At 38.0% G+C, this 132,459-nt stretch overlaps 5 protein-coding genes across 7 annotated transcripts; 4 read left to right on the top strand and 1 right to left on the bottom strand.

The window, feature by feature from the left end:
* Nucleotides 1-26,811: 26,811 nt before the first annotated feature.
* On the top strand, nt 26,812-31,818 carry LOC575452 (cytochrome P450 2U1). 3 transcript variants are annotated; one of them, XM_030972982.1, is made up of 5 exons: nt 26,812-26,934; nt 28,988-29,376; nt 29,594-30,222; nt 30,540-30,746; nt 31,380-31,818. In XM_030972982.1, the coding sequence occupies exons 2-5, from the start codon at nt 29,013-29,015 to the stop codon at nt 31,569-31,571; spliced, it is 1,392 nt and encodes a 463-aa protein (XP_030828842.1). In that variant the 5' UTR covers nt 26,812-26,934; nt 28,988-29,012; the 3' UTR covers nt 31,572-31,818. The 3 variants fall into 3 exon arrangements, with proteins under 3 accessions (XP_030828842.1, XP_030828840.1, XP_011664220.2); XM_030972980.1 differs by having other exon boundaries at nt 30,540-30,867; XM_011665918.2 differs by lacking the exon at nt 26,812-26,934 and adding an exon at nt 26,989-27,357 and having other exon boundaries at nt 30,540-30,867.
* Nucleotides 31,819-38,090: 6,272 nt separating this feature from the next.
* On the top strand, nt 38,091-45,405 carry LOC575392 (MICOS complex subunit Mic19). Its single transcript, XM_011665915.2, has 7 exons — nt 38,091-38,289; nt 40,661-40,718; nt 41,221-41,252; nt 41,684-41,764; nt 42,742-42,812; nt 43,521-43,656; nt 44,104-45,405. Exons 1-7 carry the CDS (start codon nt 38,209-38,211, stop codon nt 44,140-44,142), a joined length of 498 nt encoding a protein of 165 aa, XP_011664217.1. The 5' UTR covers nt 38,091-38,208; the 3' UTR covers nt 44,143-45,405.
* Nucleotides 45,406-46,527: 1,122 nt separating this feature from the next.
* LOC100888124 (mitochondrial inner membrane protease subunit 2) lies at nt 46,528-56,228 on the bottom strand. The gene is made up of 6 exons (XM_011665916.2): nt 56,013-56,228; nt 52,925-53,028; nt 50,511-50,576; nt 49,916-50,018; nt 46,971-48,915; nt 46,528-46,600 (listed from the first exon to the last, which is right to left on the bottom strand). Exons 1-5 carry the CDS (start codon nt 56,133-56,135, stop codon nt 48,706-48,708), a joined length of 606 nt encoding a protein of 201 aa, XP_011664218.2. The 5' UTR covers nt 56,136-56,228; the 3' UTR covers nt 46,528-46,600; nt 46,971-48,705.
* Nucleotides 56,229-68,344: 12,116 nt separating this feature from the next.
* Nucleotides 68,345-128,659, top strand: LOC105438218 (ankyrin repeat, SAM and basic leucine zipper domain-containing protein 1-like). Its single transcript, XM_030972014.1, has 11 exons — nt 68,345-68,523; nt 82,988-83,150; nt 88,300-88,428; nt 89,136-89,247; nt 99,922-100,033; nt 103,605-103,736; nt 105,101-105,198; nt 116,630-116,912; nt 119,244-119,353; nt 121,977-122,202; nt 127,116-128,659. Exons 1-11 carry the CDS (start codon nt 68,431-68,433, stop codon nt 127,305-127,307), a joined length of 1,650 nt encoding a protein of 549 aa, XP_030827874.1. The 5' UTR covers nt 68,345-68,430; the 3' UTR covers nt 127,308-128,659.
* LOC105438216 lies at nt 110,441-113,369 on the top strand. The gene is made up of 3 exons (XM_030972015.1): nt 110,441-110,552; nt 110,916-111,152; nt 111,470-113,369. The coding sequence occupies exons 1-3, from the start codon at nt 110,480-110,482 to the stop codon at nt 111,637-111,639; spliced, it is 480 nt and encodes a 159-aa protein (XP_030827875.1). The 5' UTR covers nt 110,441-110,479; the 3' UTR covers nt 111,640-113,369.
* Nucleotides 128,660-132,459: the final 3,800 nt, after the last annotated feature.

The following is a 132,459-nucleotide window of genomic DNA, read 5'->3' as shown; positions in this document are numbered from 1 at the left end:
CAAATAAAACAACCTCCATAGCATCTGGGATATGCGAGAGATTCGCCGGCAAAATAACGATGTTTTAATGCCGTCACAATATGAACCAACCCTACCCACAGGCGCGGATCCAGGATTTCTTAGGGGTGGGGCCCAAATTTGAAATTTAGTGTGCATGATATTTGAAAATCGTGCCGGCCAATATTTCGCTCGGTGGGGGGGGGGGCATATCTCCCCCCAAAAGAGTAAAATTAACGTGTTTTTACACGTTTTTCCCCAGGGCGGAGGTTCCCTCAGAAGCTCAGGGGTTTTATACATTAAATTATCGTCAGATGTGCATATTTTATACCTTATGGCAGGTGGCACGGTCACGAATTGGTGTGGGGTCCAGGGGACGGAGCCCCCGGAAGCTCAGGGGTTTGGGGCAATAAATAGCGGTCAGATGAGCATATTTTTATATCTATTTGTGACACTGGCAGAACACAAACTGGTGTTGGGTCCAGGGGCGGAGCCCAAAAAAGCTCAGGGGTTTTATACATCAAATTATCGTCGGATGAGCATAATTTTATACCTTATTTGTTACACTGGCAGGGCACAAATTGGTGTTGGGTCCAGGGGCGGAGCCCTCAGAAGTTCAGGGGTTTATACATCAATTCATCGTTAGATGAGCATAATTTTATACCTTATTTGTGACACTGGCAGGTCACGAATTGGCGTGGGGTCCAGGAGGTGGAGCCCCCGGAGGCTCAAGGGTGTTAGACAATAGATTACAGTCAGATGAACATCCAGGGGCCCGCCTTCGGGCCATTGGTTGGGTTCGGAGGGCAGAGACCCGGAAGCTCAGGGCTTTAGGCATTTAATTACGTCAGATGAGCATAATTATACCTTATTTGTGACACTGGCAGGTCACGAATTGGCGTGGGGTCCAGGAGGTGGAGCCCCCGGAGGCTCAAGGGTGTTAGACAATAGATTACAGTCAGATGAACATCCAGGGGCCCGCCTTCGGGCCATTGGTTGGGTTCGGAGGGCAGAGACCCGGAAGCTCAGGGCTTTAGGCATAGTTACGTCAGATGAGCATAATTATACCTTATTTGTGACACTGGCAGGTAATTTATTGGCGTGGGGTCCTGGGGGCGGAGCCCCCAGAAGCTCAGGGGTCTTAGGAATTTTATAACGATCAGACAAGCATGTAGGGGGCCCGCCTTACTGCCACTGGTGGGTTCGAGGGGGTGGAGCCCCGGAAACTTAGGGGTTATAGGCATTTAATTACGGTCAGATGAACATATTTTGATACCTTATTGGTAACACTGGCAGGACACTAATTGGCGTGAGGTCCAGGGGGCCGAGACCCCAGAAGCTCAGTGGTTTTAAGCATTAAATTACCGTCAGATTAGCATCCAGCCGTCCGCCTTAGGGCCCTAGGTGGGGTCCAGGGGGCAGAGCCAACGGAAGTCAAGGGGTGTTAGGCACTTAATTACGGTTAGATAAGCATATTTTGATACCTTTGATTTCTTTACCCTTTTATTTCCTTTTTTTGTTTTCCTTCTTTTTTCCTTTTTTTCCCCTTCCCCCCTTTTTTCCCTTCTTTTTTTGCCAGGGGGGGGGGGGCGGGCCCCCTCCCTGAATCCGTCACTGCCTGCCCAAGCAGACGACATCCCATACAGAATGAACACAATTGCAATGATTTTATTTCTCAAATTATAATGAGTTTAGTGTATATAAATTTGATGGAATTTTACACCATTCAAAAAGGGATATCACCCCCATTCTGATAACTAAATTCTTTTGTTTGTAAATACACAGCATAGGGGTTAATGAACAATCAAAGAAACCACACTTTCAAATTAAAAAACCTCCGGAATGATAGCATGGATGTCATTTGTTCCCTCTTGAAGCGCCGAACATGCCGCGGTGTGTGCAGCTGAAAATACAATGGCGTCTTATTTTATTTACAAAATAGACGTATTCCTTATTTTTTTTAATCCCTGCATTTTTCATCAAAATAATACCATGCACGGAAGTGAAGCACTAAAGCACGACGCATAATTTAACTTTTAAAAGGATTTAACCCATTGCTTACGGGAACCTGGTGGTCCCTGTGTAAAGCCTATGGGAATAAGATAATTCAGTAGTCAACGGGTTAAGACCAAAGAAGCACATGCATAAATGGCCTGACCCACATTCGTTCCATCAGCCCTACATGTAACTTGGTACACGGCGATTTTGAAAACACTTTTGTATAGAGCCTGATGCTCAGTCACCCATAACAAAAATACTATGAACAGAACACAGGTTGCTTTTCATCATGAAATAGATTTGAAAGTCATATTGATCATGACTTCTTCATTAGTAGCTACCAAAGTTGGGTACACTCTTACGCACTGTATAAACGAATCGGGCTATAATTATTACGGCGCATGTCTGGCTTTACCGGCAGGTTATTGGGGAGAGGAGGGGAGGGTCGGCCCGGCCCCCCCCCCCCCCCCACTCAGAGGTCGGAATGACCGCATGCGTGTTGCCAAAATGTCCGGTAAAGGGGTACTTTTCGTGCGACAAAGTCCGGCCCGAGAATTGTAAAAAAAAGGGGTGTATTTGACTTTTCACCCGGAGATTTCTTTAAAAAGGGGGTGTTTTTCTTTTTTTCTCTCATCTCTTTGGACTCCTGAGAAATTATTCTGAATTTAGGGGGTACAGTGAGCATTTTTCCTGATTTAGGGGGGTCTCCAAGGCAGGAAAAGCCCGCGAAAAGCCCGCGAAAGGGGGGTTCGGAAATGTTGGCAGTCCTCAGATAGGGGGTGCTTTCAAAAAAAGGGTACGAGCATAATACCTAAATAACACTGAGTGGGGGGGGGCGGGAGGGTCGGATAGAGCGATGGACATGAATGGGGGCGCCAGGGGAGATAAACTGAGTGCAACGATAGGGGTTAATAAATTCGACCCTAATCGATGCCCCCCCCCCCTGTTATCATGGTAGTGCATTGTGAGCCGCAGTATATATATATATATATATATATATATATATATATATATAAAGCTCGAATCAGATAATATCATTTGGAGTTTTAGATCGAGAGGTCTACACCAGCATCATTAAGGTACCTGTAATTAAAGAATGTACTTATAATACAATTTTTCTTAGACCTACCATCTCAAGGTTTTCGTAAAAATCATAAAATCTTTTCTCTATTCTCCCAAGTGAAAATGAAAGCTCCAGTTAAATTTGCATAAATGCAAATCACCCATGATCTTAATATACAGGATTTTTAGTACTTTAAATATTTTGTTAAGGTTTGTGAACACAATGACAACTTTAAAAATGAATTCGCATAATATGCTAATTAACATATGCCATTAAAGAAGTTCATATATTTCATAATTTTGCTTCCAAGTGCCCGACTACAATAATTCAAATGATCCACATCATGTTCTCAATGTAACTTAACAGGTTGGTTATAATTGAATGTCCACATAGTGAACCCAATATGCATAATATGCAAATAAGCGTTCGTCGTAAAGAAATAACAATTCATACGTTCCCTATTAATTATCCAATTGAAACAAATTAAGTGATTTATTGGACGTTTTCAACGGTAGTAAAAAAAAAAAAAAGACACATTTTGAAAATAATTTGCATAATGTGCGAATAATCTTCAACAATATCACAATATTAAAATATCATGTTAAATTTACTGGCAATAGTAATTTAGAATATTATTAATCATGTTCGGTGGCATAGTAAACATCAAACGTATCACCTGATTTGATTCAATTGGGATCTTGGATGGCAAATCATGATAAAAAGAGTTTCATTATTTGTTTTGATGGAATCTCTTTTGCATAATTATTTTGCAAGAATTAACCAGAATTTTTATTTTGAAATGTGTCCACCATGTTTACTGACCTCGAAAAAATCGGATTGTACTCTCGACTTGTTTTAATTGAAAACTTTAAAGCAAATTTATATGGAAAATACGATTTTATTTTTGGGGTCCTACTAACTGACGCTTATTTGCACTTAATGCAAATTGAGTTAACAATTTGGACATCAAAATGTATGAACCACTTTTAATAACATTCAGAACATATTGTGACGTACTTTTATGCACAATTAATGAAAAATATGAATTTCTTTTCATGGCCGATGTTAAATCTAATTCTGGAACAATAATCACCCCCGGCCGATTACCAGCTGGACAACTACCCCCCCCCCCTCCCTTGGTTGTTCAGGGTGGGGGTAATTGTCCATGGGGGTAAATTTCCTCGAGGGTGGTTGTCCTCGGGGGGGGGGGGGGGTTACTATTCTTGGGGTAGTTTTCCGGAGAGTAATTTCCGGAGGGTGATTGTCCAGGGGGTAATACGGTTAAATTTGTATATTATGCAAATTATACTCGTAGAATGAATCTGGAATATTGTCATTTTGTTCGTTGACCTTTTGAATATCACTTTAAGAACGAATCCTTATGAATATAGTACTTAAATGCCATTTCTGTTATATTTCAAATATGACTTTTCGAATACGAAACATATTGCTCCGATTGTCTCATTTTCGCTCGCGTGAACATTGCCAGCACAAACCACTGACCTCCACCTCCTGAACGGATCATCGCCCATTCCCATTCACTATACGTTACGTACTAAAAGGCTGTATTGTCTGACCGTTCATGAATATTCATGTTTTTGCTAAACTCGGCAAAATATTTGCTTTTACTAAATGGAAAAATTACGGTGGGGGGTTGGATGAAATGGACATAATGAAATAGGCAGAAGTGATCTATGATAATTCATGCGTTTTATGTTTCGTGTGCTCGACCTATAATCTTCAAATCGCTTGGTAAACTGAGTCCAAAGTTAGACTTGTTTCACATGTGTATTATAGACAATGACGAGCTTGCAACCTATTTGAAAAATTACGGTGGGTGAACTTTCAAAAGTCAATGAGACATGAGGGCTCAAATGAAAGAGCTAGTGATAACGTACGTCGGGGTGGATGTGCTTTTCGTTTAAACAAAAAATGAATTTTTAACGATTTAAAAAAAAAAACGTCCATAGGCTAACATGTTAGGCTGCTGAAGCTGACCATGCTCTGACGATAGGGGGCGTCGTGAAATGAGACTAAACGGAGCCATATGATAGTTAATTTGCACAATATGCAAATTCAACCTTTTTTAACTACTTTGATTTCCCCTTAATTTTAGTAATATGTATAAAAGTTTATTCCGAAGGCCATTACATACGAAAAAAAATCTTTTGCAATTATTTTTGGGGTAACCCACTAAAATTCGCTATTTTGACTGGAATCCTATGGGAGCTGAGATTTTGTCGAAGGTCAAAAAGCACCTTAAAGGTAAAGACCAGTTCTGGTCATGCGATTGCATTGTGAAAGAAACGTTGTGGAATCGATCAGAAAAAGCTGATCATCTAGCATATAACTATTGATGTGTACTGCAATGTTCTGGAGCAGGCGCGCCGGAAGCAGTTTGGGATTGGGGGGGCAAACATTCCAGGGGGCTCACCTTCCAGGGGCAGTGACGTAATGAGCAAAAACGTTTGGAAGGGGGGGGGGCAGAAGAAAAATCTGCATAAACCACCACTCTTACACGTTATATGCAGGCCCCGTGGAACGTTTTTCAAAGTGGAGTATTAACGATCAGGTAGAGCGTAAATTGGTGTTGGGTCCATGGCATGAGCCTCGGAAGGGGGTCACGGGGCTGAGCCCCCGGAAGCTCAGGGTTTTTAGGCATTAAGTTACGGTCAGATAAGCATAATAGATACCTTATTTGTGACACTGGCAGGTCCCTTATTGGCGGAGAGTCCAGGGAGCAAAGCCCCCGGAAGCTCAGGGTTTTTAGGCATTAAATTACGGTCAGATGAGCATCCAGGAGCCCTCTTTAAGGCCATTAAGAGGGAGAGCCCCCGGAAGTTCAGAGGTTTTAATATTTAACTATGAACAGATGAGCATCCAGGGGCCTGCCTTAGGGCCCTTGGTGGGGTCCAGGGGGCAGAGCCCCCGGAAGCTCAGGGGTTTTAGATATTTAATTACGGTTAGATGAGCATCCAGGAGCCCTCTTTAAGGCCATTAATGTGGTCAATGGGGAGAGCCCCCGGAAGTTCAGAGGTTTTAATATTTAACTATGGTCAGATGAGCATCCAGGGGCCGCCTTAGGGCCATTGGTGGGGTCCAGGGGGCAGAGCCCCGGAAGCTCAGGGGTTTTAGATATTAAATTACGGTTAGATGAGCATCCAGGAGCCCTCTTTAAGGCCATTAATGTGGTCAAGGGGGAGAGCCCCCCTGAAGTTCAGAGGTTTTCATATTTAACTATGGTCAGATGAGCATCCAGGGGCCGCCTTAGGGCCCTTAGTGGGGTCCAGGGGGCAGAGCCCCCGGAAGCTCAGGGGTTTTAGGTATTTCATTACGGCCAGATGAGCATCCAGGGGCCTGCCTTAGGGCCCATGGTGGGGTCCAGGGGCCAGAGCCCCCGGAAGCTCAGGGGTTTTAGATATTTAATTACGGTCAGATGAGCATCCAGGGGTCCGCCTTAGGCTCTTTGGTGGGGTCCAGGGGCAGAGCCCTCGGAAGCTCTGGGGTTTAAGGCATTGAATTCCGGTCAGATGAGCATATTTTGATACCACATTATTTTGTGACATTGGCAGGTCACTTATTTTTTCTCTCTCTATTTCTTTCTTTTTCTCTGTAATATACTTTTTCAAAAAGTGAGAGGGGGGCTCGAGCCCCCGAGCCCAACCGTTTGCAGACCATAACATAAAGGCTTCTAAATAAGCATATTTTTTCGCCCGACTGTAAATTTGGGAATTTCTCATTTTCCAGCAAACGCATAAAAGAGAATGACCCCCCCCCCCCCCCATCAGCAGGGCCGTAGCCAGAGTTTGATGGGTTTTTTTTTTTTTGGGGGGGGCACATACATGTAATTGATCGACGTCCTGGGGAGGGGTCTTAAAAAGTTCAACCGATCTTGGAAGCGTTCAGGGCTCATGTCTTCTCACCCCTATAACAACACAAAAATAGACACGCTTACCCATTCTCTCACGGTATGTCCACGATATGCGCGTATCGCTATTATGAAAACCTCCATTGATAAATATAGGTGGCATGCGCAATGTTTAGGAAATTTAATTCCTGTTAACAGTACTTTCCTTTCTTTGAATATAATTTTATATGTGATTTAATTCAGGTTTTTATTATTGTTATGTTCTTTGGGGTTAAAAATACAATCCATCTTTACTCCTTTACTGCTTTTTTTTTTTTTTTTTGGAGGGGGGGGGGGCGTTTTGGGGGGGGGGGGCAAAAATGCGTTTTGCCCCCCCACCTTTTTGACTGGGGGGGCAACTGCCCCCCCTGCCCCCCCACTTCCGGCGCCTATGTTCTGGAGTCATCAAAATGATAAGAAATTTAGCCCAGTCTTTACCAAATTTAGTAGGCGGTTTCCCGGCAAAAATTTGTATCATCACGTATTAGTCAAAACATTATGTCACATGATTGGTAATAAGAGCTTTCATTTCATTTTTTTGAGAGGGGGCGTTTCCAAAACTGGTCTATACCTTTAAAAGCTTTTTTTCTTCAAATTGTTATGCTTGTGCAAGTCCCAAAATTATAAATATATAAAGTTACATTTAATGCAATTTCAGCGAATTATTTGGCGAATTATCACCATCTCTTTGCGCGCTGATTATTACGGGGTAGGGCGAGGATGGGGTTAGAGACGGGCCTCACCAAAAATTATCGAGTCTCTTGTATTCTTAAAAGTTCACATTTTATTATTTTTCTTTAACAATGAACTACTAAAAATGTCGATTATGTCGATTTTTACCATTATTTGCACGTCCCTTTAGACAGTGGGGAATCCAGGGGGGCCGAAACGGCCGCGGCCCCCTCCCCCTATTGGCGGCGAAAAAAAAGGAAGAAAAAAAGGAAGAAAAGAAGAGAAAAAAAGAAAGGAGAAGAGAAGAAAAAGAAGGAGAAGAGAAAAGAAAGGAGAAGAGAAAAGAAAAGAGAAGAGAAAAGAGAAGTGAAAAGATAAAGAAGAAAAGCCCCCCCCCCCCCCCCCTCCCTCCCACTCCGGGGTCGGAGGGGCCGAATTTGTGTTCCCCAAATTTCCGATAAAGAGTTATTTTTCACGCAACAAAGTCCGGCCCGTAATACACAAAAATCCGGCCCGTACTGACTTTACACACCGGAGAAAGAGGGGTGCTTTCAAAGAGAGGGAACATGCGCGTACCCAAAATAACACTGAGTTGGTGAGGGGGGGGGGGGCAGTGAAAAGTCGGGCGAGAAAAGGGGAAAGACATGGAAATGGCGCTAAGTGACAGTAACGACGAATAAGGGAAAACTGGAATCGGGAGATTTGGGGTCATTCCAGAAGGCTTGACAAACGTTATTGAATAGAGGGGGCCGGGCCGGCCGCATAAAATCTCGAGCCGCGGATTCAAAGTTAAACGTTAAACTTTGCGCTACAAAGGTCATCACTCTTTAGTGAGAAGTTTAAAAAGGGCACAATATTTTGGATGTCTTTAAATTAACGGTAGGGCCGCTCCACAACTCTTATTTTGCCCTTCATTTGGATTCTGCTCATAGTTTTACCAACTCGCTTGTGCTTGTATTTGAACTCATGTTGGTAGTAATCATGGGCAGGGGCGGCAATCCTGGGCCCGATAGGGGGACACTTCCCCCAGGAAATATAGCTAAAAAGAAATATAGCGGAAAGAACGTACATATTGGGCTTAGGGATTTTCTAAAATGCATAATTTCAGCATTCAGCATTGCAAAATCTCGCTTGGTCACTACGCCCCGGCCCTCGGCCGATAACACCAAACTATGATATGACGCTCCCGGCCGTGATTTATCCATGGTTGGTGTAACAGATATTTTTTCCCTTTCATTTCTACTAACCTAATAATATTATGTGCTATCACATCATGATTGCTTCATTTTCCTTTAAAGCAGGCGCGTAGCCAGGGGCGGTAGGGGCAGTAAGAGGACATAGGACGAAAAAGAAGCAGACAAAGAAATCTTTTTGGAAATTCTGACAAGTCGAGAACGGTACAACGAATCGTCTTCTTTCTCTAATAATTTAATGAACCGTTAAGCTTCCACGCAAAGCGCAGGAGGGGGAAACTGAATTCAGACAAGGATTAAAGGTAATACAAAGTTTTGGGACATTTTGAAAATTGGGTTGATAGTGATTCTTTTCAATTTTGATATATTTGGATGCTCCTGTGGATGAATTGTAAGCACTAGAAAATTTAGTCCCTAAAACGCTTCTGCTTTCGAGAAAACTTGAATATAAAAATTTACCGGTGCTCCCGGTAAATTTTGATAATTTCAAATAGCGCCTACGGCCGTACAATAGTTGCTGCGACCATGAAAATCTCAGAAATTGTAATTGTGATATAAATTTCCAGACGGGAATAGCTAATCGGTCGATTTTAGTCAAGAAGCATTGTTTTATAGCTTAATTAATATCTTGGCCTTGAGAGGGAGCTATACAACATAAAGAGTTAATTATTTACAATTTCCTAACTTTAGATTCGATTTCAACCGCGATAACGATCACTGAATATTGTAGGATCGCATATGCTTCCATTATGTTCATTTGAACCAAATTCATGACCCCATACCCAAACTTTGTATTACCTTTAAGAGTCTAGAATGGAACAAGGAATCATTTTCTTTCTATAATAATTTCATTAAACTATGAAAGGCCAAAGCTTTCCCTGCTTCCCGCGGGAGGGGGGCTGAGTTCAGTCAAGTAATAAGAGTCGAGAATGGTACAACAAATCCTCTTCTTTCCCTAATAATTAATATAAGGTCAAAGCTTGAGCGCTTCGCGCGGGAGGGGGAAAACTGAATTTAAACAAGGATTAAGAGACGAGAATGGTACAACAAATCGTCTTCTTCCTCTAATAATTTAATGAAGCGTCAAAGCTTACGCACTACGCACGGGCGGGGAAAACTGAATTCAGACAAGGATCAAAAGTCGAGAACGGTACAACGAATCGTCTTCTTTCCCTTATAATTTAAGGAAAGGTCAAATCCTCCGCGCTTTGCGCGGGAGGGGGGGGGGGGAATTCAATTCAAATTAGGATTAAGAGTCGGGAACGGTACAGCGAATCGTCTTCTTTCTCTAATAATAATTATTTAATGAAACGTCAAGGCTTCCGCGCTTCCCGCGGGAGGAGGGGGAGGGGGGAGGGAACTCAGTTCATAAGGATAAAGAGTCGAGAACGGTACAACGAATCGTATTCTTTTTTTCTAATAATTTAATGAAACGTTAAGCTTCTGAGGGGGAAACTGAATTCAGACAAGGATTAAGAGTCGAGAATGGAACAACGAATCATCTTCTTTCTCTAATAATTTCATTAAACTATGAAAGGCCAAAGCTTCCGTGCTTCGCGCGGGAGGGGGGGGGGGGCTGAATCCAGACAAGGATTAAGAGTCGAGAATGGTACAACGAATCGTCTTCTTTCTCTAATAATTTAATGAAACGTTAAGCTTCTGCGCTTTGCACGGGAGGGAGAAAACTAAATTCAGAGAAGGATTAAGAGTCGAAAATGGAACAACGAATCATCTTTCTCTAATAATTTCATTAAAATATGAAAGGTCAAAGCTTCCGCGCTTCGCGCGGGAGGTGGAAAACTGAATTCAGACAGCGAATACCAGTCGAGAATGGTACAACAAATTGTCTTCTTTCTCTAATAATTAAAGTAAGGTCAAAGCTTCAGCGCTTCGCGCGTAATTGGGGAGGGGGAGGGGGACAGCGAGCTGCCCGAAAATGAGTTTTTTTAATATCTTTTCTTGTTCATTTTGGTGATAAATAACACTTTCACAAAATATATAGTATGCTCAAATTTTTGCTCGCTCGCTTCGCTCACAAGCCGAATTGTGAAACCAGGAAATTTCTTTATCGGGCAAGAGGCTATAGCCCCCCCCCCCCCCCCCCCCCCGATGAAAATGTCAACAATAGACCAGTTCACGGTTAGCACATAACTGCAATGACCCCAAATATCCTCAGATCTTCAAAACATGAAGAGGTCCCACTTTGTACATTTTGAAATAATCACTCCTACGGCGATGGAGGTGCTATATAAAAGCCATTGTTTCCTCTTTTCAAAGAATACTTCCACCTGTGTATCATGGAGTGCACTGAATGTGCATGAATAAATAATGATTATACATAACTTTCATGAGCACGTATCCAGTATTTCCTCTCCGTGTATTTCAAAATGTGTTCTGCAATGACCTTTATCTGCTCATGCTCAGACTGCAACCGTGAACTGGCTTATTGTACATGACCTTGTCAGTATTGGTATGTTTAGTTGAAAAATTGGTCAGCGCAATTTTCAAATTTCCGGCCCCCCCCCCCCCCCCCCTATTGGAAAATCCTCGATCCGCGCCTGCTTTAGAGACGAATACCAGGAATTGTGAGAGCAACGAGTGACAGCAACGGCCTGCCATAGCTGAAAGTCAAACTAAGGAGTTTTAAGAGCTTGTGTTCCTCAAATCGGCAAACAAAAATCTTATAAAATACGATTTATCTGAAAGCAATATGAATAGGTAGACAATTTGTTGAAAATGCCATGTTTTATCGAAAACAATGATTTTGAAACTCTCAATTTAACGGCTTTTAAAGCTTATTTTCCTTTTGAACATCCCTGGCATTAAATGCTATATATTAATGTAACAAAACCTGGAAGCGGAGCGTGTTGAATCTTTTGGCATTCCTACCCATGCATCCATTTAGGGCTCTAAATCAAAAGCTATTGGCTGGGCCAAACCATCGTTGAAGAATGATTGTCTCGAAAGGATTAATCAATAGGCCATTTTCGTAATGTAACCCAATTTATGCATATGCCCTTGTGAAGCGCCTCAATACGAATTATTTCATTCACCTGTTACGAATAAATGTATCGCAATAGTCTGAATTCAAACTGTAGTTATCAGTTATGTAGGACAAACATGATGACTTGCCCTACCTAACAACGCATCAGACTATTTAAATACAATTAGTAGTATCGAGGCATTCAAGTATGAATTTGGTTACATTACGAAAATAGCCAATAAGAATCCCTAGAAAAAAAAGAATTTAAGTGCAGGTGGTCTGGGATTATCATCTAAATGAAACGATAACACAAAGTCTTCTATCGACCATGTTGACATGCCATGTTCATTGGGTACGATACCCCAGTCTGAACGACTACATACCAACCAAGCAATTACTTTATTCCGAATGGAGTCAGGGTGGTGTCGGTCCGATGGTGTGACCGGGGCATTCCTAGAAGAAGAAACGTCTGGTTCAGCTGGATTAAGAATGTCATGTCAGTGAACAAAGGGCGTGTCTCGTATTGAAAAATTAGCAGCCTTCAATTCTCGTTCACTTCGCACCAAGCTCTCAACAAGTAAGTATCAACAAAATTCTCTCCTTCCGTTTAGAATTTAAATCATTTTAAATCCAGTATGATTTTTTTTTTTTTTTTTTGTACATGTACGTCTGTTTATTTAACACAGGAGCATCAGTGGCGGATCCAGGGGGGGGGGGGCCGAAACGGCCGCGGCCCCCCCCCCCCCCCCCTATTGGCGGCGCAAAAAAAATGAAGAAAAAAAAAAGAGGAAGAAAAGAAGAGAAAAAAGAAAGGAGAAGAGAAAAGGAGAGGAGAAGAGAAAGGAAAAAGAAGAAAAGAGAAGAGAAAAGATAAAGAAGAAAGCCCCCCCCCCCCTCCCCCTCCCTTCCACTCCGGGGTCGGAGGGACCGAATTTGTTTTCCCAAAATTTCCGATAAAGAGTTACTTTTCACGCAACAAAGTCCGGCCCGTAATACACACAAATCCGGCCCGTACTGACTTTACACACCGGAGATAGAGGGGTGCTTTCAAAGAGAGGGAACCGTGAGCGTACCCTAGATAAAACTGAGAGGGAGGGAGGGAGGGAGAAAAGTCGGGTGAGAAAGGGGGAAAGACAAGGAAATGGCGCTAAGTGACAGTAACGACGAATAAGGGAAAACTGGAATCGGGAGATTTGGGGTCATTCCAGAAGGCTTGGCAAACGTTATTGAATAGAGGGGGGCCGGGCCGGCCGCATAAAATCTCGAGCCGCGGATTCAAAGTTAAACGTTAAGAACAGCCCCTGTAGCAAAGGTCATCACTCTTTAGTGAGAAATTTGAAAAGGGCACAATATTTTGGATGTCTTTTAAATAGAAGTTATATACTCGACAGTCAAATTATAAACTAACGGTAGGGCCGCTTCACAACTCTTATTTTGCCCTTCATTTCGATTCAGCTCATACCAACTCGCTTCTGCTTGTATTTGAACTCATGTTGGTTATAATCATGGACAGGGGCGGCAATCCTGGGCCCGATAGGGGGACAAGCCCCCCAGAAAATTTAGAAATATAGCTAGAAAGAAATATAGCGGAAAGAACGTACATATTGGGCTAAGGGATTTTCTAGAATGCATAATTTCAGCATTCAACATTGCAAAATCTCGCTTGGTCCCTACGCCCCGGCCCTCGCCCGATAACACACAACTATATGACGCTCCCGGCCGTGATTTATACATGATTTGTGTAATAGATCTTTTTTCCCTTTCATTTCTACTAACCTAATTGTGTGCTATCACAATCATGATTGTTTCATTTTCCCTTTAAAGCAGGCGCGTAGCCAGGGGCGGTAGGGGCAGTAAGAGGACATAGGACGAAAAAGGAGCAGACAAAGAAAAAAAAAAGAAAATTCTGACAAGTCGAGAACGGTACAACAAATCGTTTTCTTTCTCTAATAATTTTATGAAATGTCAAAGCTTCAGCGCTTCGCGCGGACGAAAGGAAACTGAATTCAGACAAGGATTTAGAGTCGAGAATAGAACAACGAATCATCTTCTTTCTCTAATAATTTAATGAAACGTCAAAGTTTTAGCGCTTCGCGCGGAAGGAGGAAAACTGAATTCAAACGAGGATTAAGAGACGAGAATGGTACAACGATTCGTCTTCTTCCTCTAATAATTTAATGAACCGTCAAAGCCTCCGCGCTTCGCGCGGAAGGAGGAGGAGGAGGGGAGGGGGTAACTCAATTCAGACAAGGATAAAGAGTCGATGTCGGTACAACGAATCATCTTCTTTCTTTAATAATTCATTAAACTATAAAAGGCCAAAGCTTCCGTGCTTCGCGCGGGAGGGGGGGGGGGGCTGAATTTAGTCAAGTAGAGTCGAGAATGGTAAAACAAATCTTCTTTCTCTAATAATTAATGAAAGGTCAAAGCTTCAGCGCTTCGCGCGGGCGGAAGGAAACTGAATTCAGACAAGGATTAAGAGTCGAGAATGGTACAACGAATCGTCTTCTTTCTCTAATAATTAATGAAAGGTCAAAGCTTTCACGCTTCGCGTAGGAGGGGGGGAAACTGGATTCAAACAAGGATTAAGAGTCGAGAATGTTACAACGAATCGTCTTCTTTCTTTAATAATTTAATGAAACGTCAAAGCTTCCGCGCTTCGCGCGGAAGGGGGAAAACTGAATTCAGAGAAGGATTAAGAGTCGAAAATGGAAGAACGAATCATCTTTCTCTAATAATTTCATTAAACTTTAAAAGGTCAAAACTTCCGCGCTTTGCGCGGGAGGGGGAAAACTGAATTCAGACAAGGAATAGCCTACGAGTCGAGAATGGTACAACAAATCGTCTTCTTTCTCTAATAATTTAATGAAACGTCAAAGTTTTCGCGCTTCGCGCGAGAGGGGGAAAACTGAATTCAAACAAGGATTAAAAGACGAGAATTTTACAACGATTCGTCTTCTTCCTCTAATAATTTAATGAACCGTCAAAGCTTCCGCGCTTCGCGCGGGAGGGGGGGGGGGGAGGGAACTCAATTCAGACAAGGATAAAGAGTCGATGACGGTAAAACGAATCATCTTCTTTCTCTAATAGTTTAATTAAACGTCAGAAGTTTACGCGCTACGCGCGAGCCGGAGAAAACTGAATTCAGACAAGGATTTAGAGTCGAGAATAGAACAACGAATCATCTTCTTTCTCTAATAATTTAATGAAACGTCAAAGTTTTAGCGCTTCGCGCGGAAGGAGGAAAACTGAATTCAAACGAGGATTAAGAGACGAGAATGGTACAACGATTCGTCTTCTTCCTCTAATAATTTAATGAACCGTCAAAGCCTCCGCGCTTCGCGCGGAAGGAGGAGGAGGAGGGGAGGGGGTAACTCAATTCAGACAAGGATAAAGAGTCGATGACGGTACAACGAATCGTCTTCTTTCTCTAATAATTTAATGAAACGTTAATTCTACTCTTAACCTATCATGCACTAAATGATCTAGCTCCAGAATATATTTAATCCCTTCTATCACCACACTCCGCAGGTCGTTCTGGTTTACGTTCATCACATAATATTAGACTTAAAGAAATACGTATACCAAAAGAAATTGGGGGGATAGAGCATTTGCATCAGCAGCTCCTTCTTTGTGGAATAAGTTACCTTTCTCTATTCAGACGGCCAACACTCTCTCTACTTTCAAAACTGGGCTTAAAACTCACCTGATGCTCAATGCATATTGTTAAATTTCAATGTTCTTTTTATACAATGCATGCAAAACAAACAATAACATTGTGCCACATTGTATGTACCTTGGCACCATGAACTTGTATGATCTAATGCAGGTTAACATTTAATATTTTTTAAGTATTTTCTTAAGTATGTTGAATATTAATTTAAATTATTTGTATGCGCCTTGAGCATCTCTAGAGATGGATATGTTGCGCTTTATAATAATTATTATTATTATTATTAAGCTTCCGCGCAAAGCGTAGGAGGGGAAACTGAATTCAGACAAGGATTAAGAGTCGAGAATGGAATAACGAATCATCTTCTTTCTCTGAATTCAGTCAAATAGAGTCGAGAATGGTAAAACAAATCTTCTTTCTCTAATAATTAATGAAAGGTCAAAGCTTCCGCGCTTCAAGCGGGCGGGAGGAAACTGAATTCAGACAAGGATTGAGAGTCGAGAATGGTACAACGAATCGTCTTCTTTCTCTAATAATTAATGAAAGGTAAAAGCTTCCACGCTTCGCGCAGGAGGGGGGGAACTGGATTCAAACAAGGATTAAGAGTCGAGAACGGTACAACGAATAGTCTTCTTTCTCTAATAATTCAATGAAACTTTAAGCTTCTGCGCTTTGCGCGGGAGGGGGAAAACTGAATTCAGACAAGGAATAGCCTGCGAGTCGAGAATGGTACAACAAATCGTCTTCTTTCTCTAATAATTAATGAAAGGTCAAAGCTTTCCGCGCTTCGCGCGTAATGGGGGGGGGGGGGTGATAAATAACACTTTCACAAAATACATATTATGCTCAAATTGTTGCTCGCTTGCCTCGCTCACTAGCCGAATTATTGTGAAACCAGAAAATTACTTTTTTTCGGGCAAGAGGCTATAGCCCCCCCCCCCCCTCGATGAAAATGTGAAAAATTGTACCGGTATGGTGCTTCTAATATGACCTTGAAAAAACGGTCTGCGCAATTTTCAAATTTCCGGCCCCCCCCCCCCCCCCCCCCCCCCCCCCCCCCCCCCCCATTGGAAAATCCTGGATCCGCGCCTGAGCATGGCATATGCAACTTCGTAAATTAATGTGTCACTAAGTGGTAATAGCTGAAAGAATTATTCTTGTCTATAATTGCTAGTAACTTTAAGATTAAAGTTATAGTTCTGACACCAAGTCTGTCTTGCGCTTATAGCTTGGATTGTTATCTGGAAAAGTCTATAGCTAACGCTTCTCTCCAGATTACATGTGATTATTTCCCCTATTTGGTTTTCATAGCAGGAGGTCAGGTTGATCAGCTTCTCTCATTTCCTTCTCGTACAAGTAGAACATTTTAAATATGTTTATCTGCCCGTAATTTAATGCCTAAAAACCCTGGGGGGTTTCCCCGTCCCACGCGAACCTCGGAAGCTAAGCTTTGATGTTTCATTAAATAATTAGAGAAAGAAGACGATTCGTTGTACCGTTCTCGATTCTTAATCCTTGTTTGAATGAAGTTCCCCTTCCTCCGCGCATAGCGCGGAAGCTCTGACATTTCATTAAATTAATACAGAAAGAAGACGATTCGTTGTACCATTCTCGACTCTTAATCCTTGTCCGAATTCAGTTCCCCACCCTCCCCCTTCCAGCGCGAAGCGCGGAAGCTTTGACGTTTCATTTCCTTATTAGAGAAAGAAGACGATTCGTTGTACCGTTCTCGACTCTTAATCCTAGTAAAAAAATCAGTTTCTTTTGACGTTTCATTAAATTACTAAAGAAGGAGACGATTCGTTGTACCATTCTCGACTCTTAATCCTTGTCTGAATTCAGTTCCCCCCCCCCCTCCCGCGCAAAGCGCGGAAGCTTTAACGTTTTATTACATTATTAGAGAAAGATGACGATTCGTTGTACCGTTCTCGACTCTTAATCTTTTTTCTTCCTTCGTCCTCTTCCTTTCTTCTTTCTCTCTCTCTCTCTCTCTCTCTCTCTCTCTCTCTTCTCTCTCTCTTTTTTTTTTTGGGGGGGGGGGGGCGACCGCCCCCACCGCCCCGTTGCTACGCGCCTGTATCCCCTCTGTCTCTCATTATCTATCTCTCCCACTCTCTACTTCTTTTTTGCACTTTTGCGCTTCGCGCTTAACATTTAGCTCGTTGCTTTTTAACGCCGCGGCTTTGCATTTGGCACACTGCATTTCTATAATGCTGTTGATTGAATAAATTGAATAAATTCATCAATTCCTGATGAAGCCGTATGAGCGAGAATTCCATTTATTCTTGTCTCATATACGGTTGTCTCATTTACATATGTATTATGAAAATGAGATAGCAAAATGTGTATATTGATGGTCATCTTGTTTGTCTGATTGTTTGATTGATTTTATTTCTGCGTTCAAAAATATACAAATTCAAATTCAAAGTACAAAATTTCGAACAATAACAAATACAATAAATACAATGTTTACAAAAGTAATTAAATGAAAAATCATGTTCAATTATATCATTCGATAAACATGTACGAAGCATACAATAACATAAGAAATATGAAATATTTTCAATAAATTAGAGAGGTAATTTGGAACGCAGGAGACCACCATCGTGAGCGGTTAGGCTGGAGATGGATGGCGGCCTCGTAAAAAGAATTGGCGACATAACTCTCTTCGAAAAACTGAGTGACCAAGAGGGTGCGGTGCAAGTGCAGGTGCAGTGAGCAGTTGCATGATAAAGAATAAATAAGTCACGGTTTTGTTATACTAATTTAGAGAGGGGGAGCATATGATTGTATTATTTGTCGTTTAAGTGTAGCTTTTAAGGAGTAGATGGTTGAACAAGACTTTATGTTGTCGGGTAAATCATTCCAAATGTCCGGGCCAGAATGTCTAACAGATTTGTGTGTTATTGATAATTTGGGGTTTGTAAGATGGAAGTTTCCAGATATGCGAGTAGAGTATGAATGAACGGAATTATTAAACCTAAACATGTTATCAAAGGATGGTGGAAGCAGATTATTAATGTACTTAAACATAATAACTGCTACTTGAGTAGTGTTCAGATCGAAATTTTTTAGTGTTTTAAGTTTATAGAATAAAGGATCAGTGTGAGCTAAGAAATGCGAACCTGTACAAATACGTATGGCTTTCTTTTGCAGTTTGAAAATAGAATTGATTTTTGTCGAACCACAATTTGCCCATACACTATTACAATATGTTATATACGGGAGAACTAGCGAATTATATAGTAGGAATAAGGTTGCATGGGGTAGAAGAAACTTTAACTTGGAGATTATTCCAATACTTTTGGAAATGCACATTGTAACTTGGTGTAAATGATCATTCCAAGTCAAGGTTTCATCTATAAGAACACCCAAAAACTTGGAATTAGTTTTCTTCTCTAGTAGCATACCATCGATTTTAATATATATAGGTGTTTCTGTATTATGAGAATGATGTTTAAAATACATGAAATGAGTCTTTTTTGTATTAAGTGAAAGTTTATTGGATTTAAACCAATCTGATACTTTGTTAATTTCATAATTCAAAGTATTGTTTAACGAATTAAGGTCTTTATGGGAATAAAAGATATTTGTATCATCGGCAAATAAGATAAAAGAAAGAAGGGGGGATGTATTGATAATATCATTTTCATAAAGAAGAAATAACAGTGGACCTAAGATGGAGCCTTGAGGAACACCGCATTGAATTAAAAGAGGATCAGAATCATAACTATTAAATGTAACATATTGTCCTCTGTTTGTTAAATAATCTTTAAACCATAAGAGTGGCTGACCCCGAATTCCGTAATGACTGAGTTTGGAGAGTAGAATAGCGTGATTGAGCGTATCAAATGCTTTACTCAAGTCACAGAATATACCTATAACATGCTCTTTGTTAGCTATGGCACTTGTAATTTTGTCATAAATTTGAATTAATGCTAAGTCAGTTGAGTAATTTTTTCTGAAGCCATATTGATTTGAATTGAGTATTTTGTGTTTAGTGATAAATTTGTGTAGCCTATTATGAACGATCTTTTCTAAGACTTTAGATATACTTGGGAGTAGGGAAATTGGACGATAGTTACTAATTTCGTGAGGATCATCTTTTTTGAGAATGGGGTTGACTTTAGCTAGTTTTAATAAATCAGGGAAAACACCTTGCGATAACGAGTGATTAAATATGTGAGTTAAAGGCTTTGCAAGTGGATACATTATTTCTTTTAGGAGAGACATACTTATTTTATCAATACCGTGCGATTTTGAGTTGTTAAGAGATTGGGTAATGTTAATAATTTCGATAGGATTTGTCGGATTTAAAAAGAGGGACTCTTGGTTTTGATTGGAAAGATAGTCTTTAAAGTGTGCGTGAGTTCTATTAATTTTGCTGGCGAGTTCAGGGCCGATATTCGTAAAAAATGAATTAAATGAATTTGCATGAAGACTAGGATCATGTATTTTAGTGCCATTTTAATGTGATATTATCCGTGGGTGGGGGATTCGTTTTTTTTCCCATTACCTCTTTGATAATTTTCCAAGTTGCAGTTGTGTTTGAACTGGCCTTTTTTATTTTATTAGAAAAATGCAATCTACGGGATGTACGGATAAGTTTTGTTAATTTGTTTCGATAAATTTTATATGTGTTTAGGTTAGTGTCAGTTGGATTGTGTAAATGTAATTTGTAGAGGCGATTGCGTGTTTGTATTGATTTCAATAAACCTTTAGTTATCCAAGGATTCCTGGGTTTATTTCGCTTATTACTCATTTTGCCTAAAGGAATATTCTTTTCATAATAATATTGCAATTTGTTACTAAAATGTTTATATGCAGTATTGACATCATTTACACTATATACCTCAGCCCATCCCTCGAAAAATAAATCCTGTTTCAGCAATTCTATATTACGTTTGGATTCTTTGCGATATATAAGCTCATCAAATGATTTACGGCCAGATAGTTTGCATTCACAAGTTAAAAATATGGGTAGGTGATCCGACACTTCAGAACACAATATTCCACCGATGGTTTTGTTGTTATGTACGTTTGAAAAAATATTGTCAATCTGAGTTGATGAATGTGGATTTATTCTGGTGGGTTTATTAATAATCGAAAAAAGCCGTATGAATGCATCAACTGCATACAATTGGTTGAGTTACTGTTATCAGATGAGGGTGAGAAGTTGATATTATAGTCATCAAGGATAAAATTGTGTTTATTTTCATCCCTATTTTATGAAGATAAAAATCCAGTTCGTCACAGAATAAATCACAATTAGAATCAGGGGGTCTATAAATCAAACCTATGATGACGTTTTTGGCATTTGAGTTATTAATTTCGATAAATAAAGATTCAGCTTGTGTTAGTTTAATATCTGGACGGATTTTGAAGTTTATGTTTTGTGTAATATAAACGCAACACCGCCACCTCTTCTTCCTTTGCGGTCCACCCTAATCAACTTATAATTAGGCAAATTGAACATATCTGGAGAATTCTGATGTAACCATGTCTCACTTATTCCAATGACGGAAAATGCAAAATTATTTAAAGAGTGTAAAAGGTTTTCAACGTATTCGAAATTTTTGTTCAGACTTCTGGAGTTTATATGTAAAAGTGAAATATTGTCTGGTTTGTAAGAAAATGAATTTTTGAATTCTTGGGGTGTGTAGTATTTGCTCTCGTTTCTTGCGAGTAATAACCATTAATTACTCTCATCGGGCTATCATCATTAATTTTTCTGTTCATTTTTTTTTTATGGTGAATTATTGGGGGGGGGGGTGATTGTACAGGCCACCCCCCCCCCCTGGATCGACATCCATGCAGACAAGGTTTAGTCGAGAACGATATACAATGAATAGCCTAATTCTTTCTCTAATAATATTTAATGAAATGTCATAGCTTCCGCGTTTCGCGCGGGAAGGGGGAAGCTGCATTCAGACAGAGTCGAGAACGATACTCGAATCGTCTTCTTTTGATCTGTTGAAAGTACATGTCAAAGCTTCGCATGGGAGGGGGGGGGGCTGCATGGATGCAGACAATTATACGAGTCGAGAACGATACAACGAATCGTCTTCTTTCCCTAATAATTTAATGAAACGTCAAAGCTTCCGCGCTTCGCGCAGGAGGGGTGGGGAAACTGAATTCACACAAGGATTAAGAGTCGAGAATGGCCGGTACGTCGAATCGTCTTCTTCCTTTAATAACCTAATGAAGCGTCAAAGCTTCCGCGCTTCGCGTGGGAATGGGGAAACTCCTCCCTCCCTGCACCGGCCCAACCCCCTAGGGAGCGCGCTTCGTGTGCTCACTACCCGCCCCCCCCCCCCGAAATGAAATCCTGGCTACGCGCTTGGGGATGGGGTGCAACCTGCCACATGCTTCTACCTCTTGGTTGCTTTGATTCATTGCCGAAAATATTTTGGGACCTATCACCCCCCCCCCCCCCCCCCCAACCACAGGGCTTTCATCGAAAGGGTGCGGTGCGGTGCGGCGCGGTGTGGTGTGCTCAACGCACCCATTCGATAAAAGAGGGGGGCCTTTTCTCGAAAGGGTGCGTTGAGAGCGGAGTACCGTTTTAACACACCCTTTCGATGAAAGCGGGGGGGGGGGGGGGGCTTTTCTCGAAAGGGTGCGTCGACTAGTCTTTCGCATCAGTCGTTTAAAATGAGGATCTCGGACAGAAGGTAATAGTTGCCAATTTAAGTATATCGAAAATGTATTAAATAAAATGGAATGGTCTTGATTACAGAGTGGTCTCTTTCGTTATTACTATGTTGATGGGGGAGACAGAGAGAAGGAAAAAAGGGAAAGGGAAAGGGAAGATAAAAGGAAAGAAAGAAGAATAAGAAGAGAAGAGGGAAACAGGGGGGCGAAGGACTCTTGCCCCCCCCCCCCCCGCCAAATATAAATCAGAGAGAGAGCGAAGGGAAAGGGAAGGGGGGAAAAAGGTGAGAGGAAAGAAAGAAGAGGAAGAAGAAGAAAAGAGGGAAACGGGGGCAAAGGGCTTTTGCCTCCTCCCCCCCCCCCCCCCCGCCGCCAACAAATAAACAGTAGAGAGAGAGAGAGAGAGAGAGAGAGAAGGGAAAGGGAAAGGGAAAGAAAATATAAAAGGAAAGAAAGAAGAAGAAGAAGGAAAGAGGGAAACGGGGGAAGGGCGAAAGGGAGAGAGAGAGAGAGAGAGAGAGAGAAGGGAAAAGGAAATGGAAAGAGAATATAAAAGGAAAGAAAGAAGAGGAAGAAGAATAAAAAGAAAAGAGGGAAACGGGGGCGAAGGGCTCTTGCCTCCTCCCCCCGCCAACAAATAAATAGGAGAGAGAGAGAGAGAGAGAGAGAGGGAAAGGGAAAGAAAATATAAAAGGAAAGAAAGAAGAAGAAGAAGGAAAGATGGATACGGAGGAAGGGCGAAAGGTTCTTACCTCCCCCCCCCCCCTCACCCCCTCCCGCCAAAAAAATAAATAACAGAGAGAGAGAGAGAAGGGAGAGGGAAAGAAAATCTAAAAGGAAAGAAAGAAGAGGAAGAAGAATAAGAAGAGAAGAGGGAAACGAGGGCGAAGGGCTGTTGCCTCCTCCCCCCCCCCCCCCCCTCGGCAAAAAATAAATAAGAGAGAGAGAGAGAGAGAGAGAGAGAGAAGGGAAAGGGAAAGGGAAAGAGAAGATAAAAGGAAAGGAAAAAGAGGGAAACGGGGGCGAAGGGCTCTTGCCCCCCCCCCGCCAAAAATAAAAAAAGAGAGAGAGAGAGAGAGAGAGAGAAGGGAAAGGGAAAGGGAAAGAGGAAAGGAATATAAAAGGAAAAAAAGAAGAAGAAGAAGGAAAGAGGGAAACGGGGGAAGGGCGAAAGGCTCTTACCCCCCCCCCTCCCGCCAAAAAAATAAATAGGAGAGGGAGAGAGAAGGGAGAGGGAAAGAAAATATAAAAGGAAAGAAAGAAGAGGAAGAAGAAGAAAAGAGGGTAACGGGGGCAAAGGGCTCTTGCCTCCTTTCTTTCCTATTCTCCCTCTTTTTCGTTTTTCTCTTTCTTTCTTTTCTTTCTTCTCTTTTCTTTCCTTTCTTTTCTTTTTTCTTTTTTCTTTTCTTTTTCTTTTTTTCTTTTCTTTCCCTTTTACTCTCTTTTTTCCCCTCCCCCTTTTCTCTTTTTTCCCGACGGCAGCGCAATTTTACCGACAATATCCTGACAGGTGGGGGGTGTCGCACCCCCACACCCCCTTTGGTAACGCCCCTGCCTACGCCACTGTTGGCGACCACAAGGCTATCAATACAAATTAAGACATGTTAATGAAGATTCTTTTTAATGTTGCAGAGAGATAAGTATTTTCTCTATGAACTTGTTTAATGGACAATAAATAATATTTAAACATGAATACTATAGCGGTATAATGATGAGAGAGATGATTTAAGTCATACTTTTTTTCAATGTGATTGGAGTGGACTTGAGGGTGGGGGGGGGGGGGGGGTCCCCCCTAAGTTCTCGGCCGTTTCACAGCCGATCGCCGCAAAAATTCATATTTATGGTAATTTATGCAAACAAGGTCAGAGAATTCACATTTTTACCCACAAATCATATATAATTCATATTCGAGCGTTCTTTTTCACTTCACATATTCGTTAGAATAATAATACGACAACAAAGTTGGAAGAGCCAGTTTATCCCTATTATATGTGATCTCTTGTTTTGATAATTTGTATTTATGTATTATATTATTTTGTTATTTCATTTAATTTCTAACCACAATTCAACTATTTTTACCCAAAATCAAACACATTAACTTGAAACAAGACCAAATAACCAATGTTTTCTCTTTTTTTAAAAGAATAAATGGTATTTCCATATGTTTGGTACATAAATCACAAAAATGAGCGATTTTAGGGCTGACATGCAAAACTGACAAAAGGTCACGTGACTCCGCAATTATACGTCCGATTTTCAACAAAAAAATGTTTCAAAAGATGCGTAAGACTCGAAAGAAAAAAGTCATGAAAGAAAAACTTTATATCTGCCGTGGTTCCGGAGTAGTCGCGAAATTACTAGAGAGCACTAATCTTTTTTGGGGCCCTCAAAAATTTGAAAAATCGTACCCCCCCCCCCTTGAACGCCAGGGGGGGGGTATCTCCCAAAAACGGTAAAAATTAACACGTTTTTTTCACAGGGCGGAGCCCTCAGAAGCTCAGGGGTATTAAACATCAAAATTAACGTCGGATGAGCATAATTTTATACCTTATTTGTGACAGTGGCAGGACACAATTTGATGTTGGGTCCAGGCTGCGGAGCCCCCAGAAGCTCAGGAGTTTTGTCCATTAAATAATTATTATTTTATACCTTATTTGTGACACAGGGGTCACGAATTGGCGTGGGGTCCAGGGGGTGGAGCACCCGGAAGCTCAGGGGTTTTAGGCAATAAATAACGGTCAGATGAGCATATTTTTATATCTATTTGTGACACTGGCAGGACACAAATTGGTGTTGGATCCAAGGGGCGGAGCCCCAAGAAGGTGAGGGGTTTTATACATCAAATTATCGTCAGATGAGCATATTTATATATCTATTTGTGACACTGGCAGAACACAAATTCTTCTTCCTCTTCCTCTTCTTTCTTTCCTTTTATCTTCTCTTTCCCTCTCCTTCTCCAACATAAGATGCAAGACGGATATATATCGACTCACCTTCTTTCCAAGAACCATACGGGCCTGGAATTTACTTCCCCCCCCCCCCAGCATCTTTGCCTGCGACACAGTCGAAACCTTCAAAACCAGACTCTGGGAAGCCATCCAAGGGGGTAATATAATCATAGTCCCTCCCCACAACTGCAATGTGATGGGACTTAATTCTAAAATGTTCTAGAAGCAACAAACACTCTCTCTCGAACGATAACGTTCTTATTGGTCATCTTTATATCCCTCTTGAGGATCAGGACCAGGATCAGAACAGATGATTCTCTCTCTCTCTCTTATTTATTTTTTGGCGGGGGGGGGGGGAGGGAGGAGGCAAGAGCCCTTCGCCCCTGTTTCCCTCTTTTCTTATTCTTTTTCCTCTTCTTTCTTTCCTTTTATATTTTCTTTCCCTTTCCCTTCACTCTCTCTCTCTCTTATTTATTTTATTGGCGGGGGGGGGGGGGCAAGAGCCCTTCGCCCTTCCCCCGTTTCCCTCTTTCCTTCTTATTCCTCTTCTTTCTTTCCTTTTATATTTTCTTTCCCTCTCCCTTCTCTCTCTCTTATTTATTTTTGGCGGGGGGGGGGAGGGCAAGAGCCCTTCGCCCCCGTTTCCCTCTTTTCTTCTTATTCTTCTTCCTCTTCTTTCTTTCCTTTTATCTTCTCTTTCCCTTTCCCTTCTCTCTCTCTCTCTTATTTATTTTGTTGGCAAGAGCCCTTCGCCCCCTTTCCCTCTTTTCTTATTCTTTTTCCTCTTCTTTCTTTCCTTTTAGATTTTCTTTCCCTTTCCCTTCTCTCTCTCTCTCTCTCTCTCTCTCTCTCTCTTATTAATTTTTTTGGCGGAAAGGGGGGGGGGGGAGTAAGAACCTTTCGCCCTTCCCCCGTATCCATCTTTCCTTCTTCTTCTTTCTTTCCTTTTATATTTTCTTTTCCTTTCCCTTCTCTCTCTCTCTCTCTCCTATTTATTTGTTGGCGGGGGGGGGGGGGAGGAGGCAAGAGCCCTTCGCCCCCGTTTCCCTCTTTTCTTCTTATTCTTCTTTCTTTCCTTTTATATTCTCTTTCCCTTTCCCTTTCCCTTCTCTCTCTCTCTCTCTCTCTCTCTCTCTCTTATTTATTTTTTTGGTGGGGGGGGGTGGGGGAGGGCAAGAGCCCTTCGCCCCCGTGTCCCTCTTTTTTTCTTTTTCCTCTTCTTTCTTTCCTTTTATCTTCTCTTTCCCTTTCCCTTCTCTCTCTCTCTCTTATTTATTTTTTGGCGGGGGGGGGGGGAGGGAGGAGGCAAGAGCCTTTTGCCCTTCCCCCATTTCCCTCTTTTCTTCTTTTTCCTCTTCTTTCGATCTTTCCTTTTATCTTCTCTTTCCCTTTCCCTTTCCCTTCTCTCTCTCTCTCTCTGATTTATTTTTTTGGCGGGGGGGGGGGGCAAGAGTCCTTCGCCCCGGCCCCCCCCCCGCTTTCATCGAAAGGGTGTGTTAAAACGGTACTCCGCTCTCAGCGCACCCTTTCGAGAAAAGGCCTCCCTCTTTTATCGAATGGGTGCGTTGAGCACACCACACCGCGCCGCACCGCACCGCACCCTTTCGATGAAAGCCCAACCACAGATACATAATTTAATGAAACGCCAAAAAAAAAAAACACCACCATATTCGCGTACTCACTACCCCGGCCCCCCCCCCCCCCCCCCCCCAACCTAAAATAGAATCCTAGCTAATTCGCGCCTCGCTGGACGGTATGCATGCTATGCTTTCGTTTATACCATAATAATTCAGCGATCGAGTCAGATCAGGCTATTTGCAGAGACATGCAGTCGGACAATTAATCGGTGAGTAAAATTCGTTGATCTAAGAGACATTTTTCAAAGTACCATGATTATGCATGTATGGTACACACCAACGTAACTTTATTCAAGCGAGACTAATTATGTGGTCAAACGGCCAATTTCCTGTTCTATATGCGATAGAATCTTGTGCACAAGACTTGCGGGCCTCTTCCATAGTCCATTGTGCATAAAGCATGGCCACAGAATTTGGTAGCACAAAATTTGATGAATGGGTTATTTTCAAAGGGTTGAATGTATTGTAATCTACCGCTACCGGACGTAAGAAAATCCATCGGTGCAGTAATATAGGCCTATAGGCTATACAGCCGCGCATAATTATTATCTACCACCGATATATTGGGGGCAATGAATCTATCAGGCGTATAGGTCGATATCTGAGTGCTTATCTGAGATAGACATATTTGGGTATGTACATGTAAATAGTTTGGTGGAGTGTCAATATGAGTCTATTATAATGCCTGCAGACTAACGCGCGATCGTGCATACAAGGTTGTGAACTATATAGTATCAGCTCATAACGTGGGGGGGGGGGGGGGGGGGCTGCTAAGATATTCACACACCCATGCACGCAAACGACATTGTACTCTTTTTTGTTGAACTGTCGTATATGATCCTGCATGCATCATGAAACAAACAATTTGAATAAGTTTAAAAAACATGCATGTAGAGATCAAGCCAGGAACACAAGATAAATATCCGGCATAAAATGTTTGACCGTACCTTCCCCGCTGATTAATGAATAGTGTATTATTAGAAAACTTTACAACTTAAAGGATATATTGGAAGCATGCGATCCTACAATATTCACTGATCACCTTTGTCGTGGTCGAAATCGACTCTAAAGTTATGAAATTGTAAATAATAAACACTTTATAATTATGTTGTATGTTGTAAAGCTATAAAACAATGTTTCTTGACTAATATCGACCGATTAGCTATTCCCGTTCAGAAATTATATACCACAGCTACATATTCTGAGATTTTCATGGTCGCAGCTACCATTGTACGGCCGTAGGAGCTATTTGAAATTGATCAAAATTTACCGGGAGCACCGGTTAATCTTCATATTCAATTTTTCTCGAAAGCAGAATTGTTTTAGGGGCTAAAGATTCTAGTGTTTTTAATAGATCCACAGGGGCATCCAAATATATCAAAATTATTGTTTGTTAATTTTGTATTACTTTGCACTTTGTATTTGTCTGAACATGTATGTATACTTGTTTTTATGAACCACATGTGGAAATAAAGCTTGAACTTGAACTTGAACTTGAACTTAAAGAATCACTATCCACCCATTTTTCAAAACTTTGTAATACCTTTAAGCAAACACACCGTTAGTACTCTATTTGTTTAACTGTCGTATATGATCATGCATATTGTGAAACAAACACGTTTAAAAAGTACATGGAGAGATCAAGCCCAGAACACAAATGAATCCTGCATAAAATGTCTGGCCGTATATAATTCCCCTGAATAATGAAGTGTAATTAAAAACACGTTACAACTCGGCCTACATTGGAGGCTATAACATCTGCATAATGCAAAATATTTACATTATGAAGAGAGGATGATACCCCCCCCCCCCCCCCTCAGTGTTATTTAGGGTACGCATAATGCTCGTTCCCTCTTTTTTAAAGCACCCCCTATCTGAGGACTGCCAACATTTCCGAACCCCCCTTTCGCGGGCTTTTCGCGGGCTTTTCCTGCCTTGGAGACCCCCCTAAATCAGGAAAAATGCTCAATGTATCCCCCTAAATTCGGAATAACTTCTCAGGAGTCCAAAGAGATGAGAGGAAAAAAAAGGAAAAACACCCCCTTTTTACAGAAATCTCCGGGTGAAAAGTCAAATACACCCTTTTTCTCGGGCCGGACTTTGTCGCACGAAAAGTACCCCTTTACTGGACATTTTGGCAACACGCATGCGGTCATTCCGACCCCTGAGTGGGGGGGGGGGGGGGGGGCGGGAGTTGATAGTGAAATAATTGTCGAAAGGCATTACCGTTAATAATTTTCCTATTTGAATGGTCGGTTTTAGTGTACATGCAGATAAGACTAAAACAATGGAGTTCGTGACGACAACACAGATTTTTCTCGGAATAGCTGCTGCCGCTTTAACATTTGTATGGATACGCCGATACCGAAAACAACCGTCATCACATCCTCCACCGCCTGGCCCAACCACTCTCAGTATCTTCTTGAATGACCTTTGGCGCATCCTATCACGCTCCAAACCACCTAACCTCATCGAGCTTGTGACAGGATTACGACGACAGTACGGTGATATCTACTCAGTGTCAAAGGGCAAAAAATTGCTGGTGATTCTGAGTGATCCTGAGATGGTGAAAGAACTCTTTGTGAAGCAAGCTGAGATTACATCGGGAAGAGATACTGCACCTCTAGCACATGTTGCATTCAGAGATAAAGGTTAGTATGCCACTGTCAAATCCTGAAAAGGGGTCTTCCACATGCATGCAGTGGGGTAGATGATAGGCCTATACTGAATGGAAAAATGAATGAAAAATAAAGAGAAAAGGTATAATGTGAAAAGCGATCGTTAAAAGCCCTATACTCCGCTTCCCATTCTATGGACTTGCGCTTTTATTTATTAACTGTTTTTACACTTTTCCTTTTGTATATTTAGGTAGCATTATTTTTGAAGAGGGAAAATCATGGAGTGATATGCGGCGCTTCTTTCTTCTTGTTTTCCGCAAATTTGGCATGGGGAAGAGGAGTGCTGGAGATCGGGTCAACGAAGAGGCTCGGGTTCTTTGTAAGGAATTCATTCTGGCAGAAGGCAAGCCATTCGATCCATTCCGAACCGTCAACTATGCCGTGGCCAACATCATTCGGTCGATCACAGCTGGTCAGCGCTTCGAGTATTCCAATGGTAGGTTTCAACAGATGGTGCAGCTCATTACCGACGTCCTCGGTGCCGAGAACTTTTACGGGCCTTTAGAGATGATGCCATGGTTGTACTTTACTCCACTCTTCACGAAGGAACGCAACATGTGCAACGCGCTGATAGGCTTAATGAAGCAGGAGGTTGTTGAGCATCGTGAGACAGTGGACGTCGATAATCCAAGGGATGTCATTGACATGTGTTTAGCCGAGATCGACCGGGCCAAAGATGCAGGAGAGGAGACCTTTTTTGATGAGTCACTCCTTTGGAGAACACTCCTCGACATCTACTTGGCTGGAACCGAGACTGTTGCAACCACGCTGACGTGGGCCATGCTGTATATGGCAGGGTATCCAGATATCCAGGAAAAGGTATATCACTTACTTTAAATGTTAATGAAAAACTAATTGAATAGGGATATCCCGTTGACCGTTGAATGGATGTCAGTTTAGTTATCTCAACGGTTATGACGGTCTCCTGGGCTGTCGATCGCAGTCAACTAGGTTTTAATTGAAATTTGAATAGGATTTCTGGAAAATCCTGTATCCGGACTAGTACTACCAAAACTATCCCTGGGACAACCACCTAATCTGGTATCCTGTGTAAGTTATTTTTAGTGGTAGAATTGGATTTATTTCAGCTAGTGTTTGAAATTTCACCAGTCTATGTAACTCTTTGTTTAATTCAGGTCTGCCAAGAAATCGACGACGTCATCGGTCATGAAGGCACACCTCACTATGACGACCGCACCAGGATGCCTTATACAGAAGCAACCATTGCCGAACTTCTCCGAATCCGTCCGATCGCGCCCCTTGGCATTCCACACATTAACACAGAAAGCATCGTGTTCCGAGGCTACCTCCTTCCTGAGCGTTCCATTATAATGATGAATATGGTAGGCATGCATCTAGATCCGGAGTTGTGGCCCGACCCCGAGTCCTTTGACCCGACTAGATTTTTAAGTGAAGATGGGAAGGCGACCAAGAAGCCAGAGGGGCACATGCCTTTTGGAGCAGGTATAAGTCAATGATTTAAATTGTATAACTTATTGCACTTATCCTTATGGTATGCCAGTATAGTTTAAAGTTAAAGGTGCAATATCTCGCAAGTGCATGAAGGTAAAGACTATTCAGATCAATCACAACTTTCAAAAATGAAATTACCTGCCCCCCCCCCCTACGATCATAGAAAATATGAGACGTTCTTGATGATTCAACTGTGTTCCACGAAAGCTGAAGCACAATCATCTTAGTCACTAAGTCCCAACATTATCTGTTTATAATATATAAAAGTCATGTACATGTATAGTCATAAGAACTAAAGTCTTAGTCTTAATGAGAGAGGGTGAAGAGAGATAAGGGAGGGGAGAGATTTAAACAAAATCTTTACAGAAGACGACATAGGTAACCCTTTTTTCAAGTAATATAATAATATAGTAATATATAGGTAGTTATATTCGTGTCCTTTAAGAAAACGATGGTGAAAAAGCTATGAATTTAATTATTATTGTATTATAATTCCTGTCCAGGACGGAGGATATGCCTTGGAGAGCAACTTGCCAAGGTTGAATTGTTCTTGTTCTTCACCAACCTGCTTCAAAAGTTTACCTTCAGAATACCCGACGGCGTCCTTCCCGACTATGGATTCGGACATCGCACGTCCACACTTGCTCCTAAGAAATTCGACATCGTCGCTAGCCTGCGTTGATCTGCCACATTAACCATCTCCAATAATGATTGTTTTATTCATTTTATTTGTGTTATTTATTTCATTTCATTCATGATTTTTTTCAACAGGGTAGTTTCATTCATGCAGTTCCATTGAAAGCCAGTGGACCTGCTTTTCAAGAAAGCCTTGCATAGTACAATAACAGTTTAAATGGTACTTTTGGAGTCACCGAGGCCAATAGTTTAACCAGTACCTCGAATAGAAGGCATGGTATATTTGTTTTTATCCTGCATCAAAAATTTATTTTAAAAAAAATTAAAAAAATAAAAAATTGGGAAAAAATATTTTAGAACAAAAAAAAATGTCAATTTTTATCTAGAAAGATTTAAATTATTTTGTTTTCATTAAAGGTATTACAAAGTTTTGGTATGGGGTCATGAATTTTGTTCAAATTAACATATTGGAAGCACATGCGTTCCTGCAATATTAATTGATCGTTGTCCCGGTTGAAATTGAGTCTAAAGTTATGAAATTATAAATAATAAACTCTTTATGTTGTATAGCTCCCTCTCAAGGTCAAGATATTAATTTAGTTATGAAACAATGGTTCTTGACTAAAATCGACCGATTAGCTATTCCCATTTGGAAATTATATATCACAACTACATATTCTGAGATTTTCATGGTCGCAGCTACCATTGTACTGCCGTAGGCGCTATTTGAAATTTATCAAAATTTACCGGGAGCACCGGTAAATTTTTATATTCAGTTTTTCTCGAAAACAGAAGTGTTTTAGGGACTAATTTTTTTAGTGCTTATAATACATCCACAGGGGCATCCAAATATATAAAAATTGTAAATATTTACTATCCACCCAATTTTCAAAATTTCCCAAAACTTTGTATTACCTTTAAATTAAGATTTGAAGAAAAAAAATTGATTCTATTAAAAAAAAAAATTAACATTTTTTTTTCAACTCCCAAATAGTAAACCAAAATAGTACTCTCATAATATAGTACTTTCTAAAAATGGGTCAAATATTTCTGGTCATGTGCCGAGCTCTCAACCAATCAAAAGCCAACAAATTTTTGTTGCAGGATATAATATAATGTAACCGTGACTTATTGTATGCTTTATCATGCAACTGCTTTCTGCACCCATTTGATCACTCAGTTTTCCCAAGAGAATTATGTCGCCAAAATCTTTTTTTTTAATGAGGCCGCCATCCATCTCCAGCCTAACCGCTCACGATGGCGGTCTCCTGCGTTCTAACTTACCTCTCTAATTTATTGGAAAATATGTACTACATATCTTATTCGTATATGTTTATTGTATGATATTATTGTACATGACTTTCTATTCAATTACTTTTGTAAACATTATATCATTGTATTTGTTATTGTTCACACTTTTGTCAATTGAGTTTGAATTTGTATCTTTTTGAACGCAGAAATAAAACTAAACAAACAAACATATTTTAAATCGCTCATTTTTTCCATACGAAACATGATTTAAAAGCCCCATGGACATAATAAGGAGTTTTGAATTGTATGCATTTGTTTGTCAGTGTTAATTTATTTTTACTTTCTTATTAATTAAAAACCATAACAATATAATCAAGATAGAATGAGAGGGGGGAAAAGAGACAAATGAAGAAAAAATAGCAAGGACACATATCAAAAGTAAACCAGTTTCAAATAGAAGTTATTACAAGTCACAACTCCATTTTACCATAGAAAGAAGTAAGTTTACAGTTTCGTTGTAAGCTTTAAAGCCTTGAAAATTTGGGGATTTATTCTGGAAAGTTTGTCAATGTGTCGGTATTCTCTTGTTTAAATAATTTGGTTTTGTATAGTATTTTAGTAATCATTCCACAGTAGCTTTATGAAATTATCAGCGTAGGAAAATCTTTTCCCCACTCTCTCTTTAATTCCTCCTCATCTCGTGGACCTTCTGAAAAAAGATGTTCTCGAGACCGAGACACATAAGCAGTGTCGTGTCTACGGGGGGGGGGGGGGAGAGGGGGCACGAGAGTCACTTGAAAGGGGTGCAAAAGTGAGAGAAAGTTAAAAAGGAGAAAAGAGGGAAAATGCCCTCAATATCAACACGCAGAGTAAACGGCTTTGGAAATTATTTTTTTCTTTATAAGGTTTTTAAACAATTCTCAAACTTGGTCGGTTCGCTCCTTCCAATATTGCTCCATGCCAGACACGTAGCCACCGGGGGGGGGGGGGGGGGCACGTGCCCCCAAAATTTCCAAGATCGGTGGAAATTTTTTGTAGACCCCTCCCAGGACGTCGATCAATTACCTGTATGTGCCCCCCCCCAAACAAAACAAAAAAACATCAAACTCTGGCTACGGCCCTGCTCCATGCAGAATCTTGCAACCAATAGCCACCAAGACCATGGCTGTTTTACTGCCTTCTGACAACTGTTCTAAGGTTTCACAATTAAGACAGGATATTGTCGGCCTCATGGCCGATCAGTCTACTGGGAAATAGCCGTTTAAATAATAGCCGTTTTGTTATATGATCTCCAATTCTTTTGAGCCATGTTTGATTATGCTATACTGACTGGGTAAAGTTTCATTTCCTTTTCGCAATTTTTCCGATATGGACATTTTAATTACTTCATTTTCTTTAAAATAGTGGTCATTTTATTTTACCATTAGTGTGATCCGAATGGGACACTTGAACTAAAGAACGCATTTTCCCCCTGTGTTTTACGCTTACTGACATGTAACGCAGGGAAAAGAACGCTCGACACAGATGTTTGCAGTTACTTCAGCTTTTTATTCCAACACCAATCGGGTTGTAAAACGAAAATAAAAACCTGTATCAAAGATACGAAAAATACAAAACATGATAAATACATTTATCAAACAGATATACTCATTTACTCTGAAAAGTAAACATTATCAAACAATAAGAATACTGAATCATGGAAAGTATGAAATCAAAGAGATTAGCAATATCAATAAATGACAAACTGAGCGTTTCATTCATCTAGTAATACATTAATCAAAACTTCCCAAATAACAGCATCTTATTAGAATTCTTGTCTTTCAACAGCAATTTCACTCTATAATTCCTATGGCAATTATAAGAAATCGTTATACTCTCATGCATGAATGCATAGTATTTTAGAACAAACAAGTTATTACAGCCATAGATAAAGATATAATTAGCTTCAAGTACATAAGTCAAAGAAATACTTTAAATCAAACGATAGACTCACTAGGACACGAGACTGAACTTGTGTCATACACAGGGGCGTACGCAGGGGGGGGGGGGGGTTTGGGGGTTCAAACCCCCCCTTTGGTATTTTTATGTGTGTAAACCCCCCTAAAAAAAACTAAAACCCCCCCCCCCTTTGTTTTTTGTTTTTGTTTTTTTTTAAATTAAAAAGAAAAAAAAAATTATGCCCACGGCTAACGTAAAGTGACCTTACCCCCCCCCCCCCCAACGAAAAAAAATGTCAAATTTTCAAATTTCGAGACAAAAAAAAAAGTGTCCGCCTAATTAGAGGCTTGACTGAGGGGGTGTGAAGGGATCAAGTGTCAAATGTCATTAACCCTAAATAGGAAGACTTTGGACTTTGCATTCTAGCGATGCTTTTTGTAAATATACTGATATTTCATTTTACGAGATCACGTAGCGACCGCTCGAACAAAAACTTTTTGTACTTTGGAATCTAGCATTTTAAGGCGAGAAAAATATACATTTTTTAAATATGGAAACTGCGTTCTATGGAGAAGTTAGGAGCGCCAATATTTCTGTAGCCTATAATTGACTCAGTTAGGCCTTTTTTGTCATCATGTATCTATATTTCTATAAGTGTTGTCCAGTACCTCGTGATTGCCGCCTTGATATCTTCCTCAATTTAGAAAGGAATGTTGTATAAGCTAGCTATAGGATTTAATATAGTGCGTATAAAAAGTGGACTTTGTAATTTAATTCATGATTACGAGTAACTTCTTTTCTGTCCTATCCATAGGGAAATGCCACTGATTATAAAATAAAAGGAGCACGTGTCAAAGTAAAAAGGGGAATTATCAGAGGTGATCTCGCACCTGATAAGGGGCACACGCCAGAGATGAAAAAGGCACTTATGAGAAGGAAAATGGCACTTATTAGACAGGATAAGGGGGCACGTGTCAAAATAACCGGGGCACTTATCAGAGATAAAAAGAGGACATCTCTCGAATTTTTTACAGAGCACGCAAAGCGCGCTCTCACTAGGGGCCGGGGGGGGGGGGGGTGCAGAGTTTCCCCCTCTCCCGCGCATATCGCGGAAGAATTAAAAAGACGATTCGTTGTACCGCTGTCTATACTCTTAATTCTTGTATGAATTCAGTTTTCCCTCTCCCGTGCAAAGCGCCGAAGCTTTGACGTTTCAATAAACTAATGGAGAAATTAAGAAGACGATTCGTTGTATATTACCGTTCTCGACTCCTAATCATCCTTGTCTGAATTCAGATTTTCCCCTTCCGCGCGAAGCGCGGAAGCTTTGAAGTTTCATTAAGTTATATCAGAGGAACAAGACGATTCGAGTACCGTTCTCGATTCTTAATCCTTGTTTAAATTCAGTCCCCCCCCCCCTCCTCCGCGAAGCGCGGAAGCTTAGACGATTCATTAAATTTTTAGGAAAAGTAGACGATTCGTTAATCCTTGTCTGAATGAGGTTTCCCCCCTCCCGCGCGAACCGCGAAAGCTTAGACGATTCCTCAGGCTCTTACCCCTCCCGTCTCTATCTCTCTCTCTCTCTCTCTCTCTCTCTCTTTCTCCCCCGTTTCTCATGTTTCCTTTCTCTCTTCTTTTTTTCCTTTTCTCCTTTTCTTTCTTTTCTTTCTTTTCCTTTCTTTCCTCTCCTTCCTCTTTTTCTTTTTTCTTTCTTTCTTCTCTTCTCTTTCCTTTCTCTCCTTTTTTCCTTTACTTTTTTTCTTTTCCTTTCTTTCCCTTCCCCTCTCATTTCCCCCCTCCCCTTTTCTCAATTTTCCCGAAAGCAGCGCAATTTTACCGACAATAGCGATGCCCCTGGCTATTATCCCATTTTAAAAGAAATGCAATTCCTCATGCTCTCGCACCTCTCACAAAATTCTCTCTTCTTTCCCTTTCCCTTCCTAATGTCTCGTTTAAGTTTGCTGGGGGAGGCAAGGGCCTTTCGCCCCCGATCCACACGTTGTTGGCTAGATGAATAATAATTTTGCAACTGATCTCCCCTTCTTTTCTTTTCTTCTTCCTCTTTTTTGTTCCTTACAGCTTTCCTCTTTCCCTTTTCCATTTCTCTCTCCTTTTTTTGCGGGGAGGGGGAGGGGGGGGGGGGCAAGGGCCTTTTGGCTCCCCGTTCCCGATCAACAAATATTGTCGGCTGGAAAATTGCAACTGATATCCCCTTCTTTACTTTTCTTCTTCCTCTTCTTTCCTTACCCTTTATGTATCTCCTCTTTTCCTTTTTTCTTTCCTTTTCCTTCCTAATTCTCTCTTCTTCTTCTTCTTTTTTTTTTTTGAGGGGGGAGGCAAGGCCCTATCGATCACCCCCCCCCCCCCCCGGCCCACCCGATCTCCTTCTTTTCCCCCTTTTCTGTTCTTCTTCCTCTTCTTTCTTTCCTTTCTCTCCTCTTTCCCTTTCCCTTCTTTCCTTCTCTCTTTCTCTCTTTGTTGGCGGGGGAGGAGGGGGCCAAGGCCCCCTGGCCCCCTGTTTCCGCGCCTGGTTTTATCCCCATTTAATTTCAAATCATTAGCAGTAGGCCTATACGTGGACTTATTGGTACTGCTGATGACTTGAAATTAAATGAGGATAAATCTGAGGTTATTCAACTGACATCTCGATTCAGAGCTTTGGTATCATTTATACATCTTTCAAGTTTAATTGGTAATGACTGAATGGTCGAAATCACGTTTCAAAACAACATGAATTAACTTGGGTATCATCTGCGTTATCGTTCGGTCTAAACCATGCGCTTCAATATATATTTTCAAGTCTTGCATTGTATACAAAATGATAAAGGGTCGATGACGGATGGACCGGAGGAACACCGTCAAGCCTACGTAAGGTTTGAATAAAAAGTTGAGAACGGATTATTTTTAAGCAATTCAAGGCAGTGCCTGATATACCATATCTATTACGCAAGTGATCAAGAAAAACATGATATTAATATTACGACTGAATCGAAAGCCGCAGAGTAGTTAGTAAAAGTATAAAAACAGTTTCACTACCTTGGTCCACAGCTAACATTTTTTTAATCATCATATACATGTAAAGGAGCATGAGCACGGGGGGGGGGGGGCTTCAACATGGACAACTCTCCCGTTTTTTGTATACAAAAACATCATCTATTTCTGTTTCTTTTTGTTTCTTTCTTTCCTTTCTCTCCTCTTTCCCTTTCCTTTCTTTCCCTCACAAACAGAAAGATTTCGGAAAGACGTTCATTTTTCAAGGATACCGTAGTATACAATCTCGAAACCAAGACATGCGCCAGGGACTAACTTCAATATTTGTTATGGTACATGTACGCATACCGTATACCGTACTCGATCGACACCCAAAGTACATGCGCTGCATGCACACACAGCATTCATTACAATGCAATGGTGCACACATGCAGATTGTTTCTACGTATTGCTTGCTGAAAACACGTACTGAGCTGTGCCTAAGAGATCCTGTTACTCTTTTAACTTTCTGAAAATATGGGAGGAAGTAGTAGTACTAGTAGTAGCCCAGGGAGAAGAATTAGTTTGGAACAAGATGCGGATGGAGGGGTAGTTAAAGTGAGTTGATTATGCTTCCTAAATCTGTAAATTCAAATTTTATTTTCGAGTCGAGACGATTCGTCGCTCCTGCTACTGCTAGACAGAAAAATAGCCGTCGCGTCTCCCGTCTGGTATTAAGGCGCTTTAGCAACGCGACGGAAGGCAAAGACGACTGGAGAAATCACTCAACCGAGATCTTTTATACTTCCGCCTTCATTTGTAACCATATAGTCTAGAGTGCTTTCGCAAACACGACGGAAGGCACGAGGGTAACCGAGCAAAATAATCAATCTGCGCATCTGCGTACCAGAATTTTCTCTGTCTTGACTCTTGTTGATTTTCACGACCGTTCTCAGCCAAATAGATCTAGAGTTTGTTCCCTTAACCATGTAAACTCGATGGAAGAGTTGTCGCCTAGACCTATATTGTAATATAGGTCTAGGTCCTAGACCATTTTCGTAATGTAACCAAATTTAATGCATAGACTCTTCTCTCTACTAGACGTTTTAGCTTTGCTTTGTGAAGTGCCTCAATACAAATTATTTCATTCATCTGATATAAAGAATAATAGTAGATCTAGATCTAGGTCTATATGACTATTTCAATAGAGAGAATTTAAACTGCATACATTATTTGATCTCGGTTGAGTGAATTCTCCCGTCCTCTTTGCCTTCCGTCACGTTACGTTACGTCAACCGCCCTAGACCTACTGAGAATTTGTTTTATCTGATGTTCTTCTACCCTTGCATAATAACAATGATAATGCTCACAATCTTTTTTTCACCTCTTCCCAGAACTCAACCTTCTCTTTAAAAGTCTAGACCTAGATCTATATGTTTGTTACCTGTTTTGTGTAAATTTTCCTAAAAACAAAGACTTATAATATGCACTTTCTCGCGGGATTCACGGCAAACTGCAGCACAATACAATCGCATTCCGTACCGACGATGGGGTGCGGGCGCGCGTGTGTGTTCATTTAGCGACCGTAAACTAAGATTACAGTCGCTAACTTAAAGGGACTAGGCTAGGTAACATTGTTCATATGAGAGATAGTGGTGGTGCTAAGGTAGTGACTTCAATGCTAGATGTACAATTAAAGATAATCTGAAAATTTGAGTGAAAATGGACAATGATTACAAATTGGGAAAAACTGATCTGATCGATTCCTTAATTCTCCCAACTATATTATTACAATTTAATTACATTTTAAGTGAATGGAAATCTCACAAAGTAATAAAATGGCTCTACATTCCATTCCAGACATTTAAGTGTTGACAGATTTTTTATAGCCTGTTTTATGTCTTTTATTTCATGGAAAAACGGTTGGGAAAATTCAAAAATGGTTAGGAGAATTTACTGTTAATCACTGTTAGAGGGTGTCGTACAACGATGCCTTCAAAGAAAACCGTAGATATCTTTGTGGTTTGAGAATTTTTTCAGGATTTTTCGCATGTCACAGGGTTAGTACAGTAGCAGGAATATAGTAAGTAACATTTTATACTAAAATTAAGCAATTTTTTCATCATTCTTCAACAATGTTACCAAATCACTTTAACACACACACATGCGCGTCCACACCCCAGTGTCAGTACGGTATGCAATTGTAGGCCTATTGTGCTGCAGTTTGCAGTGAATCCTGTGTGAAAGTGCATATTATAAGTCTCGTTTTTAGCAAAAATACTCAAAAAATGATAAGAAAATTGACACCAAACAGGTAACAAACTTATCGCCTTTCAAATCATGACCTTTATTTGGAAATTTGATGAATATTTACCTCCTTTTGGGTATGTTTTAGTAGGAGTTACGGGTCAAATTTTGGATAGACTTCTGAACTAGCGCCAAAAAGCATTGTAAAAGTTTACATCGACAATCGACATAAGGACTTTCTTTCAGCTAGTCTGTCCGTTTTTTTGAAGCAATGACTAATGAGCTCAGAAGTCTCAAACTGTATTGCGTAACTTCCCCTCACTAACCCGACCGTACAACCCACTTCAGTCTCAGTACAGTATAGAGGCGGCCGCAGTCAGTGGAGTCAGATTAAAAGTCTCAACAGAGACTGGAGCTGTGACTGGGAGCTTTTGGTCTTGTACAAGTAGTAGCAAATTCCCACACAAAACTGAGACTGAAAATTGTTGTTTGAACATTGAGTCTTGAGATGCCATTTGTACCATTCTTAGCTATAATAGTGATTGATGAGTAATTTTGGGAGTTCTTTGACTTGTTTTGGTGACTTGGGTTTCTTCCTCTTTCTTCAAATTATTATCTGTACACTTGATTGACAAAATCCCCCCCCCCCCCCCTCTATTTTTAATGTGTAACTTTCAAATTTTCACTGACAAAGAAAATGTGTAATGCCTTCAACTCTTTATTTTTCTCTGTTTCTTCCTAGGTATCAGAAGATGTACTGAGACGCATGTTTGGAGAAGAGGAATCAACCAAATCAACAGGTGCAGTACCTCATAATGGAGCCAAACATTTAATGGGAAATACAACCTTAATAGACGATTACTCTAAAAGAAAGCAGACTGGTGAAAGTTTGAATCAAATCAGAAAACAATAAGAAAGTTATGAATCTTTGAAAGTTGTAATCACTTGAGGTATAGGCACTTCAAATTGGCTGAATCAGTTATGTCACTGTGGCGTGGTGCCGGACAACTTCCAATTTGTTTCAACACACAAAATTACTAAAGTGTCATTTTTTTTCCTCAAAATGTATTAGTCAGGCGGTTCATTTCTTAATTTTGGAGGACCTTTACTAACATGCTATCTATAATATATTTAGAGTAGTGCCCCAAGGGAGTAGGGTACCTATAGGATAAAACAGACATGAATGACTTTTTTTAAATACACAACAGGATAGTTTTTTTTCTTCTTTCTTTTCTATGCTGTTGTTTTATTTATCTGTACATGTAACTTAGTTTGCTATTTCCTGCTATTTATCTGTTGCAGGTGACTCAAGAAATTCAGAACATCTGCCAAGGGTAAGATTTCAAGTATCTTAATCTTAGGTACCGGTACCATGACTTTCATATAATTTGTAAGATGAGACGTTTCTGTCATAAAGCTGTTCCAAGAAAAAAAAGTTACCCAATTACCGGTATTGATTTTTGTTGCCTAGTGTACTTTTTGTTTAAACTTGTTTCTTGGAAATAAAGTATTATTCTACATCTTAATTTATTCATGATTAGATATTTGGTTGATTTTCTTTTTCTTATGTATTTGATGTAATTCTGTCATGAATATGTTTCAATGTTGTTTTTGAAGAAATAAGAAAAATGTTACGAAAAAAGAAATAATTTTTGTTTGCAATGTCAGATATATGAAGACTGTGAGAATCAAATTAAAATATTTTTACATTTATCTCTATGTTTAAACTTACGTTATCATTATTACTTTATTCTGTTGTGAATAGAGGTCAGAGGCGAGATGGAAAGTCCGTATGGATGAACTAGAAGATCATTACAGGGAAAAACTCAGGAATGCTGAAGAAAAGGTAAGATCAGACTTGGTTAACTTCATTGTGTCAGCCAGTCATTAACAAAATGAAGGAGAGAGAAAGAGGGTGAGAGCTAGAGAAAGAGAGGGAGAGAGTGGAGAAGGAGGTAGAGGGAGTGAGAGAGAGCAGGATGGAGGAAAGGAAGTCTCATATTTTTTTGCTGGCTTTAAAACATTTCACTGGATTTCACTGGTTTTGTTCATGACAGAAGTCCTCTTGTATTTTTATAACTCGAAACTGTTTTATTTTTGTATATAAGTAAACAGTATTATACATGATGTTCGAGTCAATGTTCCAAGTGCCCAAAATCAGTGAAAAAAATACAAGGGGGCTCGGGGTGAATTAGCCCCCGAAACGTCAAAGAGAGCCCCCAAAAAATTGCATAGAGTTCAATGCAAAACAAGTTAAAGAGTGTAACTTTAATGCAAGCAAGCTTGAAAAGTAGCCCCCAAAATGTTTTAAATAATATTTTCCCTGCCCAAAATTATATAGCAATTCCATATGACTTGTTCGTTATATTTTCCATTGTATGGTTATCCTGGGTTATTTTGTTGTTGTTTTAAATGTATGATCATGGGTACACGTATAATATTTGTTCATCTTGTACTGTCCAATGTATTCAGTCAGTAGCCTAGGCTTGAATGTTTCTTCTTACATTCTTTCTGTTATATTAAGTAAACAGGGCTGTCAACTTCGGGGAACTGCTTCGAGGGAGATCGTATGCAATTCTTTTTGGCACAACGGGTTCAAAGAGGGAAGATACATTACGGTAGACAGGGCCAAATGTATGAGATGTCCAGAGACTTGCAAGGAAAATTCAATAATATACAAGCTATAAGGTATATTCACCTTACAAATATATTTCTGAATTTTCTATTCTCCCTTTTATCCTATGTTTATTCTGGTATAATTTAAAAGAAACTTTTTATAATCTGAATCATTTTTTTGCCATTGTATCTTTGTATTTATGACAGAGTGCTGCCTTCTATAAGTTAACTGCTGACCAGTTCCAGAAAGCTGCAGATGAAGTTGAAGCAAAGTTCATGTGAGTAAATTAATGCATCAGTTCATAAACTTATCAGGTGTATAGATCCGTCTTACTCTTTGTACTATGCACTTTATTTTGGGGCTTTGCTTAAGCATTTAACATCCTCCGATAGTGCCCTTGGGTAGCTACATGGCATGTTATCTTTCACAATTGGTTTCATTTGTTAATAAACAAAATATTAGTCAAAAATTGGAAATGTCTTTTGATTTTTTTTCCCTTCTTCTTTCTAGAATAATATTGTTGTTACAAAGCAATTTCATTTTTTCAATGATTGAACTACATGTATTCTCCTTAAAGTGTACCAAACACTAAAACATGCTAAAAAAATAGGGGTTCCATATCCCTATACTGTAGTCACAGTATGAGCTTTGAATATTACTTTTACAGTGATATTGCAGTTTCAAATACACTCCCAGTAAATATGAAAATGACTTGTTGAGTAGCCTGGTTGTTGCACTCATACGTGCTAGCATAGAATAGGACGCGCATGGAACCCAAGTTTGACTTGGGTTCCATGCGCAGGGTTTTTTCTTATCCTTAATTTTCTTCATACTATTTTTCAGGTGATCGGTAGACTTTAAGGCTACATTGTGAGAACTTCAGGTCATTTGTGTGTAGCAAGCATATATGAGTTAGAGATAACTCACTGTCAAAATGAAAATGCTAGAAAGTGTAATGCAACCTTTTTCTTGTTACTAATTTTAGGAAGCAACAGTTTGTTCCCATATGCGAGAACCTTCAGAATGATGTAGTGAAGTGTTATGCAGATAACCCGAAGCAGACCTTAAACTGTGCCCAAGAAGTAAAGGCATTCAATACATGCATAGAACAAGCAAGAATGGTACGTTACAGTCTTTTGAAAATATCATTCACTTTTATTTACTAGTACATTGAACAGAAATGTGAAGATATGACTCTCTCCATTTGTCATAAATAGAAGAAAGAGACACAGACAGGGGAATAAATCAAATTCCAACAAAATGATAGTCAAGTGTCAGAATTTATATTTAATTGCTTTGAAATTGTTGATGAAATGCTTTAAACTCTTTGCAAACTGAGTTAATTAGGGATTTGATGGCTGTGTTATATTCTATTAAAGGTATTCTCAATCAACAAAATAAGTATTTTGCTTTCTACATGCTGAAGTACTGAAAACCCATTTCTATAGTATGATGTGAATCATCGTGTTATAGAATGACAATCCCGTTCAACCTGGTTTATTCTATTTTGGATGTTATACTTTATTTCATTTTCTATAATTCTTGTATTTCTTTCATTCTTTCCACAGAATATTTTGCTGAAGAGAGGTGTGGGTACAGCATCATAACAGAAAGGATGAGTGGATAGCCTGAAAGGAATATATCTGCAAATCTATCTATAACATGCACCTATTGTAAATACAGATGATGTGTTTATCCCTTTTACGGTTCGATGTGGTACCAATGAGAGTGAGACCAACACTCAAAACATGGTCTCCTCATCTAAGATCGCTTGTAATTAAAGTGCATTAGTCACCCTTAGCATTTTATGAGCCAAATTATGTCATTTATTATTGGCGACAGTGCCCCAAATTTATTCTGAAAATTCTTTGCAGTTGTATACAGTAGCATAGACTTGTACATGTACAACTATTTTTATGCAAGTGTTGCTCTCCAGGATGTGCCATTTTCTCATGCATTTTCATCTTTATGTTTTCAGATTTTAGGCATGCTTTATGGACATACATACTGGTGATAAAGCTTGAAAGTTTGCTGAATGGTTGTCTGTAAGACAGCTACATGAAATGTTTTGTCAGTAGTTTTGCAAGCACAAGGTCTTTAAATGAGAGTTCACACCCATTCAGTTCTCAAGTGATGATATGAAAACTGTCTTTTCTACGAACTAATGCTTATGAATTGATATCATTTGCTTATCAATAATAATCAAAATGATGTTACATAAAGAGCTTCAGATTATCAACAGGTGTCTTCTGTAATTTAATCACCATCTAGAGGTGTGATTGTTTGAACAGGAGTATGAATTCAGCTTACTACCTTTTGCACGTCAGGCCATCACAATTATATTGACAAAGTTTATAGATGGCCCATGGAACATGTCAAGTACTTGTAGTATTAAACACAAATTTATGATACTAAATCCTGTCTTTTGATTCGGCTATAATTTATAGCTTACTTTTAATGTATTCTTTAGGGTGAAGGACATCAATGCAAGTATCAATACACTAATATGTACAATTTGAATATAATGCATTTTATTCAATTATGCCAAAGGGGAGCATTGTTTACAGTATGTACTTGTTTATGCATTGAATCAGTGGTAACTCCTTCCAATGCTATTTTCCTACTTGCTCACGGTATGTAATCAACATTATTCATATCGTCGATGTGAAAAGTGTTTGTTTCTTTGGTAGATCGTTGTAAAGAACAAGAGCACATACCAAGGATAATATGTGATGTAGAGGAAATTGCATTGAATGTTGACTCTAGGGTTTACAGATCTTATCGTTAGCTTTGTTGTCTCTGAGACAAGCAACGAGTGGAAATCGCATCAGATAATTAAAAAAGAATTAAATTGCAGCATAATCGTTCAATGTAATTTATACTAGTTGTATTTTTCACTGAAATGAAGGGAATGACTCTGACACCAACAATGGAATGTGGAAGAAATGTTGTGCCAATTTTTACATTCTCTCATATATTTTCAATTTCAATGTGAACATCGGAATTATTGTATTGAAAGTTATATTACCCTTTCAATGATATACCAAACATATCAAGCGAAATTGAATGTTAATAATTACCTCAAATGAGCTTCTCTCTCTCTCTCTCTTTCCATTTATCAAAATTTGCATTGGTACTTCACTTTACGGTGAAGCATGGTACCGTTCTTTTTGTATCCGAATAAGGAGAGCTTTTAAAGGATTGATTGCTAGAAGTCTTGGAGAAAATGGAAAGATGGTAAGGTATAAGAGCACTGAAAACATAAATAGAATAGGAAAGATTCATCAGGTGCTAGAATGGAAAGAGAGAGGAGGGGGCATAGAAGGAATGAGATAGCGAAAGTTAAAGGCATTGTTTAACATTGTTAAATCTGAGATGCACTGCCCTACATGTTATCAGTGTCTGATATGGTGTAATATTGAAGTCCTAAAAAAAAAAATTGCGCTTCAAAATGATAAAAAAAGTTGCGCTTCAAAATGATCAAAAAAGTAAAAGTCATTGAGTGACCGGTTTTACCTTGCTCATTTACCCCAATAGACTGTAGTGTTATAAAAACCGTTAGGAAAACGCAAAATTTGGTTTTGATAAATATCTTGATAATCAGACAGGCGATCGGCTTGTAAAAGTCATGGGTTACCTGACTGACCTAAAGATTTATAATTATCATTGCAGCATGAGCTTAATCCAGTATTTTGTTTCAGAATCTGAGACAATTTACAGGATCCCTTTAAGTAGGAGAAAGAGAAAGAAGTGCAATGTTTCTTAAAATTGAAACATGGAAAAATAGAGTAAGATAGAGAGAACGGGGTGTTAAGGGCAATACTTTCTATTTCTGTCAAGCATACAAATATGTGAAGATGCACATTTCTACCATTTTTAATACAAACAAATAAAAACAAGAACTCGATGTATTCAACACACTAGCAACCATACATTATTGAACGAAAAATGTGTGGATAGTACCAAAAAAAGAGCAAAATATGACAAACATACTGGTATATAAAACATCTTTATTATTCATTCACTTTAAAACTTCATTCATGTCATGAAATCATCAACAACACACTTTAAAGGTAAAGACCAGTATTGGTAACGCCCCAATTTCGAAAAATGAAATGGAAGCTCTCATTACCAATCATGTGAAAGAATATGTTTTGACTAATACATGATGATAACAAATTTGCCGGGAAACCGCCTACTAATTTATATATTTGGTAAATTTGTTTCTCTCATGGTCTGTGAGAGATATAGGGTAGTCCCATATACATCTTTCTGTGTATAGTGCTTGTAACTTTACGAAGAATGGGCCAAATTTCTTATCATTTTGATGATTCCAGAACCTTGCAGATGCTAGATGCTAGATGATCAACCTTTTCTGATCGATTCCACAACGTTTCTTTCACAATGCAATCGCATGACCATAACTGGTCTTTACCTTTAAAGTGCACACAAGAAATCATTCATTTGCACAAAATACCTTAAGCACCAATTTGTCTGTTTAAAGCCAGAGGGACATCATATCTTAGTTTCACACAGTGTATACCCATCTGGCTGTAAATGGATGAATTACGTCATGTATTCTACCAAGTCTCTTGGATAAGTTGGATGTTATTCCCCAGTCTCCTGGGAAACATGTTTATACTCTAGTAATTTAGTTCACAATGCCTTGAATTCAAACCAGGTTTACTTTAGCCCACAGGTTTGTGGAATGCTAAGTGATATTTTCTTCATTTTGTAAAACCTTGCTGTAATGCTGTCACAAAATCCATTAACAATATGAATCCAGTCATAAAAAGAAAACTATCTTTTTTTTCTTCATGTTGGTATGATTTTTGTTTACAAAATCAGGTATTTTTTACAGGATGCGAAAGTTGACATAACTCCATAAATCAGTGGACTAAAGGTGGTACACTTTAATAAATATCAGCCAAGGACATTGTCCAAAAAAGGCTCAATGAGTCTGTTAAACAGTGGAACTAAACCTGAACTATTCCTGATTCCTCATCACATCTTTGATGGTTTTTTTAAGGCTAAATTATCTTTGAGTATATGAAATGTGATTAACCAGAGGTAGATTAGATGCATTCCTATAAAAAGCACAGATTGTTTATTGATGAATTTGTATCACCTCTATTGAATATGAACATGAACAGTTGCATGTAAATTGCAAGCATTATGTCTGAAGGGAGTGGCATACATTCCATAATCTCCCTCACACCCACTAATTTCAAGACACGTATAACTCTCCCGAGACGGGGTCCGCTCGCTATTCATAATTTAAGAAAAGGGTTATTATTCATAAGGACCGCTATTCATAATCTAAGAAGAGGGTCAATATTCATAATATGAGAAGAGGGTCGCTATTCATAATACAAAATCAAAGTTGTTTATATTCATAGGGGTCACTACCGTATTCATAATACGAGAAGAGGGTCGCTATTCATAATACGAGAGGTAGTCTACATAATACGTATTATGAATAGCAGTCCTTATGAGTAGTAACCCCCGATGTAAATTATGAATAGCGCCCCTTCTTCATGTTTATGATTAGTGACCCCTATATTGTATTATGAATAGCCGTCCTTATGAGTAATGACCCTCAATGTGAATTATGAATAGCGACCCTCATCCCACGTTATGAACAACAGTCCTTATGCCTTCATGAATAGTACCCCCTTTTCGTTTCGTGAATAGCAGTCCTTCACGTATAGGAAGATACACGTTATGAATATTGGTCCTTGTGAATAGTTGTCATTATGCACAGCGAGGTTACCCCCCAAGGCTGATTTCCCTCTGCTTTTTGTGTTAAGACAGGATCATTCCAATGTGAATACCTCACAGATGAAATTGTTTACAGTGACTTTACACACTAACAATGCAAAGTTCAGGTTCCAGTAATGTTGCTTAATCTCGAAATAATACAATATTGAAATTTCCTGAATGAAAATAGTTTACTTTATGGGAGTTATCCTGGCAGGACTGAGAAACCATAAACGAGAAACTCAAAAAAGTCAGATATAGTCGACCTAGTTGCTCTTTTGAAAACCATCAGCTGCAGATGTATAATTCAAGAATCACGTAGATGGCACAACTGGTGACAAATGACATACTCCAAGAGTAGCAGATTATTCATGTTACTGGCTATAAAGCTCCCACAAGAAAGCGTGATGTTATGTCTTGTCCCCGATTATTCCAAACTCGTCTTGTAGTTCAACACTTAAAGAGTTCTCATTAGCAACAAACATCTCTACTAGGGCTGCAGCTAGACTCTCTCCCATCAAGATAGGTCTATCTGCTGGTTGCAAGGACTCTACTTTCTGACATCTACTGAATGGCCATACAATATGACTGGCTTTGGCATGTAGAAGCCCAAGAGCAATCTGTGATAGAGAGAGAAGAAAAATGTGACACAAACTGAAACGGCATGTCATGTTTGTGAAAAAGAAAAATGTACAAGATGTCTACTGACTTAAAAAAGAGTTGTTTCAAAGACAATGCCCAACCTGAAATTAATCTGATCATTCTGGTTGAATTTGAATGGTGTTATTAAAATAAGAGAAGCCTGTCAGCAAGAGTTTGAATGGAATAAAAATATCATGGCTAACAAAATATATTAGCTTTTTTTAAAGAAAGCTAGTTAGCTACGTATTAAAGGTATTACAAAGTTTTCGTATGGGGTCATGAATTTGGTTCAAATGAACATATTGGAAGCATATGCAATCCTACAATATTCAGTGATCGTTGTCGCGGTTGAAATCGAGTCTAAAATTTCTCGAAAGCAGAAGTGTTTTAAGGCTTAAATTTTCTAGTGCTTATAAGACATCCCCAGGGGCATCCAAATATATCAAAATTATAAAGAATCACTATCCAGCCAGTTTTCAAAATTTCCCAAGCTTTGTATTACCTTTAAACAACTACCTATGCATTATGATTCTTTATATGCTTCTCTCATTTTCGTTCTACACACAATGTTGTAAATTTCCATTTCATTCTAGATGAAATAGTCTATCATCTCTGTGCGAGATGGTGCCCATCATGGTCGTAAATTCTTACGTAATACCTATTGTTCAGCAGGGGATGATCTATTCATTCATCCCCCCTGAACAATAGGTATTACGTAAGGATTTACGCCCATGGTGCCCATAATAAATTATTGGAAAAGCTTAAAAGCACACCCTTTAAACTATTCCTTCATCAAATATCAAGTCTAGGTGCATTTTAAAATAACTTTGTTGACAATGCAATTAAAAATGTAATTGTTCTACAACACACCATGTAAATAATGAACAAGGTCCATCGTAAAACATACTAAGAGAGAACATCTCTTGCTGAATATTAACATCAAGAGCTCTAAATCCCTCTAATACTAATTTTACTCACTGGTCCAAAATAATTACTATCCAGACTGACTACTCGATGGTCGCCTTCTAACCAGCAGTGGCCCTCTGGTACAGTCACATAACGGTTTTTGTATCCCAAGGTTCTATAACAGAATGAAATAAGAAATATGAGTGAACTTTGCTTCAATATTCCCATGTTTGCAAACTATCTTCTGTTAAACAAAGCATTTCATGTTCTGAAAAGCAGTCATCAACATACTACTTCATGCAAAAGGTTGAATTAACAAATGTACAAGTTTTTCACCGCTTATCCATTTCTAGTTCAAATTCTTGGCAAAAAAGAGTGCTCAACAGTCTTTCATTTGGAATTCTTATCTTCAATGAACTTGGAATACATTGATTTATTCAAACAATGTGAACCAATATAACTTTTCTGTTATTCTATTCATAACAGACAATTCATTTGCAACACTACATTTATTCACTACAATTTGTATAGTAATCTTACAATAAGATAGGTGCATTATAAGCATCATTATAAGGGGGCATTTTTGAAAGTGAATATAGATATTGCCAACATAAGTGAGTGAAGAGAGAGAGAGAGAAAGAGAGGAAAAGAGAAAAGAAAGTATAACCTGATTGTATCTCCTTCCAAGGCAATGACCCTTTTAATCAAAACTTCCCTTGGATGATGTGGAGAGCTGACGATAAAAGAAGAACAAAGAGAAAAAGGAAATATCAAGGCTTGATAGACAGCACTTACCAATTTTGTATACCATTTTTGTGTGGGTTCATCAAGATACTTTTCCCCTACTTGTCACATATTAGGCCATTGCCTACTAGAGCTGGGGTTTTCCTCTATTAAATCTAAGAGGAATATGAAAATTCAGTACTCAACAGGTAAAATGTGACAATAATAAATTACACATTTAATACCCATGGTATTCCCATTGAAATAATGTTCAGTCTTGCATTGGCAAGACTTCATGCTTCATCCCATTCAGCCAGTATGGCCTGGCCTGGCCTGGCCTACAGCATTAAGTTTAGTTACAGAGATTTTGTTGAAAATCTTCCCTCCCATCTCCTGAGGACAACTTCTTGGAAGTGCATTGATGGTACATACATGCAAGGTGCATGTCTCTGGTACATATCTGTGCAATACATAAAGTCCAAATTGCAAATTACTCTCAGCAAATGGTGTGTTGTTTTCCCACAACCTACTGTATGTCTTTAAAAGTAGAGGTGTATTGATTTTAAATATTGATGTAATATGTTTAATTGCATATCAAAGCCCCACTGCACTAGTTTGGCCAGGAGGGATTAGACCTCCCTGCATGGTCACTGATAGGTGGTTATCTCATCAAATCAGCTCTCAATTAACATATATAGAACTAGATGGAATTTTGACCTCTATGACCTCTATGACCTCTATGACCCTTGACCTTTGACCTACGTGCTCCAAAATGTAATCAGATTGTTTTCCTATAGTGATACACACTCTCACTAAGTTTGAAGTTTAAATCTCCAGTGGTTCTTGAGATATCATGATAACAATCTCAATGTATGGAATTTCATAAGTTGACCTCTGTGACCCTTGACCTTTGACATACGTGCTCCAAAATCTAATCAGATTGTCTTCCTATGGTGATACATACTATCCTTAAGTTTGAAGTTTAAATCTCAAATGGTTCTTGAGATATCGCGCTAACAAACTCAATACAAGGAATTTCATAAGTTGACCTCTGTGACCTGTGACCTTTGACCTACGTACTCCAAAATCTAATCAGATCGTCTTCCTATGGTGATAAATACTATTCCCGAGTCTTAAGTTTAAATCTTAAATGGTTCTTGAGATATTGTGATAACGGTCAAACGGGACGGACGTACGGACGGACAACCCGAAAACATGATGCCTCCGGCACCACCTTCGGTGGCGGAGGCATAAAAATAGAATCATGGGGGACCGATGGTCACCAATTAGGCATTGTTTGCTAAATAGAGGGTGCAAGTAGCTAAAAGTAGTGCAGTGGGGCTTTAAGAAACGTTAGATCAAACAAGGTTGTCAAGATTCTGTTTGGAAACTTCAAAGCAGCCACGATCATCAAAATACTGCCCCACGTTCAAAGAGCTCTCTGAACACTGCCATGGTTTGTAACGTCATTCAATGGATCAAATTAGACGAGGTCCCATAACAGTGCACACATTTCCAGTTCCTGTTTCATCACCTCCTTTTTATTTATTTCTCTTACTCTTCAGTAAATTCACTAGCATAATTGTAACTGTTTGATGCGCCTCACTCTAAAATTATAATCCTTTGCTAAGAAACATTCATGGCAAGAATAAATGATTGATTAAAAAACACTGTTATATCAGCCCACTTTTGAATAGACCATTTTCGTAATATAATCAAATTTAATGCACAAATCTTTGTGCCTCGTTACAAATTTTTTCATTCACCTGTTACGAATAACTGTACATGTATGTCAATAGCAGAATGCGAATTGCATACATTACCTGTTGTGAGGTAGACAAGCTGTAATGTTTGTCCTAATAATTTGTAACATGTCACTTTTACAAAATGTATGCTTTAAATTTGATTACATTACAAAAATGGTCTATTCAAAAGGGGGCTGATATATCAGTGTTTTTAATCAATCATTTATCCATGCCGTAAATGTTTCTTAAGCTACGGTCACAAAAGTTCGTACAAACGATAATTTTGTACGAATCTCTGTTTTTCCATTGTCTTCCCAAATTTCCATTGTCTGAAAATCGTTTGTACCGCGTTCGTAGCAGTTCGTAATGGCATTTGTGACCGAGGCATTAGCAAAAGATTATAATTATTAGCATCAGCATTGCCTAGTCTCATTTACTACGTAACTGTGGTACTGTAATACATTTTGTATTTCAGGGTAAATTGCACAAGAGGGATCAAAGGAGGAAGAGTTCAGTTGAATTCACCTTGTGTTCTACTATTCAAAATATGACATTAATTAACATTAAGTAACTATGGTTTAAATTCTTACTTAGACTAGATCTAAAAACTCACATCAATGAGACAACATCTCCTCTCTCAATGTTGTAATCACGTACTGCCCATCGACTCAGAAAGAGAACATCCCTTTGCTTGGCGTTATCAGGATTTAAAACAGGCTGCTCAATGAATGAAGAAGTGTAAAAACAATGAATTATGAGGTAGAAGTTTAAATTGAAAGCATTGGATTATATTGATATATTGTGAAATATGTACATTAATACTCCTTGCAGGTAATAACAGGGATACATTGTACAAGCTATGCCTTTGTTGAACGAGCAGAACATGCAGATAAGTTCCCTTTTATTTCATAATGCATATCAAATGCAATATTTCCTGTACTGACAATAAAAAGTGGGAAGACATCCAACATCATCACTTATTATGAGTGACGGCTGACGGGTATGACTCTTAAAAACAAGATGACATTTAAATGTACTGCTCTTTCATAGAGCACTGATATGAGACAAGACAAAGAGAAAATAAAAAGCTAAGTATGCCTAAAGTAAGGACAACGCAAGGTTTATTTTCTGTGTCATAGGTGTATGCTTCTGGAATGGTTTACCTTTATCTCTAGTCTACAGGAAAAAGCTTCAGTTTCTTTTTTTCGTAGTACTTTACCTGCACAAATGTTAATAGAATAACTATGGTCACCTTTTAACCAAGCTTCTTGCCTTTTATTAGACAATAAACATGTACTCTATATTTCATTAAGTTATGTTTAGAGTTATGATACTTTACTGTATTATGTTATACGGAATGTCTATTTATACAAGTTTAGGCTTTGTACTTAACACACAAACATGTATTATGTTAGATACATATAATAGTATGTAGCTTAAGTTGTACCAGTATTCAATAATTCATATATATATATATATACTCGGTAAATATATACACACAAATTGTTTAATGTTAAGATACCATATTTTAAAGGTACCACACATGATTAGCATATTATGCTATTTTCTGGTCCCCATTATTCATTCGAGATATTTGTTAAACATACATTTATTATTGTTATTATTGTTATGTATTTGAATGTTTGGATAATAAAACCTCAACTCGACTCAACTCAATGATTCGCAGCTGAAGCTACAATCGCTCATTTAATACTCATACATTTGGCGATTGTGACGCGGTACTATATAATTTCAATGTCACATACATACAAGTATTGCTAAAGCAGGGGTGGAAATCATTCTTATATTTTAAAACAGGTCTCATACTGCTTTCAAACTGGCTTCTATTGGAGTCACACCAATGAAAATACTGATTGAATTTTCCTTATGTAAACAAAGGTGAAACTGCCATTTTCTCCCTGTCGCTTTCATACTGCCGGTGAAATTCACTCGCTGTGGCGAGCCCTTGCTGGAAGTGAAGAATTATTGCGTAATTATTAAGCCCGCGCTCCATCTAGCTAGCATGCAGCATGTTCAACTATAAGTCAACAAACACAGCTGGTTACGATAAAGCGCGCATACACTGCGACCTTTGACCATTTTAATTGCTGTTTACTTTTAATCGCCTTTTTCTCCCGAACGCTTTCATACTGGCCGTTTCATCGGTGTCACACCGATAGAATGAGAATTTTTATTCGCCTATTTCTCTTCTTTACATCGGCTATTTAATCACCCTTTTCTCCTCTGTTGCTTTCATACTGGCTGTTTCATCGGATGCGTCCGGATGCATTCGATGAAAATCAGGCCAGTAAGAAAAGGGTATCAGATCTAAGGGACATAGTATTTGTAGTTTGTATTCCTAGGCCTAGGGCGAGGAGAAAGTACGCATGCGCGGTAGTGTGTACTTTCTCTTTGCTGGTTGAATCGAGGATACAACATGGAAGAATCTTCGGGGTAGGACGAAGAAGCACCCCCTTTTTCCTAGCCTTAAGGGCTCTCTCGAAATGTTTTTTTAATGATATTATTCGAGAGAGCCTTAAACGGCTCCCATACCCCTGCACGGAGAGGCATGTAAACAAAACTCAAAAGTGGTCCAAAATCACACTTTCGCGCACCCGACCAATATTGGACAGTGGCTTTGATAAATTTTGTCGTAGTTTTGGTCTTAATTAGCGCTTTAATTTCAAAATCGGATCTAAAAATAACAAAATAAGAGCAATTTTCTTACCAGACCGATACAGCTCGGCTCCCTTTTCACGTGTACCGTGTGAATTCACGATGTCTACACAATGGTGATGACCTCTGACTAGCACTTCGTAAATGTGCTGCTTCCGTATAATGCGCTGAATAACACTCATACAGCGCATTATACGGAAGCAGCACAATTTACCCACAATTACGGAAGTGCCAGTCAGAGGTCATCACCATTGTGTAGACATCGTGAATTCACACGGTACACGTGAAAAGGGAGCTGAGCTGTATCGGTCTGGTAAGAAAATTGCTCTTATTTTGTTATTTTTAGATCCGATTTTGAAATTAAAGCGCTAATTAAGACCAAAACTACGACAAAATTTATCAAAGCCACTGTCCAATATTGGTCGGGTGCGCGAAAGTGTGATTTTGGACCACTTTTGAGTTTTGTTTACATGCCTCTCCGTGCAGGGGTATGGGAGCCGTTTAAGGCTCTCTCGAATAATATCATTAAAAAAACATTTCGAGAGAGCCCTTAAGGCTACTTTTTCCCATCGAAGACATCTTCAAATTTTAATTTCAAATTGATGGATAGATGCCCAGTGGAGTCGAACAACCTAGTAGACTAAGTCAAAATTGTAATTACTCCCTTTGCATATTTTGAGATAATGTCGCCCAACCGGTTGTCAGAATGTTTTTCGATGCACCACCCGAAGCTCCGACGCCTTCGGCATCGGAGCTTCCCGGAGTTAACAGGGGCGGGTTCCTAGAAACCGTCATAAGTCTAACTTCTTGACTATCCCATTGAAACGTGTGTTATAGAATGAACACGCGTTTCAATGGGATAGTCAAGAACTTAGACTTATGACGGTTTCTAGGAACCCGCACCAGGCACCCGATCCGTTAAACATGAAGCGGTACACCCAAAACACGGACCCCAAGAGTTGCGGGAGTCACCGTCACTACAATACCGCTAGGCCTACGCTACTCGCTAGAATAAATAAAGTTACCTGCATCGATTTTCCAGAGACGGTTGCAAAATATCCTATATTATCAAAAAATGCTAATGATCCGCCAACTCCGAGAGTAAAACCACCTGCAAAAACTCTGAAAGCCTGTCTCCCGGCACTCATGTTTCAAAAGTCTCGGTTTTACCTCTCTGGCTCCGTCTTGGACTACGATGAGAACAGCATGCAGCAGATAAGTTGCAAGCCATAAGTTGCACAGATCTTACCGGTACAGGCTATGGTGGCCCTGAAGAGACATCGAGAATAGACGAAATGTTTTGTTAGAAACAGGGGAAATCAAGTAAAGGAGGGTGTGCCATTTATGTACATGATTCCATCAACTATGAATATCCTGTCAATGACGAAGAATTCGAAATACAGCATATTAAAGTACATGTTGCTGGATCAAAAATCTCCATAATCAATTTCTATAACCCTTGCAAAAAAATAAACGAGATTATTTTAAACAGGATGAGTACCTTATAGTTGGGGATTTCAACTCACATAATCCTGTGTGGGGTAGTGCAAACTTTGCAAAGATAGACCAAAATGGGCACACAATTGAAAATTTCACACATGACAATAACTTTATAATTTTGAACGACGGAAGAGGAACCAGAATAGATCCACGCACTGGGAAAATGTCATGTTTGGATCTTAGCATCACCTCCCCCAAACTATCTTGCCTATATATCTCGTGGGAAGTTTTGCGGCACACCCTTGGTAGTGACCATTTTCCCATCTCCACCCAGATATTATTGGACCGAGCAGGGCAAGTGAACAGCAACAGCGAGAAGATAAATGAGGAAACAACTTGGTCTTTTAAATTTTTTGATTGGAACACTTTTGCCGAAAAATGCGAACATAAAATTGAACATAGTGGCAACTATTCCGACCCTACGAAAATGTATAAATGTTTTATGAAAAGTTTATCAGAGACTATTAAATTAAGAAATAATGCCCCAGAGGGGAAAGAAAAAACATGACCCACGGTACCTTGGTGGACAAAAGACTGTACACAAAGTATCAAAGAAAGAAACAGGGCTAATAATAGATTAAAAAGACACATTTCAATAGAAAATCTAAATACATATTTGAAGAAAAAATCAGAGGTACATAAAACTCTGCGCCAAGCAGAACGAAATTACTGGCAAGAATTTTGCTCAAGACTCAACCGCTTTGTACCAGAGGTATGGTCTACCATTAAACGGTTAAAGGGGGTATCTGTCAAAAAAACAAAAAACATGTCAGTCCTGATAGAAAATGAACAAGAAATCACATGTAACAGTGAAAAGACTGAGGCTTTCTCTAAGTTCTGCTTCTTTTTATGTACCAGCTTTCTCCTTTCAACAAGCCAAACGATTGGCGGATCACACATCATCTTTCAGAGCCGAATTGGCTGCAATTGTCCTTGCGCTTAATTGGCTAGAGAACATTAATGTGTATGTTGGCATTGTTATTTTTTTGTGATTCCGTAAGCGCCCTGCTCGCCATAAAGGATGAAAAAGATATTACATTTGTAACTGAAATTATTACATTAAGTACAAAATTATCGTATCAAGGAAAACACATACACTTAATTAGAATGGATTCCTAGCCATTGTGGTGTACACGGAAATGAAATGGCAGATTTTTATGCAAAATCTGCTTTACAAAATAACATTGAAATTTGTAATAAATTATCCTTTTCTGAAATAAAGAGTATTATTACCAGCAAGTATATAAAACTCTGGCAAGACAGATGGAATAATTCTGATAGTTCTCTTAGACATATACTGCCTACAGTAAATCAACCATATGAATGTAAGTTGAACAGATTTGAAGAAAGTATTCTCCATAGATTATAAGAATAGGAGTGATAGGTTTGAACTTAGATCTCTTCAGATTGAATGTACACTCGACAGGCCATTGCAATAACTGCATAGGACATACTGAAACTGTAAACCACTTTACAGGAAATCATGACACTACTAAAACTTTCAGAAATAATTAAACAAAAAGCAATAGTTCGCTTCGTTTTAAGAACAAAGCGGCTGTATCAAAACCATTAAATTGTTGTTGATGTTTTTTTTCTTTTTTTTTTCTTCTTCTTATCTTCTCTTTTCCTTTTTCTTGCACCAATAAAGCCCACAATACTTGTAACTAATTTGACCATTTATATTTTCTAACAATTCGGTGATCGCCTCCAACATCTAGGTTAAAACCGAAAGTCTGCGAAATATACCTCAAAGACTGGTAAGATGGCATTTTGAAAAGGGTGGGGTAAGTGCGAAGTACACAATCATGTGCATACGTGAGGTGATATTTGAACGCGCACATGCGCGTAAACACAAGTACGTACTTTTAGTTTTAGTTCATAGGCGTTTGTCATTCACAACTTGCTAGGCCGTTGTCTCTTTCCAAAATTATTAATTTATTGAATTTTCTCTAAAAAAAAAGAGAAAAAAAGTTATATAGGGTCTAAAAAGAAAAAAAGAGGAAGGAAAGGGGATGGAAAGAGAAAGAATCCCCAAAATAGTCATTTATGACATGAAATTGTACATATGTATATATATAAATAATTCATAAAATAGTGTGTGGCAAAAATAGTCAACTGTGACTGATTGCCAAACAAAAACAAATCAAGAAGAAGAAGAAGAAATCGCGAGGTAATGGTAATGGTAATGGTAATTGTAATGGACTACATTTGGCCTGCGATCTATACGGAGCCCATATCCTGCCTGTATTTCCGTGCGGCCTCCGTACGGAGGCAGGAGACGGGCGTGAGATTTTCGTACGGATTTACGTGCTCCGCGGCCTCTACGTATTTGTTTGGCAGAAAGTTATACAAATTAGAAAAATCGTAAGCCCGCGGAGTCCGAAAACATGTCGTAGGTGTCTTGCACAATTCCCGCACGGGCATCGCGCGTAGGACTCGCGCTGATCGTGCAGCACGATTTTCGATGAACATGGAGGCAAAAAAACGCTTAAAAACACCACGGCGGCTGCACGATCACCGGCGCCTAGCTTCTCCTTGCAACCTTTAATGCACAGAAGCCAGTACGGGCTCCGTACGATTGCCGTGCAGAGGCTGCAGAGACTGGACGGCTACTGCATTGAAATTATAAGATTTCCGTAAATATCCGAGCAGCCTCTGTACGGATTTGCCACGGCCTGCCCCCGAGGGCCAATACAAGAAATGGCACGATGCTCGTAGATGATGTAAATCGTATAGCCGTATAGCCTCTTACGATACCCCCCAAATTGCACGAAAAATCGTAGACTAATTATCGCACGGCGCCCGGGGCAAATGTAATCCAGGCATAATCTAGTTTATAGGTTTAGGTGGTTTTCACGGTCCTTGCGTTTTGGTGCGATTCCCATACACAACAAGAATATTTGGTATTTGGTCATGAAGGCGCGGATGCAGGATTTCTTAGGGGGGGGGGGGCACTTGTCCCCCCAAAAATCGCAACGACTCAGCCAGCCGCTGAATAAGCGGGTTGGGGGAAGGGGGTTGGGGAGGGGGGGGGGGGGGGGGGGGGGGTGAGAGGACACTTTTTTGTGTGTTTTGGTCTCGAAATTTAAAAATTTTACATTTTGTTCCGTTGGGGGGGGGGGGGGGTGAGGTCACCTTTTTTAGGTCAGCCATTGGCAAAATTTTCTCTTTTTTTTAATTAAAAAAAGAAATCACAAAAAGGTGTGTGTGTGTGTGGGGGGGGGGGGGTTGCTCTAAAATACTCATATAACAAAACCGAAGGGGGGATGGGTTTTTCCCCTTCCGCGCGAAGCTTTTACGTTTCATTAAATTAGAGAAAGAAGACGATTCGTTGTACCGTTTTTTATACTTAATCCTCGTCTAAATTCTTCCCCCCCCCCCCTCCTGCGCAAAGTTCGGAAGCTTTTACGTTTCATTAAATCATTAGAGAAAGAAGACGATTCGTTGTACCGTTCTCGACTCTTAATCCTCGTCTGAATTCAGTTTTCCCCTCCTCCCTTCCACGCGAAGCGCGGAAGCTTGTACATTTCATTAAATCATTAGAGAAAGAAGACGATTCGTTGTACATTTCTCGACTCTTAATCCTCGTCTGTATTCAGTTCCCCCCCCCCCCCCACCACCATCCGCGCGCGCGAAGCGCGGAAGCTTTTACGTTTCATTAAATCATTAGAGAAAGAAGACGATTTGTTGTACCGTTCTCGACTCTTGTTCCTTGTCTAAATTCAGTTACCCCACTTCCTGCGCGAAGCGCGGAAGCTTTGACATTTAATTTAATTTTTAGAGAAACAAGACGATTCATTGTACCGTTCTCGATAATAATCCTCGTCTGAATACAGTTTTTCCCCTCCCTTTTACGTTTCATTAAATCATTAGTGAAAGAAGACGATTCGTTGTACCGTTTTTATTCTTAATCCTCGTCTAAATTTCCCCCCCACCCCTCCCGCGCAAAGTTCGGAAGCTTTTACGTTTCATTAAATCATTAGAGAAAGAAGACGATTCGTTGTACCGTTCTCGACTCTTAATCCTTCTCTAAATTCAGTTACCCCACCTCCTGCGCGAAGCGCGGAAGCTTTTACGTTTCATTAAATCATTAGAGAAAGAAGACGATTTGTTGTACCGTTCTCGACTCTTAATCCTAGTCTAAATTCAGTTACCCCGCCTCCTGCGCGAAGCTCGGAAGCTTTGACATTTAATTCAATTATTAGAGAAACAAGACGATTCATTGTACCGTTCTCGAAAATAATCCGCATCTGAAAACAGTTTTCCCCCTCCCTTTTACGTTTCATCAAATCATTAGAGAAAGTAGACAATTCGTTGTACCGTTCTCGACTCTTAATCCTCGTCTGAATCCCCCCTCCCCCCAAATCCACGCGCGCGAAGCGCGGAAGCTTTTACGTTTCATTAAAATCATTAGAGAAAGAAGATGATTCGTTGTACTGTTCTCGACTCTTAATCCTTGTCTAAATTCAGTTACCCCACCTCCTGCGCGAAGCGCGGAAGCTTTTACGTTTCATTAAATTATTAGAGAAAGAAGATGATTCGTTGTACCGTTCTCGACTCTTAATCCTTGTCTAAATTCAGTTACCCCACCTCCTGCGCGAAGCGCGGAAGCTTTTACGTTTCATTAAATTATTAGAGAAAGAAGACGATTTGTTGTACCGTTCTCGACTCTTAATCCTCGTCTGAATCCCCCCTCCCCCCCCCCCCCCCAAATCCACGCGCGCGAAGCGCGGAAGCTTTTACGTTTCATTAAAATCATTAGAGAAAGAAGATGATTCGTTGTACCGTTCTCGACTCTTAATCCTTGTCTAAATTCAGTTACCCCACCTCCTGCGCGAAGCGCGGAAGCTTTTACGTTTCATTAAATTATTAGAGAAAAAGACGATTTGTTGTACCGTTCTCGACTCTTAATCCTTGTCTAAATTCAGTTACCCCACTTCCTGCGCGAAGCGCGGAAGCTTTGACATTTAATTTAATTAATAGAGAAACAAGACGATTCGTTGTACCGTTCTCGAAAATAATCCTCCTCTGAATACAATTTTCCCCCTCCCGCGCGAAGCGCGGAAGCTTTTACGTTTTATTCAATCATTAGAGAAAGAAGACGATTCGTTGTACCGTTTTCGACTCTTAATCCTTGTCTGAATTTCAAAAATGTTTTTTGTCTGCTCCTTTTTCTATATACGTCCTTTTCCTTTTCTCTCCTCTTTTTTTTTTTGGGGGGGGGGGGCCGCCCCACGCGCCTGCGGTTAGTTGAACATCTTTTGATACCTTGTTCGCTCCCAGAAACTCATGGGTTGAAGGCAATTTACGGTCAGATAAGCATGCAGGGGCCCGCCTCAGGGCCCCTGGTTGGGTCGAGGGTGCGGAAACCCCTGAATCTCAGGGGTTTTGGGCATTTGATTACGGTCAGATGAACATATTTTTATACCTTATAATGTGACATTGGCAGGACGGTGATTGGCGTGAGGTCCAGCGGGCGGAGCCCCCAGAAGCTCAGGGGTTTAAGGCATTACATTACCGTCAGATTTGCATCCAGTGGGGTCCAGGGGGCAGAGCCCCGGAAGCTCAGGGGTTTAGGCATTTGATTACGGTCAGATGAACATATTTTTATACTTTATTTGTGACACTGGCAGGACACTGATTGGCGCGAGGTCTAGCGGGCGGAGCGCCCAGAAGATCAAGGGTTGAAGGCACTCAATGCGGTCAGATGAGTATCAAGGAGCCTGCCCAAGGGCCCTTAGGCGTTTAATTACGGTCAGATGAGCAATTTTTGATACCTTATTTTGTTGTGACACTGGTAGTTAACTATTCTTTCTTTCTTGCTCTCTTTCTTTCTATTTCTCTTTAAAATGCTTTTCCAAAAAAAAATTGGGGGGGGGGGGGGGGAGCTGATCCCCGCCGTTCCGCGGGCCCTGACATGTAGGCATCTCAAGAAGCATATTTCTTGCCTGGCTGTTAATTTACAAACGCATAAAAAAGTATAATTTACTAAAGAATGAGGAAAAATCTCGGAAAATTATGTCATTTCAGCATTATGTGTAAACCACCGTTATGGAATTAGAAATAAACCACGTTTAAATTTCATTTCCCCCGTGCCCCCTCCCCGATAAATACGCCAGTGCCCGGCCCCCCCCCCCCCCCCCCGATCTACACTTTGTTGGCAAAAACATTGCAACTGATCTCCCCTACCTTTCTTCTTTCTCTTTATTTCTTTCCCTTTCTCTCCTCTTTCCCTTTCCGCCTTCCCTTTCTTCTCTCTCTTTTAGCTTGGATAGGAGGGGGAGGGGGAGGCAAGGTCATTTCGGCCCCTATCCTTCTCCACACGTTGTTGGCGGGATTAACTGCAAATGATCTATTTCCCCTTCTTTTCACCTTTTTTTCGGTCCCTTTTAGCTCTCCTTGTTCCCTTTACCACCTTCTTTCTATTTCCTCCCTTCTCTCTTATTTTTTTGACTGGGGTAGGAGGGAGAGGCGAGGCTCTTTCGCCCCCCCCCGATCACTTCTTCCCCCTTTTCTTTTCTTCTTCCTCTTCTTTCTTTCCCCTTTCTCTCCTCTTTCCCTTCTTTTCCTTCTCTCTCTCTCTCTCTCTCTCTCTCTTCTTTTTTTTCCTTCTTTTTTTTCCCAGGGGGGGGGGGGGCGGGCCCCCCTGGATCCGCCACCGGTCATGAATTCGTTTCAAATAAACATATTGGAATTTTTTGTGATCCTTCACAACTCAGTGATCGTTGTCGCGGTTAAATTCGAGTCTAAAGTAATGAAATTGTAAATAATACACTCTTTATGTTGTATAGCTCCCTCTCAAGGTCAGATATTAATAAAGCAACAAAACGATGTTTGCTGACTAAGATCGACTGATAAGCTTTTCCCGTTTGGAAATTTTATATCACAAGTTTACAACTATATACATATTCTGAGATTTTCATGGCCGCAGCTACCATTGTATGGCCGTAGGCGCTATTTGAAATTTATCAAAATTTACCGGGAGCCCCGATAAATTTTTATATTCAATTTTTCTCGAAAGCAGAAGTGTTTTAGGGGCTAAATTTTGTAGTGCTTGTAATACATCATCCACAGGGGCATCCAAATATATCACAACTGTAAAGAATCACTATCCACCCAATTTTCAAAATTTCCTTAAACTTTGTATTACCTTTAAACATTAAAAAAAAAAATATTGAAATATCGGGGGCAAAATGATTTTTTTTTCAATGCTTACTTCACTCCTGATAAATTGAAGAAATGAATGGCGAAATTTGTAAAGCAGCGAGGGAATGCAAACGGTTGCTTCGTAAAAAAATGATTTGATACAGCAATCTCTAAATAATAACCTCAGATCAACAAAAAAGACAAATCCACAAGAGTATTGGGAAATTTTAAGTGGTAACTCTGGAAAGCAAAAATATAATATGGTCTCAACGAATGATATTGTCCATCACTTTCGTAATTTGAATGTTGCTCAAGATGAAACAGGTACGGGCACTATACACCAAACTGAAATGGTGTCCGAATTGGACATAAATGGTGAATTAAATGCTCTTATCAGGAACGGAGGGTCCGTATGCGTGCTCCCAAAATCTCCGGCTCGTAACAAAGAAAAAGAACTGCCCGTATTGACTTTACACAACGGACTTATGCTGCATTATATGTAAATAATGGTTATTATTTGTTAAATAATGATTATATAACATATAATTTGTCTATATAATTGTTTTACAAACGGCGCCTCATACATAACTGGTCTTTACCGTTAAGAATGTATGCCTCTTCTATTAAAGTCGTGTGTTACGACATGTGGTCAAACCTCTGAAACATAATGCTTGTTATATTGGGGTAAGACAGGGTGATAATCTATCCCCTTACTTTTCGCAATCATCTTAATGATTTTGTTGGATATTATATCCGAACCACATTTTAAAGGGTTACGGTATTTATATGATGAGGTGTGTTCTGATGTTCTTGATAACATTTCCGATGAAGACTTATTTATTAATTTACATTCATTGCTATTATGATGCTCATTATCTTGGCTGAACATCCAGAGGAACTCCAAATGGCTTTAGATGCTCTGTCTAACTACTGTGAGAAATGGAAATTGCGTGTGAATAATGTAAAAACAATGATTCTAGAGGGAAGGTATACGCAACTAGGCCTATATCCAGTTTTTAAGTATGGGAACGGTATTATGGTAATTTTTAAAAGGCAATATCAAAACAGGTGATTCAGGCAAGAAAAGCCTCATTTGCAATGATCCTATAAAGGTGCAAAGGTTAAGATTATCATTGGATATTCATTGTGAGTTATTTGATCGGTTAATCCTGCCAATATTACTCTCTTTAAAAAAAGAGTGAATTTTCACTCTATTTTCACTTTCTTGGGAGTGACGTCCGTGATCACTTGTTTAGGAGTGAAAATCGATTGATTTTAGAGTGCTCTCTAAGAAGAAAAGAGTGAATGATCACTCTATTTTCACTACATTTTCACTCTCCAGAGGAGTGACGTCCGTGATCACTCGATTTTTTTTAGAGAGTATGGCTGTTAGGTGTGGGGTTTTGAGGATTGCAGGGCAAGTCCACTGATTCCAAAAAAATAACTTACTTTTAATAGAGTGATTGGATTGTCTGATTTTTCTGCTTCTATTGTAAATAAGTTATTTTTGGAATAGACTTGCCCGTCAAATTGAAATTTTTCATTGCAAATTCTTGAGGGCCCGTACTGAATGTCACTAAATATACACCTGACTGTATGAATTATGGTGAGACAGGCCGTACTAAAATTGATGTTCAGGTATTATAGAATGGTATGTTTTGGGCTAAAAGTAGTTAAAGTAAGTCATTGTAAATTGTCATTTAATTTTAAAAGATACTACATGTATAATCTTTTAAAATTACTTATGGAAAGACTTACCCAGTCTCAATTATCTAAATGGTTGTCATGTGTATAGAAAATACATTAAATAATGCTGTAATGGGCTGGGAAATGTGTGGCAAAGGCAAGGGGATGGATTCAGTAATACATAGATTATTATGCTCTTGAAGGTAGGCCTATAAGTTTTGGGAAATTGCCGGATAGCTATTCTCTAAAATGTTGATTACTTGGATGCTCCTGAGGATGTCTGATAAACACTTTTAAAAATTGCCCCTAAAACACTTCTGCTTTCGAGAAAAATTGAATATAAAAATTTACCGGTGCTCCCGGTAAATTTTGATAAATTTCAAATAGCTAATATACGGCCATCCAATGGTTGCTGCGACCATGAAAATCTCAGAATATGCAGTTGTGATATATATAATTTCCAAACGGGAATAGCAAATCGGTCGATTTTAGTCAAGAAACATTGTTTTAAAGCTAAATTAATATCTTGGCCTTGAGAGGGAGCTACAAATGTCATCACTTTAGACTCGATTACAACCGCGACAACGATCACTGAGTATTGTAGGATCGCATATAATATGATTCCAATAAAGTTCATTTGGACCAAATTCATGACCCCATACCAAAACTTTGTATTACCTTGGCTTTAAGCTCAGGTTGACACTGTTGTCTGACATGACAAAGCAAAGAAATATTGTCAAATGTTTGGTCAAACCATGGGGATTCTTAACCGTCTTTATTGTTGCTATTATATATTTTTCACTCAACAAATAAGATTGGTCATTCATTAACTTCTTTCAAACGAATTTCCAATATCTTTTTGGGGGCATTGCATTTTAAAGCCTTATTTGTGTATTTTTTGACTGATGTAATGAAAAGAATCCGGCATTGGTTAGAATTAGAAACGTTTTATCATGTTAACAGGACATCGATGAAAAACAGCTTTGCTGATTCGATTGATTGTTTTTTATCCTGTATAAATATGTCAAATATTTTTTTTTTAAATAAATAAATCGCATTTGTGTTAACTACCGAATTATCAAGAACAAAATTTTATTTGAAAAGTATTTGGTAAGGTTGAATAAAAGGGGTGCAATCACTTTCTATCGATTCCAATGCAGGTCACACCGATTACCAATTAATAATGGAAGGTTTGGAAGTAAGCCCGAAGAAAGTCAAGTTGAATGTGCTTGTTGTAATTTAAAGGTTTTTTTTTAGATAAATTTCACTATAATTTGTCTGCCCTTTTTTCAAGAAAGAAAGGCAGTTATATATTTTTTTTATTTAGATCGACAGTTTGTTGTGACTTATGAGTAACCCTAGCACATTTCACATGGACAAATAGTTTAATAGATCTAGTGTTGAACAATTAAGAAAACTCGTAAGATTCATAACAGTATAATACAATTCTTTTCATTGGATCCTAAGGCTGAAAATGCCTTTCAGACTATGCCAGTCGTATTTTTGTCAACAAAAAAGTAGCCTCGTAGTGGTAGACAAACCAAACCACGTGATATTTGAGACTCATAATTTTAAATTTCATACTTAGTTTTTGATTAATGTTTATTGTGTTTTAGAAATATAAAAATGTATATATCATGTCTATAAATTATCATATCTTACTTTTTTTTTTATATATATCTTTCTGTGTTGTATTGCAAATAATTTTGTGCTCTCATACCCCTGAAGGGGGTCGATAGAGTCAAATAAAATCTAAAATCTTCACGACAAAATTGGCCACGAAATCCAGGACGGCGTAAATTTCGTCGTAAATAATTCGCGATTTCGTCTATTCGCGATGTCCCTTCAGGTTTATAGCATAATTTCGAGACCTTCCCTTATTTACAAAATAATCCGCGCACAAGCGAGGGTACGGCCAGTGGTACCAAAGAGTTTTAAGAGATGGAGTCAAAGGCGCTGGAAGTGAGGAGTGGCAGAAAAAAAGTGTGGGGGGGGGGGGGGGCAAAACCAACAGACCGTAATTAAAGACCTAAAACCTCTGAGCTTCCAGGGGCTTTGTCCCCTGGGGCCTGGACCCAAACAAGGGCCCTAAAGAGGGCCTCTGGATGCTCATCTGCCATCGTAATTAAATACCTAAAACCTCGAGCTTCCTAAAAAAAAAAAGAGTGGAGGGGGGGGGGGGGGAGCAAAACGCAGTTTTTCCCCCCTGAAAAACGACCTCCCTTTAAAAAAAAGGATTAAAGGATTAAAAATGGTTTGTATTTTTTAAACAAAAGAACATACAAATTATACAACCTGAAAATGATACAACCTGAAAATTATATTCCATTCAACGCGCATATCGTAGAAGTATTGTGAGATGACGGGAAAGCGTATGTGTTTTTTATTTTAGAGGTGATAGGAAATGAGCCCCTAAACACTGGCGTACTGATTGGGGGGGGGGGGGTATTTCTAATTTGATACCAGTGATTTACAAATGTTGCTGTAATGAAATGATTTTCCGGTATTTTTTTTTGTAAATCGTACCTTTTTATACGTCTATTGGAAAATTTCAAATTCCCAAATTTACGGTCGGGCGAAAAAATCTGATTATTTAGAAGCCTTCATGATTGTTATGGCCTGCAGAACGTCAGGGCTCGGGGGCTAGAGCCCCCCCCCCCCTCACGATTTTGAAAAAGTATGTTTAAGAGAAAAAGTAAGGAAAAAAGAAAGAAAAAGTGAGTGCTCCGCCAATGTCACAAAGGAGGTATCAAAATATGCTAATCTGGCCGTAATTAAATGCTCCGCCCCGGGACCCCACGAAGGGCCCTATGGCGGGCCCCTGGATGCTCGTCTGACCCTAATTACCTAAAACCCTTGAGTTTCAGGGGGCTCTGCCCCCTGACCCCAGCTGGGGCCCTAAAGAGGGCCCCTGGATGCTCATCTGCCACCGTAATACGGAAGTACGTCGCACGTGCGTGACGTGCGCTATATACTAGCGATATGGCACATGTAAAACGCGATACACATTTAGTTACTTAGCTAGGTTCAGCCTAGTACGTACGACGCAAATTCGAAAGTTACGGGACACAACTTTTTCACTTCTAACTTATCTCACCGAATACTTCGAAAATGTCATACCGACCAGCCGGCTACGAGGATGAATATGATAGCAGTGACTCAGATGATTACTTTGTCGGAGGAAATAATTCCACTAAATCACAGGTAAATTATCGCTATAGAATCAATCTAGTTGGCACCAAACTGGAGACTCCGAGCTGGAGGATGTTGTTGCTCCATGTGTAGTGGGATAGCTCAGCGAGAGATCCTACGCGATATTCGGTGGTTTAGTAGAAATCCATATGTAGTGTAGGGTCTACTACTAGTACTAGGCCGACTGTACTGGAGTCTTTTGCAAAGAGGGTCAGGTTTTGATTAAAAACATTCTTTATTAAGTAGGCCTAGTACATTTATGTGGGTTTTAGTGCCTAGACTTTGATGTTAATGAGGTCAGTGAACACATTGAATTTTTTTTTTCAGATTTAGTCTACTTTCATTTACTAGGAACCAACGACAAGACGGTTAGTTAGGCCTAGGCTAGACCGAATTTTCCGTCTCTTTCGTTCGTTAGCCTCTTATTGGGGTAGGGTCGGCCGGCTCTCTCTTTAGAGACGGAAACCGTCTATACACATTCCCTTGATAACGCCACGGCCATTTCAGGTCGTAGCGTTTTGCCCCCAAAATTCCCCAAAATGTCATTTTACCTCGTGCATGTTATATTGTAAATTAGGCCTAGGCTATAATAATTCAGTTCCACTTACCAACTTGACTGAAATAATCCGTTTAATAGTCCCTTTTAAGGAAATTATGGGTCAAAATCGACATCCATGTTGAAAATCTTGCAAGCCGTGTTAAACTCTCGCTGCCGGAGTCATCTAAATCAATCTCATCCCTTCTAGTCTACGCCGAAGGCAAAATGATTATGAAGGAAAAACTGTGATAACGCCATTACGAACGTGTAGATGGCACACAGTTTTTCCTTCATAATCATTTTGCCTTCGGCGTAGACTAGAAGGGATGAGATTGATTTAGATGACTCCGGCAGCGAGAGTTTAACACGGCTTGCAAGATTTTCAACATGGATGTCGATTTTGACCCATAATTTCCTTAAAAGGGACCATTAAATGGATTATTTCAGTCAAGTTGGTAAGTGGAACTGAATTATTATAGCCTAGGCCTAATTTACAATATAACATGCACGAGGTAAAATGACATTTTGGGGGATTTTGGGGGCAAAACGCTACGACCTGAAATGGCCGTGGCGTTATCAAGGGAATGTGTATAGACGGTTTCCGTCTCTAAAGAGAGAGCCGGCCGACCCTACCCCAATAAGAGGCTAACGAACGAAAGAGACCGAAAATTCGGTCTAGGCCTAGGCTAGAGTCTACTCATAATCATATTAACTTAATCCGCCAACTCTACGGAGATGTCTCTCATTTTCCTAAACAATTTCACGAAGAACTTAGCCTAGCCTTTACTTTAGTCGTAATTTCACCGGATTTAAAAAAAGTAATTTTAGGAAAACTACAAATTAGATCTAGGCCTAGACCCTAGACTATATCAAGGTCTTTCGTTCGTTAGCCTCTGATTTGGGTAGGGTAAATCAGAGGCTAACGAATGAAAGAGACAGAAATTTCTGTCTAATCTAGATCTAGGGTAGACCGAATTTTCCGTCTTTTTCGTTCATTAAGCCTCTTGTTTGGGTAGGGTCGGCACTCTCTTAAGAGACGGAAGCCGACTATACGCATTCCCTTGCTAACACCGTGGCCATTTATGGCCATATTTTTATGCCCCGCAAATCCCCCCAAATGTCATTTTACCTCGTGCATGTTATATTGTAAATTAGGCCTAGGCTATAATAAATCGGTTCCACTTACTAACTTGACTGAAATAATCCGTTTAATGGTCCCTTTTGAGGAAATTATGGGTCTAAATCGAAATCCATGTTGAAAATCTTGCGAGACGTATTTTAACTCTCGCTGCGCATGACGTCATCTAAATCTCATCCCTTCTAGTCTACGCCAAAGTCAAAATGATTATGAAGAAAAACTGTGATAACGCCATTACGAACGTGTAGCTCGCGCACAGTTTTTCCTTCATAATCATTTTGATTTTCGGGGCATAAAAATATAACCATAAATGGCCATGGTGTTAGCAAGGAAATGCGTATAGTCGGCTTACGTCTCTTAGGAGAGTGCCGACCCTACCCAAATAAGAGGCTTAACGAACGAAAGAGACGGAAAATTCGGTCTAGATCTAGGGTAGCGCTCCCAGTATTCGGTCAGACAGCCGTTTCAAGAGCTGTAACAATTAAAACTAGATGGAATGTTGACTGCGCGCAGTCGAAAATGATGCCTCCGCCATAGAGCAATTTAAACAAGTTTGGAGTTTAAATCTCCAGTGGTTCTTGAGATATCATGATAACAATCTCAATGTATGGAATTTCATAAGTTGACCTCTGTGACCCTTGACCTTTGACCTACATGCTCCAAAATCTAATCAGATTGTCTTCCTATGGTGATACACACTATCATTAAGTTTGAAGTTTAAATCTCCAGTGGTTCTTGAGATATTATGATATGGTGATACATACTATCATTAAGTTTGAAGTGAAAATTCTCCAGTGGTTCTTGAGATATCGCGATAACGATCTCAATGTATGGAATTTCATAAGTTGACCTCTGTGACCCTTAAACCTTTGACCTACGTGCTCCAAAATCTAATCAGATTGTCTTCCTATGGTGATACACACTATCATTAAGTTTGAAGTTTAAATCTCCAGTGGTTCTTGAGATATTATGATAACAATCTCAATGTATGGAATTTCATAAGTTGACCTCTGTGACCCTTGACCTTTGACCTACGTGCTCCAAAATCTAATCAGATCGTCTTCCTATGGTGATACATACTATCCTTAAGTTTGAAGTTTTTACATCTCCAGTGGTTCTTGAGATATCATGATAACAATCTCAATGTATGGAATTTCATAAGTTGACCTCTATGACCCTTGACCTTTGACCTACGTGCTCCAAAATGTAATCAGATTGTTTTCCTATAGTGATACACACTATCACTAAGTTTGAAGTTTAAATCTCCAGTGGTTCTTGAGATATCATGATAACAATCTCAATGTATGGAATTTCATAAGTTGACCTCTGTGACCCTTGACCTTTGACATACGTGCTCCAAAATCTAATCAGATCGTCTTCCTATGGTGATACATACTATCCTTAAGTTTGAAGTTTACATCTCAAGTGGTTCATGAGATATCGCGCTAACAAACTCAATACAAGGAATTTCATAAGTTGACCTCTGTGACCTGTGACCTTTGACCTACGTACTCCAAAATCTAATCAGATCGTCTTCCTATGGTGATAAATACTATTCCCGAGTCTTAAGTTTAAATCTTGAATGGTTCTTGAGATATTGTGATAACGGTCAAACGGGACGGACGTACGGACGGACGTACGGACGGACGCACGGACATTTGTCGTACGGACGGACAACCCGAAAACATGATGCCTCCGGCACCACCTTCGGTGGCGGAGGCATAAAAATAATTAATGGGCAGTGAAACTTGCACAAATCAGGCAGCTGAACAACTTTTCTTAACTCTCAAAATTAAATCAGATATAGGGCCCCGGAAAGATCTCCAACTTAGCTCGAAATTAGTCAGTGTCGCACAACTATCTGCACTTCCGCGTTCTGTTAGCACATGCGCTAACATGCATAGCCATATGTAGAAGTCTATTGCGAAACGACTACGTGTGCTGTCGCATTGAATTCAGTATGTGTGTGAAGAGAATCACTTCCGTGTTCACTCCATCGCAGCGAATTTACAAATGACGCACTTATCGATGAGCAAGACTAAGAGGTATTTATACGATGCCCTTGCCATGCGGTATTGCTCGTCCAGTATTCGGTCAACGCATTGACAATCAGTGCTTTATCGCGCAATTGTGTGAAAATAGTGCGCAAATACGCTTCGCTCCTTGGCAACGGAGATACCACGCACAAATCGCGTGACCGAATTCTGAGCAGAAAAATGCTCTGTCTTCTTTCAGAAATATTTTTCTTATCATCATTCTTTATTTTAAGTGACTATAAAATCGTGTTAGAGGAATAATTTTCCTTTCTTTTGATGGGTAGATTGCAAAATAAAAGAGGTAAAAATTCAAAATATTAGTGATTTCCCCTTAAGTGACTGAATACCCTAGATCTATTTAAATGAATTAGGAATAAAAAAAGATTGAAAACTTTACCAGAAAATATGAGATGTAGACTAGGCTAATACTAATAGGGAGGCCAATGCCTGGCCGTAAGGCTTCTACGCCTATGATTTGTGCGCTTGTCGTCTGAGTCAGAAAATTGCCTGAAAGAAAATATATATATATATCTATTGAGTAAAATATATAACAAATACACAATTGTACACTCCACAACATACCTATAATCACGGATCTGTAATGGTCTTTTACCATTTGTTGACGAGTTGATTGGCTGAACGTAAAACGGCGGCTGATGCTATGCATGGCATATCTGAGGAAACGCCCAAAAGGGTTTTCCCTGAATGGTAAAAACTTGTTTACCGCTATTGTCATAAATGCTGTTTTAGTACAATTAAATATTTAACTAGCAGGACCCGTGGAAAATCTACGGTATTCTAGAGGGCGGCATGGTGGGGGGGGGGGGGGGTGTTAAATAGAAAGAGGCCTATATGTGCTATCAAAAATATGATTTGATTATTTTTATTTAGACAATTTTTATAATATGCGCTGTTTGACCAGTAAACAAACTACTATGTCAGGTATGATCTCGATAATTACGATCTATTTGCGTTATTATTGTTGTGATTGCAATGGAGTTTTCATGAAAATACTAATAAAGCAGAAGCTTGGATTATGATTATGTTTGCATGGTTCACAAATTTGTATAAATATTTTCGGGGTAAAGATTTTACGCGAAAAATTGGATGGCTTGTGCCAATATGTAGCAGCCAGCTGCATGCAGGGCACAAATTGAGGTCCTCATTACCATACATTTCATACTTTATGAATTATTGCATTGTCAATTTTGCACAATCAATTTTGTGTAAAATGTCACAGGAACAATTACTTCCTGTGAAAATTAAAAAAAGATTTGCCTTCTTGCATTTTGCCTTCATATCAGACATGTTGTGAGATGAAAGAAAGCATTCTTGTAGATTAGTCTCTCCCCAATCTTGTTTATTCCAACGTAAGGCTTGCAATTTAATGTGCAAAGTCTGTTGGGGAAAATAAATAATAGATAAATTGACACAAGTTAATACGTAACGTGTGCCATTCAGGTGCCATTCGTAAAGCATTTCTTAACCACTCTGATAGTCTCTTCTTCATTCAGATCCAAGATCACCTAACTCGTCAGCAATGATGATTTTCTTCCAACTTTTAATATGTGTAGCTGAGACAATTATCTATTTGGTACACAAAAAGATGAAGTTTAAAACGATCATATTTCTTAACACGGACATGATACAGCACCGTCTTGGTGCAAAGTGAGATCAAAAGTTCACATTTTCAATGTCAATTTAGGAGGTGAATAATATGACAATTATAAGGGTGTCATTAGAGAGTACATGTAGCAATACCGAAAACCAAGTTTGTTCAGTTGAGAATTGACAGAGAGGGAATTTGAATTTCATGTCACCATAACGTGTGGAATCGGTGATACGTATCACCTAATCCCTCTCCGGTGATGAATTCCATCTAGTTATTGTTGAATTTGTTTAAGTTTTAAAAAATTACATCATTGTGTTACAAGTTGGACTTATTCTACCAATAACTTAAATGACTTTAAACTTACGGTAGACTGAAAAATTATCTAATGTGTTCGGGATATTTTCCGCTGAGACTAGATCTAAATGTAGGAGTTTCATGTTTTTTAGTGATCATCCACTTACCAGTACTAATATCTTGAGATTTGCCAATGATTCCTTTATTTGAAACCACCCTGCTCTACCTTGTGAAGTGGTATAATTATTTCCCAGGGGTTGATGGCAGTACTAGTTCATTGCAGAGTTCAAGAACTCAATGAGGAATGATAGCTAGTCTTCAATTATGCAGACTCATAAAGCGTTTAAGATGAAACACTCAATTTTAAAAGAGTTCAACTGAATACATGTTAAGGCTGTGCATAAGTGTGTACCGGTACACGCATAGGTATATGGGCGGATACACGTGTATTTGGCTGCCATGGTTTTTAGCTCATCTGGCCCGAAGGGCCTGATGAGCTTATGCCATGCCGTGGCGTCCGTCCGTCCATGCTTCCACAGTTTTCAAAATGCTTCTTCTTTGTTATTTTTCAACAGATTTTGATTCTGATTGTTTCATATGATAGGGCTAGGAGGGGGATTTAAAACTTCTACACAGAACCGTGAAATTCATTATCTATGCTAATTTATGCAAATTTATTCGAAATCACAAAAATGCTTCTTCTCCCTCATTTCTCGACCGATTTTGATTTGGTTTGCCTTAACTGGTAGAGCTAAATTTGGAACACTAAAATTCTACACAGAATTTTGAGATTTTGCTCCATTGATTAATTATGGTAATTTATGCAAAATTATTCCAAAAATAATTTAAAAATCACAAAAAATGCTCATTCTCCTTTATTTCTCGACCGATTTTGATTTGATTTGCTTTATATCATAGAGCTAATTTTGGTACACTATACCTCTACACAGAATTTTGAAATTGTTTTCAATCAATTAATTATGGTAATTTATGCTAATTTTTTTCCAAAATAGCAAAAATTGCTTCTTTTCCCTCATTTCTTGACCGATTTTGATTTGTTTTGCCTTATCTGGTAGAGCTAAATTTGGAACACTAAAGTTCTACAAAGAATTTTGAGATTTTGCTCCATTGATTAATTATGGTAATTTATGCAAATTTATTCCAAAAATAATTTAAAAATCACAAAAAATGCTTCTTCTCCTTTATATTTCGACCGATTTTGATTTGGTTTGCTTTATATAATAGAGCTAACTTTGGTGTACACTAAACTTCTACAAAGAATTTTGAAATTGTACTCCATTAATTAATTAATTATGGTAATTTATGCAAATTTATTCCAAAAATAACAAAAATTCCATTTCCTTTAGTTCTATTTATATTTCTTTTAGTTTCTATTTAATCTTGTACAGCTAAATGAAATTATGTCCCTTCAAGGGCATCAAATTTTTATTTTTTGACCAGTTCAGAAGTGTACCACATAAAATTTACGATATTTGTTGTTGCGAGATGCGTATGAGCGCTACGTCATTGACGTTCTGTTTTTTTATAGACCCCAAATTTTAGACACGGCAGGGAAACAAAAATTGTAAAACTAATACCATCAATACCTAGCCTTTTTGTTGTTGTGATTTCACTCATTTAAAGTTGCTAAATATCTATTTCAAGTCATCACAACACATCAGTTTTCCATGAAAAATTGGCTTCTATTAAGTGAATACTTGATACTTTTCCGTCTTTCTCAGTGAGTGTTGGATGGCTACCATACTGCACAGCACTCGCTACGATAAATCATATTTACGCCAACAGTCACCAAGATGTGGCGCTTCTCAGATTTTAAATTTTTTTAGGCAGCACCCAAGGTCCGTCCAGTCTTCAAAAAACCCACACGGGGAAGGACCTTCATTTAACCGTGAGGTGCAGTTGAAGGCGTCGATTTGTGCTTGTGAGCTTGTAAAAATGTTGTTTTTAAAACTAAAGATGACTGACAAAGTTTCCTCACAGTCCAAACAGAAATCCAGACATTTGCAGCTAGTTTTGTTCTAGTTTCCGAGTGGTGAGTTGACAATGACACTCCATGTATGATTGAGCTGCAAAACATTTTTATTCACGGTACCATGCCGGTGCTCTTCCAGGCACAGGTGAGCATCGCCCGGCGCAGTGCAAGGTGGAGGGGCATAAGTAAACACCTTTTTTTAAAATCGGCTGTGTATACGTGTACAAGAAGTCGTACCCGTGTAGTTTTCAAACGTACTGCCGCAGCCTGTATGTACTTGACTGCATGTCCATATGACAGCAGAACAAAGCCAATGTAACGATGTGATGTTAATTTGGAATGACGTCTTGGTGAAGGTCCCATAACACAAACCTTAGCAATTGATTATATGATTGATTCTGATTTAATGCATTGATAACTATGTATCTGCAATCAATTGCAAAAATCAATTTCTCAGCTTTGTGTTCGGGGATCCTAGACAGGCTTTTTAGTAGATCAAAATAGTAGAGTATGGATTTAAGGTGTAAATAAGCCTTGTATACATGTACATGTGTACATATACATTGCATACCATCCTACATTTTAAAAGGACATAGTGTTGGCCTTATTATTGATTGTAGTCTATAAGATCCAGAATCAATCAAAATAATTTAGAAGGGGCAATAATGCATTTCACTCCGATGCCTAGCTGAACTGAATGAACGACCGACAGACCAGTGTGCATAGAGGTAAAACTCAATATTTTGTGCCTACCAACTTTTGTTGATGAGTGGAGTAGGAATGTATACATGTAAATTGTATACTGGTATTAGTGGAGAGCTGGGTGTCAGAAGCAAGAATATGTTCAAAAAGCCCAAATCATGCCAGCTGTCAAGGTCATAATCCTGTAATGACTGAGAAGAAAATTCAGGAGAACAGAGTAAACAAGATCTAATTCTTTCATCTGGTTGAAGTAGACTGGCTTCCAGGTGAAATGATTTTTGTATGCCCCTTCTCTCTATAAAATAGATTTGACTGAGTCTGGGGTTTGGAGAGTAACCCTAAAATATCCCTATTTCTGTGGTAAAGGAATGGGTGAGACATATATGTGAAAGAGTACCTTTTACAAGCTGATCACCTGTCTGATTAACAAGATATTTATGATTGGAAATCTAAATCAAATTTTGCGTTCTCTAAACAGTTTTCATAACTCTACATTCTATTGGGGGAAACTAAAAGGTTTTTACTTTTTTGAGGCACTTCTTGATCATTTTGAAGCGCAATTTTTTTTAGGGCTTCAATATAACACCATATCACAGACACATAACACGTAGGGCCGTGCATCTCAGCTTTAACATTGTAAAACGATCTGTTTAATAACTTGTCTCAATCAAGAAGGGGGGGGGGGGGAGAGATTATATTCTTCTAGCCTAAGAGTGGTAGTCACAATGTGGGGATAGATGATGTAGGCCTACACTGTAATAAATTTGTAGCAAGATCCCAAATATTGGATTATGACATAGATCTGTCATGATATATAGCCAGTACATAGTACATACAGTGTACATGTATTTATGTACAGGTCCTAATATCTTCAGGGATGACACTGACACCGGAAATGTTAAATCTGGAACTTCACAAAAACTTGTGAAAATAAAATCTTTGCTAAATTAACAACCATACATTATCTATTGCAGTGTGTTTGCCTCCCCTTTCCCATTAAAGGGGTAAAACATGTTCTACCAATCTACCTTAAATCAAGACTAGACCGAGGAAAACAAACACATGACCAGATGTTTGTTGTTTTCATGTGTTATTTACTTGCAAAGCTGTTGTGGATTGGGACCTCAGGTTTGTTAGTTTCTCCATAGCAAGCAAAATAGGTTTATGCTGACTCTCTTTCTCTTATACCGCATTAAAGGTAAAGACCAGTTCTGGAAATTGAAGCTCTTATTACCAATCATGTGCAAGAATATGTTTTGACTAATCCCTGATCATACAAATTTTGCTGAGAAACCGCCTACTAATTGATATATTTGGTAAATTATTATATCTATTTGGACCTGATAAATATAACGCATGTGTCACGCACGTGTGGGGGTAGTCCCATATACATCTTTCTGTGTACAGTGCTTGTAACTTTATCAAGACTGGGCCAAATTTCTTATCATTTTGATGATTCCAGAACCTTGCAGTACACACCAATACTTATATGCTAGATGATGAACCTTTTCTGATCGATTCCACAACGTTTCTTTCGCAATGCAATCGCATGACCATAACTGGTCTTTATCTTCAAACCATTGTGTCAGATGTTTATTTTTAGGGTTTTGAGCCCTGATCATCAGTAAATTAAAAAGATCAAAGAAAAATATGAGAATTTATTGTTTTCTCATTGTTTGCATGAACAGGAATTTAAGATTAAGAATTTTTCTTGAAATGTTTCCTAAACTCAATTGATATTTTATCAGTCAGTAGAAATATTCAGAGTAATTGTACTATCAGTCATAAGATAAGGCTTGATTTGATTGTTATGCCTCTCCCCGAGCACTGAAGGTGGTGCTGGAAGTTTTATGTTTTCGGATTGCTCATACTGTCCGTATGTCCGTCCCACAATCTTGTTATTGCGAGATCTAAAGAACCACTTGAGGTATGAACTTCAAACTCGTTGATAGTATGTATCACCACAGGAAGTTGATCTGAGTAGATTTTGGGGTGAGAAGGTTACAGTTCAAATGTCATTGATAACAGGTCAATTTCTCAAATGACAGATTTAAGCCTCATTTAATTATCGCAATATGTCGAGAACCACTTGACGTACATGTATGAGCTTCAAACCAAGTGATTTTATGTGTTACCATTGGAAGACAATCTGATTATGTTTTGTCAATGAAATGTCAAAGGTCAGCAAATAATTCAACATCAAATTAAGAGTTTTTAAACCTTATGATGGCAAAATAAATAACTATTTAACTCTACTTTAGCAGTGAACTGAGAACCTGATGGAAAACAAGTGATCACATTTTTAGTCACAGTCAGAGGCTGTAAAGATCAATTGACATAGTATAGTTAGTGACATAGTTAGTATAGGCTGTTTGTTCTCATTGTGATATATCAAGATTAATTCAAGCCATGATTAACTGAAGTTAGCATATCATGCTTTTATCTATTTTTTTCAATGAGTTTTACTGTAGTCTAAAAATATGCTATCCTGTGACACAATAAGATATGCAACATTGATCTTACTGCTTGTGTAGCAGAGCTTTGCAACAATTCAGTTCATTGTCTGTTTTTATAAACATTGTGAAAGAACCTCAGTTGAGTAGATTTCAAGGACAAAGAAAAGCCACTAGAATTTGTGCTTTTATGCTTTCATTTCCCTATTTACTCTGAATAGGGAATATCCTGGAGTTACAGTCCAATGCCAGAAAGTTTGATTGAATATCAATGTGGTATAATAATAATAGTTTGTTCTTATATAGCACAGGCCCTCTCAAAGCACTTTACAGATACATGTATATATTATTACCCCGGCCATCGGATTCAGGCTTACCCGCCCACATTATATGCACATTGTCTACTCCCTGGGGAGCATTCCAGCCAGGCGTCATTTTTACAAACGCACACTTGCTATTCTAACCATAGTAGTTTTCTCATCCTATCGGGTACCATTTAACACCTGGGTGGAGAGTGGGGTGAGAGTGTTGCTATTTCAAACTAGATTAAAACCAGCTACATGTATGAATTGATATTGAATATTGCATTTGAACCATTTGTTTACATTGTGCTAATGCACCCGTCAACCAGAATCTTGAACCTACCCCCCCCCCCTTAAGACTTTACTCTTATTCACTTTTGGTCTTGAATGTCTTACACAAAGATTCACTTCTCATTCACCTTGCTTCCTGAAACTTAAGGTCGAGATTCACTCTTTCAAGATATGTATAAGGTGCAGATTCACCCATCTCTAGTTATCAGATTTTACCAGCGTTTACCGTAGTACACCTCTGTATACAGATTGATATGCATGCTACGGTGTACATGATATTATGCAGCCCATGCAAGCACTTCCTGTACTCGACTCAGCTCACGCTAACTAGTGGCGCATGCGCAGGCTATAAGTAAACAAAATGTCACAGCTGTAAACGAATTTCCCCCATGTCTGCATAGCGGCTTATACTTATAGGATGATTTACCTAAAATGTGGCCAGTTGACAAGCAGTCTTCATTGAGTAAAGACGTTTTAGCAACTCGTCAATAATTTTAAACTTCAGCGAGGTACATATTCCTTGTGCATTATATATTCATTGGTTTTAATATTCGCGAAAAACCGACTTGTGAGCGAAATCCACAAAAATTAAAGCACCACAAATATTACCACGTTTACAGTACTCGTAACTCCAGGTACGTCACTGTTTATTAAAATCTTGAACTCTGAGTAAGACATTCGACGCTCGTTCATACACAAGAATGTTCTCTTGTATGTGAAAAATATTTGTCCAAGTCTCCCAACATCCGGTAAAAAATAGGCAAGGATTTATTCTTCTCCTATACAAAATAATGTGAAGATTCACTCTGGCCCCCCCCCCCCAAAAAAAAATATGTCAAAGATTCATCATGCTCTGATTTCGGCAACACCAAGATTTGACGTACTGTAGGGTTGAAGTTGAAATTTTGACTACCCTTAAGGGGGGTAGGTTCAAGATTCTGGTTGACGGGTGAATAAAGTAAGGTTACTTTTTTAAGTGGCCCACATATTGTGGAGCGTGTGTGCAGTGCTTTGTAACCGCAAGGAGAAGGCGCTACCGGTATATCAAATATCTTTTGGATTGGATTGGATTGGATTACTTTTATGACCATTCAGTATTATCTGGCATTTTCAACTAGGAGTCTCCATTGAGCACATATTATTTGCCACAAAGATAATCAGTTTTATATTTTGTGATGAGAACTTGAGAAGCTTATTATGAGCTTACTATGAGTATCTTTGCGAGTCTTAAATTGCGACAGTAACTAATAGCTAATTGCCATATAAAAAGAAAATGTTGGACGAAGTGTTTGTGTTCAGCAAAGCTTCCCAGTCAACTCTCTCTTCACTTGTTGTACATGTACAGTATGATTTAAATAGCTGCTTTGTGACTGTTGTCGCAAGAATAAGAAATGTTTCACAGTTATGCTACTCTGTATGATTAAAAAATGGAAATATCTGTGGTTACATGGTACAAGATTCAGCCTTCAAGTTCATTCATATCCTACAAAGGCATGTCTGTCCAACTCTGACTACATACATGTAACTGTACTCAATTAGTCAGGCCCTTGGATAGGATGTACAGCTAAAGTCCCAATCCCATTGTGCCAAGAATGCATTTGCTTTATCAGTATTGGGTACATATACACTATGAATATGACGGACAAAGAAAGCGGACAAAATATACAGTTCCTCGGGTAGACAAAGGAACATCCCTTCACTGCTATTATGTAAAAAGGTGAATATGCATGTGACACCTGTTCTACACATAGTCATAGCTAATGAATCCATCAACTGTCTTCATCTTTTATTTTGGTCAGTGTAAAATGTACTTCTTCAAACAGGAGCTCTTTGTTTCATTATAGGAAAAGGGCAATACAAATTGAATACATTAACAGAGGTGTGATTCACATAGGCCCCAACATTTTAACTCAAAGAAAATCACATATATGTCAACTAATGTACCACTAGAAACTGGTAAGCTAACAGATGGCCATTGTACAAGTTTTAGGTCAACTACATATCGGGTGATTTATAAAAATACAAATAGAATCACCTCCATAGCATCTGGGATATACGAGACATTCCCCAGAAAAATAACAATGTTTTAATGACGTCACATAATGGACCAATACTGCCCAAGCAGACGACATCCCATAAAGAATGAACATAATTGCAAAGCTATTATTTCTCAAATTATAATGAGTTTAGTGTATATAAATGTGATGGTATTTCAAACCATTCAAAAGGGGATATGAAACCGATTCTGATAACTAAAATCTTTTGTTTGTAAATACACAGGATAGGGGTTAATTAACAATCAAAGAAACCAGACTTTCAAATTGAAAAACCCCCGGAATGATATTAAGGACGGCACTTGTTCCCTCTTGAAACGCCGAACATACCGCGGTGTGTGCAGCTGAATATACAATGGCGTCTTATTTTGTTTACAAGCGACAGATTCCTTTATTTTTGTATTGCTGCATTTGTCATCATATTAAAACTATGCGTGGGGCTTAGAGTGAGGCAATAGATTATACATTTAGCCTGACGGTAGTGAAGAAAGAGAAAGGACTCAAAGAGAAGATGAAAAAACAGGCACTGAATATGTGTGAGATGTCTTGGGACATTGTCTGCTTGTGCAAGTCATGTCCATACTGTGATCTCACACATCTCAGCAGCATTCAGAGAGCTCTTCAGGTGCTATGCCGGGGCTGTATTTAAACGTTTTGTAATTTATAATAATCATTACTTCAATTTTTTCCAAGTATTGAATATTGATAACCTTGTCGAATCAAAGTTTCAACTTTGTAATAATGAAAATAAAGTTAGTTTTAAAATCAATGAATATCTACTTTAAGATTTAAAATCTTGCCCCCCCCAAAAAAAAATTTCAACATTTTAAAAGGGGACCATATGTATATAGAACCCATAAAGTATAAAATTTCACTCCAGAACTCTTGTGAAAAAAGTGTTCAAGCATATTTTATACATTTTCTTCGTTATCATTTTATTTTATTTTTTAATTTATAACTATTTGCGAGTTGAATTCCTTGTCTACCAGAGCATGGAGCTTTCCAGGAGTAATTCTGAACTGAACTGATTCCTGTGTATTTTGCATTGTTTTGTGAATTACAGGGTAATGGAACCACAGGAACCAATGGAAATATTGGAGGCTTTGGGATGGCTACCCCTTCCAAAGTCCAGAGGGACCAACAAGGGTCACCCATCGTTCTAGATGACTTCAAGACGGCTGCTTCAAGGGGCAAGCTAGAAGAGGTGCAGGAATTCATAGAGAGAGGTAGAGTAGTATTCTATAATATTCAATTTGTATGTACCACATCACAGTCATCTATACATAGTTTGGCCATTTTGGTTTCAGTAGGTCACAATGTGGTGTATGTTCTTTTGTGCTTGCCCAACAAAGGAGTGTCATTATATTATAGGGCCTAAGCAACTAGAATTGGGTTGACCAATCTCTGTATATTGATGGCTCTGTACAACATTATTACATGTATAGTCCAATAGTTTAAAAGATTTTAGGCCTACCAGTATGTTATTCCATTTGTCCAAGTAAACTAGTTAATAATATAGGAATGGATATGCTAAGGCTGTGCATAACCATGTAATGAGGTACTCGAGGACACTCCCCGGCTTACAGGCGAATACTCAAACGCCATGTTGTTGTTTTTAATTTTTTTTTAATTGTTTTGTTTTGTTGTTGTTTTGTTTTTTGCCACCATCATACATACTACAGAAGAAGTATCCCAGGTCCGTCTTCAAAAACTCCCACGATTTTACTTTGATTTGCAGTTAAAGGCACCGATTTAATAATAATAATTATAGTAAACAATGTTTTTTTTAATACCAAAGATGACAGACTACTTTCCCTCCGAGTCCAAACAGAAATCCTAACATTTGGTCCCAGTTTCTAAGTGGTGAGTTGACAGTGATTGAGCTGGGAAACATTTTTACCCACGGTACCATGCCGGCGCTCTGCCAGGCACGGGTAAGCGTCGGCCAGGTGATAAGCAGAAAAAACAAAAACGGCCGAGTATTCAAGTATGAGAAATGATACAGAAATCATACTCGAGTAGTTGTCAACAGTGCGCGTACTCGAGTATTCGAGTACTCGTCGCAGCCTTAATTTACATGTATATTGCTATGATTGACACATGATCTTAGAAAGTCAATTTCAAATGCTTGTCTTAGGTCTAACATGTAGTAAAGTACTATTTTTGAGTTGATCATCCATTTGATCACCAGAAACCAATGTTAATTACGAAGCAATATGTGCATGTACTCTTTCTGCTAAACTTCACAAGGCAATTAGAATACCAGTATAAAAAAAACAGTTGCAACATGAAAATGAAAATGAAACTGGAAGAAGAATGGATACTGTTTACTTGATGAGATCTGTAGAACAGAAGAGAAGAGGAAGTCAGAGAGAGAGAGAGAGATAGAGAGAGAGAGAAAGCGAAAGAGATGGGAGTATGTTTATTTGCATTTGCTTGTATCTTATGGAAGCAAAATTAATATTTTTTTTAAGGATACATTTTTTTTTTCTTCAACATTGTGATATTTTTTTTATACAAAATCATCAAAATGTTTTAAAGGTAAAGACCAGTTATGGTCATGCGATTCCATTGTGAAATAAACGTTGTGGAATTGATCAGAAAAGGTTGATCATCTAGCATATAAGTACATGTATTGGTGTGTAATGCAAGGTTCTGGAATCATCAAAATGATAAGAAATTTGGCCCAGTCTTGATAAAGTTACAAGCACTGTACACAGAAAGATGTATATGGGACTACCCCCACACGTGCGCGACAGACCATGTAGATAAACTAATTTACCAAATATATCAATTAGTAGGCGGTTTCCCGGCAAAATTGTTATCATCATGTATTACGGTAGTCAAAACATATTCTTTCACATGATCGGTAATAAGAGCTTCCATTTCATTTTTTGAATTTGGGGTGTTTCCAATTCTGGTCTTTACCTTTAATACAAGCTTTTCATAGTAAACTTTGTGCATTATCACTAAGCTATGTCAGTACATGTATGTTGTACATTTATGTGGTTCAGACTCAGAACCCAAGTTGAATATTAAAGCCCCCTAGCCCCTTCCCATTCTTGTTTATTCTGAAGTTGGCCTGTAGATGATAAAGAAGTTGGCAATCTAATCATCAATAGTCTTTGGAGAGGTAATTATTACAGTTCCTTATACAGATTGACAATAGTGAAGAACTAAAAAATATAAGTCTGAAAATCACATTGGAGTGTTATGGGCTTCCGGTGGTCACTAGAAGGATGTAGTTTGATTAAATCTCTTGCACATTTTCAAGTGAAAGAGCACTGATCTTGAAGGAATATATTAGTTGTTAATTATTTTGAAACTATGAGCTCTTGAAGAATGAAAGTAAAAGAGAGTGAAGTGCACAAAGTATAAGCGCCAGAAAGTCTCCAGTCTCTGAGATCAAGTGGCATGATGGTAAAACTGTGCTGCTATAGAGTGGTACTCTTGTAAACAGGAAGATAAGAGCTCTTGTTTGATGTCATTAACAAAAATTAATCGTCCATTTCAAGTGATTTAGAGCAGAATAGACTGAGCAATGTTTATTTCTGTTGAATGGAAAAATATCATGTGCAAGCCTGAATGAGAAATTTAAATGATGCTTGAACTGTTGGACAGGGTACGGATCATAGACGTTTATTAAATAACATTGCAACACCGATACTTCAAAACCCATTGCCGAAGCTGGGCCACTTTTCTTTCTGGTATCATATTGTCTCAATTGAAAAGATCTCTAATCTGGAGTGAAGCATCATACAGAATTGCTGGAGAATCTATGTTCTGGTTGTCATGCTAACTCACTAATTTTCCAAGATCAGATTCCTGCACATGATGGTTGCTTTAAAGCTTTAGTGTAGACTCCTAGGATGGCTGGATGAATCTCTTGATCTATGAATGCTCTTCCTGGAAAAAGTGTGAATCATGTCAGAGATCCGGCACATGCTCCAGGACAATTGACCCTAGCGCAAATACGATGTTAGACAATAGATTTAAAGAGAAGGTTGAGCTCTGGGAAAAGGTGAAAATATTTTGAGATCGTTATCATTGTATTATGCAAGTGTGGAAGAACATCAGATAAAAAAATGTTCCCTGAAAAGCATATGGCTCTATAAATGCCTTAATATTCTAAATATGGCATGAAACATCATACAAATCGGGAAGGATTTCTATGCCTCATGTTCGTGTAGTCCCATCTTTCTGTGTACAGTGCTTGTAACTTTACCAAGACTGGGCCAAATTTCTTATCATTTTGATGATTCCAGAACCTTGCAGTACACACCAATACTTATATGCTACATGATCAACCTTTTCTGATCGATTCCACAACGTTTCTTTCACAATGCAATCGCATTGATCGCATGACCAGAACGCAACTTTATCTTTAAGTTTCTATTTAAGCGATACATGTACATGTACTGTACATGTAGGTCATCTTTGAAATGGCATACAGCATGTATAACATCTAAACCAGGGTCGTGTGATACCACCTGTTTCTACTTCTCCTTCCTGCTTGTCTTTATGATGTGAATCATAATTGGCTATGTTCACATGGTACCAATAACCTGGAAAATAATTTGTAAATAGCTAGAATATATAAAATGAACCTCACAATACTTTCCCTGACATATATTAAATGGTTAAGGAGTATGAAGAAAAGAAGGGATAACATTGAAACCCGCATATATTGCTTGCAGTTGCAGCCTTGCACGGAACACAAGTGGTCTTGGGTTCTGTCTGTGTGAGCCATGTTTATGCAAGTGCGTTAACTAGTCCACTCAACAAGACATTTTACAGTTCACTGGGAATGTAGTTTAAATTAAATTTTACCTCGTTTTAGAAGTAGTATTTGAAGCTCATATTTTGAATATTTAGGCACACAGAACCCCTTCCACCAAGAGCAAAACATCTTTTGGTGATTGGTACACTTTAACGGAGTGTCATGTGAACCGAACTATTGTATCTCTAGGGTTGACCCTCTTCTTGTGTGTGCGTGTGTGTGCGTGTGTGTGTATGTGTGTGTAAGAGAGAGAGAGAGAGAGTGAGAGAGAGGAGCAGTCAATTTTTGCACTCTCGCAAACACTGCCTCCTGTTCATCCATGCATGAACACATACCACACAAAAATGGTACCAAATGATTTGGGATAAAACGCTCTTTCATAAGATGTATAATAATTTACTGGTCATAGATGACTATTAAAATAATTAGCAATTTTCTAGGTGTAAACTTTTTTTTTACTCACACGGTATAGTACAATAATGTCAGAATGACACTGGTTTAATTTTGTTATTTTTTACACCTTTTTTTACACACTATGTGCTTGTTTCCTTAGATCTTCAGCAGGTGCCCATTTCTTTTCTTAATTTTCAATTTTCTTCATATTTGCTAGAAGAGTTGTTTATTTTTAAAACATGTACATGTATATCCGATATTATCCTCATCACGTTTTATATATCAATTTAAGTTAATTGTGTTTAAAATGTAAATGCTCAAAATCTTAATGTTACAAAAAAAGGAAATGAAATGTTTCGTCCATTCTCTTTTTTATCTCCTTTTTTCCCCACTTATCCATGTATGTAAATTCGATTTATTTTATGTATGATGTGCAATATATTGAAGTTTCCATTGTTATTATTGTTCATTTATCCATTGAACTAATATGTGATCGTTTCCATATTGATGTATTTGTAATTTCTCTTTATTTCTTTGAACTTTGTAATCTTTGTTTGTATCAGTCTCCCGACTGTTTTAACATGGAATTTTGACTCAATAAACCGAAATGAATGGAAGAAAAAAAAATTATTATTATTATTATTATTATTATTATTAAATCTACATGTACTTTTTCACAGAAGTCAGCAAACATATAAAACCCCCGTAAAGTTTGAGATTATGAATTTTTAAAATTTTTATCTTCATTATTCCATGATAGCTGTCTTCATACTTCATAAATATGTGTAGTAAATGCTTTCAGAATATAATGATGTTAAATATAAGAGCATTTAATGCAATACCAACATTTTGGTAGCTCTGAAAGTGTGAAGACTACCATATGTACACTAAAGGAGAACTCTTCTGTTGAGAGCCACAAGTCAGCTCTTTTACATGTAGATATGATGCAGTAATTAAACCGCCTCAAAAAAAGCTCTCACATATTCTGTGAGCTCTATGTTATAAGGTACAGAAATGTGAAGCTTATTACACTTTATGTCATAGAAACCGATGTGGTTTTATCGTGTCATATCTGCTAAAGACTTGACTCAAACTCTTTTACACATAATACATGTGTACCTACTGTATTAGGCTCTGCACAAATGAACTATGGTCTGTTGCTAACTTTAATAATACCAAGATGATTGTTGTGTTGATTTCAGGTGTTGAAGTGGACTGCATGTTAAAGGCAGGCTGGACAGCTCTCATGTATGCAGCTAGCTGTGGGCAAGCTGAGATGGTCAAATATCTTCTAGATCAAGGAGCTAATCCAGATTTCCACAAGGCATCATGTTAGTAGATCATAGTCCCTCTTTTCTTTCAACCTCTCTATCTTTCTTATCTCAGTCTCTCTTTTTTTCTCTTGAAGAAGTTCATTCATTTAATTGTGCTGTAGGGCCTATATTTGCTTCCATTTGAACGGGATACATACATCAGTGACTCTGTTTATCTTTTCTCTTTTAGTACTTTTATGTATTCTTTCTTCGCTCTCGTTTTATTGTTGTTGTTTTGTTTTCTTTAACTTTTCATTTTTCTCTATTTTTTCCATGAAAATTGAAGATTGTGCTTGTAGTTGGTCATAAATTCAAGGTTTATTGGAAATGTTTGGAGATCTAGCAAATCATTGAACAATGTTCATGTGGTGCATAAGTTATCAAAATCAATCTAAACATAAAAAACACTGTACAGTTCTTCTTTACTATATTGGTGATTTGCTTGTTCTGAAGGAGCTACCGGGTACACAAAATGCCCTGGAGTATCGTTTGTTTATGGTACCTTTAATTAGCAAATGTCCATCCTTCATCATCTGCTGGTCACTATAGACAAAACAGTATTCTACAAGATGACCAGAAGAAAGCAAAATGAAAGATAGACAATTGGGTTTACCATCATCCTAAATGTGTGGTAGACAAATTTGTTAGAGTGTGTACAGAATGGTGCCAGTCAAATAATGTCAGACTATAGAGCAATAACTCCTATGTTTCTCCGTTTGTTTCAGTTATGTACAGTCCTCTGATGTCTGTATGTTCCAGTAACTTGGCTGAGGGCTCTATCTTAGAATGCTTGACACTCCTTACTGACCGTGGCGCAGATGTCAATACTCATGAAAAGTAAGTCTAGGATTCCATCATATCTTTTCCAGTATTCTTTCTATTTCATTTGTTTTTTCAGCTTTTACAGCTCTTGGCAACAATGACATGTACATTTTTTTGGCTCATAGGGCAAGATTTTTTTGGCTATAAAGGAAGAAAATTTGTTATTTCAATTTATAAAAAATGTCTTGTGATCAAACTAATTCTTCTGTTAATTTTTCATTGTAGGAAGTAGATGTGCTGTTAAAAGGTATGTCATTGATATGAGAAAATCTGTTCATTTTAGGAATGACATATAGTTTATGTAGGCAATAAAATCTTGTGTTTTGAGCAAGAATATATCTTGGAGGACAGTCTTTCATTGGGCCAATAATATATCTTTGGTTGATCAACTTATCTGTTTTTGAGGGAAGATTATACTTTTGATTTTTCATGAGGAACATCTGTCATTTTGGGGAGGAATATATTATTGTTTTGGCAAAAATATAAAGCAAGTAAGTATGTCAATTGGCAAGCACTTTCTTCACACTGTGCATCCAACGTACTAGAGTTGGCAAAATATTCTGATTTTGACCTAAATCTGATCCAAATTAATGCTCAGGTATAAGTCAGAATTATTGATTGTCCTCCCAGACTTATACATTTTACCACAACTTAGTACTTGTGCAAGCATTCAATTAGAACATTTCCTTTTTGATAAGGGTTGGCCAAACAAAAGTTGAAATAAAATTCTGCCAGTAAGTGTTGAAATGGCCCTGCCATACTGTTGGCTCAGATGGGTCAGGTACATATACTTGGATCAGGGAAACAGTCATACAGCACATAAGCGTCATTGATGTTTCACATCATTCATCACAGTGCAATTTGACTGTCCGGCTGCTGCACTGATTAGGTTCTTATCTTCAGATTTGTGTCTTCTTAAACTTTGTTTCATGGAAGATAAGATGGTAGAGAATCCCTTCAGTGTCCTACAAAAAAAGATCACAAATATTTAAGACCCATATTATTCCCTGGAAGTCCAACTTAGGATCATGTGCACTTGACCATTCTTGTGCCACTAAATTCATTAACATTTCAGTAAATGAACTTTTAGGAGTAAGATGTCCAGTTCAGTTCAATGGTTAGTTCAGCTCAAGAATTTGCCAGCTACAGCATAGAAGGAGTTGAACAGTTTTTGATTAGGTAGGCAGCCCAGAAGCATATTCTTGTTAACATTGGCACTACAACGGTTGTGAGAACTTACATAGGAACTAGGATCAATTCTTTGACATGGGATATATTCAGCAAGGTACTTTTTTAATTGAGAAGTATAAGGTGTTGAATCTAAAAGTAATTTCCTATACAGTGCATCCCCCAAAAAAATGAAACCAAGAATTATCGATGTTTTATCATAACTTATTCACAAATATAATTATTAAATGACACATATTTGTAAAGCATAGATCCTCCTCTTTCATTTTATGCAATTCATATGATGCATATTTCATGCATGAGTGATAAAAAACAATTTGAAGAAAGGGTACCAAAAAGTCATATGGCAAAACGGTATCTGAATTTCAAAGAGAAAATCAAATTTCTAGAAATTTCAATTTCTGCCCTTTCATATGACACCTCAATCAGGAAAAACGAGCCAGGAATAACAAAGTTCTGTTTGTTTAAAGTAATGCTCGCATTTCCATAATTTTATTAAACAAACTCATTTTCACTAGCTGCCTGCCGTAGCAACAAACAGAGTTGATAAAAGACTTAACTTTGTAACGTTGACGATCAGCCATGCATGAAGTGTTTTTTCTTCATTGTGCATTGCTGTTCATCAACAAACGAAGACTCTTGTATTTTTAAAGCGCGTTTTTGTGTTGTTGCATATTAAAAGGCTTTTGAATGTTACTCCTTCTATATTTGCGATTTTTTTTTTTTTTTTTTTTTTAAATAAAAAAAAATATATTGTCTTCTATTCATAGAAATTCTTTCAAGTTCTGTGTTACATATATCTGTTCTTTCATTATCTCCACTTCTGTCACTTGCTATTCCAACTTTATCCTTTTTGTTGACTTGCTGAGATTGAGATGTTGATGCCTGGTATGGTAGCTTGCCAAATGTTTTTCAGCAGTGCTATTCATTGGAACTAGCTCAGGAAATGGCTATCAGCTAAAGCTGGTAGATATGAGAGCCCTAGCTTGGTTTCCTGTCCGCTAGTCAGTGTGATATCAGACTGTCTCTATTAGATTTAATGTGGAACCTCCTTTTATATTGAAAACAAAAACAACAGGCATAACAGTGATTGACCTGATAGTCATAACAGGTCTGTTTTTAGAGGAAAGATTAGAATCCTAGATCTCAGATAAACCCTATTCATACTTTATATAGTTTATACTTTTTTCCCCTTAATCAGTAGATGTAAGGAAACAGCTAGTCATAATTTGTCTGTACTGTAGGAGCAATATCATGACACCTTATTTCTTGAATATTAATACTTTACTTTTCCCATAGCTGATGGCTGTTTACATGTATGCTCTTTGATATTTCAAAGACCATGCCTTCCCTGTAAGTTGATTTAAATGCTAAATTACTTTTGATTTAGCTTTGTGTACATAATTCGTAGAGGTGTTGTGGTCGGTAGGGTAATAAAGTCCAAAGCTCTTTGGAAGCGCATAGAGATGTTATTTCATGACGTATCATGCACTATACAAGAACTGAACTATTAATATTATTATTATTATTATAACTAGAAGATTTTAGGAAACGGCTTTTGTAATGGATATCATTGCACCTTATTTCTTGAATGTTACTTGACTTTTGCATTATTGTTTCATATAGGCCTATGTCCTTTGTTATTTCAAAGATAACAACTCTTCCCTTTAAGTTCATAACAAGAGGCTTAATGTCTTTAGTTAGTTAAATCCTTATCAAGCTGTGGTTAATATATCTGATCCATATCATGAATTCTGTGCTATTCTGCCAACATTGTATGAAAATCCAGCAAGATTATGTATTGAATGCTGGCAGGATTGCCTTAATGCTTCTCAAGGCCATAAATAATTTAGTGCTAATGCACAACAGAAGCCATAGAACTTAAAGTGCTCATGCAAGGAAATTGAACTTGCTGAACTTTATTAACTTCAAGCTTGCAGACAATATCCCAAAGTTTTTTGTTTTAGTATGCCTTGTTTAATAGACAGCAAACACATTGGAAGAGGACCAATCACTAAAAAAAAAAACAAGTTAGACCCCTGTCACACATGCGTCGGCTTTTAAAGCAGGCCCCGGAGGCGGCCTCATGCCTGCAATTTGAAGCCGCCTCGAGATCATCAAACCCCTGTTACACATGATCTCGGGCCCGTAATTTTGCGTCTGCACATAGGCCGGCCTCACGTCGCCTTTTCACGAGCTGACGTTGGGGCGGACTCCAGAAAGACAGAAAGAGAAAGTGATAGTATGATAAACACAAAGAATAACATAAGAGAAGGTGATAGAAGGAAGAAACAAAGAATAACATAATTGTAAATTGCAGTTGTGCGTCGGTCAATGGAGGTGCGCACCATATTTGTCTTTATTCGGTTGATTGCCACTGTTTTTCTTACCTTATCTATGTTACTTTTGTATTTTTGCTTTTTCTTCTAATTTAATTCTACGGGTTATAGTCTTCTCTTAATCAGAACACTGTGCGCTTAGAAACATCAGTATAAAGCGCCTAATAAATGGTATGTATTATTATTATTATTATAAGAGAAAGTGATAGAATGATAAAAACAAAGAATAACATAAGAGAAGGTGATGGAAGGAAAAAACAAAGAATAACAAAAGGAAAGACAGAAAGAGAAAGTGATAGAATGATAAAAACAAAGAATAACATAAGAGAAGGTGATGGAAGGAAAAAAACAAAGAATAACAAAAGGAAAGACAGAAAGAGAAAGTGATAGAATGATAAAAACAAAGAATAACATAAGAGAAGGTGATGGAAGGAAAAAACAAAGAATAACAAAAGGAAAGACAGAAAGAGAAAGTGATAGAATGATAAAAACAAAGAATAACATAAGAGAAGGTGGCAAGCGCCCCGATGTATTATGTTGATGTATGATGACAGGTCACGTCACTTCCGCTTATAAGCCGGGCCCGAGTCCACTTTGGTGTTACACCTACTGATTGCGGGACTGAGGCCGGCCTCAAACCACATCCAGAGGTGGACTGAGTCCACCTGGCCTCAGTCCGGCTTTTCAAAAAAAGTTGGTGTTACACATACGTCGAGCCGCCTCCGGGGCCGGCCTCAGTCCACTTTCAGACGTATGTGTAACAGGGGTCTTATATACATGAAGTGGGAGAAAAAAAAAAGAATTATCCCCTAAAAGCTATACAGTACATATACACCAATAAGATTCAAATTGTTAAGGATTGAAAAGCTCATATCATGGTCAGTAGAGAAAATACTTTTCTCTTACACCATAAATATATTACTCTTACCTTTATTTTTTTGACATTTAATTTAATATCTCAATACAGAAGATTTTTTGCTGAAAGTTAAAGCTTGGCAAAATCAATGTGGATGACTCGTGTTAGTCCCATTTTAGGATATATATACAGGTCTGTGTAGACAAATGAAGCAAGTATTTGGGTAGGATATTGGGTACTGTGCAGGGAATCAACTTTGGTTTAGGATATGTTCCTTTTACACATGTTATCTTTAGTGTAATTCTTGTGTGTACCATTTCACTGGAGTAATGCGGTATTTCATGAGGGGATGTTATTTCTGTGAAGTTTCCTCTCTACATGGCACCCAGTTTAAGTTCAGAAATGTCATAAAGACTTGGCATATTTTGGATATGAACTCTGACCCATCTTTTATGAGAGGGCTGACACCAGAAGCCCCTGCTTCATTTCATCATCCTATCTGGCCCCTTACAAGTTACAGTGACCCTGTTACCCATAATGTCACAATCACAATTTGGGTCATGAATAAAATTTTTTTTTTCATAGACAGTCCAACAGTATTTCTTTCATCTCTTGTCTACTCTCTCTCTCTCTCTCTCTCTCTCTCTCTGTCTCTCTCTCTCTGTCTCTCTCTCTGTCTCTCTCTCTCTCTCTGTCTCTCTCTCTCTGTCTGTCTCTCTGTCTGTCTCTCTCTCTCTCTCTCTCCCTCCCTCCCCCTCCCTCTCTCTCTCTATTCCTTCTTCTCCTCTCCTTACATGTATGTCTATTTTTTTAATGTACAATGTATGTTTCCAGCTGAACCATATGTTTTTTCTTCATTAATTATCCTGATATTTCAAACATTTGTATATTGTTTCCCCCTCCTCCTCCTGTCTATAGATCATCCCATAGAGGAAACAGTTTTATTCTCAGTGATACTGTTTCGTTAATTGCCAACAATGCCACATTTCTAGGACTTGCTTTGATTCTCCACTTCCTTTGAAAGCTTTTATCATAGAATAATGTCAATTGAGGAGACATATTGGAATCTGCATTTAGATTATTTATGTTGCTTTATTCGTTATCTGGTGATGTCTAGGAAAGGAAGGAAAGCTGACAGCAGCTTTTCTTTAAAAGAATTTAGCCCGGGGGGGGGGGGGGGGGGGGGGTACTCACATATTAGGACATATGGGTCCGAATGAAATCTGAGTACCATCCCCCCCCCCCTCCCCCGGGAATTTAGAATCTGAGCTAGTACAATGAAATCAATGTGTAACAAATCCGTCCTTTCGACAACCTGCAGAATGAATACTTTCTGCATTCAGTCCCTTTAATATATTGTCCACATCTCTCAATTCTATGCATGTGTGCACAGATCAGTCATCTATTGAAACCCATACTGCTCTTAAAAATTGCCTTTCACAATAGATGTGAATACCTAGATTCCTTTAACCTAAATATTCTCTTGAAAGCTGGCCCAATGCTTGCTCATCAAATATCACACTTCTAGTTCAATGTTTAGAATTAAATACATTGAAACAAGGTCCATTTCTTAATATTGAGAAAGAGATGTTCAGGCATGTTTACTCCAACTGTGTGCATTGTAGATTTCTATAACATGTGTCAATTCAAATATGTCATCAAAAAGCAAAAAGAATAAGCATATTTAAAGAGGAAAGGCAAATCTAGGAGCGGTTGATATTGATGAGCTATAAAAATACAATCAAATATAGGACCCCCCCCCTCCCCCTAAAAAAAGAGTTTGCAATTCATCAATAAAATTGCAACATCACACATTGTTCAATATATGAATGTAACAAGACCCCTCCCCCTGCTATTTAGTGTATCATCCCATTGTCGAGTTATAGTGGCGTTGACTTGACTTAAAGATGAAGTTGAGTTCTGGTCATGCGATTGCATTGTGAAAGAAATGGTGTGGAATCGACCAGAAAAGGTTGATCGTCTAGCATATAAGAATTTGTGTGTATTGCAAGGTTCTGGAATCATCAAAATGATAAGAAATTTGGCAAAGTCTTGGTAAAGTTACAAACACTGTACACAGAAAGATGCAGATGGGACTACGCACACGTACATGACATGTGCGTTTATCTCTCACACATCAATAGATAAACTAATTTACCAAATACATCAATTAGTAGGCGGTTTCCCGGCAAATCTTGTATCATTATGTATTAGTCGAAACATATTCTTTCACATGATTGGTAATAGAGCTTCCATTTCAATTTTTGAAATTGGGGCGTTTCCAATACTGGTCTTTACCTTTACAGTAAGTGAGAGCCCTGCTCCAGATTTTCAAAATAGAAGGAAACTTTATTTGGTAGGTGGGAAGTAGCAATATTGAGAAGGTAGTCTTGATAATAAGTCATAGCCAGCTATAAATTTCTAAATGGGTGATTACATATTTATCTCTAACCATCGATTTTAAGAGTAGAGGATGTTCATAAAATTTACTGAGTAGTAGAAGGATTTGTTGTGTTCTTTGCTGGGAATGTTTAAATCCCCATACATTGACTATTATAGCTTCCTTCTTGATACATCCTTTGACTTTTTTCTTCTTTCCTTCTAACCACAATATTTGCTGATCTAATGCTGCAGTAATGTTGCCAATTTACCAGCCCGGAAATGTTTTATGTGGGCGGAGGTGTCCAGGGACTTATCATGATGTGCCAGATCAAAGCAGTTCACTTACAACTTATTTCACTTTAGCATGGTACACACAGTACTCATGCTCTTTCTTAATGTAATAAGGCTTTGTTGATTCTCAAAGAGAAAGAAAGCACATTTGTGGTTGGATTACCCTGAATGTCTTATGCATATCAAGCATATTTCATGGAACATTGATCAAGTACAAATGACAGAAAGAAAATATGTGATTTGGGTGATCTACTCAATTGAGTAGATTTAATCCTCAAGTGTAACATGTTGCATTTACAACAATAATAGCTACATTTACACTGCAACAAAAAGTCATTGATTTTTCTCACATTCGGGTGCTCAGTGCTCACCAGTAATTCTCAACAAAGTGTGATATCTGCGGGCATTTTTATTTTGCATACAACCGGAAAACCGGCAAACACATCAATAACAACAAAATCAAAATAAAAAATTCACCCTTGAGTGTGGATTTTTGAAACGTCTACCAAAGTTTTACTGATTTTTTGCAGTGTAAAAGCAAACTTCAGTATGATGCCAGTTTATCACGTGACTCTCCTTGCTTTGGTGCTAACGCATGTAGGGCACTGTCAAGTCATGTATACCTTTTAGGGTTTGTGTAATGTTTCCATAAAAGGTCATGAAAACAAAAATGTTGGTTACCACAAAGAGCAATGATTACTGTCTAATGGTGTATTACATAGAAATAATCATAAGATGGGATCAATTAGGTAAAATTGACAGACATGACTATCTGGTGCTAGGAACTAGTATTATCTCTGAAATCCTTCCTGTTTTTGTGACTTCATTGGGTCATATATGGGCCAGTTTATAGTAACATGCTGTCTGGAAATGATGAGATAAAGGTTATTTGTCACAAAATGTATAACCCACTAAACAAAAATACTTTTTACTAGAAACATCAGAAACGTTCATGAACAGGACAGCCATGGACACAATTGAAAACTGTGTCAGTTGTGATTCAATTAATTTTCAGCATGAAACTTTGCAAATCTGAAGCACTCACATAATTCATTAACATTTCTATGCTAAAATGCTTTACAGTAAATCAGTACATATGAAAGATCTGTAAATTATAGTTTATTCTGTGATATACCATTCTTTTCTACTGGGGAACCTGTTCATGAACCACCTCCATTGTTTTTCAAAGTGATTTTCGGAGTGGTACGTCTCTATGTTTTAGCGATCTGTATATATCTGGGATATTTTGAGGACACCGGCTAACTATTGATTGATCAAAGTAATATAGTATTGATGAACAGGACAACCTGAGATTGGTTGAAAGAATTTTAACTAATTGTTTTAAATCAAATAAGGGAATTTGATTAAACCTATACAAATTTGCAATTTAAAACATGAGAACTAGCAATTTAGAGTCAAAAACTTAGTTTTGAACATGTGCAATTTTAGTGAACATGAGGAGCTTAGGCATGAGAGCGAAACAATGATATTTTCCTCATTTTTGAGTTTTTCAGTATATAACTTATGCAGTCACTATAAGTGAGTCATGAAAGTCAATATTAGATACTCAACTAGCGACGTGTGTATATTTGAGTATGATGGCTTCTGTTTGACTAGTCAACACAACCACTTAAGCTCATGGACTTACCAAACCTCTTTTTATCCCATAGTAATCAACTTGAAATCCAAGGTAAAACAAGTACGGTACAATTTCGTTTTCAAGATTTGCTTTTCAGCCAAACTTAACTCTTTTACCACTGTTTTTAATTAAGTAATTCTATCCATAATTACCTGAGAAGATAATTCGTCGACGGCTCTGCTGTGCTTTTGAAAAACCTGTTCTGGGGGTAATGAGCCTCTGTCTCTATCTACTCCCTATGCTATAAAGCCATATTTCAAATTTGATGGATGAGATACTAATTTAGACTTGATAAATAAAATATGTTTGATATCTACCAGTATTTACATGCATTTTGGATGAGAACAATTCATAGTTCATACAGTATCACTATCAGGTAACATGGAGAAAAGAAGAACTAAACAGCTCTTTTAATTGACTGAACCTATTTTGCTACTTGCATTCTGTATGTATGCGGTCAAAAGAGGAAGGAATCATTTATTTTGCTGTTCCTCTCGGCATAGCATTAGATCCTGGTTTGTGGTATTACTATTGTTGGATAAACAAAGTGTTTTTCATTCTGGAACATGTCATTCATCTTTAGGAGTGATGCGGAACTTGTTAATTTCCTGTAATCTTTATAGATATAACAATAACAAGAATGAGCTCTCTTGGTAGAAAAAACATGAAAACATTTCTCTTTTTTTTTCCCTTATTCACCCTGGTGTCCATATTCACCATATTTGATAGTATAAAATAAGGCTGTGCATAACCATGTAATGAGGTACTCGAGTACGCTCCCAGGCTTACAGGCGAAGACTCGGACGCCATGTGTTTTTTTTTAGCCACCACCATACTACGGCAGAAGTATCCAAGGTCCGTCTCTGAAAACTACGCGATTTTACTTTGAGTTACAGTTGAAGGCACCGATTTAATAATAATTAGACTAATAATAATAATTTAATTAATAATTCATTAGACCGAAGTACGGAGTCAAATATCCCGATCCCATCATGCACAACGATTTCCGGTTTTCCGTGTTAACTAGTTGTACTAGCGCGCGCACATGCGATCTATACCGCTCAGCGGTGCATGATGGGATCGGGATATTTGACTCCGTACTTCGGTCTAATGAGGACGGTCGCAAACTATCCCGCTAGTTCGGAAATAGTGGGATATTTTGCAAACTAGACCGAGATATCTTGGGATATTATCCCAACCAACTATCCAGCTAATTTGCTACTTCGTTCTAATGAAGATGCAATTAGCTGGATAGTTTGCGATCGGGATAGTTCAAATAGCTGGATATTTGGCAATCTCGAGATAGTGAAGACGGGCCTCCTGAGGCTCTTTCACACTATCCAAGGTCACTCCGCAAACTTACAAGTGGTTGCTCATAACACATAACCCTATGAAAAAATCAGAAATTCTTGTCAAACTCTTAACCGCTGCATTTGAACTGCTGCATTTGAACTGCTGCATTGGTAAACTTTGTGTTTGAGAGGTGAAGTCATTGAAAGTAATAAGTACATATATTTATTGGTATGAATTTGACCGTGCCGTTTTTAGGTGCAAAAGAGCTTCACAGAGATGCAGAAGCATGATCAGTCAATATTGTGCTTTGCTCCAGCTCATTACCGTAAATCACTGTATAATAAAGACGCACCTGTGTATAAGACACTCCCCTATTTTTAGGCAGAGAAAAGAAACAAACAAATTTTTGTGCCTGTGTATAAGATGCACCCTGACTTTCACAATTTTTTCGGCGGAAAAAGGTGCGTCTTATACACAGAGATTTACGGTATGCCATAAATTGTTGACTAGGAAGTGTTTGTCTTCTCTGTCATTTGTTGCTATTTTTTGTTTTGGCAGTGTACTGTAAATTGTGTGACTGTTGCTTTCAGTCTTGTTAAAGTGGTGATTTCATACTATTTTGAATTCAGTATAAATGCAAAGAAGAATCATCCTATTGTGACAGTTCTTATCCATTTCTTACTCTGTGTGTCACATGTCAGGAGTCACATGACCCCTTTGATGGTTGCTTCTCAGCATGGTCATGTCAAGGTTGTAGAGAAACTTCTATCTTGTGGAGCAGAAGTTAACAATGTGGACAACAGGAGATGGCCAGTAAGTATCGCCATTTGTACTTTCTTGTGGAAGCGTGTATTGACTTGTATTTTTTAATTGAATTGAAATTAATTGAATTTATTGAATCATATACATGTTAAACCAAAACATACAAAAGAAAAATTGAATACAAAAAACGTACACATTACAAAGCAAATATATGGTATGGTCCCATGTTATTTCCTTTTGTAAGCTCATTCATACAAGAACTTCTCTCTCGATGAAATATTCATAATAATATCTAATATATTTATGTAGATGTTTGGCGATACATTGACTTTAGTACCAGTTGATTTATAAAAATCAAATGCTACATTTTGTCAATTTTATGAGTGGTCCAGTTTCACAAAGTTCCTTGTTGCAAAACAAAAACTCTGTAAGTTATGGTTTTACATTATTATCCCCTCGCAAATGAAGTCGGAGGGGATAGTAACGCTGCCGTCCGTCCTTAACAAATCTGGTTTTCTTTCGATAACTTTTATTTGACAGATTTTTCATGAAACTTGATATGAAGGTATATGCTATCAAAATACAGCCTATGTCCGATTTCAGAGTATTGTAGGTCAAAGGTCATAGCTTATTAAATATGCCAAAAAAAATTGGTCGGTGCTAGTTCTAATACTTACATCCTAGTTTGTTTAGATTGGTTTTTCAGATGATATTGTGGCTGTGTAACAGCAGGAAACAGTAGGACTCTTCAACAGCAATTACAACAATAATAGCGACTCCCTGAAGTGTTCAATCATTTGTTGATATTGATACTGTATTAAAAATTGGTCTGCAGTGTGTGAAGTCTTGTAAAGCACACATTGGGTTGTAATCTCCTCCAACGAGTCATGAATCCTGTTAAAAATACTCTGATCTGATTGATTGAGAATAAATTGTCTGCCACACATGCATTTCGTAGAATTTGATAACCTTAATAATAATAATAATATTGGATTCTTATATAGCGCACGTTTCAACCTTGCAAGGTCCTCAAGGCGTTCCATTTTATATACCTGACTAAAGAAATCCAGCCATCTGATTGGTTCAAATTGGAGTCGTGATTTTAGCCATTCCCGTAAAGTAACAAAAAATGCCAATACCGGTTAATAGTCCCAAGAGTGAGATCCCTCAAAATTCTGGTTACCATGAAAACAGTAAAATTTTGCTGCGATACCCATTGGTTTACATGTTAGAATGTTCTTTGTGCGAGTACGGACACCATACAGTGCTTTTTGTCTGCGATTCCAAAATGATTGAAACTTTCAGTCATTTTTCAAGCAACAGTGTCTCAGATTTTCCATGATGTTTTAACCAATCTTTACTCAATAAAAGGATAAGGTAAGAATTCTTGATAGATTTTTGTTTCAATTCGGCATATAAAAGACTTATTGACTGCTTTGATATTAGAGGTCTGGCTGCTTTATATGCTCTCGGGAACTAGCACGTCCTGCCATGACCCCTCGGCATGCCGCCCACCCAGGTGCACCTCAGGGTCATGGCAGGAGGTGCGCGCGTTCCCTTGAGCATATAAAACAGCCAGACCTCTCAAAGCAGTCGATATCTCTATGATATTACATGGGGAGAACTTTGACAGGTATACACAGACGAACCAAACATTCATAAATAATCTCTGGCAGAATCTGTAGACTGTATAAGTTAATGAGTATGTCTGTACATCTGTCTGTCTCTGTGTCCTGACTTGGTCATGGTCTCTCTCTCTCTCTCTCTCTCTATTTTGTCATCTCTTTTACTTGTACCGGTACTTCCTTTTTATGCCTCCGCCACCGAAGGTGGTGCCGGAGGCATCATGTTTTCGGGTTGTCCGTCCGTACGTCCGTCCTGTTTGACCGTTATCACAATATCTCAAGAACCATTTAAGATTTAAACTTAAGACTCGGGAATAGTATTTATCACCATAGGAAGACGATCTGATTAGATTTTGGAGTACGTAGGTCAAAGGTCACAGGTCACAGAGGTCAACTTATGAAATTCCTTGTATTGAGTTTGTTAGCGCGATATCTCAAGAACCATTTGAGATTTAAACTTCAAACTTAAGGATAGTATGTATCACCATAGGAAGACGATCTGATTAGATTTTGGAGCACGTATGTCAAAGGTCAAGGGTCACATAGGTCAACTTATGAAATTCCATACATTGAGATTGTTATCATGATATCTCAAGAACCACTGGAGATTTAAACTTCAAACTTAGTGATAGTGTGTATCACTATAGGAAAACAATCTGATTACATTTTGGAGCACGTAGGTCAAAGGTCAAGGGTCATAGAGGTCAACTTATGAAATTCCATACATGAGATTGTTATCATGATATCTCAAGAACCACTGGAGATGTAAAAACTTCAAACTTAAGGATAGTATGTATCACCATAGGAAGACGATCTGATTAGATTTTGGAGCACGTAGGTCAAAGGTCAAGGGTCACAGAGGTCAACTTATGAAATTCCATACATTGAGATCGTTATCGCGATATCTCAAGAACCACTGGAGAATTTTCACTTCAAACTTAATGATAGTATGTATCACCATATCATAATATCTCAAGAACCACTGGAGATTTAAACTTCAAACTTAATGATAGTGTGTATCACCATAGGAAGACAATCTGATTAGATTTTGGAGCACGTAGGTCAAAGGTCAAGGGTCACAGAGGTCAACTTATGAAATTCGATACATTGAGATTGTTATCATGATATCTCAAGAACCACTGGAGATTTAAACTCCAAACTTGTTTAAATTGCTCTATGGCGGAGGCATCATTTTCGACTGCGCGCAGTCAAAATTCCATCTAGTTTACTCCTTCTTTCTTAATCCTCTGTGTGTCTGTCTTTCTTCCCCTTTCTCTCTCTTCCTCTGACCCCCCCCCCCCTTTCCCATCTATCTCTCTCTCTCTCTCTCTCTCTCTGTTTATAGGTTTATCTATTTATCCATATTTCACCCCTTTCTCCCCCTCTCTGTCTTTCTCCATCTACCTGTACGCCTGTCTATTTATATAATATTGACTGGCCTTGAGGGAGATACCACATATATTGCCCAAATTAGACTCACATTGCCCCGATTCAAAGACGAGGGCGATACGGGTCTTGTGAGGGCAATATATGTGGCATCTCTCGAAAATGAAGCCAGTCAATATTTTTATTGTTATCCAAATCAGACATCTAGAGCAAATACATAAATCAACCATGACAATCTAAAAGAACTGAAAAAAGTTTCCAAGACAAAATTTTTGATACACTGCAAACAGTGTGCCTTTGGTGTGATTATTACGTCACAATAGAGTGCGCGTAAAGTTTGCAGGTTCTCGTACGCATAATAGATGCGCAATGAAAATGACAAAATACGGTTCGGTCAATATGAGACTATATTTTCACTCGTCTCTACACGCAAAGTCTATACGGGCAGGGAGACCAAGGAAAATACAAAGAATATACCCTTCCGTTCCCACTGCTAATGAAAACTAGGGCAATATGGTTTTGTAAATGACCAGCTCAGATGTCTGATACAGGTTATAATTCTCCATATCTCGCCACTTTCTCCCTGTTTCTGTCTCTGTTTCTATGTCCAGGCTTTGTTCTATGCAGCTGAAGGAGGTCACACCAGGGTTGTTGAATTGCTATTAGCTAACAGAGCAGATGCTACCAAGTGCAGTAATGATGGTACTGCTACAGACATTGCTTACAGCAAAGACCATATCAAGGTTTGCATATACACTGTATATCCATTGATGACCCTTTGTAATGACAACTCTCTGTTTCCTTATGTTCCAATACTTAGTACATGTTCGTATGAGGGCCTGCTAACCTAGACTTGTGCATTAAAAATGTCATGAATAGGGTTAGTACTCTCAGAGAACACTCATATTAGGACCATCTGGTTGAACGACTCCATGGTCAATGTACTACACTAACCAAATTCACTTCAACTTTAGACAATACACCATGCCTAACTTTGACCATAAAAATATCTCAAATTGAATTGCAATCAATACTCTGATCCTATACATTGATGGAACAGATTGTGGAGCAATTGTCGATGGAGTATATTTTCGAGCATCAGTAAGCCTGCACATGCTCATGTTACTGTTAGGACCATGAACCAGTGTGCTTTCTAGGTGTTTTCAGCAGAGTGATGATAGCACTGCTGCTGCAAATATGTAGTGTTAATGTCGGGAGTCAGGGATGTAAACCTTGGTCCTACCGGTACTTGAAACCAGAGTCAGAGCAAGTTGCAAATTGAATTAGTGTCCTATCTTTGAAACAGAAGAAAGCAAACAGGCAATGGGCCTGATTAATTATTAAAAATGAACTTTGATCATAGCAGACAAATCATTTTAGGAAGAAGTGTGACTTGTTACACAGATCAAAAATGGTAAAACAAATATTTGTTATAGACACTTCCAAATTTGAGATATTTAGCCCAGACTTGCTATAATAATCACTACTACTATCTTTCCAATTTCCTTCAGTGGAATACAGGATCATCAATAACTACAGTTTATTCTGGAATAAGGCTTGGCTCATCAAAACACAGTTTGTTCTCATATTACCTTGAAACTAAAGAACATAGTGTTTTTTTTCTTTCAAAGATGAATAGTGGTATATATGTCTATGGATAAAGTGAAATTTTGCCAGCTCTTTATCCTAGATGTACTGGCATTGTACTGTCAAATGGATCACATTTGCCTCTAATTTTCTAATCAGACAAATAAATTTGTGATCGACATCCCATCCTGTTTTAGGTATAGTGGGAAAGGGAAGGGTTTATTAGACCAGTATTGACCCTGCATGTATTGGCAGTCAGTGGTGTTTAACCTTGAATATGACCTTGTCCCTGGTAAACACATTCTGATTAATAGGACACATGTTATCAGCATGGGCAGGCTGATTCAGAGGCCTGGGAGAAAAGTGCAGGAAACTAGAGATGAGAGAGGTTGAAAGAGTATAAACATGATGAAGTAAGAAAACAAATAGTATGGACCAGCCTTCCCATGCTGATTACATGTGTCCTATTAGTCAGAATGTGGATAAAATCACCTTTGTTTTGTTTTGTTATGACCTTTAGTTGGCTGAGATACTAGAAGCTGCTGCCAATCCTGCCAAGTCCAAGACCGCTAATGGCACCACCTCAACTCTACCACCTAGTAGTCCTACCAGAGTAGGGTAAGAATCTAGTCTAGGGCCTCTGGGACCTAGATCTCATGAGCATGGTCTTAAAGTACAAGTCCACTCTAAAAAATAACTTACTTTAAATAGAAGCAGAAAAATCAGAAGAACCAATCAAAAAAAGTTTGAGCAAAATCTGAGAACTAATAAGAAAGTTATCAATTTTTGAAAAAAATATTTAAAACTATTGAACAATGAAAATCACTACACAAATTGCCAGTTTGGTTATCAGTTTGTGACGTCATGTCCTCACTATTTATCAATTGCTTTACATAGTTGAATCCCATTAATTTCCCTTTTTATCCCCCAAAACTTGATTCCCCCATACCTTTGCCCAGGTTATATGATTTGTATCATATTGATATATGGGTCTGTCCACGAAGTTGGGGTTTTTAAGGAAATTCACCACCGACGGTCATAAAACCAAGTATAACTCCTTGTTAAGCAAACACTTTGCAATGATGGATGTTTTGTTTGATACACATAATGATAATCTTCCTGTGTGTAAATTTTCAAACATACACGCTGCTCCTTTTATGAAAAAATGAACATAATATGTTAGTGTCCAACCCCATTTTCTAATGAAAATTTGTGACATGAAAATAAAAATATTTTGACTGTTTATTTCAAAGTAATTACAAATTCCTTACCTCCGGTAACAATCAGCAAATACATATTCTAACTTCATCTATATAATCAAAGTCGAGAAAGATTGAATTCGCCAAACATTTTTTAATAGCAGACTTCCCAAAGTCATCGATACCGCCACTACGGCGGTGTCCACTAATAATTTATACGTCGTGTCGGTACTTTGAGCCAATGTTCCTTATATGGGATAGTTGAAATTGTAAATCTTATTGTCCATAATGAGGTATTTTTCTTGCCAGTAATATTTGATAAATGAAATCAGGATACTATCAAGCATTTTTAAGTATCATCATTCCGAAATACGAGTCACCGACGTGGTGTCCATGCGGTAAAAAGAAGGATCGGTAAATTGAAACCAGTGTCATTAAAAATATCCCCCCTCATCAGAATCGATCAGTCCGGCAAGATCTCGATGAGTCATGGTGGTTGATATAAATAGCTCATTCGGCTCCGTTTCCATGGTGCGAAGCTGAAATTTTCACTTTGACAATATGGCGTCCTTCTGCGAGTCACCGGTAGAGTCGGAAAGGTTTGAAGCATCGGTGAGCAAATCGATGACTTAGGGAAGCCACTCTAAAACTGCTGTAAACGGTAAGGTTTATTTTTTTCTTTGATGTACTCCACTCTATCGACTGTTGTAAAAATTCTTGTATTTTTTATGAAGTAGCTCGACTTTTCATCCTTTCTTACTGTCCGTACCCTCGTTTGGACACCACGCAAGAGTGGTGTCTGCTGGTTGAAATCGGCGGTATTTGTTAGTTTTCCGTAATGTGAGCAGTAAATGCATGAAAATCGAAGAGTTTCACAATCCATCCTTGTATTAAACCTATAAAACAAAGGATTACTACGGTAAAAGAGACTTTAAAGTATTTAGGAAAAGATACTGGCATTTTTTAGCCCCGATGCTACTCTTCGGTGAGGAACACTTGTGTCCGATGTAGTAACGGTATAGTAAATAAATGTGTGCCTTCTTCGGAACAAAACCGTCTTAAAATTCCTCAAACAATTCTTCCAGCAATTATTCCAACGGTAAAATTCCGTCCATTGATAGTTTCTCCTCATATTCAGATGCCTCCATATTGCTTTTTTAGCGATGTTTCTCCAGAATATTCGCCCAAAATCTCAAATATTTTAACAATAGTCCCACATATAGCGATACGTGTTATGTTTCACTTGACAACCTGTAAAACCAGCGGAATCAGACCCAAAAAGCAGCTCAAAAAGCATGTTTCATTTTTCGAACTTAATAATATTAATAATATTAATATTATACTAGACTCTATAATAATCTTTCATGGTGTATTGTTGTTGTTTAGACGTCTTAGTCTTAGTCTTAGTCATAGTTTGGACGTCTTAGTCATACTAGTTTGGATTTTAGATTTTATTTTTTTCTTTTTCTTTCTTTGTAGATGATTCATTTATTTGTATTCATTTACCCTTTTCTCGTAAAAGTCTGCATTGCATGTAGTGTCCATTCGGTGAACATTATAGCCAAGAAAAATAGCATACTAGATAAAAATCCTTTTATTTTGAATTTTTATTTTGATTACAGAAACCAACAAACATGCCTTCTAAAGCTAAATCAACATCTAAGCCAAGGCCACCCTTTCATCTGAAATTGAGGGCATTTTGTCCAGCAGAGGGTAGTGAAGACCGTAATGAAAACGGTGATGAAAACAACCATGAACACAGCAAGAAAATTCATTGGCGTACACATTTAAGAGTCCAAAATCCAATGAAGTATCAAGCTTACCTGAAGTATGAAGCTCTTGTGAAAAGAAAGAACCGGGCAGAAAAACGTGAATACCTTGATCAACCTGGAAATGAGGTAGAGAAGAAAGGTAACCTGGCTCATAGAGCAAAACAGCAAAGAGAATATAGATCCAAGAGAAAACTGAAAGAGGAAGAAGCCAAGAAGAAGGCAGAAAAAGGTAAACAACCAGTGAAAATGACAAGAGCTCAGTCAGATAAGGAGGCGAAGCGAAAAGAAATAAACGCAGCAAAGAAAAGGGAGTACAGAAATCGTCTCTCCAATGAGAAAAGGCAAGAAATCTTGGACAGACGTCGTAGGAAGCGACGTGAAGAAAAGGAATTGCTCATTGGACAAGAAAAGCTAATTCAACAACATAAGAAAGAGATAATTGAAGCGAGGGCAGAGAAGAAACGACATGAAGAAGAGGAGAAACGTCTAAGAGAAGCCCAAGAGCAGATGGAGAAGGAGAAGAGACGACTGAATATAAGATCAGGAGATGCAAGGCGGCAAAGTCTCATCCGTGCAAGGTCTGCCCTATCTACAGATCCAGAGATATATACAGATACAGTTGAAGATCTTGTGCATAAAGCATCCCCGAGGAAGAAACATCTGCTTCAGGAAAAGGGCATTAGGACAGATGTGACTGCACAGGCTATTCATGAATCCGTGGCAGAGAAGATACGCAATATGCGGAAGAGCAGGAAGAAAACAGACTTGATGGTAAAACGTCATATGATACCGTCCAAGCGCATTTGCAGAAAATACAAATGCCAGACGGTCTTGTGCAAGAATCTGGGGATTACATCCAAATGTCTACGACCAAAATCAACATGTAAACCACATAGTCGCCCTTCCCAAATACCAGCAGAAACGAGGGACACTGTCCAGAGATTCTACCAAGAGAATGCTACAACCCTCCCGGACAAGAAATTTGTAAGCAAAAGATCTAAAAAAGCATGCGCCTTCCTGACGATGACAGTGAGGGGTTTGTTTGCAAAGTTCCAGAAGGAAAACCCTGCAATGAAAGTTGGGCTGTCTACGTTTGCAGCCCTGAAGCCCACCCATGTCAAGCACCGACATTTGATCACTTACAGAGGTTGTCTGTGTGAATACTGTCAAAATGTGGAACTAAAAATGGCAGCCATCAACAAACTGGCAAATCATTCCATCTTCAAGGACATTTACAACTTTAATGCTGCAACCCTATGCGAGAGGGCAGACAACCAGCCATTCCACAAGCTACCCTGCATCCAGAGACAGTGTGGGAATTGTGGCACATCAAAGCTTGATGCAGTGTTGGATCTGGATGTGCTGAAGCATAAGGGAAATGTGGAATGGAAAAAATGGGCAAGAGAGACCAAGGAAGAAAATGGGAAGAAGACATCAAGAATGGTACTAGGGAGAAAAGAAGGCCCATTGGAGGAGATGTTGCAAGAGTTGAAGATCGAAGCAGCAGCACTCTCAGAGCACCTATTCACGGCATCTTGGCAGAGTCGGGAATTCTTGCGGGTGTCAAAGTCTCCACCAAGCAGAAGTGTGGTAATGGTATTAGACTTTGCGGAAAACTATTCGTGCAGATTTCAGGATGAAGTGCAGGCTGTGCACTGGGGACACGATTCTGCAACAATACACCCCATTGTTGGGTATTATAAATGCCCTGATTGCACAGAAACTGTAACAGAGTCAATGATCATGATTACGAAGGACAATGTTCATGACTTCAATGCAGTACAGCAGTTCACTTCCTTTGCTGTGGAACATATCAAGAAGAAGGTTCCGAACATCAACAGGATCATTCGGTTCTCGGATGGGGCAGCTTGCCAATACAAGTCCCGTGGACCATTCCTTGACATTTCTTATGGAAAGGAGGACCACCAACTTGGGTTTCAACATGAATACTTTGGCAGCAGGCATGGCAAAGGACCCAGTGATGGAGAGAGTGGCGTGGTGAAGCGATTAGCTACGGATGCAGTCATGTCTGGCACAGAGATCATCGCTAATGCCAAAGATTTCTTCAACTTCATCGAACGCACGGCAACCCTACCTAAGGAACAAGAGGATGATGGCAGTAAATGCACCCATTTCTGTAGGAAAGCATTCTGGATTGAGAAGATAGATCGAGACAGGAAACGACAAGCACTGAAAACAATTCAGGGAACACGACGTCTTCACAGCATCTTATCTGTTCGGCCTAATGTCATCAAAGTCAGAGAACTCTCATGTTTCTGCAATGGATGCGAAGAGGGCAAGCAGGCATGCTCCAACAAAGATTACGTGCAGCAGTATGTTGTCAGAAGGATTGCAACTGGACCTGTAGATGGGATGAAGCCCACCTCTAGAGCAAAAGCAGATGCCAAAGGTATAGTTATTAAATCAAGGATATTTTCTTTAAAAGGTCATAATTCCATTTCAAAGATTGTATCCTATAAAATAAAAGGGTTATAACAAACTTGTCAAAACAAGTTCAAGTTCTTTGTAGTACTTGTATATATATATATATATATATATATTTTTAAAACATGATACAACAAGGTTTCAACATAAGGCAATTCCTTGGTCCCCAGAACCTTTTGTATAATGAGGTTTCTTTATGTATTTGTCCAAATTTCACATCATGATCATATTAAAGCTGAAAATCATCTTCATTGCAATAACTACTGGCCATTGTATTCCTGTCAACCAATGACAATTTCTCTTATTTTTATAAATTTCTGTCTCTGTTTTTTAACCCAACCCAACCCAGAATCAAGAAATGATCCTGAAGGGAAAAAGGAGCAGAAAGCAAGAAAGGACACTGACAGAAGAAAGAAGCAGGAAGCACGAAAGGATACTGAAGGAAGAAAGAAGCAGGAAGCAAGAAAGAACACTGAAGGAAGAATGGAGCAGGAAGCAAGAAAGGACACTGTAGATGGTATGAAGCCCACCTCTAGAGCAAAAGCAGATGTCAAAGGTATAGTTATTAAATCAAGGATATTTTCTTTAAAAGGTCATAATTCCATTTCAAAGATTGTATCCTATAAAATAAAAAGGTTATAACAAACTTGTCAAAACAAGTTCAAGTTTTTTGTAGTATATATATTTTAACACATGATATAACAAGGTTTCAACATAAGGCAATTCCTTGGTCCCCAGAACCTTTTGTATAATTAGGTTACATTATGTATTTTGTCCAAATTTCACATTGTGATCATATTAAAGCTGAAAATCATCTTCATTGCAATAACTACTGGCCATTGTATTCTTGTAAACCAATGATAATTTCTCTTATTTTTTATAAATTTCTGTCTCTGTTTTTAAACCCAACCCAACCCAGAATCAAGAAATGATCCTGAAGGGAAACGGGAGCAGGAAGCAAGAAAGGACACTGAAGGAAGAATGGAGCAGGAAGCAAGAATGGAGCAGGAAGCAAGAAAGGACACGGAAACGAGAATGGACATCAAAGTTGGCAGCTTTGTCGCAGTGAAGGCAGGCAGACAGAAGTGGTATGCAGGGCTTATCACACAAGTTGACGGAGATGAAGGGGACGTCCGTTTTTTGCACCGACCACCAGGTAAAACCAGATCATCAGTTGTTTCCAACCATGTTCATTTTTGCCAGGATAAATACAGTGGAACCTTATTATAAAGAGCCCCGATATATCAAACTTCTCATTATAACAAGGTGAATTTTCCAGGTTTAATCTCTTTGTATTCTATTTAATTTTATCGCTCAATAACACAGTTTTGATATAAAAAGGTAATTTCTCTTGTCCCAAGGACTTCCAAGGTTGCTTCCACTGTATTAAATTATGTGCTTGATTAATAATTTTCTTTATAATTATCATCAACTTCTTTTTCGTTTCTTTTTTTTCTTTTTTTGTTGATTCAGGTGCTGACTACTACATATGGCCCACTGAGGTGGATTCGTCTTGGCTGAGAATCGACAAAGTCCTCCCAATTTCTCCTCCCACTGTGTCATCGAGAGGGCTGCGGCGATGGGCAGATGAGGAGCTAAATCGTATTGACATCCAAATCAGGGCTTTAGATTTCGAGGCATAAAGTTTTGCCATCTCACTGAGAGGCGAATGCTTGCGAACCGTTACGAATTAGCACAGTGCCATATATAGAGAGAGTCTAGCCTACCCTTGTTCAGTAGGTATCAATATGGCGCATATTCTTTTGTAATGTGCTTGCCTAACAAAGCAGTACAAAATAAAATGCACCATGTTGATACCTACTGTTTACGGAGTTGGCTATACTCTATGTATGGCACTGTGCTCATTCGCAACGGTTCGCAAGCATTCGCCTCTCAGTGAGATACTCCCTTTACCTGAAGAGTTTCAAAATGTGTAGACATACGTTATATTTCATGCATTTATCTCATTTGATGTGAAGAGGTGAAGCAAATTGAACTTCATACGAAGGTACTGGGTTAGGCATCAGTTCCTCTAGCTTTGTTAAAGTGTTGAACTTGTTTACCTGAAGAGTTTCAAAAAGTGTAGACATACGTTATATTTCATGCATTTATCTCATTTGATGTAAAGAGATGAAGCAAATTGAACTTCATACGAAGGTACTGGGTTAGGCATCAGTTCCTCTAGCTTTGTTAAAGCTTTGTTAAAGTGTTGAACTTGTTTACCTGAAGAGTTTCAAAAAGTGTAGACATACGTTATATTTCATGCATTTATCTCATTTGATGTAAAGAGATGAAGCAAATTGAACTTCATACGAAGGTACTGGGTTAGGCATCAGTTCCTCTAGCTTTGTGTATGCTTAAAAGTGTTGAACTTGTTTACCTGAAGAGTTCCAAGAAGTGTAGACATACATTATATTTGATGCAAATTGAACTTCATACGAAGGTACTGGGTTAGGCATCAGTTCCTCTAGCTTTGTTAAAGTGTTGAACTTGTTTACCTGAAGAGTTTCAAAAAGTGAGACATACGTTATATTTCATGCATTTATCTCATTTGATGTGAAGAGATGAAGCAAATTGAACTTCATACGAAGGTACTGGGTTAGGCATCAGTTCCTCTAGCTTTGTGCATGCTTAAAAGTGTTGAACTTGTTTACCTGAAGAGTTTCAAAAAGTGTTGAACAAAAGTATATACACGTTATCTTGAATGAATTTAAATGTGATTGGAATTTACTTATTACACATTTCTCAGTTTTAAATCTAGAATGAATTTAAATGTGATTGGAATTTACTTATTACACATTTCTCAGTTTTAAATCTGTTATTCCACTCTAGTGAATAGTCATACAGTGTTAGACTTGTTTAACCTTTAAAAAGACATCTACATGTATTTGTTGAATTTATATAAGTCCTAATGAAATGTGTCTTACCCAATGTATGAAGTTTTGAACCTAATTAACCATCAAATAAAGACAAAGTCTTTTGAAACACAGAGTTTAACCACTGAAGTGATAGACTTGTTTACCTGTAGAGCTCAAAAAAGTGTTGCATGTTATAGAGTACCGAAGTGATGACGTCGCAATTTTTTTTTCTTTTTCAATTCATCGTTTTGGATATCATATCTCGGCGGAGCATGATTAAAAACATCCACAGCCCAATTTGGTGGGATAATGATGAAATGCAAAATCTATTTTTTTGATGACGTCACACTTCGGTACTCTATTTGAATTTAGATTTTAATTTCATTATTAACTTTGGAAATGTTGCATGTAAAGTTGCTGCGGGCGTGATGGATGCTTGAAACAAGACTACCTGCTCACCAGCGTACCGGAGGTACTCGTAATTACAAAAATAAAAAAACAATTGAAAACTGTTATTGCTCAGTGTAAAGTGTATTAAAATTATTAATATCACTTATTAAAATCCACATTCTGTTTGTATTACAAAAGTAATAAAAATAAACATATATTGAGATAATTTAATACAAAAAGGTAAAGAATAACAATAATAAATGGTATCATCTGAAATAAATGACACAGAGTATATGCATTAAAGGGATCCGGTAACTTTGTCTCAGATTCTGAAATAAAATTCTGGATTTAGCTCATGATGCAATGATAATTATAAACCTTTAGGTCAGTCAGGAACCCCATGAATTTTACAAGCCGATAGCCTGTCTGATTATCAAGATATTTATGATTGGAATTACAAATTTTGAAAACCGTTCGCCGGACGGTTTTCATAACACTACAGTCTATTGGGGAAAACGAGTATGGTAAAACCGGTCACTCAAAGATTTTTACTTTTTTGAGGCACTTCTTGATCATTTTGAAGCGCAATTTTTTTTAGGGCTTCAGTATTACACCATATTACAGATACTGATAACACGTAGGGCCGTGTATCTCAGATTTAACATTGTTAAACGATCCCTTTAAGCATTGTACAATAACTGAAATTTCATAAAGGTTATGCTTGCTTACTTAAAACAATTTTCTTTAAATTGTCAAACAAGCCAGAATGACACGGTGTCCATGTAGCGTCGGTACTTTACACATGGGAGTAACTCTATTAAACAAAACAATTGGGGCAGTCAAGTTTATTCCAACAGATACAGAGGTAAATCTCAAATCAATTATTCTACAACTCATGAAAAGGCAGTTAATCATAACACTTGTGTATCTGTTGCAACCTAAGGAATTAAAATTTCTTAAACATTTCTTAAAATTTGTCTGTTTGTTTTATATTACTTATAAAATAGGTACAAATACCAATTAGGTACACTAAAATATTGTATTCAATGTTGATTCATATTCTTTTTACGAATTAAACTCACCTTGTGAAGGGAAAAGTTTAAAGGTTCCAAATAGAGAGTAACAAGTGTAGATTTACCGCCACTACGTGGACCCGGTGTCCATGAAGTGGCGGTACAAAAAAATACAAGGTATTTTTTTTAATACAAAGCATGGAAATATCCGCCCATACACTGTTTATGTCGTGTTCTTAGGGCATTTTCATTGCTCTAGCAATGTTTAATGTTTGAGATGCATTAAAAATGTAACTAATAAATTAGTTACCCAAACTTTTATTCACTTTAATGTGATTGAAAATAAAATCATTCAAATCTTCAAATATACTGATAGATTATTGAGTTATTATTTGAAAATGAAATGTCTGTTTTTTTTCCTACAGTGAAACAATCCAAAGATTAACTCCATATCATCAATCAATGCTGAATACTAAGACAAAAATATAAAATCATGACACATAAATGTACAATTGTTGTGTCATGGTAACTTAAAGTGTGTCCATGTAGTGGCGGTATTTCTACTTGAATGCTCCAGTGGATCATGTGCATGTGATGTTTCCAGAACCTCTGAACCACTTTTTCTTTCCTTTCTTCTAAAACTATGGGAAATGGGCAACCTAATAATGATAAAACAAAATTAGTTGTGCAATTTTGAAAAATTGACCCTCATGTCACACTTTTTGCCCCAACTTCATGGACAGACCCATATGCGTGCATGACATTTCACACAATCTTTTATGAACTTTGAAGACTTGATACTATTTTCTTAATATTATGTATTCATAATTATTGATTTTTGTATAAATAGTTTATCACAATTTACATTTTTCATAATTTAACTGGAAAAAATTTACTCGATATTATTGCATCCACACAAAAACATATTACTCTCAATTTAACTTGGATGCTGATGTGAAGAAATAGGATTCTTAGGGGGAATATAGGAAATTTAGATTATCAATGTAAAGAAAATAATTAGTGGATAGTGAGGACATGACGTCACAGACTGATGAGTGAGTTCCCAATTTGTCTTGTGCTTTCATTGTTCCATAGTTCTCAGATTTTGCTCAAACTTTTTTTGATTGGTTTGTCTGATTTTTCTGCTTCTATTAAAAGTAACTTATTTTTGGAGTGGACTTGTCCTTTAAAAGTAAATGAAGGCACTGGGTAATAGGAATCTTGAATTCTAGTAACACAACTGAATGATGGAAGAGAAAGTTATTTCTGGTGTTATGAACCCTACATGTCTCATGTTTTCTGAAAATATCTGTATAAAAGTGTGTATAATTAACTGTATTCCTACAGTTTTGGCATAGGAAATTACCAAATTTTGTTGTTGAATGGTTGGCAGATATGTTATTTTGGTATAGTTGATCATGTAGTTAAAAGGAATCTGGGTGTATTGCAGGGTTGTTGAAATCATTCAATGGTATTCAAGAAGATGTGATGATATCTGCTTATACTAAAAAGCTCTGACAAGTTCATGCTCATTATCAGACTAGAGCTGGTCCTGCAGACTTGCCAACCAGTATGATTTAGTCGTATTTCGTATTAGATTTTCCTCAATAAAATATGATTTTCAACGAAAAAAACGATTGGTGAAAATCTTTTTTTTGTGTGTGTGTGTGCCATTTTCAATGGCGAAATGATCCTGTAAAGTATTCGACAAGCACCTCACATCGGCAATTTGGGGATGTTCATTGGTTCATCGAACACACCGGTCGTGACGAAATCATGCATATTCAACCAATGAACCATACTAAAAATTCTTCCTGTATGTACGAACTGTAAGAGGCATTGATTTGTGTAACAGTCCATGTTTTTTTAAAGAATACAACTTTTGTCAGTAAAATACAATTTTGGGGATTAAAGAATACAGTTTTTGAACTCCAGAGGTTGGCAGGTCTGGTCCTGTATGAAGTTGCAATTGATTAAATTGATCTCAAGTCCTCCAATCAATTGTAAGTTAAGTTTGCTATGTTGTTATAGGAGTTGTGTTTGATACCCAACTCACGTTGAGTTGAAGTCAATTCAGATTAATCGTGGGTCTTTGTAAGATGGGACCCTGAGATCTTCATCTTCGTTCTCTGATTCACTCATTACTTTCAAATTACACATCTTTGCATTTTGATAGAATTAGAGATTTCTTCTTTTGGTGTTTATGCTTTGTCACTGCCACAACTCAAGATTACCATTAAATGTTTGATGAGTCCATTTATTCTATGAAAATAGAAATGAAATACCTCTCTGTATCCAATTAAAAGTTGCCATTCTTTCTTGAATTGTTAAGGGTAGCTATGATTATAAAATAATTTTGGTCATCTCCACAGGGGTGATATCCAGTCTCCAACACCAGTTACACCAACACCTGCCACATCCATCACCACCACCACCACCACCACCACCAGCGTTCCTCCTACTACTAACCACCAACCACCACCACCACTACCAAGACCAGCATCTACCCTGTCTAACCATCAGTCCTACCATGTCCTAGATGATCTGGAACTGTTCCTCTATGGCCTCAAGCTCGGTGACCTCATCCCACTCTTCAAAGACCATGAAGTCACATTTCCTCAACTCCTTCAGATTTCAGAGGCAGATTTAGAAAAGGTAGGTATCAGACAGGTCTTCACTCCTACAAGAAGCTATATTTTACAAGGGCGTACCAACCTTTAAAAAGATGTGTAATCACAGGTTCTCATCTGGAATTTTACACCACCTGGGTATTCAGATTCATTCATTCAGGAGGAGAAAGTCCTTGGACATCCCATTCTAAATTACTCTGAATATAGCTGAACAGAAATTGAATAGCTTTCAGGTTGCTTCCGAAGGACCTCATACTTTCCTTTCTAAAGGCAGATGTTTTCAAGTATTAGCATGGTAACTGCATTACGTAAGACCTTTAGGTTAAAAGTGAAATGCAATGTCACTGATCTGTATAAAATCTGTTGTTGTAATAGTTTATTTCCAAAATTCACCATGAGACTCCATGATCATATGTATTTGAATTTCACAAAGACCCATTGATTGTAACAAATACTCTCAATAGTAGAATTCCCCTTAAATTTTTATGCCTCCGTTACGAAGTAGCCGGAGGCATTATGTTTTCGGGTTGTCCGTCCGTACGTACGTCTGTGCGTACGTCCCGTTCTCGTGATCGCGTTATCTGAATAACCGATTGATGGATTCATGCCAAACTTTGGTCATGTATGTATCTTACAGAGCCGATGAACTGATTAGATTTTGGGGTCACAAGGTCAAAGGTCAAAGGTCACAGGGCTCTTTATGTATACAAAAACAGCTCGTGATCGCGTTATCTGAAGAACCGATTGATGGATTCCTGCCAAACTTTGGTCATGTATGTATCTTGCAGAGCCAATGAACTGATTAGATTTTGGGGTCACAAGGTCAAAGGTCAAAGGTCACAGGGCTCATTATATATGCAAAAACAGCTCGTGATCGCGTTATCTGAAGAACCGATTGATGGATTCCTGCCAAACTTGGGTCATGTATGTATCTTGCAGAGCAGATGAACTGAATAGATTTTGGGGTCACAAGGTCAAAGGTCAAAGGTCACAGGGCTCATTATGTATACAAAAACAGCTCATGATCGCGTTATCTGAAGAACCGATTGATGGATTCCTGCCAAACTTTGGTCATATATGTATCTTGCAGAGCCGATGAACTGAGTAGATTTTAGGGGTCATAAGGTCAAAGGTCTAAGGTCACAGGGCTTATTATGTATGCAAAAACTGCTCGTGATCGCGTTATCTGAAGAACCGATTGATGGATTCCTGCCAAACTTTGGTCATGTATGTATCTTGCAGAGCCAATGAACTGATTAGATTTTGGGGTCACAAGGTCAAAGGTCAAAGGTCACAGGGCTCATTATATATGCAAAAACAGCTCGTGATCGCGTTATCTGAAGAACCGATTGATGGATTCCTGCCAAACTTTGGTCATGTATGTATCTTGCAGAGCAGATGAACTGAATAGATTTTGGGGTCACAAGGTCAAAGGCCAAAGGTCACAGGGCTCATTATGTATGCAAAAACAGCTCGTGATTGCGTTATCACAAGAACCGATTGATGGATTCCTGCCAAACTTCATTTATGTATCTTGCAGAGCCAATAAACTGAGTAGATGCTTGGTTCATAAGGTCAAAGGTCAAAGGTCATGGGCTCGTTATGTATGCAAAAATAGCTTGTGAACGCATTCTCATTAGAACTGACAGATGGATTACTATTTAACTCAGGACATCTTGCAGATCCAATGAACTGAGTAGATTTTAGGGTCATGAGGTCAAAGATCAAAGGGTCATATATGTATATGAGAAATTGCTTGTAATCACGATATTCTGAGAACCTGTCGATGGATTACAATTGAACTTGAATTAAAAAAATTTCTTCTGTTTTGGTTTGTAAAATTGCTCTATGACGGAGGCATCATTTTCGACTGCACGCAGTCGAAGTTCCATCTAGTTAGTAATTCTTCAAAAGAAGTTATAACATTCCAGCTCTTCCAGATATCAGGAAGATTAGGAGAAGACATTTGAATCTATGCCTTGCCAGTAATGATATCATGTGCTGTCAATGATGCAGACCGTTTTTGTATAATTAGTGTATGTTTTGACGAATATTTATACAAATTAGATGTTGAAAAAATAATTGTACTAGGTCATTGATTATACATGTAAATAATAAAGATATTTTGTTGATACATTGAAGCAGAGGATGAGGTATGATCATTCACTTCTAAGTGTATTAGGGTGACTGTAATTATCACTACTATTATGCATAATCCTTTAAGATTGCTTGTCCTTGATGGACCTTATCATCTGTTTGGAGCCAGGAGAGATTTGACTCATATCTTTTAATGCCCTTCTGGCTCTGAACAGACTTTATTTATTTTTTATTTTTTTCTCCTTCATATTTTTGACAGATTGGTGTGAGTCAAGTAGGACATCGAAAGAGAATCATAGATTCAATACATGCAATACATAGAAAAAAGTGGGAACCAAACAGCATTCGGAAGCCATCATTAATTTTAAGGTGAGTGACACATTTTCCTTTGGCAGCAAATTACAGCCCATGATACCAGTGATCTACTCTACATAAGTTGGTAATGAGATGGGCTACATTTTCTTTGCTTAAAGAAAAAGGGAATAAACAGAATTTTATATTATAGACAGATTATGAATTTGATCTCAAGAAAGATTTTTTAAGCCTAACCAGACAATTGAAACCCCAAATTTGACTCTTGAAAGTTAACGTATGGTCAATATTAAACCTAATAGCATATCATAGGTTGGATTAGTTGATTAAGTACCTGATGGAAACACATATGAGAGAAATTTGTAAAAAAGTTGTAATTTTTTATAAGTCATATTATCTGTAATATCTTCAAATATAATGACACCCACCTTGAGGGATTCTAATGTAGACAATATGCACACTAACACCAATTGAATTTAGATTATGTGTTAATTTTTTTTCTCCATGCAATTCCATTCATTTCCAAGTAACATTTATTCCTTCTACTTTTTTTACATACATAATTATTAAGTTCAACTAATGTACATTTCTTGCTATCTTACCTACCTGGTACATCTTGTGTACCAGGTGCGAAAAGAAGATTTACAACATAGACAGTAATAAAGAATATCCTATAAAACAAAGGTGTGGCCTCCAGAGCAGTTGTTATGGTAACTCAGAAAAAATTAATGGAATTTTATAATATACCACATATTGGTAATTCAACAGGACTGAAACAAATGAAAAGCATCTAATTCTTTGTATTTTGAGCTTCATGTTTGATTCAAATCAAAATCAGAGCCATTTGTTTGTTTTTTTTTGTTTTATTGTTTCACATTTCACAAAATAACAGCTTACATATTATTAAGGTCAGCAAGATAAAGCATAATGACAAAAAATACAATGATGGCAGTAAATAATCGGTAACGTAAAATATGAGGAACCTATTAAAACAATGAAAAAAAAGACGAATCCGGGAAATAATAGAAACAATATTTAATTTTTATATAGCGCTTAATATAAATGTCTCTAAGCACTTTACAAATATACTATTACCCAGGTCATTGAATTCAGTGCTTGCCCGCACACAATGAATACGGGTATGTGGTTACATAATATAGTCGCATTATAGTCGTAGGCAGGGTTGGCAATTTCCCTGGAAATACTCATTTACTCATTGAAATTATTTAATTTGAAATACCGTAAATCTCCGTGAATAAGACACACCTGTGTATAAAACGCACCCCTATTTCGGCAAGCAGCAAGCCAGGTCCGTGTTCAAAAATGCACGTGGGGAAGGACCTTTATTTTACTGCGAGGTGAAGTTGAAGGCGTCGATTTGTGCTTGTCACAAATAATAGTAACAATGTCGTTTTTTCAAACTAAAGATGACAGACAGACGGCCATACATGTAGTGTTGTTCTACTTTCCAAGTTGGGAGACATTGCCAGGTGGAGGGGCATATTAAAATCAACACTTTAACAAAAATTAAACATTTCGGCGGGAAAAAAGTGCATCTTATACACAGAGATTTACGGTTGGAAACATAACAACCATCAATTGCACTTATAAAAAAAAAAAATTGTTGTTGTTGAAATAAATCTTTAATCAGATACAAAATCATGAATAACATCATTCTTTAATTTGTATAACAAGCACTTCATCACATGTTTAAATGAGATCAAATTATATATCTTTATATACCTCACTTTATAAATCAAGCCATCTGATTGGTCGAAATTGGGAAGGATTTTAGCACACATACTCTAGTGGTGCGCGATCAGACACCCTATTAAGACTAGGTCTCGATAGCATAAACAAACTTGATTACCATGATTGGTAAGTCCCACATGTATTCTATGACCCTTTTCGGTATATAAAAGTTATAATGACTGCTTTAATATTCAAGGCATACATGTAGTTGTTTTTATAGGCTCTCGGGGAGCTTATATATATATATTTTTTTTACATCTTTTCCCTCACACAAATTGTCCTAATAGAACATACATGTACGTTTAAGACGTAGAAATACAGACGTATTCCTTGGAGTGATTGTGTTAAATGGAAAATGGAATGGTGTTAATTCATTGGTTCATATTAACATGTTCTATACTAGGGCTGCTCAATATCTTGATTATATTGAAATATCATGGTATCGAAATTTAAATAAAGAGTTGATATTGAATTTTGCAAATATACAATATATCACTTTCCACGATATTGAAAAGAAAATATCAGCTTATATATATGGTCTTTTATAAACTTCCAAAAATTTCATTATTTTCGTGATGCGCTAGTTACCATGACAATGGCTCTGGAGGCAACACCCACCACTTTCCTCCAAAACAACAAATGAATTCTGATTGCTGGAGTCAGTCATAACTATTGAGAAAAACAGAGTCCAGTGTAGCCCAACTTCCCTAGTGTAGTTGGACTATTTATTAAGGCCATCTAATTAGAGTGGTCACCCTTATATTCTCCCTCTAGAGAAAAATATCTTCTGTAGAACCAAAGGCTCTCTGTCTTTTTTTGTTTGATAGCCTTTATAACAGACACATTTGAAAGCATTTGTATATTGGTCGCCTATGGTCGGTATCATTGCTGCTTATTATTTTTTGATATTGTAATTTTTATTTTCCAGTCTTCCAGAAACGCACTTGATCCTAGACAATGTGAACAAGCATGTAGCGTACATCAAGTCGAGTATTGTCCACATTAGAGGCAACTTAGATAGACACAACAGCCTGACAGAGTCTTGTCAAGAACCGGGAAGTCGTGACCTGGTATCAACGGTCTGTTCAGAGATGCTTGATAACACCCGACTGCTTCATCAAGAACTCAGATCTCTCAAGATCCAAATTATTGAGGTAATGTGTAAAATCTTGATATTTGAGGTTCGGAATACTCAAACTGTTTTTAATACAAAAATTATGCGTACACACAGGTATCCAAGCCACAAAATGCCAGAAGACACAGGATGAAAATGACTATCAAACCAACAGGAAAAAACATTGGAGAAAATTATTTCAACAGGTTTACTGTGAATTAATGTTTTTGACGATTATATAAATCTAATCTAATTTTCATTGAAATATTACAAAATAATTCATAATTGAATAATTATGTACGTCATTATTTTCATTTTTGGATAGCAACAGGTGAGCCACATTACGCATGTGCACAAACTAGTAAACAAGCCACAAGAAATACCACAAGAAATAGGATCAAACTTACTATCAAAACAATAATGAAAAACACCATAGCGAAATTAAAATAAAATAATCATATTAAATATGATCGTGAAATAGATGATATTCAAAATTTTGGTTTTATCAATCAGCTAAGTGTCAATGCAATTGGCATACAAATTCAGAATCTAAAAATTATATTTTTGTCATTGCTTCGGGCGGACGGACAATCCAAAAACATAATGCCTCCGGCTATTTTTTTAACGGAGGCATTATGTTCTCCCGCTGTCCATCCGTACGTCCTTCCCGTACTGGTGATCGCATTATCTCATGAACTGATTGATGGATTCCTGCCAAACTTAGGTCATGTATGTATCTTGCAGAGCCAATGAACTGATTAGAATTTGGGGTTACAAGGTCAAAGGTCACAGGGCTCATTATTTACGCAAAAATAGCTTGTGATCACTTTATTCGAACCGTCCATCCGTACGTCCTTCCCGTTCTCATGATCGCATTATCTCATGAACTGTTTGATGGATTCCTGCCAAACTCGGGACATGTATGTATCTTGCTGAGCCCATAAACTGATTAGATTTGGGGGTAATGAGGTCAAAGATCAAAGATCATGGGGCTCATTTTGTATACAAAAATAGCTTGTGAAGGCATTATCTCATGAACTGATTAATGGTTTCCTGCCAAACTTAGGTCATGCATTAATCTTGCATAGCCAATGAACTGATTAGAATTTTAGGTTATGAGGTCAAAGGTCACAGGGCTCATTATGTATGCAAAAATAGCTTGTGATCACATTATCATTAGAACCGAAGGATCGATTACCATCAAACTCAGGACATGTATGTATCTTGCTGAGCCAATGAACTGATGAACTTATCTAGTGTATATGTCGGTGACTGCCACATTAATCATGTTCCTTGTGCCAGAAATTTGGGGGGCCATCTTTGCCAACAAAGTATAACTCGAACTCTTATTAACTACATTTAAAGCACAACACAGTTCTTCTCCTTCATACCTGACTGATTTGCTCAAACAATACCACTCACACCAAACCCTCCGTTCAAGCAATCAAGCATTACCTTGTCTACCAAAAACCAGTATTATATGGGGGTAGATCTTTTGCAGTTGCTAGATCAAACCTTTGGAACGATCTTCCCAAATTCGTATGACAGGCACTCACTTCTGCAACGTTCAAATCTTTACTAAAAACGCACTTCTTTTTTTGTTTTGATCATGTTAGCTATCGTTTCATTATGTTTTTTACTATGTTAAGTTAGTCATTTTAGTAGTTATAACATTTGTACATTGCTCTTTGTTGATTCCTTTTATGTGATTATATTTCTTATCATTCATGTTTGTACAGCGCATAGAGAAACCGTTGTTTATTGTGCGCTTTATAAATATTGTATCATAATTATTAGATTTTGGGGTCATGAGGTCAAAGGTCATGGGGTCCATTTATGTATGCAACAATAGCTTGTGGTCACATTATCATTAAAACAGACTGATGGATCAAACTATCAAACTCAGGACATGTATATATCTTGCAGAGCCAATGAACTGATTATATTTTAGGGTCATGAAGTCAAAGATCAAAGGGTCATACATGTATATGAAAAATAGCTTGTAATCATGATATTCTGAGAACCTGTGAATGGATTACAATCAAACTTGAATTTTAAAAATTGCTTCTGTTTGGTTTTAAAAATCGCTCTATGGCAGAGGCATCATCATGCAGGCGAAGGTCTTTCTAGTTAGATATGAACTGGCAAGCTGCATTTTGCATGCATACACACAAGTTAACAACAAGTCTCAAAATGTCAGACAACATGGCTCAAATTCACAAAGGAGGTTTGTCGACAACCTAGGTTTATCTGCGTCATATGACGCGTTTTTACAAACCTTGGTTTGTGAAAACGCGTCGAAACTGCACATAAACCTAGGTTTGTCGACAAACCATCTTTGTGAATTTGGGCCATTAGGTTCAAAACATCAACAAAGAAAAATATCACATAGACAATCCCCAGCACGCATTCGCAGAGCTCTGCATGCTTTGCTGGTTGAGCTGTTACCCCACTGGGGCTACAGCTGACTTGCATGCATGCGGTCATGGTAGCGTTTTGTCTCAAATCATACCAACTCTTTACTACCATGCAATCATGGAACGTGTTGGAACTCTTTATTGTTATTTGAACTCTTTAACCTACTTTTGCCTGGGTATTGTCTTTTATGTAGTACTTTTTTTTATGTTTTAAATACCAATATCATCATGGAGTTTTAGATATTCGATATGAAAATCACTTTTCGTTGTTGGGTGAATATTCAAATAGTTTTATAGTAATATTTTAGTGCCGATAGGCAGCAAGTTATTTGAATAGTTTGAATATTCAAATATTAGTCCCAGGCCTACAACGGGCTTTAAAAAAATATACTGTTGGTTCATTTAAGTTTGTTAAAACAATAAGAGCTCAGCAATGATAAATACAACATTATCATGACAATCTTTTGGATTGGATGTAAACAACTTCTACATCGCTTTACACCTGAAACCCATTATGGAGTAAAATTGGAATGGGATTACATTTACATATAAGTATAAGTATCTGGCATGCAGAAGTCTTCTACATATATTTGGGTCAGTAAAAATACCTTTGTTGTCTGTTGTAGCACTTAATTTTTATATTCAGTGGTTCCCATTAGTAATAGTAGTGGATGTAAAGAAGATTTCTGGGAGGAATTTCAGAAGGAAAAAAATATTATATTTGTCTTTACCACCACTTTGGTCAAACGCATTTTTTCTTTTTGCATTGGTTTGTTTTTGTGGCAATACTGCATGTGAATTTACACAAAACAAAACAAGTACAAGAACAAGATTAAACATGTATATTTTGTTATCTACCCAGCAGCTGTACAGCCATTCATGATAACTTGAAACAAAGTCCTCGGTCTTTTTTATTGTGACTCTTTTTCATTCAAGGGTCCTATGTGTGAAACAATATTTTTGTCCCACCTGCGTAGCAAAAACCGAGACATAGGCGCTGCTTTTCCGGCGGCGGCGGCCTCAACATCAAAAACTTAACACAAGTTTTTGAATTTTTATCATAATTTTGAAAGTATACATTCCTATTCCATGAAACTTGAACACAAGGATTATCAAGTATCACCAATTATATGATTAGTTTTTTAGGTGACAAAGTCAAGGTCAAATGTCAATTCAGGTCTGAAAACTTCGACTTTGTTGTGGCATCAACATCAAGATTTTGAATTTTTAGCATAATTACAAAAGTTTTCGTTCAAATTCCATGAAACTTGTACCCAAGGGTTATCAACTATCACAAATCATATGACACAAATTTCAGGTTACAAAGTCGATGTCAAAGGACATTTTAGGTCAGTAGACTTGGATTATGTTTTCACAACTTAATATGAGAATTAATAAATCAATTTTTAATATTTATATAATATTGGATGGTCCTGAGTGTGATACAAGAATATATTGTCTTAGCGAGAGCAATATATTCTTGTATCACACGAAAACAAAGCCATACAATATTATTATTATCTATATCATTCTGACTTGCGAAATAACAAAATTTCACTTACCTCAGTATATATATGGCTTTGTTTTCGTATGATATCGATATGATATCAATATCGAAAGTTGAAGTTCCAGACAACTGAGCAATACGATAACAATATTGGTCAGTCATCCGGGTACTTCGCTAAAGATATTGAATACACTGATCTGTTGTACTACTTAAAAGTCTTATATAGATAGTAATTGTTTATATTTCATTAATGTAATCAATCTTGGTACAAATTATAATAATAATTCTTCTGATGATTCTTAAACCCAGTCTTAATCGGAAAATAAAGTCGCGATGACGTGCGGACATCGTCCAGACGATATTTACCCCCTTCCAATTAAGACGCGTCAATCGGGGTAACGTCCGGACAATATCGAGGTAAATCTCACCCTAGTCGAGCCAGGGTGATATCGAGGTGTCGTCCGGGCGACATCCTGATAAACGGCCTATTAAGATGCTCGCGGAACTCTGCCCGGGTAAATTACATCTTTGCCATGACAAAATGTATACAGCGCGCAGCTGATCGCGATAAGACAGGTGCGGTTGTTATGGTAACCTATCCGGTTGAGGTTTTAGCGGATGGCTAATTAAGACGTTGTCCAAAAGCTCACCTTGTGTTTTACGATCAGACCCCCCCCCCACTGTTTCTCATCCACATATCGCTCGGGTGAGATCAAAAAAGTTCTATTAAGATGGGGCTTTAGTCAATATTCACTTCAAAATGCTAATTATATTCAAAAGGATTTTTTTTTGGGGGGGGGGGGGCCTGCTAATGGGACACCCTGCCTATAAATAATGTCCCAACCTCAATTTGTCATTGTGTAATGCAGGCGAGGCCACCAAGAGTGTTTCCCTTGTTAATATAGGCATGTATTCTTCAAAGATTTCTTAAAGATGAAGTAATGCAGTAATCCTGGTATCAGTGATGAAAGTAGAATATCAGCACCAATTTAGTTAGTTATTTTTCTCTTCTCTGTTCTCTTTTTGCAGGCCTGTGATACCAGCCCTGACGTAGTCCCAGCTGATCTGATAGAAGATCCTGATAAACGAGGCATGTCAACACTAAGTAAGACCTTAATGGCGCTCACGGCTCTAGGGGTTGTTGTAAGTGTAGCCTGGTATAGCAAACCAATATGGTCAAGTTTTGTCAAACCAAGATGGTTGAAGATTGGTTCTTTCTAAAAAAAAATAATCTTTTTCATTATGTCCTGTGCTTATTTTTTTCCAGGTTGCTGTCATTTTTTGATGAAGCCGTGAAAGTATATCTATTGTGGTTTGCAAAAAATAAGGTTGTCTTTTTGATTTTCTCAATCGCAACTCTTTATTAGATGGGGCCCAGGCTTGCCTGTAAACTTCATTGGTTGTGTGACTTTGAGGAGACACCCTGACAAAGGGATGTTATTGAGACAATTATATTATATGTAATGGTGAGATGAGACAGTGTTTTTTCAACATTTTTTGTTTATCACAGCACCCTTTTAATTAATATTAAAATGTGCGTCACCTCAATCCCAATTTTATCACAGAAGATACATTTTTCATCACTCTGGCACTTGTCAAGTACCGTATACATACCTACAGGCACATTTTGTTTCTAAATTTTGCAATCGAGCAAAAATAAAGATGTTTTTCATATGATGGATATGTAATCCAAACACACTAGGTACAATTATGTATGTGGGCACCTCGCTGCAGAATACATACATTTGTGGTAAAAGTCTCATATTTGATCATCTCGGAAGAAAGACACTTTATTATCTTTAAAATGTTATCTCCTCATGAAAATACATAGCGGTTTCAATACGGTTTTCACAAAATTGGCATTCCAAAATAAAATGCTTGATGTAACTAAATTTCTCTCGCTGCACCCTAAAAATGTCTTACGGCACTGTGGTTGGAAAACTGTTGGGATAAGAGTAATGATGTTTCATATACTTTGTCAGGGGTTGTGTAAATTCAATCTTGTCTGTACATAATCTAAATATGAAACATGAATATATTTTGAGTTTTAGTTTTATATAGTTATTATTTTTTTTACCAACACTATTTTGATTTATTCTTTCTGAGCTCACAATCATCTAGTAGTACATGTAAGTGTTGTTAAGGATATTATTGATCCAAGTTATTATGTGCATTGTATTTTGGGGAGGAATCAAATGAGGCGTGCTCCCTCCCTTGCAGACCGTAATTTCGATCATATTTTATAAGATTGCCATTTTGACAGGACTAGTACATCATTTCCTTCTCGATAAAGCTATTAGAGCCTGAAGCCCTGCCACAGCTTGATTCTTGACTTGTTTTAATTTTTTCTGTTGTATTATGCAGAACATATGCTTTTTTTTTTTTAAACCAATGTCAGCAATTTGTCACATGAAGCATTATTGTTTAGTGGGGTTTGTAGATCGAAAAATGTTTTATTTGTATGCATATCACAAAACTCTTCTAATGGATGTATCTACTTCATGTATGTAATTTGAATTGCAGTGTGATGTATCATTATTTTGCCAGTGCCATAAGAGATAAACACTATTGGTGCATAGTATAAAATGCCTCTCTTGCCATATAGTATCCACCTGAATGCTGTAGTCATTTTTTCCACTCTATTATTCATGTTATTATTTTTTCTAATCATTTCATTTTTTTTCTTCTTAGGCAACAATATTATATGACAGACCTATGTGTGTGTTTTTGGCAGTAATGTGAAAGATTTCACAAAATTTGTTTGAACAAGAGGCTCCCCATGGACAACTAAAGTGAAATGGGGTTATTATCATGAGATACATTGTTGATTGTTTATCCCCTCGCCGACGAAGTCGGAGAAGATATAGTTACGCTGCCGTCCGTCCTTCCGTGCGTCCGTCCGTTCGTTGGTAACAAATTTGGTTTCCTATCAATAACTTCTGTAATGTTTGAGGGATTTTAATGAAATTTGATATGAAGGTACATCATATCAAAATACAACCGAAGTTCAATTTCCGAGTATGTAGGTCAAAGGTCATAGCTCATTAAATATGCGAATCTGGTTTCCGATCGATAACTTGAGTAATGTTTGACAAATTTTAATGAAATTCGATATGAAGGTACATGGTATCAAAACACAGCCTAAGTTTAATTTCCGAGTATGTAGGTCAAAGGTCATAGCTCATTAAATATGCGAATCTGGTTTCCGATCCATAACTTTAGTATTGTTTGACAGATTTTAATGAAATTTAATATAAAGGTACATGGTATCCAAAAAAAAGTACAGCCTAAGTTCAATTTCTGAGTATTTAGGTCAAAGGTGAAAGGTCATAGCTCATTAAATATGCAAAAACACCTATTAATATATATGTGAAAATGAGGTTAACTTCCTTGCCTAGTAATATAATAGTATAGTCCAACAGAGGTAACTTGTTCTGACGTATATAGGCCATTTGTACCCTGCGAGGGGATGCTACGCTTTGCGTTGACTTGTTGGTATTAGTATCTCTTCTCAATTTATCCAGATTCAGTGAGCAACTCAATTTATTTCAAATCATGTTTTAGTGTTACATTTACTGCTGAAAACTTAATTATTGGTACAGTTTACTTGCATTGAAATTGACAAAATCCATGAGAAGTTGTTCTTGTAGCTTTTCTTCAAAACTTTTTCCTGCAATTAAAGCCATATGATCTGCCTGATTAGATTGCAATAATAATTATTCGTTCTCCCCTTCTCATCTGTGCAGGTGAGATAAAGACATGACATTCAGACTTATTTTTGGTTATTTAAGAACAAAAGTAAAATCCAAAGTCCTGAAACAAGTTATTAAGTGAATCATACACATTTGACTACGAAGGACATATGTAGTGATACTCCTTTAAACACTTTGAAAAGTCTCTAGATTTTAGGGGTCAATGTGTTAATTAAGGTATTAACAGAAGGTTATAATCATACTCTAAACATAAATACATGTTGTAACACTACTAGATTGCACATTTCCTTGTCAGAGCTAAAAAAAATTGAGTGTAACATACATGACAGGTCGTGTGTACTGGACATGACACCTTTGTTCACTTTTAGTAGACCTCTGTATCTTTGTTTTGATATGTTCATGGGGTCAAGTAGTCTTTGGTCCATTTATCACAATGTTCTATCAAAAAAATTAATCTGAAGTGCTTGTGAAATAATGAGACCCAAAGATGGGGATATTTTGACGAAAATTGTTGCCAAATGTTGCTACAAAAGTGAGTTTTGAAGAAAATTGTCCTTACATGTGCTTACATGAGCTTACATGACTGTAATCATATTACTTTACCAATCAAATTATAGATTGTTTTGAGATCTCATGTTTGATACTAAATTGGTTACGGTACCACAATCATTTCTGCCAATTTATGATTTTTGGGCAATCGAACCTTTTCCATGGAATTGCCCGTATGATACAGGAGTCAAATTTGCGAAGCGGCTTAGAGCTTTTCAGATCTGCATGTTATAGGCTAGAAAATTGAATAACTTTTCTCATTTTTTACTGGTTTAAATATGGTGTTGGAGGAGAAGGTAAATTCAAATAGTTGCATCTCTACATCAAAACATGTAAGTGATGGTGTTCAGCATTTGAACTGTCCTGTTCAAACTCATACAAGATATAGTGAATGTTTATAGTCTTCATTGTGTACCGGTAGATAAATTTTCTCATGAACCTGAAGGCAATTTTGAGTACCAGTACTTCCAATGAAACTTTATTTCAACAGCTTTCTAACATTTATGTGGATTATTATCAAGTAATCATCAGTGCTGTTTAGATGAGCCACATGTTAAAATGATAACAAAAACTGACTGAAAACAGCATATTCTTCAAATTAATGATATGTACGCATTAGATAATGTAGAATGGCTTAACAGGTAGACACCATTCATGATCTTATGACCAGGATACACTTTCAAGATTTCACTTCATGGAATACCTTGTTTACTTTGCTTCTTGTGGCTTGTTAAAATACGCTGCAGCAAACCATGATGGTTTACTGCTGCATTTTTTTAAAAGTATGTAAGCATCCTGCAATTCACATTTTTGTATCTTATAACACACAGATATTAAGTGAGTATGCATAGGACCTTTCTCTGGTGCAGCTACTTTTTTTTTGCCCCCACTTACTATTCCTTTACCACACACACACACACACACACACACACTCACTCACTCACTCACTCACTCACTAAAAGTGCAGCAATTTACTGTGGCATATATGAATGAGCCTTTACCTGGCAATCTGTGAGGATCATGCATCTTGTGAATACATATGGGTACTGGATAGAAGATTGTGTTGGATTCAGGTGGAGTCTATTTTGTCATAATTATTTATATTGAAACTCAAGATTATCCTTAAACCACAAGATTTAAATGAATGAAGTACATTGTTGAGTAGTATTAATCAATTTCAGAATGAATACTGTTGCCCTAGACATGAGGATATAATTATGTTTGGAAGCTAAGATAATCAGTGGGCTTTTCTCTGGGACTCTATTAGAACATTGTAGGACGCCTTTGAAAGCTAACGCATGAATCTTGTCAACTTTAACCTGCATAATATTATATTTAAGAGTACAACATGATTTGTAGAAACAAAGCAGTTTCAGAGGGTTTTTGTTCATTACATTTGTTTAGAAGTTATAGTGTTCTAAAGACCAAAAAAGTGTTGAACCTTCCTGGGTGGAATTTGAAAAAGCCTCAATCTATTTTTTATTATTTTTTCTTTTTTTCTTTCTTTCTCTCTGTGCTGCTCCTTTACGCAAGTTTGTTTGTTCGCATTTGTATTATATGTACCCGCAGTTGGAAATTAGTTCATGTGAAATGATTTGCATCTTATGTAGTATGTTGATGACATCACAGTAATTTTATGTAAAATAGAATCGTGAAATATTATTGGATTCTGATTAAAAAATTGTTTCATACGCCTAATCATGATTCATCTGTCATCATAATATGTTTTGGTTAATAATGAAACTTTGAAAATGTGACCAAAATCAGTCAATGTCGGAAGGAATTACAAGGAAATTTAAAGAATGTTTATTTTTTAATGAGTGTTTATATGCTATGCATTCTTCTTACTAGGTGCTTGTCTGACATATAAATATCTATCAAATGAAACTTCATTCTGATATTTGAATATAAAAATAGTAACTTGAAGCAAGTGATGAAAATATTCCACAGCTCATAACTATGTTAAAAATTATTCATAGAACTCAGTAAGAAAATGGGTATTATTAATTTAATGAGTATAATTATTCATAGACTATTAAGTAAGGTAATGTATTGGGTGTTTGTAAGAACAGAGGTTATAGGTAAGGTATACCCTTTATTATGTATTGAAG

The sequence above is a fragment of the Strongylocentrotus purpuratus genome, unplaced genomic scaffold, assembly GCF_000002235.5.
Source record: "Strongylocentrotus purpuratus isolate Spur 01 unplaced genomic scaffold, Spur_5.0 spur5_scaffold_6, whole genome shotgun sequence".
In the NCBI taxonomy this organism is placed as follows: Eukaryota; Metazoa; Echinodermata; class Echinoidea; order Camarodonta; family Strongylocentrotidae; genus Strongylocentrotus; species Strongylocentrotus purpuratus.
Note: the sequence above shows the minus strand (reverse complement) of the source record. Positions and strands in the feature narration are given on the sequence as shown.

Excerpts from the sequence above, each read along its gene's own strand:
- LOC575452 (XM_030972980.1), top strand. The coding sequence starts at position 29,013 with ATGGAGTTCGTGACGACAACACAGATTTTTCTCGGAATAGCTGCTGCC. Across the intron at positions 30,223-30,539 it reads ATCCAGATATCCAGGAAAAG|GTCTGCCAAGAAATCGACGA; the intron begins GTATATCACTTA and ends TGTTTAATTCAG. Across the intron at positions 30,868-31,379 it reads GCACATGCCTTTTGGAGCAG|GACGGAGGATATGCCTTGGA; the intron begins GTATAAGTCAAT and ends ATTCCTGTCCAG.
- LOC100888124 (XM_011665916.2), bottom strand. The coding sequence starts at position 56,135 with ATGAGTGCCGGGAGACAGGCTTTCAGAGTTTTTGCAGGTGGTTTTACT. Across the intron at positions 50,577-52,924 it reads GGAGATGTTGTCTCATTGAT|CTCTCCACATCATCCAAGGG; the intron begins GTGAGTTTTTAG and ends TTTTATCGTCAG. Across the intron at positions 50,019-50,510 it reads TTGGAAGGAGATACAATCAG|AACCTTGGGATACAAAAACC; the intron begins GTTATACTTTCT and ends ATTCTGTTATAG.
- LOC575392 (XM_011665915.2), top strand. The coding sequence starts at position 38,209 with ATGGGAGGAAGTAGTAGTACTAGTAGTAGCCCAGGGAGAAGAATTAGT. Across the intron at positions 41,253-41,683 it reads ATTCAGAACATCTGCCAAGG|AGGTCAGAGGCGAGATGGAA; the intron begins GTAAGATTTCAA and ends TGTTGTGAATAG. Across the intron at positions 41,765-42,741 it reads TCAGGAATGCTGAAGAAAAG|AGTGCTGCCTTCTATAAGTT; the intron begins GTAAGATCAGAC and ends TATTTATGACAG.
- LOC105438216 (XM_030972015.1), top strand. The coding sequence starts at position 110,480 with ATGGAGCAGGAAGCAAGAAAGGACACTGTAGATGGTATGAAGCCCACC. Across the intron at positions 110,553-110,915 it reads AGCAAAAGCAGATGTCAAAG|AATCAAGAAATGATCCTGAA; the intron begins GTATAGTTATTA and ends AACCCAACCCAG. Across the intron at positions 111,153-111,469 it reads TTTTTTGCACCGACCACCAG|GTGCTGACTACTACATATGG; the intron begins GTAAAACCAGAT and ends TTGTTGATTCAG.
- LOC105438218 (XM_030972014.1), top strand. The coding sequence starts at position 68,431 with ATGTCATACCGACCAGCCGGCTACGAGGATGAATATGATAGCAGTGAC. Across the intron at positions 68,524-82,987 it reads ATAATTCCACTAAATCACAG|GGTAATGGAACCACAGGAAC; the intron begins GTAAATTATCGC and ends TGTGAATTACAG. Across the intron at positions 88,429-89,135 it reads AGATTTCCACAAGGCATCAT|TTATGTACAGTCCTCTGATG; the intron begins GTTAGTAGATCA and ends CGTTTGTTTCAG.